This window comes from Artibeus jamaicensis, unplaced genomic scaffold (genome assembly GCF_021234435.1).
Source record: "Artibeus jamaicensis isolate MK-2021 breed Jamaican fruit bat unplaced genomic scaffold, CSHL_Jam_final contig_490, whole genome shotgun sequence".
NCBI classification, from domain to species: domain Eukaryota; kingdom Metazoa; phylum Chordata; class Mammalia; order Chiroptera; family Phyllostomidae; genus Artibeus; species Artibeus jamaicensis.
In genome coordinates this window covers 16209127-16331022 of record NW_026521861.1, presented here as the reverse complement: position 1 = coordinate 16331022, position 121896 = coordinate 16209127, and the positions used below count along the sequence as shown (strand labels likewise).

At 51.2% G+C, this 121896-nt stretch overlaps 1 protein-coding gene across 12 annotated transcripts; it reads left to right on the top strand.

Annotated features, from left to right (window-relative positions):
• The first annotated feature begins 8126 nt into the window (after positions 1-8126).
• FGFR2 (fibroblast growth factor receptor 2) lies at positions 8127-105551 on the top strand. 12 transcript variants are annotated; one of them, XM_053668407.1, is made up of 18 exons: positions 8127-8582; positions 12521-12806; positions 33361-33627; positions 34482-34559; positions 44624-44793; positions 56304-56427; positions 71531-71721; positions 74209-74302; positions 76285-76488; positions 84032-84182; positions 86996-87117; positions 89002-89112; positions 91843-92033; positions 97044-97166; positions 97706-97776; positions 99407-99544; positions 101016-101121; positions 103830-105551. In XM_053668407.1, the coding sequence occupies exons 2-18, from the start codon at positions 12644-12646 to the stop codon at positions 103992-103994; spliced, it is 2469 nt and encodes an 822-aa protein (XP_053524382.1). In that variant the 5' UTR covers positions 8127-8582; positions 12521-12643; the 3' UTR covers positions 103995-105551. The 12 variants fall into 12 exon arrangements, with proteins under 12 accessions (XP_053524382.1, XP_053524381.1, XP_053524380.1 ...); XM_053668406.1 differs by having other exon boundaries at positions 74209-74353; positions 76285-76481; positions 84031-84182; XM_053668405.1 differs by having other exon boundaries at positions 74209-74353.
• The last annotated feature ends 16345 nt before the right edge of the window (positions 105552-121896 follow it).

Genomic DNA, 121896 nt, shown 5'->3' with positions numbered 1-121896 from the left:
TGCATCAGTAACTGGAACAACAAATTGTTGTTTCTCTCTCTCAAATCGAAGAAGGAGAAAGGGGAAGGGGGAGGCAGAGAAGGAGCAGCAGCCTGTCTTTCTTGAACTTGCCCCAACCAGCCTGCCTGCAGGACTGGTTTCTACCCAGCTCAGAGTTGCCGTATGAAACGCAGAACACTCAGTTCAATCCGAATTCCAGGTAAACAACGAGTAACTTCTTCATGTAAGTATGTCCCATGCAATATTTGTTCATGCAACATTGTGGAATACTCACACTAAAGAATTTATTTATTATTTATCTGAAATTCTGATTTTACTGGGTGACCTGTTTCATTAGCCAAATTGGGCATACCCTTTACCCAGAGTGTGCTGAGTGGTGTCTTGTTTTATTTGGACAACATAAGGCTAACAAATGCCTTGATCCCTTGTTTGATGCACACACAGCAGTTTTACCAAGAGAACGAATGGGTCCATTCCTTGTCCCCAGAGTATAGGACAAAACGATGCCTCCCCTGAATAGAACAAAGACTCTGCTGGTGGTCAGGAGGAGCTAACACCGGAATGAATTTCTACGTGATATTGAAAAGGGAAAGTGAGCAAACAGTCTGCCCTAGACAGCTTGAGCTGCGGCTGGGATCAAGACCATTAGAGGTGAATACTGAACAGGGTTACCTCCAATATTCACAGCCAGCAAATAAGGACACAGAGGCTCAGAAAGGCTGAGTGACTTGCGCACAGCAGAGAACTAGCAGGAAAGTAGGCCGGGGTTAGGACAGGGCTACAAAGAATGACGTCTGAATGCCTTTAGTCTGGAAACAATACCGGCTAAATGAAATGTATTGATTATTTGCTGTGGAGCCCTGGCAATCAAGCGAGACATTCTGTCCTAGCTGTGCTTTGGCAAGCACCCGGATCCCTGCTGCAGATACGCCTCGACACTGATCACTCATCACCTGCACAGACCCAGCGACTTCACGCTGAGGCCGGTTGCAGGAGGGATCGCCCCTCTCCCAGGCCGGGTTGCCCCCTCGAGCGCTCTGCGGGGTCTTTTCACGCCCTAGCACCTCGCATCTCCCCATCCACCCTGTGCGCGCACCGGACGCTTTCGGCCACACGGGGGCGCCGGCGCCTGCCACTCGCCTCCCCGCGCAGAACCCCGGAGAACAAAGGGAACCTTGGGACCTCCCTCACCTGGAGCCACCTGCTCCCTGGGGAGCTGGCTGGGGCGCCAAGCCGGCATCCAGCCCCCGGCGTAGGAGTTAATTTTCGCTCAAGGCTGCTTTTAGAATCTGTTAAAGAAATTGCTTCCCCCTTGATGGCCTTTCTCCCCAGGCTGGGGACAAAATACAAGAGCTCCGGGGCTCTAAAAGGGTTACTGGGCTTGTGGTTTTATGATGCGTCCTGCTCTGTATTCTCCGTCTCCTTGCCGAGTTTACCAGGATCCTGGCAGCATCATTTTTCTCCCCTTTGGTTTATTAAAGTGAACTTCTTTCCACTTTTGGACAATGTAGACACGCAGCGTCGGGAAACAGTGTAGCACACCAAGTGCAGAAATGAGGAGGGAGACATACACCCTGCAAATCGGGTCATTGCAAGAAAGGCGACTTCCACCACACCGCTGGGTCAGCCTGGCCCCGAAAACAGTGTTTATTCTCTAGCTTCTAACTCTACATCATCGATGACCTGCAAAACCTTGTGTGAGTGTACCCCGAGGCCTTAATTGGGACGCTCCCAAAGAGGCTAAATTACAGTCACTGACACTGAACAAGTATCTGTGGCAAGCCTATTGGGCACAAAGGCAGCCCAATAAACTGCTGAGGACTAGCCAAGCAGGGTGCCAGGCCCTGGAATCCAAAGACAGGCTGGGCTTCCCTGGGTGTTACAATTCAGTGGTTCCCAGCTGACCCCTCTCCCCCAAATTGTTTTTCAAGGTCCACTTCACCAGGGCTTTCTGCCCCTTTGGTTCAGCAGGCCTTTTCTCCACTGGATTCAGGGCTCTGAGTGCAGGGACTTGGGTCCCAGAGGATTGGAGGGAGCTGCAGTCCTCACAGAGGGGAACTTGGGGCCCACAGATACTGGAACGGAGGCCAGGGCTGCTCCCAACACAACCCTGACCCCCCTCACACACACACACACACACACACACACACACACACACCGACACCGACCAGGAGGTGATGCTTTAGCACCAATGCACCTTCCTTCCATCAGCAATAACGGTGTCTTTGTCCACCAAAGGTCTGTTCTGGGCATCTCTGGCACACTTCCCATATGAGCAGTAGAGTTCTGGTCCTTAAGCCCTGCTGGCAGCCCGAGATGAGGGACCATGTGTGGGTGTTGGGGGAGAAAGGCAGGAGCAGCCCCTGAGGGTGTCCTTGGCTGTGGTCTTCCTGGAGGAGAAAGGGGAAGCGGGGAGCACTCTCCAGTGAAGTCCCACAGAATGCTCTGCCACAGTGACAGTTTCCTGTCATGCCTGTGATGCCCAACTTGGTGGCTCTAGCCATGTGTGGCACTGAGCACTTGAAAGCATGTGGGCTGCCCTGGCCAACTCAGTTGGCTAGAGCATCATCCTAATACACCAAGGTTGCGGGTTCGACCCCAGGTCAGGGCACATACAAGAATCAACCAGCGAATGCATCAATAAGTGGAACAACAAAGTGATGTTTCTTTGTCTCTCTCTCTCCCTCTCAAATCCCCCTCACTGCCCCCTCTCCCCTCGCATAAAAAGCATGTGGCTGGTGCTACTGAAGAGCTGAAGTTTAAGTTTTATTCAATTCTAAATTAACTGGAAATAATCACACTGGCTACTGGCTGCTAGATTGGACAGTGCCAGCAGAGCTCCAGGCAGTGATGGTGGGCGTGGGGGGGGAGGGAGCAGAGGTGGCCACAGGATAGAACTGTCCCTCTCTTCCTGGTTTGCACAAGAACTGAAACCACCTGCATGTTTCCTCTCCAGCACTAGAAGGCGCTGTGGTGGTTGAGGTGGTGGCTGCAGATTGCGGGTGGAGGGAGGGCTCGGGGCCTCAGACAGGCATTGATATAGCAAAAATTGCCCTGACGCAGCAATGGGACAGGGATTAGAGGACTTTCCCAGTGGACAGGGTCGGCAGCAGGGTCCCTAGGCTATGGTTTCAAAGTACCGTAAAGTGGGTGTTGACTTCCTGCAACCCGGCCACCTTTTGGGTGATGTTGAGTGAATGAATGAGCACCTCTCGTTTCCCTGGAGACAGGGGATGCTCGGAGGGGCTGGACATCATACACAGATTTATCTTTTCAACCCGAAGAAGGGGACCTCCGTTATGCAAGAGAAGGTGAGGCCAAGGCAGAGGGAGCGAGTTCAGTGAATATTCCAGAATCTTGATGACCTCGGGATGAAAACGCAGGTCTGGGGCGCCGAGTGCGGTGCTGCTACTACTGCACAGTGTTGCTTGTCCATCGCCCTGTGACCTTGGGCGTTGCGGACATCACATCCGGCTGGTTTGGCCAATCTGTGAACTGGTCAATTTCCCCTCCCACGTTCCGATTGGCAGAGACTGGGTAGGAACTTGCAGCAGGGTTTTGGGGGGATGGCGGGTGACAAGGGGCCATTATTGAAGCCAGAGGAGAATGTCCCCAATTAAGCCCCCCTCCCACTCTCTTTTTATAACAGTTTTTGCTTTTCTTGAAGGAGAATGCAGTGAAGGTTCCCGAGTTGCCCCTTCACTGTGTTTTGAGTAACAGACCTGGTCTCCCCGTTGTAAATAGTGAATGCGTGGCCGGTTGTTCAGTTTTGATTTCTCATCCTTCAGCCACTTTTCAGAATGCTCCATGTCCATTTGTTTTCATATCATCACTCAGGATCATCTTATGAACCACAGCTGTTGGCCTTAAGTCTTCCTTTATTTGGAAGACTGCAGATGTGGGAGAGAGATGTCCACCTGTTTTCTGCACCTGAACCTGAAGCTTCCTAGAAACACAAATTTTTCCTGGAGCACTTGCAGAAAGAATTGGACTAAACCCATGGTGAGTGGGTAATTGCTCTCTTGAGACAGTGACATTGTGGGAGGCAATGAATTCTGCTCCCGTGTTTCAATTTGACATGGAGTGGAATCACCTGGAAAGAGCCTCACCTGGCAAGGAGTAGGGAAAGCAGTTGATTTGCTCTGGTGGCCGTTGGAATGAATCCCAGCTTGACCTGGAGACCCGACTTCTGCTTTCCCAGCCACTGACCTGTGGGGGGGCTTTGAGCCCCTCAGGTCCCCCCTCTGTGCCCCACTTTCTTCCCTAGTAAAATGTGGGGTCGGCATGATGGTTTAACATACACCTCCTCCCCTTTGGGCCAGTCTCCTTAGGAAGACTCATCCACGTCACTTGAGCCCCTTGGAAATCCAGTCAACTGTAAGAGCAGGGGCATCAGGACCATTTTCATCCAGATGTTCCTGGTGTTTTTAAAGAAGCTCTTCTTTGGGGGAGGGGGGTAAATTCTTCAGCAGTGTTAAAACTGCCTTGTGCCTGGCATCACTGCCATCTCCTTCACCTCCCCCCACCCCGTGTCCCCCCCTCCCCAGCCTAAGGACAGCTGCAGGGAGCAGTGGGTACCACTGAGCCTGGCATTGCCTTCCATTCGATGGCCATTGGCATGGCTCAGGCTACCTGCCCAGGCCCTGTCTCATTTCAGGTGAGTCTTGTGCAGGCACCACCAGGCCTTTCAGCTGGGGCAGAGGGGTGGGGTGGGGGATGGGCAAGTCAGAAGTTAACAGCCCCACACTCTTTTAAAACCAGGTCCGTAATAATATCTAGGTGGCATTACTGGGTTCTTGGGTCTTCACTTCAGTCCTTCCAGTAGTCCCAGGAGGAAGAATAACAAGAACTAATAATAATGAGCTAATACTAATCATTGGAAACATCTTTGGAAACTAATCATTTGGCACACGCCTTTCCCAAGTGCCAAAGAGTTCCTTTAGCACCAAGAGGGGCATCCGAATAAAAAAAAGTCTTGTCCAACCTTAATTCACTTAATTCTCTTTGTGATCCTATTAACTCAGAATAGGTACCATTATTTTCCTCATTTTATACCTGAGAACATGGAAGACTCAGAGAACTTAAGTAACTTGCCCAAGGTCACACAGCCGTTGAGTGAAGGGACCCACAGCCTGTCTGTTGGAACCAAAGCCCCTTCGCCTCAAAGTGAAGCAGGACTTCTAGAAGGACTGTCTCCAGGCTTTGAGATTCAGTTGGAGGTTTAGAATCACCGGTGACGTTCGGCACTGGGACCCATGATCCCACCTCAGTGAGAAGCCATAAGTCCCCAGGAGTGACGACTCTTACCACAACTGTTGGACTGTTCTGTATTTCCCCTTCCAAATGCTTCTTTGGTGCTATGGACTTCACTGCGATGTAGCTTAAAGCTTGAAAGTCATAGTTCTGCAGAGAGCTCAGAACCACATTAGAAGGGCTCATTAGCACTTAATTAGCCTTCACTCATCTAAGGCAAGGAACAGCCACCCATTAACAAACAAATTATCAGAAAAAACCCCAAACCTTTGAAGGGGAGAGGTGCAGTTCCCACCCCCTTCCCTGTTCCTCTCCCATCACCAATGGTCCAGTGGCCACAGTTGGTCCCTCGGGACTGCAAGCCACTGGCGTCTGGGTGTCATTTTTCTCCCATGCATTGATGTATCATCACTAGAGTTAAAAAAAAAAAAAAAAAAGGGCATCTTGAGGGCTTTTGGAAAAAAATGGGGGGGGGGGGGTGGTGGCAACTACTCAGGACATTTTGTAAAGGGAAGAAAATTGTGAAGAAAAGGGTCCCCAGTAGGGGGTGGAGGGCTGGTGAATGAGGCCTTGTCTGGCGGGTCTTTCAGCTGAAACCTGGTGCTGGCGATCGAGTTCAGTTCAAACTGTCACCTTTAGTTCTCGCTGGCTTTTCTGCCCTCGGCCCTGAACCTCAACAGATTGGGGCTTATTTACCTATTCACACTCAGCCGTGGAAGCTCATTAATAGGCTTATTAGCAACACCATTCATGGGAGGCCATCAGCACAAGGGGTTCGAACCACTTGAAGAGGGAAGAGAAAAAACTGTAAAGAGATTATTTTCTCATTCAGAAGCCTCGCTGGTGTGAAAGCCTTCCTAGACCCTCTGAGGTTACTTGGAGCCTAAATATGACAGTTAGGTTTTTTGTTGTTTTTTTTTTAAAATTCCAAACATGCTTTTGCTTTTCTCCAAACTAAGGAGTTTGCCGTTGTGGGCTGCACTCCCTTAAAAGGGGACACTCTGAAGGGGAAAAGCAGCTTGTGATGGATGGGTGTCTTTTCTTCTCGGTGAAGAATAAATTCTGTAGACTGTGCCTGGATGTTAAAGTCCATGTTCTTATTCGTCATTTTCAGGGGAAGGCTTCCTCTTTATTCAGGGTACACAAAGCTCTTGGTGGCTGGGCATAGGGACGAGGGCTTCCTGAACCAGTAATTTATGTGAGAATGTGCTTACTGCATTTTCAGTGGCTGATGGATATGCTGTCCCAGGATGGGAAGGGATCTGCCCCAGACACTCGAGTTTCCCATTGGTGGTAAATGTAAAGAGGTGAGGGCCAGCCTCTGTTCCGGGCAGGCGGGCATCCACATCTCTTTTTGTGACCCAGGCAGGGTCTGAGAACTTGTCAAGTATTTGTACGTTCTAAACAACCAAGGTGGCAGTGGGTAGCTGAAGGTCCCCTGGCTGAGGGGTCCATTAATGAAAAAGTCTGGGACTGCCTCAGGACTTGGCCAACACATGCCCCCCAGCTGTACGGACTCACACTCTTGCTTGAGAATCAGACTGTTATCTGCGCTGTCAAATCTCCAACCATACAAGTTCATGTCCATTTGCTTACAGTCTTTCAATGGATTTTAAAATTCCCGGCTTTTAAGTAATTTAGGTAAAATCTTTCCTATGATGTATCATGAAGAGAGATGATTTTCTAACAGTGTGGCACCTTGAGAAAATATTTTCACGAACATTATGACGTGTGTGCTGTTGGTGACCCATGCACAACTGCATTTCCAAGTGTGGGAAAAGCCGATTTTCCAGGCCTGTTTGGTTCTCTCCGTCCACCTATCTGTAGGTGTCCAAAGCATTCTAAAGCACTTCTGGGTTTAATAGTCTTTTCTGAGCGATAAAAATGAAAGTTTTTTTTTTAAAACCATACTGTCTTGAACCTAAGCATGACTGCTTAGGAGCTGGATGACAGAGGAGGGAGAGGAATCATTAAAAAATAAATTATCCTGCAGACACAGGTGAAAAAGGTCAATAGAAATAGGAACTTCAACCAGTTGTAGCCTGGAGTTCAGATGAAAAAGCTATTAATAAGACTCAGAGAGGGAAAGTGATTTGCTTGCCATTCAACTCTTCAGAATCTTTCAGATTTCTTTATATTAATCCAGATGTATATTACTAAACAACACACTTTTGGTGGCAGTTTTTGACTTTTTCTGACAGTCATATGCAAAGTCGGGCCCTGCCAGTAACCAGCTGTGTGGCCCCGGACAAATTGCTTACCATCTCCCACCCTCAGTTTCCTCATCAGAAACTGAAACCATTACTCCGCCGGGTGGTTGTACTGATGAAAAAGAATACCCTGTTCAGTGTGCCCTACCCGGAGGAGGGCCTCCATAAATATTCGTTTCTTCTCTCATTGTTATTGCTTTGAAGGACAGAAAAGTGAATGTCCTGCAAACATTTCCAAGTTGCTTCCTCTCCTCTCACAGTTTCAGTTGTATTAAATTTCTCCCTCCGATACCGCGTCGAGGGTTTATTTTAAACCCTCTTTAGGGTTAGGGCACGCATTCTGTCATTTGGTTTCTGACTTGAGATTAAGCAGCGTAACGCAGTCATCGGCAAACTGTGGGTCAGTGGAACTGCCAAGGAACGGGAAGGGACCAGGCCTGACTCACGGAGGATGCTGCCGCACCTCTCATCCCGATCGTGGCCCAGCCCCTACTCCTTCGCGCTGGAGTCCCCGGCGGATCTCAAGCATCTGGAGCCGCGCAAATCGGGGCGGCGGGCGCGCGGCGCTGATTGGCAGAGCGGGCGCCGCGGTCCAGGAAACGGCTCGAGTTTCAGCGGGGGCGTGACCCGCCGAGAGGGGGCGGCGGCGGAGAGCGCGGCGGAGAGCCGAGCGAGCGAGCGAGCGAGCGGGCGGCGGGTGCGGAGGGAGCGAGCGCGCGCGGCAGCCACAAAGCTGGGGAGCCGCGAGGTCCGCGCGCGGCGTAGCTGGCCCGGCGCGGCGACTTCTCTCCAGGCTGGCGGGACCCGGGCGCCCCGAGGCCGCGGCTTTCTTGCGCGCTCTGAGCATTCGCAAGTTGCGAGCAAAGTTTGGTGGAGGAAAAGCCAAGCCTGAGTCCTTTCTTCTCCTCGCTCCCCAAATCTGCGGGCAGCCCGCGGGCGTCATGCCCGCTCTCCTCCGCAGCCTGGGGCTCTCGTGAAGCCTCGGAGTCTTGGCTCCGGCGAGTTCCCCAGAACCACTTTTTCCTTTTTGGAGTTTGCCTGGAGCTTGTCGCTGGCTCCATCGTGACCCACGCCGGGCGCAGGGGCAGAGCCGATCGCCGAGGAGCGTTGCCATTCAAGGTAATCGCCGTAGCGGGTGCCTCGGAGAGTCCCTCCAGAGGGGAGACTGGGCGCAGTGGGCGCCCGGGACACTGGGAGCACCGTCTCCCGAGCTGAAAGTGCGGGGCACTGGCGTTGGAAGCTGCGCCCTGTCCCTCCCTCTTTGGCTGCATGGGTTATGGGGGAACCTGGGTGCCTGCTGACGGCTGGGGTTTGGGAAGTTCTGCCTCTACCACCGCCGTCCAGATGCTGACATCTGCTCCTGCTCCCCCCTCCCTGTCAAACGCCCGCGGGCTCAGCCCCACCGGCCCGGTGCGGTCCTCGGACCCCAGAGTCCTCGGACGAGCGGCGGGGCTGCCTCGCTGGTGGCACAAACACGCAGGTCTGGGGCTCAGAAGGGCATCTTTCGGGTCCCTTATTCCATCGCCCGGGGAACGCCCGCCCTGTCCCATCTAGGCCCCGGAGGGGAACCTTTCTTCTGGAGGGAATCACTGGAGTTGGGCGGGCGACATCGTCGTAGCGTTGGCGATGCTCTCGGGGTGGCACCTTTGCGGGCGGGGGCTGCCTCGGTTCCACGACTTCAGTGCCGGGCGCCCCGCGGCCGCAGCGCGCCTGGGGCTAGGGGGCGAACTGGACCGACTTTTTCGAGTTCGCTGCCTGCTGCCGCTCAGAGATGTCGAAAGCGCAGGCGAGTTCTAACTTGCGCGCTCATTCTTTCAGCGACCCGGCTGCGCTGGGGAATCAGCCGAGGGCCCCGCGGGACGCTGGCAGGGACTCTCCCGTCCCGAGGGCTGGATGAAGGGGTCCGGCGCGGGGGCCACGAGGCTACACGGTCCCCTCGCACCCCACTCCCTTGCAAACTCTTCTCCGGGCCTTCCTTCTTCTTGCTCGATTCAATAAAACCTGCTCTTAAAGGCAAACCTGCTTTCACACTCGGGGCACCCATTATGTGTTTGGTGTGCAACGCTATCAACATTTAAAACCCTATTGTCCCCTTGGTCCCAAATCCCTGTAAATCTTCCTCTGCCCTCGACTCATTTTCATCTGAAAAGCCTGTTTAGTTTGAATAGAAAAGCAATCAGGCGCCCCTCTCCCTTTCCCTGGAATGTCAATTAAAATGCAGATTTCTTTGAGCTCTTTAGCGCCCAGAGAAGGAGGGAAAAACAGGATATTCCAGGCAAACAAATGAAAGAAATGCTACAATGAAACCGAGTTGGCGGTGGTGACGAGCTGCGGAGCTGCGGCCAGTCCGCATGGGCTTGTCAGCGTCAGCAGAGGGCTGACTGCGGTTCTGGGTCTGCCCGTATTTTATATGTGTATTTCTCGAGATTTCAGTCTGTTGAGGAACACCCCCTCCCCATTAGACCCCTTGATTGCTCCCTCTCCTGCTCATCCCTGGGGAGAAGGGCAATGCCAGGGAGGCTTTGAGCCATGAGATAGATCTGAGCCCTGGGGGGACCTGGGCACCACCCCCATCCCGGACCCCATGGCACTGCTGACTTTCCTGATGTGAAATCTACCGAGAACAAAGCGCAGCAGAGCTCTGCATGGGCAAGTGCTCCGGTGGACAGACAGATACCTGCTTAGAGGTGGAAGCTAATGAAGGCGGGCACTGGGTTGGCTTGCCTTTTTGGAGCGGTGGGGGACTAAGGGAATGTTCCGGTAAATCGAGGAGCCCAGGATAGACCCGGCATGGGGGACCACTCCCCACTCAGGCTCTTTCCACTGCCACTTTGCCTGCCTCCGGGGGCAGGCTTGTGCCGAGGTGAACGTGGACCCGGGGAGCGGGTGGTCATGAAGAGCCATCCATCACTGGGAGGATGACAGCTCCTCCCACGGTCGGGCTGAGAAGAGAGTTCCCTTTCAAGGGGAAAAATAAACACGCTGGGGCTTTCACTGAGGCGCAGACTCCAGGAAGGATTATGGTATTGAAGGCAGGAAGCCGGGATTGTGGCCGCCAGCGGCATGCTGGGCCTGTGTTCCCAACACCGAGCCCCGGGACCTAATTATCCCATCTAGGAGGTCCTTCCGCGCTTTCGTCCACTCCGGTGAGGAGTTGTGCGGACCGGCCACCTTAGGCCTCTGCCTTCTGGAGGTTTGGAGGGGGGCCTGCCGTGGGGTCTGGACCTGGAAATGGCTATAATTCCAGTTTCTGGTGCAGTCTGATGGGATGAATGAATGGCTTGAGGCGGAGCCCAGGCCGCTGTCCACCTTCCTCTGCTGAGAGCAGAGAGGGCTCCTCTGGGGCCGGGACTGGTGGGTGGGTCAGGGCTGGGGCAGCTGCCCGGGCTGAAATCTGCTAGGAGTTAAAAGACTGTGGGCGAAGTTGTCAGAGGCAGAAAATTCCCATGCATTCTGGAAAGGCTCAGTAAATCAGCGGGAACGTTTGTGTACTTACCTCCCACATGTATGTAGAAATAGATGCTGAATTATCTTTTGAGGCTTTTAACTTTTAAGAGGAAAGAAAAGTTGGGAGGGGAAAAAAAACACCCCAGCTATCTGAAAACACAGGGCGCGTACACACACACACACACACACACACACACACACACACACACTCTTTTGAGGGCAAGCACACCATCTTGCGTGTGCTGTATTTGAAGCAGAGGTTTCCCCCCCTGGAAATGGTGCTGCGCCCTCTTTCTCCTCACCCATTTTAACCTCTAGTTGCGGCTAAAAGCAGCGGTTTCCCTTACAAAGCTTCGGAGAGGCACAGACAGTGTCGAAATCCTCTGTCATAATTGGAAACATCAAGCTGGCGGGCAAGAAGCACGGGTTTAGGAGATTTTCATATTAAAGGTCTCATCCCCTGCCCCCTCCGATCCCCCCCAACTCCGTCTTATAAAATGTGGTTCATTCACACCATTCACAGAACCCGATTGTTTTCATCAAATTCGCTCAAGTCTGTGCGTTTCGGGTCTACACTTAGTAATTGATACTGAACCAATGTAAAAGTTCTTTGAATATTTTAAGCTCGGAAAATTCTCTTTGCCTTTGGATTGCACGGGTGAACAGAAGGCTAGGACATTCAGCGCCCCCTTGTAAAATTTCTACTCTGAGAATTTTAGCCAATAGGTCAGCCTATTGAAAGCCTCCGGCCCAATCGCATACTAGGACAGCCATTTGCATAGCATCCTCATTAATAACTCCCCGCCTTATGGATCAGAGCTCGCCTAGGCTGCGTTTTTTAACCCGCTCTTTGTAGGTTGAAGACACTGGGCCCGGGCTGCCATCCGTCACAGTGGAAGGGGGTTCAGGCTTCAAATCTCTCTTTAGATCAGCTCCTTTCCGTGCACCGCAGTTCAGTGCATTCCCCATAAGCGGCTGCTTGGTGAAAGACTGCAGACTGTTATTGCATTTGAAAATGAATCTTGACAAGTGTAAACTAGTGGGAATTTTTGGTAGCTTTCCTGGGATTCTTTATATTTCGCTGTCCTCCTTTCTTTTCATGTTCCCGGGCGGGTGGAGCACTCCACTCAGCTCCAGCTCCGCCGAAATGTCTGTAAGCAGCCTCCCCGCCCCGGGGTTCATCCTTCTAAAGCCCGCTCGGCCTAAGAGAAGTTAACAAGGCTGGTTATGCCAACCTGAGCATTGTTAACTTGCTTTTCTAGTTGCCCTTGAAGCTAAGGTCACACGGCTCCTGCTTTCGGAGGGCCGCGAAGGCGATGTGGGATTGGAGAGAGCACACTCCGCCTCACTGAAGGGGCCGCGTGGATCTGTGTCCTGTGTCCTCTGTCCTGCAGCTTTGCTTCGCTTCCTACCTCTGTTCCTAAGCAGTATGCTTTTACCAAGATCAGCCTCACACGTTCCGTGGGCCCGTGTGGGGGAAACGCCTGGGCCTCGGAGGTGCAGAGGGAAAGGCATTCGCAGATAATGGAGAAGCCTGTTTGAGCCCGCTTGGGTTTGATGAACGGGCTTTGGGGAGGATCGCACTGACTCGCCGCATCTCTTTCCTCTAGAGGCTGCAGCAGAAGCCACAGCCAGACCATCAGCAGCAGCAGCAGCAGCAGCACCGTGGTCCCTGAGCCCACCGCAGGCCGAAGGCGTTGCTGGCAGTCCATGCTTGCAGGGGAAGTGTGCAGATGGGATTAACGTCCACATGGAGATATGGAAGAGGACGGGGCATTGGCACCGTAACCATGGTCAGCTGGGGCCGCTTCGTCTGCCTGGTTGTGGTCACCATGGCAACGTTGTCCCTGGCCCGGCCCTCCAGTTTAGTTAAGGATACCACATTGGAGCCGGAAGGTAAGTTATTTAATGTCACTTTGCAAGTACCATGTTGGTTTTGGGATTTGTCTGGGGAAGTGGCACTTAGTTAGGTCAAGGCCTGGTTTAGAATCAGCTGCCCTCGCTTTGGAAATGAGTCTTCTCAGAGCAAGGGAGGGGGGGTCGCTCCCCTCGCCCCCCATGTCAGAAGTTAGGAGAGAAGGTTATTGATGTCGGACGGCAGGCAGAGTGTCTGTCGGGTTTGGTGTTTTCTCGGGGTGCGCATTTCTCTGTGCTGGGAGACGGGGGCCAGCAGTTTGCCTTTCTCCAGCCCAGGAGAGCTGTGGAAGGGCCAGCTGGAGCGCCCTGCGGGGGTAGAGACCTTACCAAAGGGAGAGCTTTGCTTGTGATGTGAAGAATTGCCATTTCCCAACCAAAGGAGCCACTGAGGGAAATTGCCAACATCGGAAATGCTGACATTTTCATTTCATTGTCTCCGGACAAAAACAAGCTTTTGAAGTTCAGCCCAGAGATACTTGACAAGTTAGACTTTTTTTTTTTTTTGATGGGGGCGGGCCTTGTGATTCATCACACTTAAGCAGTACGTCATAGAGCGGCAAATTCTATTTTAGGTAAATATGAAAGCAAGCGTCCCTGGGTGTCTCCCACACCTGTGAGAACTTCCAGAACCAGCAGGGCACGTGTTGGGTGGACCTGAGTTGGGAATTTAATCTGAAAGGCCTGAGGGCAGCTGTGAGCGCAGATTGAGGCCGAATCATTCAACTGGGCAGATGGGACCCTCTTCTCCAGGCCCTTCTGGGCTGTCGGTAGCCGAGCCTCTACTCGGTGCAGTGTGGAAATCTGTCATCAGCAGAGAATATTGGTAGCTGAGTTATTTTTCGAGTGGTAATCCGAGAACAAAACGCAGATCTCAGCACTCATCGCCACTTAATGAACCTGAGTGCCGAGAGCCCACCTGGTGCCTGCTCCGTCCCGGGCGCCCGCCGTGGTCCTGAGTGCTCTGGGGTCCGCTCAGCTGTTCTGGAAGCACCCTGGGAGGTAGGCTGGAAGAGGACCAGAGAGCCCGTCCAGGACGGGATGGGAAGGAGGGTCACGTTGCTGTCGGAGGTGAAGGTCCTGAGCGAGCCCCGCCCCCGCCTCGGGAGCCCCTTGTGAATCCTGTGAAGGGCTAGGACAGATCTTTTCTAACACGGAGGCACTTAACTCCCAAAGTGGTCAAGTGATGAGACCGGCACCCTTCTTCCAACACAGAGGCAGGGAGGCTTTGTAACGAATGGGTGTGGTGACGTCTCAGCGGCTTCTGCGTCTCCAGGAAGTGGCTCTGGTAAGAGGTGATGGCCGAGGCGCGGTGGCGACACCGACCGGACTCCCTCCTTGTGACATTTGCTGTGACACAGGCATGGATGTGGTCTGCAGCGATGATGCATTTTCAAAGGGCTTAAGAGGTTCCCGGTTTCTGAACGTCGTGCTGCACTTCTTTAATTTCGCTAATAATTAAAATGGATGTTTCCCTAATTGCTGGCTTTCCCTTGAGCGCGTCTCAGTGCACACGGAGGCCGCCGAGCCGGGCTTTCCAACGGCGCGAGCCCAGCCACAGTCCAGGTTAGGAAGGCACTGTCATTTCTCATTTAGACTTTCAGGCCAGCATTATTGGGAGTTGATTTCAACGTGGAGTGTAAAATGGTCCTGAAGGACTGCTTTTATCGTATTTAATTATTGAAGAAAGTTTAAAGGGCGCGTGTGCATGCAGGAAGAAGGAGGGGCTGCAGAGAGGGGAGAAACGGTGGGTCAGGGACAGTTCTTTGTGTCCAGCAGTGTGTGGTTGACAGCAGGTTTTCCCTCCCTGGGGCCTGAGGATGCCTCTGGGGTTGGGGAAAGGCCTGTGCATTCCCCAAAATTGTAGGTCAGATTTCGCAGATGTCCCTCCATGCATTTTTCTGGGTTCCTGGTTTCTATGACATTTGCATTGGGGTTGTGAGAGGTTAAAAAAAAGGAAAGAAAAGGTTTTGTGGGAGGGATACAACCCTGCAAAGAGGTGGCTTTGGAAAAGCATACAAACTCCTGGGCCTCAGTTTCTCTTTCTGTTATCTGAGGGTTTGATCAGATGATCTTTAGGGTCCATTTATGGATGTTACAGGAACGTTAATTCCCTCAGAAGCCATCTGACTACCTTCCTCAAGAGGTCGCTGGGGTGGAAAGAGCAGTTAGCCCAGGGCCAGGCATCCAGTAAGCCCTTGGGACATGCTTTCATCATTTTCCCCAGCGAGCTCCCTGTCCGTGGCCACGATGACAGTTGCTGCGTGAAGGCGGAGGCCCTCCCTGTGTCCAGGAGGCTGTGTTTGCTTCCTGCAGGGTCTGCCCTTGGTGGGTTTGCTAGCCCAATATCGGCAACAGCCCACAGGAGCCCCAAGACGAGTTCTTCCAGTTCTTCCATCGCAGGAGTTGTGCTTTGGTGTCAGAGGTGATTAGGAAGGAAATCAGTTTGAATGAGTAAAGAGTTAGTAACAACTGGAAGCAGGCTGCCAGAGGTGCTTCCAGTTTAGGCTGTGGTCGCAATGAGTCTGGGGGACGGGGGGGGGGGGGGAGAAGGGGGGACACTGATCCCCCATCCACTTACATTTTCCTTGGTACTGTAACTGTAGTTTTGGTCAACAATACGTTCAACCTGGACCTTGTGCTGCACAAGGCCTCGTCTTGGGAGACTTGGTGGTTTGTTCATTTGGAAGCTAGGGTTAGATAATGCCTGTTGGGGTGGACCAGAGAAAAATGTGTCTGGAGAAGACAGTGACTGAGTTCCAGGAAGGGGCCTGAGCCCTATCTTCACATGATGAGCCCTTTCTAGTCAGCTTGGCTTTGTACAGTAGCTGATCATATTGCGAGTCATCATATCATGTCATCTGTCTTCTGCACACTTTGTGAAAGGGTAGCAGTAGGGTTGGGCTACTCAACTGTCTGAAGAAAACAGTCTCTAGAAGATTTTAATTGTTAATACTCCAAATTAAAAATGGATATTTACAATCGGTCATTCATCGTAGGGGACCAGCTGGAGGGCGAAAACTCAGTTACTGAGGCAATGGAGGGTAGTCCTCAATGCCAAGTACTGTTTCCATTGATTAATAGTCTAATTATTTAAAGGACAGTCAAGCTTGATTACCCTGGGGAGGAGGCAACTCTTACTTTCCCGTTCTTCCTGACTTTGCCACCTACTCCGGGTTAATTAAGGCGCTGTTGACATTAATGACATCTTTGTTTACACCAGCCCAGTAGGAGCCAAAATAAAAGGGCTTTTCTAGCCCCCAAACCCTTAATTACTTTCCCACCCTTCACCAAGTGTGATTCTGAAAAGCAACAACCTGGGAAGCAAGTAGTTTGCATGTTGTTGTTCTTTTTAACCAGTTTTTTTTTTTTTTTTTTTTGCAACCTTCTATGAGGGGTTGCTGTCTTGGACCAACCTGAGTTGGTCCAAAGTTCAACAGCCAAGACCTTGAGTGAGGGGTGTGCACGGAGTCCCCCCCACAAGTCAGATTATTTCAGTGTGGTTAATGTCCTTTGTAAGAGTATTGTAAAGGCCATAACATCAGCCATACGCATTTAATTGCAAGTTAAAAGAAAAGAAAAAAAGAATATATCCGCATACCAAGAGTGAATGACTTAAAATAATCTTCTGTTTTGTATTATCTGCATCTTTGTTCCTCAGTGTGAGTGTTAATGTTTAAGAGCTGACTGTAACTGGATAGTTAGCTTAGGAACAAGGGCTTATTCTTGGTCAATTAAGCCAAATGCAGGCTTACACAGTTAACTACACAATGAGGTACACATTCTTTATTAGTGTATAAAGTATTTCACAATTCATAGACAAAGAGCTGTGTTTAATATTACTTCTAGAGCAAAAATTTGGCAAGCCCGGGGAACTGGTATGTATATGCTTTCTACCCTGGCTCCCTCCGACCCAAATGCCCTGTGCTGGGTCTGTTTGTTTTTAACCCCTTCAAGCATCAAGCACCTCCTCTGCCACCAGCCCCCCACCCCACTTGGCCATAACTGAAGACTTCCCAGTTTTTCCCCACCCAGTGAAGGGTGAGGATTCCAATAACCACCGCCATCCAATCTGAGATGTTTTTAATATTAGGCTTAATGAGTAATTACATGGTCACGAAATAACCGAGGTGGTGTTGGAACAAGACAAGTTTTGTTTAATGTTCATGATCTCAATAAAACGTATCTAGCAGCCCTCCAGTGTGCAGTCTGTGTGGGTGTTTACTTACCCCGGGGCAATTGTTAGAGGGCTACCACCCCCTTTTATCAGAGTGTAGCCTTTAAAGGGAAAGGAGGGAAATTGGCCGCGGTGTGCCAGTGTGTCAGACCAAGTAGGAGACACCGCTGGTGTGCCACATCGCACAGTCCTGGTTGGGTTCTTAGCAAGGGGACTTGCCTTGGTAGGCAAGGAAGTGATTGTGTTTTTGAAAAGGCTTTAGACTGTCCCACAGGTGGCTGTGACCTGGCTGGCTCTGTGTGGCTGTGCATGAATGTCCGTGGTCTTTATTATTCCCCTGTTCTCCTCGGAGGATGACTTCGGCCTTAGGTTTCTCCTGGTTTTTATACTTTGGCTGCATCCAGGTGGGTTGTACCCATGGCTCTGCTCTCCCAGCCGTCCCTGCTTAAAGGCTTGAGGTTGCTACCCTGGTCGTCACACCCTAACCCCGCCTCTTTCTCCCTGCCCTGCCTTCTCAGAGTAGTTCCTTTTAACTGATGGGGACTGTGTTGAAGGCTCTATAGGGGAACGTCAAGCCTGATGGGTAAAGGGCTGAAAGTTTGGCCTTAGCCGAGAACATGGGTTTCTGATCATTGTATCCAAGATGAGCAAACCCCTAAGGACTCAGCTTTGACCTGAACAGGGGCTCTTGAACTTGAGTTTTTAAAGCTATGTACAATTCGTGTTCCGTTTGGGGGAAGACGTTTCATCTTTATGGGAAGCCTTAAGGCTTGCTGGCGGCCTTAGAGCCTCCACGGACTGGCCACTTCCTCCTGCCGACCCAGGTAAGCCTGGCGTGACCCAGCCAGGTGATGCTCTGGCCTTGGTGGATGAGGAGGGAATATGAGGAAGAGGTAGGGAAGGGGGTACCCAGGGGTCAAGTTCTTGAAAGCAGTTTGTTTGGGCGAGCTGCTGGGCTCTTCTCGGTGATGGGCCAGCGTATCCCAGAGGTGCCTCCATCTGAAATGAACAAAGGTCACTTTTTTAGGGCCTGATAGGAAATCTAAAACGGTAGCCACACAAGGGGTGTGTGCCGTTTGCGGGCTTCCGCAAGCCTCCACTGTTGTTAACATCAGGGTGTTACCCTTTCTGTATTCATGCAAAAGGATGTTTAATCCTTGGGACAGACCCCGGTTGTCCTGGAAGAGCACCTGTCAAGTGAAATAGGCACACTTTTGGTTTTCAGTAATTTTGCTTCGGGGAAACTTGCCCCACGATGGCTTTCCTATGTTGGGTGTGACCCCGCCCCACTCTGGCCTTCTGCCGCTTCCTGTGAATTGAACATGGGAAACTTCAGATTGGTTTTGACTGCATCAGGGAGCCAAGCTGCCACACACTCTTTCCTTTAACCCCTTGTTTTACAACCGAAGAATGGCAAGTCCCAAGTCACGTCCCAATGCTATGCAAAAATATATAGGATTTTGGGTTACAGCGAGCATGTTTTATGAGGGGGTCAAAAGGTAGCCTACAAGGAAAATACTGACCGATTCAGGAATGGCGACCATGGATGTATTTATCAGAATGATTTATACAACACCTTGCCTTGAAAGAGAGAACTGGAATATTAGCCTAATGTTGTAAATGTTTCAAATTCAAAATAACTCAACTCTTTAAAAGACCAAGAATCCCTCATAAAATTAACCTAAATTCTCCATCTGAAGCTTAAAAATATATATAAATGAAACAGTCATTTTGAATGGCCTGCGATGTGCTGTCTGGGTTCAGGAACTCACGGGAGGAACTTGGCCTTTGGCGCTGGGCCAGTTGTGTTTGCGTCTCTCCCCACTCTCCTGCTGCTGTGACCTTGGACAGGTTAGATAACCTCTCGGAGCCTCCCTTTCTTTATTGGACATGGGGCTGATAATACACCTGTCTTGGAGGGGGAAATATAATGGCCAAATGCAAATGGCAGGTAAAGCGCTGGCCCATGGAGGGTGCTCAGTAAGTGCTAATTTCTGCCCTCCCCGACCCCCTTTCCCTATCAAGGTATAAACCTGATACAGGAATTAAAACCAGCCTTTCAAAGGTGCTTGCCCTACTGTATGCAAAGATACATCTACATTTACATTAATTAAAAGAAAAAGAAGCTCTAGGCCCCGGATGTGTTCAACTCTCGTTATCATGTTGGGAGTTTGCAAGCCCCGGCCTTCAGGAGTGTGGTCGTCTTGCTGCTCGTGGTCCACATGGTTTGGGGGTTCAGGGTTGACGTTTATCCCCCCACTGCTCCCCCGTTGAAGAAAGTCCATTGCAGCCGTACAGTAGTAGTGGGACGCACACTTCTTGAGGAGCAGTGGATTTTGGCAAGGGAAGAGTTTTCTGTTTGAGGCCTCCACCGAGCTCTCACGAGGCCCTGGGATCCGTGGGAGTGAGGTGGGCCTCGTGTTCTCTGCTTTGGTGGTGGCTGGTGAGGGGTGCCCCACAGCATGCAGCGGTCACCCCTGCTGTTTTTGCCTGGGCTGACTTCCCCCGGTCAGTCTGCTGGCCGCTCCTGTGTGCACAGAGAGCCGGGTTTCCAGTCTGCGTGGAAGGAAGGTCAGGGAAGTTGTTCCAGGACCCACAGTACTTGGGGGAGGGGCTGTGCAATCATTTAGATGCTGTACCCCTTGGGGGTTTCTTGGGAGGACGAAGCTGATGGCAATGGTAACTCGCTTTACTTGTAACCCTGTGTTGCTGTATATCATGCTCACTTTTTTGCCCAAATTTTTGAGGGGAAAATAAGGATGTGCATTATAGATGGGCACAGTGATCACAGTGTGCGCAAAAGCCGAGGGTGTGCGTTATATGCAGCAAACACACGGTGTGTTTCACGTGTCAGATGCTGTGTTAGGTGCTTTGCCACGTATCATCTCTAATTTTAATATTCCAGCCGACCACAGGATTTCGAGTCCCATTTTATGGACAGGGTCACTGAGGCTCTTGGGGATGACGCGGCTCCTTCAGGTCCCCACGGTTAGTGAGTGTGGGCCCAGGCCTTTGGGGGAAATTATTGGTGTAATAAGTTTCCTATTTGACTCCTCCTCTTTCCTGAGCAGGAGGGTCTTTTGTGGCCCTCTGTTCTAAATCTGTCATTCCTGTCCCCCTCTCCAGCATAGCCACCTTGCTCCCCTAAAGATGTTTGAGGAAACATCACAGGCAATAAAAGCATTCCAGTTATCACCACTTTGTGATTCTTCTGGAATGGACTCCAGCGGTGCGCTGCTGCCTGGTTAGAAGCCAGTCCCCTCGCTGCCCAGGAGACGGGAGGCTGACTCCTGAGGCCCTGGTGGTGACCCAGGCTCGGCCACATGGCAGGGGCTCAGGCCAGGAGGGCTGACCAGGTCTCTGGATGTTGGCTTGCAAGCCACCTCTGCAGAACAGAGGCGGGTCACCCCCTCTTTTTCCTTGTCCCGGTTGCTTCTGGAGGTTTGCCCTGGGTCCCACTAAAGTTTAGCCTTTTTGACTGTCCCTTTGATTCCGTGTCAAGCTTCTCCCTCAGCGGTTCTGATTTGCGGTTGGGCCCAGGCCCTCGCCCACCTGCACACACTCATGTGCTGGGGCTCCCTCGGCCTGGAGCCCCAGGGACGATGAGTGCGCACCTGGCCATTCTGGTGTCAGAGACTCAACCAGAAAAAGGAAGGGAGGGAAAATTCCGAGAATGACTGGGTAGGGGCAACACTCACACCTCCTCCAGCCTCAGCGGGGAAGGCCGTCCAGGGGGAGAAGGGCCTGGGGAGAAGAGCCCATTTTTAATGCAAACAATGTTCAGTTTGGTGGTTTAAAAAAAAAAAAACCTAAACACTGAGGGGGTTGTAACTAGCTGCAGAGGGGGAGGGAGCCGGTTGAGTCCGTGGACTTTGCCCTGGGTCACTGGCACGGTGAGTGAAGACACCCAGGGGTCACCGGTGTCTGCAGGGGGGTCGGTGTGGAGGGACGCTGTAGAGCCTTTGGCTGGAAGGGGTCAGGGCAGCTTTCCCTCCGAACCCTGTAGTCCTGGTGCGGCGTCAGCTTCCAGAGTGGGCAGGCACCACGCTGTCTTCAGGACAGCGTGCTGTTCAGACCGCAGGACAACTCCTGTGGCTTCTCTGAGTGTGCCCCCAGGGGAGATTTTCAAGACCCTCCTTTGGGCCAGTCCTGTGGGGATAGAACGGCGAGCCAGGAACAGTCTCAGTCCTCTTGAGTGGGGGACACAGGCATCTGTCACGTAGCTGCAGACACCAGGGCCAGTTCCAATCCCAGGCGAAGGTGCTATGAAGGAAGAACATGGCGTGTCTCACAGGGGTTCTGGGAACCCCAAGGAGGCCAGAGTGCTGGGGGCGGGGGGCGCGTCAGAGAAGCCTGAGGAAGTAGGCCAGGCCAGCCTTGGGCGGGTGGGGGTCTGCGCCACGTTAAAAATTTTTATGGGTGCTCCCAGGGGGCCGGTCTTCAAGGAGGTGGGCACCTGCCTTAATACTTCAGCAAACTCGCTGAGTTGCAGGGCCCTAGTCAGCACCAGCCGGGCGAGCTGCTCAGGCTGCCCCGTGCCCAGTCTGGGAAATGTCACCGCAGTCTGCTGTCAACTTGTCACTGACAGGCGTCCGCCCTTACAGGTGTGCCACCAGAGCAGGTGTTCACGGGCACTTGCACTGTCCAGTCACCCTGCTCCTTGACCGTCTCTTTCCTGGGGCAGTAGTTTCTTGCCAGGCCAGGGAGGTAGCCTCAGGGCAGGGTGGCCAGGGGACCCAGGTAGACCTGGGCTGGGTAGCGATTCAGCTCGCCTCTCCGAGGCCTCTCCTGGGGACCCTCCTCTCTCTCGGAGGAGGGTGCCCAGTCCCGGTCTTGGAGTGGCCAGGTACGCCCAGCCCATGGGGAGCCAACTGAGATGCTGGGGAGTCTGGAGGACTCTCTCAGGTCAGACACCTCTCAGGCTGGTTTTGAAAGGGACCCCGCTGAGAGCCAGGGGCCCTTCCAAGTTTGTTTGTTTCTCAGTGCTTTTTTTTTTACCTCTTTGGAGCTTTTGCCTCTTGTGAAAAGGGGGGCCTAGGGCAGGGGAGAAAGGTTAGCCCAGGTGGCGCCTGTCTTAATTTGAAACTTCCTGCATTAAGGTGGTTTCAGTCCTCTGGCTCAGGATTCCCCCGGGGGGGAATTTTCCTTTTCTCTGCAAGTCACCGGGAGAATGGGACTCCCTGTGGCTTCTACCTGCCTTTCTGGGCCCTTAGGGGCAGAGCCTGCTGGGAAGGTGCCCCCTCCGCCTGCCCTCGACGTAGGGACACCTCTCCAAGAGGTCGTTCTGGCAGCTTGCTAGAGACCCCTCAGGCCACGCGTCTGCGCGGACAGCCTGAACACGCAGCCAGGCCCAAACTCGCCGAGGCCTAAGCTGCCAGAGCAAACCCATTCACACGAGGAGGGCCATCTGTTCTTCAGCATCCAGCTGCTGCCCCTTCATTTGCAAATGGCTGCGATGCGGCTGTGGCTTCAGGCTGTGGGGCCTGTCCCTGTCCTCGGGCACATCTGCTGGCTCTGAGTGAGCGTCGGGAAGGGTCCTGCGGAGAGAAGCAAGGCCGGGCCCTTTAAGTAAATGCGCTGAACAGTGTGCCCCAAAGTTCCCCAGATGAAAAGGCAGGAGGCAGCCTTGCCCTCCTGGCGTAACTCTAACCCCCCCTTCCCTTTTCTTTTGTCCCTGGGGCTACTCTAAAAGTATTCATTTATTCGGAAAATTTTTACCAAAGAGGGGCCGTTCCATGGGTTGGGGAAAATGTTAAATAGGATTTGGACGTCAGTCTGACCTTTGAGGGGGTTACAGGGCAAATGTATCCACCGAGTACACATTATTGATGGACTGTTCATTTATTAACTTTAGAGAGAGAGAAAGAGGAAGTGGGAGAGAGAGACCAATGTATATTGATTTCTTGTTCTGCTTATTTATGCATTCATTGGTTGATCCTTGAATGTGCCTTTAGTTGAACCTGCAGCCTTGGCGTTGAGCAACTGGACAGTGCTATTTATGTCAGTACTGGGGGGGTGAGCTGGTCCCAGCAGCCGCTTCTAGGAGCCACAGGTGACACTGAGTGTGGAAAGGTCCCTGAGAACTTGCTTCTGGAATGTGGTCAGGTTTCCAGTTTGGGGCACCCCCCCCCGAACAGCAGGCTGAGCGCCCCACGCCCTGAAACCCGGGTCCTGAACCTTGTAGGCTGTGTGAGGCCCCCCTCGTCTACCCCCCCTCTGGGGTTCGGGGCTCAGGGTTGTTTACTCCCTGCTTGCTGTGGGGCTGTGAGAAGTCACCCCTGAGCCCTGCTGGGATCCTGTTCTCAGGGGAATTCTGGGGGTTAACGTGCCCCCCACAGAAATACTATCAGGTTTGTTTGCGGGGTGAATAATAGATGATATTTAACAAGCCACAGGCCTCTTTCCTTGGTAAAGTAATCAAACAGGTGCTGTACATGGGTGTCGATAATGGCAAGTCTCACAAGGTCCTTGGATGTTTAGTTCTGTTTGGGAACATTCCAGAAACCTCTACTTAGGTAATGTACATATATTCAATGTGACAGGTTTGTTCATTTGAAAGAAAACCCTGTTTTAAAGTCAGAGGAAGTGCAAATTGAGGTTCTCGTGTGGTTGGGAAACAAGTCTGCTGATCAGTTAGTGTTAATCCACAGCCCGTGTTGGGGTGGATCGGGTGGGGGGTGGGGGCGGGGGCGGGGGCAGGCCTGCCCTGGCCCGGCCGAGCTGCAGGCGGCAGGGGACCCCGGCTGAAGTGCGGGGCACTTCCCCCCAGATGTGCCTCCCACTTGAAGGTTGATGAAGGCCTTCCCTGGGAGCCTGTGGGTTCGCCCTTGTGGTGACCTTGACTGGCCGTAGGCTTGTCTGTCCGTGTTTCCCTGTTGTGTAAACCAGGACTCCGATGTTCAGCACTGTGAAAGGGGCCGCCCAGCCTGACGGGGTTCCTCAGACTCCTGCCCTTGGATGCTGCCGCTGACCTTCATGTACCGCGGCCTCCGAAACAGTGCGGTCAGCAGTATCTGGGGTCTTGTGAAAACTCCAGCATCCTGGACCCCCCCCCCCACTCCTGCCAACCCAGAAACTTCAGAAGTGGCGCCAGGAAGCTGTGTTACCAAACTGTCCACGTGGTCTTCATGCAGAATACAGCCTGAGAGCGCTGCCCTGATCCCCTTCCCCCCTGCCCTTTGCCCCCTGCCCCCTCAGGAAGTCCTAGGTTGGAATAAGTAGGTGGGTGAGGGAAGAAGACTGGATGTGGTTGTGTGTGTACTTGATGGAGGGACAGCGGCCAAGGCGTCTTAGAGATGGGAATCAGGAAGTTTCACAGGGGAGGCGATGTTTGAGCTGGGCTTTGAGTGCTGAATAGGAGCCTGCCAGGCAGGGAGTATGGGAGCAGGGGGTGCAGTGCTCGTGTGGGCAGGCAAACCCTGGGGGGTGAGGGAAGGGGGGGTGGGGGCGGATCTGGGGCCAGGAGCAACCAAGGCCTTAGTGTGGGCGATGCTCCTGGGTTGTACCCTGCCAGTGTGTAGAAGGGTCTGTGCCCTTTCCCCTTTCTTTTTTTTAAAAAGTGGAGGTTAAATTCACTTTTCAGAAGTGAATGGTGGACCACTCTGGTGGGCCACTGTGGTGGTCTGTCGTGAACCCACGGGTGGACCACGAGAGATGGGCTAAGGGCTTGGGGAAGTCATTTGGCGAGATGGTGGATGTCCGGAGTAGACAGCAGACCCTGCCCTTGCTTGCTTTTGAGAGCTATTTCAGAGGTAGAGTCAATGAAGGCCAGGATGTGGGGACCAGTGGGATGGGAGGCAGGAGGGAGCAGGGCGTTAGAGCTGCTGGTGGCTTGGGTGGGTGTTTGTGCTGACTCCAGCAGGAGGCCGGAGGAGGAGGAAGGGAGGAGGGTGAAGGTCTCTTGCTTGTTTCGGATAAAACTCTCTGCAGACATCCAGGTGATACGTTGCCTTGGGCAGGTAGAAATATGAACCTGCAGGCAGGGGCGTGAGAGACATCGACAAGGCGAGGTAGGGAAGCTGCAGGGGTGGAGGAGGAGAGCAGCGCGGGGAAAGGACTGGAGGAGCCGGGGTGGAGTTCTGTCATGTGCACAGATACAGGACAGGCAGGGAGGTTCCCAGAAAGGCAGCAAGACCTCTGTGACTTACTCCTGTTGGTAATGCACACACGCACACACCCCCACGCAGAAAACAGAACGACACCAGGCAGTTTAGTGCTAAACTCCGTGGTGAGGCTCCAGAACTGGAACAGAGGTTCCTCTTGCCTGACACCCCCATCTTGCCACGTTGAGAAGGCCTTGCCGGTGGCTTTGCTTCTCTGTGCCGAGTCTGCTGCAGCTGAGGACCGACGGTCTCAGCGGGGAGGCCTCGTGGTGGCTGACCTGTGTGCTGGGTCCCTTCTGTGAGCGATCTCGTTTATCACGGTCCCTGGCTTGCGGTGAAGAGCCGTGACATGGTTAGAAGGTCGAGGGGCTTGTCTCAGGTCACACGATTTATATGTGGCACCTTTGGGACTCGGGTGTTCTGTGTGCTTCTGACATCCCAGCCTGTTCTGGCCTTTTCGGAAAAGTCAGCAGGGAGGGGACTGAAGTAAGCCTGAAGCCCTAACGCCCCAGTGTCCATGAAGGACTCGGGGAACAGCTGTGGGAATTGAAGGAGCTTCTCAGACGGGAGGCTTAGCACAGTCTGCGTGGTGCACAGTGCTGTCATCCACGCTCATGGGGCGCAAATGTCCTTGAGGATAGAGGGTCAGGCTTCTGGAACCGGAGATCACCTGTGTTCAGTCACCTCTTCAAGGCCACCCTTGACCTTGAAGACTATGTTGATAAAGGCCAAGGCATATCCTCTTCCTTCCTTGGACTCCTTGTGAGTTCCAAACCCCGCCCCCCAACTCTCTTCCTGCTTGGGGTACCAAAAGAGATTCCCAGTGGCCCCTGTAGGATGGCAGGGCCAGCTTTTCGACGAGGACGTGTCCCCTAGGACATTGTGCCCTAGGATGCCCTGAAGATCCTAAGAGCTGCCAGCCTCCTCTGCCCTGTCTGGCGAGTGGGTTTCTAGAAGGCCGGAGGCTGGGGGCCTGAAGGGCTAATGAGGGGCTAGGCCCCTCATTTCGCACTGGACCTTGGGGTGTGGGCCCCTCTCATGTAACTTTCAGCGCCATGTTCTGCGTCCTGGGCACTGGGTCCTCTCATGGCCCATCTCTTTGGGAAATGCTTTGTGAACAAAGAAGGGGCTCAGTTTTGAAGTTCTCGGTCAAGCAAAGTGAGGAGCGTCAGGGGATTTGTGCAGCCGACACTCTCCCTGCCTGAGTCCTGGTGGTCCCGTGGAAACTTTGCTCTTGTGACTATGAGAGTTTGACGCACGTGTTGTGACCAGGGAGAAAACCTGCCCTCCTGTTCTCTCTCTCTTCCTCCCCCCTCTCCCTGCCCCCCCCTTTGTCTCCCCCACCCCTTTTGGAAAACATAGGAACTAACAACTGAAACCGTCAGAATCAGGGAGCAAGGCCTCACTGTTTGATGGTGCCCTCCCAAACATGTCTGTTCTTCAGCTCTGCACTATTTCTACCTTTTTATTTTCTCTTCTTGAGCCTGAAGAGCTGTTTGCCCTGTTTCTCAAAGACAGACCTAAATTATATAATGGGTGTGTCTAAATATATAATTTGTAAGGGTTACCATATTGGAAGCATTAGCCATTATTCCACCCGATCATCAGGAATGTGAGCTGGTCTAGAGTTTCTGGAACAGTCAGGCTACTGTGGCAGAGGTGGCTGTTAGTGACGGTTTCCGCCCCATGATCCCGACGAGGGGGGGCTATAAGTCCTGACGTGTGTCCACAAGGCCCCCTGGCGCTCGGCCGGGGAGTGGGAGCTGCTCATCCCGCTTGCGGACCGCGTTCCATTGCTCTGACTTTGTCTGGTCGCCATCCCCTGCTGGCAGTGGTTCTGGAGGTAGAGACCTTTCATCTTTTATATTGCGCAGAGTAGGAGGAACAAGGAGTACCTATGCCTTATAAGGCCTCTGTCTGATGTGAGGGTTTTTTCCTCCTGCAAGTCTGTTCTTGTAGAGGGGGCGCTTTGAGGATGCCTGAGCTGTGGCCGCCAGCTCCATCACTGTTTTCATTGCCCATGTGTCTGCAGAGCCCCCGAGCTAGGGCACTCGAGGGCTGCCCCTTCCGACTTGATTGTGGGGACCTCTGTAGCTTTCTCTCTCTCTGTTGGTAAGTTTTGATGCCAGCTAGGCCAAAATGTGCCAGTGAAATGTGGGGGTTCCTCTCTTCCCAAAGCCCCGACGCTGTAAGACATCGACAAGCTGCTGCAATGCTGGTTGTCTGTCTGTCTGTCCAGACTCCATCGATTCCAGAGGTGCCATGTACATGAGAGGTCTGTATTCCACTCCCATGAACAGAAAATTGAGTGCTGGCCAGTTGAAAAGTTCTTACCAGGATTTGGCGTGGCCGCTGCAGGCCATCTTGAAGACCGGGAGGTGGGTCCAGGTTCCCCAGAGCTGGCAGGATCCACTGCCACTTCCTTGCCACGGGTTTCACACACTGTGACATTGCAGTGACATTGGCAGCCTTATTCTGTATGTCTTTTGTTAGGACACGGGCAGCCCCACATTGGTGCCATTTACTTCTCTCGCACCAGGTGGCAGAAGGTCGGGGGTGCCAGGAAACCGAGGCTGCCTTGTGGCCCCTGCCCGCAGTGCTCAGCTCGAGTCCCGTGGGAGCCCCGAGCCGTGCCAAGAGCCCCGGGCTCGCTCCGCAGCCCACGCCCCTGCCAGGATGGGCCTTTGCACTTCACCTGCCTGGCGTCTCGCCCTCTCCCAACCCCCGCCCCCCGCTAGGAATCTCTTTCTGGATTTCTATCGCTTTCTTCCCCTTTCCGCGGGAATGTGTTGAGGGCTTGAACACCCCCGACTTTCTGAGAGGGAGGTACCTCCAGGGATGCATTCTGGGGGTGACCCCAGCCCACCCTTGAAGCCGGGGTCCCCATGTCTTAGCTGTGATTACCCTTGACATTTGAAGAGACAGCGTCCCGAGGACACCCCAGAAAAGGCTTCACTTGTGAAATGCGATGCAGGGTTGCCCCGCTGGCACAATCTGCCTTTTTCTCCCCAACAGTTTAAATCTGTCGTCCGCTCCCCGCGAAACGATTGGACAGGCCGGACGCAGGTTTCCCATCTGTTCTCTGTTTGCGTTTGGGCGCCATTTCAAAAACCACACGGGAAAAGTTTATGGGCAAACATTATAAAAAGTGACAGTGTGAAGTACTGTATCACTGGCTTGGCAGCATAAAGCGTTACCTGAAATAGCTGACGCTCCGGCGCGCTCCCCAGCGCCGCAGTCGTCCCGGGTGGCGGCGGGGCACTCGCACTCATCTGGGTGCGTGCGATGGGAGTCGAGCGAGCCACCGCCTTCTGGGTGTCACGCGAGTTCTGCTCACACACACAGCGAGAATCTGTTTCCCCGTGTTTATTCACACAGAGGAAAATTCATGCAGCCTGTGGCTCTTGACGTCAGCGTGACATCACTCCAAGACACGAGGTCATGACCTCTTCTACCCTGATCCCCGAAGGGACTTGTTTGTCCGGCCATTTTAGGTAACAGTGACAGAGACATGTCCCAACCTGCTGTGTGTGTGTGTGTGTGTGTGCATGTGTATGTGTGTGCTGGCTTTCTTCTTTTCAAATTTCAACTCATAGCATGAAAGATGCGTAGGACATGTTTTCTGTCTGTCTGGGGAAAGCCTTGGAAAGAGCATTTGCTGTGTAGCAAGGTGGCTTCTGGAATCTTCCCTCCTCGTGCAGGAAGGGCTGAGGGCATTGTCAGAAGGTGAGCTCCTTGAGGGTTTCTCCCCGCTCCTCTGCATTGGAAGGGTTAAAAGCATGCCCTGGCACCCGAAAAAAGTAAATCCAGGAAATGTCAGTAACGCTGTAAAGGCATTATTTAAGTGTCCCAGGGAGTACTTCGCTCTGTGTCCACTGTCGTCTTTTATGCAGCCGGTAGGGCACCTCGGTGCAGGGGAGGCAACGCGAGGCGCTGGCCTGAGTAGGGGGGAGGCCGGCAGAGTCAGGGAGGCTGCTGGGTCAGGCAGATGAGGCATCGCTGATGTCAGAGGGGGCTGGCGCTTCATCTTGGCACCGCGGCAGGGAAATCCCACTGCATAGGCCGTGAGTGGGCAGGGGCGTCACCTGAAGGATTCAGGTGCAGAAGAGAAACCAGAGCTTTGAGTGGCCACCCTGCGAGTGGGCAGGAACAAAAGTACCTCCCCTGAGCTGTTTGGGTTCCAGGCCCTGCCTGTGTTCTTGGCACCGTTTGTCTTTGAGGCAGGAACCTGCAGGTCGGGTGGCGTGGGAGGGGACCATGGTGGCATTCTGCTCCTCCCTCACGCACTCCGCTCACCCTTCTGGTCTCTGTCTCTTCCTTCTCTTCTTCCTTCCCCTCTTTTCCGTTGCTTTCAGTGGCTGTCTTCCCCCCAAGATGCCCTTGAAGTCCTCCTGAGAGGCACGGTATTGCTGCTGGTTTCCTTCCGCTGGGTTCACCAAGGACACCGCAGACCCCCAGTTATGCCTTTTGTGAAATGGCCGCTTAGGCGAGGGGAGAGCGTACACATTCCGAATTTACCGCGGCAGCAGTTACTGGCTCAGCTTTGCCAAGGAACATGGTTCTCTTGCTCATGTGTTTTGGGGAATTATTTACGATCCTTGAAGCTTATTTTTCTAATTGGAGAACTAGGTAACAGTTTTGACCTGGGTTTACTAGAAATAAAAAAACACTTTTAGTGCATGGAGTCAGCGTACCAGGCCATTGAGACGGGAGCCCGCCCGGAAAATCGTGTCCGTGGTTGGACAAGTCCAAGTATTCCCTGGTCGTCCTTTGGAAGGAGTGGCGCTCAAGGTCATGGTGAGCATCTTCGGCTCGAAGAATATTGTGAGCGTATTCAGGAAGAACAGTGATAGTGACTTTCCTGGGCCTAATGAGTTCTAGTTTGGAAGATCAGGTTCGTGTTGGTTGGCTAGATGGCCTCTTACAAGATGTGGTCCCAACCTTGGCTGGTGTGGCTCAGTGGATTGAGCACTGGCCCGAAAACCAAAAGGTCGCTGGTTCGATTCCCAGTCAGGGCACATGCCTGGGGTGCAGGCCAGCTGCCCAGCTGGAGGTATGCGAGAGGCAGCTGATTGATGTTTCCCTCCTTCTCTTCCTCCCTCCCTTATCCTCTCTCTAAAAAGAAATAAAGTCTTTAAATTAAAAAAAAAAAGACGTGGTCCCTACCCTCCTTCCTCAGTCTGCAGGGTCTGGTGTCCTCTTGGCGATGCTGGCTCAGCGTCTCAGGCTCACTGGCTTCAGCGAGACTTGGCTGGCGGGTCACCTGTTTCAGGTGAAGGGAAGGATTCTCGGTCAAATGTTTTTCTTTAAAATCAGAGAAGTCACAGCTCCACCTTTGTTGGGGGAGATTTTTCTGCACTATGATTTCAGGTGTCTTGCTTCTCTTCTACCTTTTAAACAGTCTTAGCGCATCCCTCTGCCTCTCCGTGACTTGAGGACGTGGCTTCTTTCCTCCAGGGCTGGGACCGAGGCAGGTTGGCGGCGCGGTTCCCTGTCTCTCCTGCGAGGGCGGGAAGTGCCGCCGCGTGCGTCCCCCTGCCTCCCTGCTCAGCACTGGCTTGGTGACCAGTTCTGACTCAGAGGAAAGCAAATTCCATCACGTTCTCGGTGACTTGTAATTTCGTGATATAGTCGTAATAAATATTACTTTATGACTCAGGCTAATTGTTCATTTATTCTAACGTTGTGGGTGCTTTTCTGTAATTAGTTGTTGGAAACAGGGGACCTAAATGACATCTGATCTTTGCTTGAATAAGGGTTGGGCCAGGTGGCCTTTGGGACCTCGTCACTTCTGACATTGTATGAATCTGTGACTCGGGTGCTGGGAGATGGTCTGAGATCTGGGGTCATTCCCCATCCCCTCCTCTATCTCCTGCCCTTTGTCCCCATTTTTCTTTTCCCTTTTCTTCGAACTTTCAGAGTTTGAAAGATATCTATGAGTCACTCAGTTCAATTGCATCAGGCCATAAACAGCCTTGGGGCTGGTGGCCTGAAGACTTTCCAGCTGGCTTCCTCTCAACATCTTTCCAAGGGCACTTTGCCCCTCACTTCTCTTTGGCGAAGCCTTCCGTGACCATCCAGTGGGGAAGCCGGCAAACTTTCTGTAAAGGGCAAGACCCTAAATATTTGAGGCCTTTGTGAGCAACTGCTCAGCTCTGCCACTGTAAAGCAGCAGCAGCCAGTACCATGACCACAGACAGTTTTCATTAGGGAAGCAAATGAGCGTGGCTGTGCGCCTGTGGGGGGGGGGTGCAGTTCGCCAGCTCCGCTTCTGGAGAGAGCCCCTCCCCTGACTTCTGGGGGGGCACTGCTGTCTTGCTGTATTCCACCTCACACATGTACGGCCACCTCACCTACCTTCTATTTTTTGCAGATCTTATATTTATGTCTGCTCCCCTCCCCCTGCTGGAATTAAAGTTCCTCAACTTTAATTGCAGGGACTGGTAAGTGCCGGGGCTATTTTTGTTCTTTGTTGCTGCCTGAGCACCCAGAATAAAGTGTGGCTCATAGTAGGTGTTCAGTAAATAATTGTTGAATAAGAAAAAACAAACTCGAAACTTAACTGGCCTGTCGGGCTTTCTGCCCTTGTTTGGGGGCACGTGGGTCCATGTTAAATTTGACTTCTGTTTTCTTCCTTTTGTTGGGTGGTTTTATGTTTACATTCTGTTCCACACCTGGCCCTTCTTGGGGTGTATGCGTTTGGAGGCGCCCCCTGGGGTCCCCGGCTGTGCCGTGTTGGCTGTGGGTGGCGCTGGTCTGGAGTGGTACTAGCTCCAGGTGCGTGCAGCCCTTGCTGTTCCTGCAACAGTGGGGCTGAAACGTGAAGCGGCTTCGTTTCGACCTTATTTGGGGGATTTGTGTAGCCCACACTCAAAGGACAAACAACTGTGATGTTGTCCGGGTTTGGAGCCGTGTGTTTTCCAGACCTGGGACTTCAGGTACCATCCACAATTCTCACCTGGGGGACTGAGAACCAGTTGATTCACAGACCTCGTGGGTCCCAGCTGGTGGCTCTGGCTGTTCCCCTTGAAGGTTCGTGGTCCCTTCTGTCTGTGCACAGAGGGCACACAATGCCATCCATCTCTGCGTACCTGTGGACTGGGGTTATGTTCAACACGGGCCACCTTCCTTGCGTCCCCCAGGGGGGAGGGGCAGGGCGGGGTGCAAAGATGGCCTTAGTCCTGAACCCTTCCTCCCTCCTGGGTCTTGGTTTCTCCTCAGAGACAGGAAGGTGGTGATCCACTTCCCTCCGGGTCAGGGTGACCAGTGGCGGCAAGTCTCACCCAGGATGGGGGACTGAGGGGTTTGGGCTTTGGAGGATGAAGTGGGCTTAGCAGGGAGGCCAGGGAGGGAGCAGTAGCCCTAAAGGGACAAAGGCAGAGGCCTGAGGGGGCTGGAACCCAGGGTGTGTGGTGGACTGAGCTTTTAACGGCAGGGGTGGCGGGGCAGTGTTGGCGTGCAGGGCTCTCGGTGGATTTGTTTCGGGGTCCGTTTATGTATCATGGAGACTGCCTCCTTGCCGGCTGGGGCATTTTACATTTTCTTTCTGGTGTTAGGAGCTCTAGGCTTTTATCACGTTAAGGAAAAGAGCTTGCCCCCCAGCTCAGCCAGCACAGAGTTCAGTCTTCAGTCCCGCAGTGCTCCAGTCCGAGCCTGCGACTTACAAAAACCCAGGCGGTGGTTTTGTGGAAGGACCCACTGGTTTTGAGTTGGAAGCATGTTAAGAAGCCTGGCTTTGTGACTTACAGGCAAAGTGTAGCACAGTAAGTCGGTGTGTGCGTGCGTGCGTGCGTGCGTGGACACAGTCATACAGTCATGTTGAATGAAAAAGTTTGTAAAACGCACGTTCCGACACGTAAAAAATGGCACGCTAAGGGAATTTCTCCAGGATCGCATTGCAGGCCCTTGCAGGCAGGCTTTGGATTGGCAGTTGACTCAAAAGTTTCCTTGTACAGTAGCCTTCCCTGCTGGGTTCTGGGGTCGTGGTTAAAGCCCTCTGGTGTGGGGTAACTCAGTGGGGCCGCTTCTGCTGGGGGCTTCCTTGGTTCCTGTTTCCGACACTCAGCTCTCTGCCCGAGGGCCACTCCTGGCTTCCTGGGGTCGCGGTGGTTTCGGGGGAGAGGCCAGCCTGCTGGGGCCATTTGCAAACAAGAACTGCTCTCCTGGGAATGCGGGGCCTCTACTGACCTGTGTTGGACGTTCTCTCCTTCTCCTCCTTCCCACCTGTCTCCATCTTCTCTCTCCCACCTTTCTACAGAGCCACCAACCAAATACCAAATCTCCCAACCAGAAGTTTTCGTGGCCGCGCCCGGGGAGTCGCTAGAGTTGCGCTGCCTGTTGAGAGACGCTGCCATGATCAGTTGGACTAAGGATGGGGTACACTTGGGGCCCGGCAATAGGACAGTGCTTATTGGGGAGTACTTGCAGATAAAAGGTGCCACGCCTAGAGACTCCGGCCTCTATGCTTGTACTGCTGCTAGGACTGTAGACAGCGAGACTGTCTACTTCATGGTCAATGTCACAGGTGAGTTGGCCTGCGAGCCCTCCGCTCTCTCTTCCCTGTAGCCACTTTCTGGGTTGAATTTTACTGGGCAGGTGACATGCTAGTGGAATCTGCTCATCGGGTGCCAGGCTCAGAGCTTCATAGTCTGTTATTTAAATGCTTTTGAAGTTCTTCCTCGCGACCTGGTGTATCAGGGAGGCTGGTCATTAAAGATGCCAGGATTCTCGTGTGCAGAGTAACACTTTTAAGACAGCATACTTTTCTGTAAGAACAACGCATCTCTGGCCCCACCCCATACCACCGGCACCCGTGGCATTTAGAATACAGGATTGAAATTTGGGTGCTGAAGATTTCGGATTCCTGTTACTAAAACGGAGTTTCTCTCCTGGATTCTTCTTTCATGCAGTAAGGGGGACTACACAGGCCCCCTTCTTGGCCATTTGAAGTTTTGTTTTCACGGTCTTAGTAAGTGGTCGGAAGACCACACAGGGGTGAGTTTTTCTAGGGACTAATTCCTCCCTCGAAGGGGACCCCGAGCACTGAAAGGTTTTGCTGTAAAGAATCTTTGGATAGTGCTCAGCCTGCGAGTTTGCTGGAGACTTGAGTACCGTTTGCAGCTTAAAACCCAGTTTCTGTAGATCCAGCTTTATAGAGTGTTTACATAGTGCGAAAGCAAAAAACACTGAGAATCAGAATACAGAGCAACTGTCAGTGTGGAGAGAGAGTTGAAGCCGCGGAGACCATCCTAACCGAACGCGGTCTCAGGCTTCGGGTGCGGGTCTCGGGTTGCCGCCACCCCGAAGGACCGAGTTGTAGGTGCAGGGAGCCCTTTGCTTGGCAAACACACAACCACGGGTATGTTCTTTTGCATACAGATGCCATCTCCTCCGGAGACGATGAGGACGACACAGATGGCTTCGAGGATTTTGTCAGTGAGAACAGTAACAACAAGAGTAAGTAACAGCCGTCCCCGAGGTCCCGCGAGAGGAGAGCTCGACGGGAAGTCCTGCCTCTAACCTGTCCTCCTGTCCACTCTTCGAGAGGCCCCGCCCTTGACCCTGCCCTTTCTCCTCTGTGTCTACTCCCCTGACTTTCAATTCTGAGAATAAATCAGTGTTACTGTATACCCTCTGCTACTGTTTGTTTGTCTTTTCTTACCGTGTGAGTAAGCCACTCTCCCGTGAACACAGTTAGGACTTTTCTTTCCTCGGCTTTCTCTTTCCCTGTGGTTTCTCACTGTCTGGGGACATGGCAGAACCCCATAATATCCTGATTTTCTCTGTAACCATTGATGACACTACACATACCCCAGTGATACTCAGCGGGTGGAAGGGGATTCTTCTTCTTCTCCCTCCTCTGGGACACATTGGGCCATTCTTCTGGGGGACATTGGGCCATGTTTGATTGTCATATCGGGTGGGGATGCAAGTGGCGCCCTGTGGTCAGCCAGAGGGGTTGCTAAACACCCTGCGATGTGGAGGATGGTCTCATGACCAAGAATGACCTGGGTGGTGTTGAGGGTGGGAAGCCATGGCCTTTAAAATACTCTCGCATGCTGAGCAGAAATAAGGAAAGTGTGCCTTCCCTGGCCAGTAGAAAAGGGGGCCGATGAATGCTGTTTGCTTATTTAAGGGGGGGCTAATACCAAGCATGGACACACAGGAGGGCTTTACTTCATTGAGTAAGACTGGCTGCTTGGAACTGGCAGCAGCTACGGATTTGAACCTGAGTTCAAATCCTGCCCCCGCTTTTAAGTTGGGTGACCTTGGGCAAGTCCTTTAACATCTGTACCTCAGTTCAACTATAAAATGGGAATAATAACTATCTGATAAGTTGTTATGAGGATTAGATACGTTTCTATCTTGACAATGCTCAGAAAAATATTTGTGGGTGTATGTTTAATAAAGAAGATGATATAGAGAATTAGTTGTATTTTCCAATAACATGGCTGGAATTGTCCCAAAGGGATGTTGTGCTAGCCACTGGTGTTTGTTGCTTAGATTTATAGTCTCTGTTTTCTCAAGAGGATTCTAGTCAGTTAAATAAACTTAAACAAGGCCTGAATAATAAACACAACTAGTTATTAACACAGGCTCGGGGTTTTTAAGAGGAAGGAGAGAAAATCGATCTCCTCCAGCACCTGCAGTAACATGTTTCTTAGTAGGAATTGGATTTGTCCCTGAGTCTCTCAGGACCTAGCAGGTTGGTCACAAAGAGGGATATTTTGGTTTATATCATCTTTACCTTCTGGCAAGAGAAAGCGTGGGGCTTGGTTCACTGGCACGGGTCCCTGAGAACTTAGGAGAAATGGAACTTCTCAGGCCCCACCCCAGACCCACTGAGTTAGAAACCACGGGGCTGAGGCTGATGCGCCCTGAAGTGGGAGGACCCCTGTCTTCGGGGTTCACATGTCTGAATCTGCCTCAAACAGGGGAGCACTGTCAGAGATGTTGCCCATAAAACAGTGGGTAATGAGGTGAGCAAAGTGTTTTCCACTATGATTTGTACCTGCCTTCTAATGAGGCTGTTATATTTTAATAATAAAGCCCTAGTACATCAGAAAACACCACTCGCTTTTGTGGCAGGGGAGGCAGTGAGGGCCAGGTCCTGTGTTGGGCAGCTTCTCTGGGGGCTGCTGGCTCAGTCAGCGGCCCCGGACACCCCGATAGGGTGGAGGGAAGAGTTATTCCTGCTCGATTGAGTGGAAATTCATGAATCAGTGAGAAAGAGGCTGAGCTGCAGTTCCCGGTGGGCCTGGTTCACGTCCCCTTACGGCACTCCTCGTTCAGTGCCCAGGGTGGCAACCGGGTGGAGTGCAGAGGCCGGCATGCTGTTTGCAGCTCTGCAGTGGTGCTCACACGTGGGCATCATCTCTGCTGACCGGGAGACGTCTGATGCCGTCAGCTTGGTCGTGTCGGCGTGCCTGGGAACTGCGCTGCCCTGCTGGCCGGTACCATGGCCGCTCGTTCTGATCAATGTCCTGACACAGTGCTTGGGAAGCAGTAACGTGTAACAGCAAGGTAGTGGTTACATAACGAGTAGGCTGAGTGAATGGAACCCTGCCTCATGAATCAGAAGGATTACCTGCCTCGGATCTGCAGCTCTGCATCCCGAACGTTAGCCCCAACTGCCCAGTGCCTAGGCAGAAGGGCGGGCCCGGTAGCAGAGTGCCCCACTTAATGAATGCCAGCCCTCATTGTATGGCTCGCCATGCCTTCGCCTTGCAACCAGGGTTCTTTGTAATTAGCTCTCGGATGACACCGGCTCTACTCCTAAAGGGGTGCTCAGCGGCGGTGATTAAGGGCCGGTGTTAGCTGTACCAGGGAGATACTGCCGTCGGGAGCTGCCTCTGGATGGGGCCTGTGAAACATTAGACGTGATTTAAAGTGATAGCAGTTCTTAGCTGGCTACTCGGCCTCTGCCATCTGTTCGTGTGATTAGGCTGGTCTGATTCACAGGTGCAGCCTGGGGCGGCTGAGATTAAGCAGCTGCGGCCTGTGGGGACAGAGGAATGCCATGGCCAGGGTAATTGGCAAGGCGGGAAAGGGGATGTTGCCATTAAAATGATTTTTGCCACCTCCAATGTCAAATGCTTGACCTGATTAATAGGGAAAATTGTAGAAGTGCCGAATTCTTGGCATTTTCAGCCACCTGGAAAATGCCTGTTGTTCACCCCGATTCCTTGGGCGCCTTCTGATTGTCTGGAAATGCCACTGGGGTGTGTCTGAAAGTTCCTCCTCGGTGATGTTAACAGACAAGGCGCCAGTGACCCTGTGCTCACAGTGACATTGCTGGGCTTTTCCGAAGTTTGTTTTTTTCTCTTTTTGGGTGGGTAGATGTCGGGTCTGTATCTCGGGGCTTGAAAATCTCTTGCTGGTTCTCCCCCCTGCTGGTTGCTCGATGATGGTTTAATTTATTTTGGTGGTTAACTGTCAAAAGCCTATCTGCCAGGTAGAGTTCTTTGCAGATTCTCTACAGAGTACAGAAAGTGTGGTACCATAGCCAAAACGGAGGCAGGATTGTTGACTTTTGGCCGTGACGCTGGTACCTGTTAACACGGAGGCCTGAGCTGATTTCAGTAGGAGTGTTTGGCAATAGTCAACCCCAGGCCCCCCATGGGCTCCTGTGGCGAGTTTCCTCACTCCCACAAGCAGATGCAGCCGCTCGGCTTTGAGGATTGTGTTCTGCCTCTTTGTGTGCGTTGTCACGTGGTGTTTCAGGCCCGGCTTCCCGGTGGGCTGCTGGGGCTGCTGCTGGCCGGTGAGGACCAGCCCGAATGGAGGATAAATACTTTGCAGAACTACATACAGTCTTCACATATGTCTCATTAATGAGGGATCTCACTAAAAACGCCATCCACATTAAGGCAATAAGCTGGTCCACCATAGTTCTCTGCCAGATCGAGCTGTATTTTGACATGGATTTGGAAACCGCCTCTTGCTGGGACCGCTTCTTGGAGACTTCCAGTGCTCCATTAGCATAATCTAAGCCCTGAAGTGTTCTGTAGTTAAAGCATGTTTAATTTCATCTTCTCTTAAGGTTTTCCAAGTGGATGGCCCCCAAGACCCATTTTAAGCATGGGTCTACAGCGTCCGTCAGCATGCTGCTACATAGGCTCTGGAAACCTCTGCGCGCACTGATTGGATTGACCTAACTTTTCCCACTCTCTTAAGTTCGGTTCTGCCATCCCAGGTGTGAAAGGCATTCTCAGGTCATATTTTAGCAGCTGACTAGCTGGTGACCTCACTTCTTACTGGTGCTAGACATTTCCCTGAACAGAACAATCCTGTGATGTCATTAGAGGCCTGGCTGCCAGGAAGTGATGTCGCTACACCAGGCCCCTCAGTGACACAGCCCTTCTCTGGACAGAAAGTTGCTCTTCCAAATCCTATGCCATTTCAGATTTCAAAATGCATCCAGGTTGCAGGTCGACAAGGTTCCGATTTTATACGTTAGCCAATGAAAGCATAATTTACAGGACCAAGCCCTTGTTCTAGGTGTCTCAATGGGTTATCTGGCAGCAAATGAGCTGACATGGATGTCCATTTGGTAGGAATGGTTTTTATTACCTCTGACTTGGGTGTACATGGTTTTTGTTTCTGAAAAGCTTGAGACTTAGCTGTTGGGAAGATCATGATTGACAGAAAGTTCAGGTTGGCTTCTTAACTAGAGGTAGTTGGTAGCGCCGCGGCTGAACAAGATTCCTGCTGCTGGAGCAGTTCTTTCTGTCAAGGGGAGGTAATTTCCTCTTCTGGTTTCATGCCTGTTGAGACCTGTAGCAGATGCCCATACCCGTATGTGTCAAGGAGAAAGGCAAATGTGTTTGGAAGTAACTAGGGAAAATGGACGTTCTCCGCCTGGGATTTCAAACTCCTTTCATTGATTAATTTGTTGATAATAGTTTATAGTCATTTTTGCTCTAATTGGGATTTTCACTTGGTAGAAATTACTTCCAAGTTGGTAAATGTTGGTTTCTTAGTTATGTTGAAGTTTCCAAGAATTACAAACAAACAACCAAAGTGCACAGTCTTCTTACATTTTTTTGGAATTCCTTCATGGAATGGGAAGCTCATCACCAATGGGTTTGGGTGTTTGAGTTGGGAGGCCAGCCGTGGGGTTCTGGGCAGTAGTCTTGAATGAATAGCTTTTCTTTCTCGGGGCGGGGGTGGGGTGGGGGGCCCTCCATCAGACAGTATCAATGACAAGGGGGGGGGTTTCTTTTGAAGGTGGGCCCTGGAAACCCCCACGGGGCAACTGGTGTCCCAGAGGACTCCCGCATTTCACCCCTGGCTCATTTTTAATGTTTTTTCTATCAAATGCTTGACTGGCCAGCAAGTTGTTGTTTTAATGAGATTTCTCAAAGCAACTCCCCCTCATAATTACATCCTCACTCACATCTCCATATTTTGTTAGATTTGTTTTCTCTTAATTTGTGAAAAACCGAAAACAAATGAATTGCAGTGCATCGTGAGGATGGGGGGCGGGGGTGGGGGCTCTCGGAGACAGCCCTCCACCCAGGGGTCAAAGCATTCAAATGTCCTGATTAGTGATATTTTTAAAGGCCCTAATTATAGACTTAAGACAGAGGCCTTAGTGGGGCTTTAGGGAGTTTGTGAGACTTAATCTGGGAGTTGAAACAGCCTGTGTTTTTTTTTTCCTTTTTTATTTTTGCATCAATAAAAATACAGTTGGCAGTCATCAGCGCCCACAGCTCACGTAAATCTTGAACTTTTGACTTAATTACCATGGGAGAGTTCAAAGGGCAGCCTGGAGTGGTTGAAAGAGCACTGCTCAGGGAGCTGGAGACTTGGTCTAGCCTCAGCCTGGCCTCTGGCCGGGTGACCTTGATCAAATCACTTAACCTTTTAGGTGACATTGATCCCATCAGCGGTTGGGCCAGATGGTCACTGAGGTCGCTTTTGGTACAGTGGTAATATGATTCCGTGTTTTCCTTTCAACTGCTGGCTGGATTCTCTCTGATTTCAGAGAGAGGAGACCATAAACCTTAGGGGTCAGTATTCAGATGTGTAGGGGATTTTGTAGGGGCAGGCGCAGCGGCCTGTGTTTTCTCATTAAGTTTAAATCGCAGGGTCAGAATAAATCCTCTCATCCTGCCCTTTGTTGACAGAATCAATATATGCCCAGAATATAGGTACCTGGAAAGAGTGTTAGAACTGGGAGGGACCTTATCAAAACATTCAGTTCAGCTGCCTCATTTTATAGCCAAAGCTCTTGGTAGTTGCCCATCTGGCCCATCCATCCACCCACCCGATAGGCCACGGGCTACAGTCAGCTCCAGTTGTACCTTCCAGGTGCTCTACCCTTGTTGGCCAGCAGACTTTGGAAGGAATATATTTCAGAGTGGAAACAGCCTGGTGATGAAAACTTACGTAAGTAACAGAGGCGGGCCCCGCAAAGGGGCGGTGACTCACCCCCGTGCGGCGGAGGTGGCCAAGAAAGTGTGTGGAGGGAACTTCAGGTGAGGTTCCTGCTGGTTACGTGTCTCCTATTAAACCAGCCGCATTTCAGGAGGTGTCTGCTGTGTTGACATGGGCCCTTCACTCGCACTGACGCACCATGACGGTTTCAGTTCAGAAGAGGCGTGTGGCTCGGCGTACTCTACCTCGATGACTGGATTGGTTGATTTATTTTGGCGGGCTCTGTTTTTTGAACCTCATCATTAGCATATGGTGGCCAAGAGCATCATTCTTTGATACATGTTCCATCAGAAGAGCCAAGAAGGCCAGAGCAGAGGGGACCATACCTATCTTCTGGGTACAGGTCATCTTCCTGCCATGGGAGGGTGACATCATGTCCCCCCCTCTGCAAATTGGCTTTGCCCCATGGCTCACGTATCCCTGAGGTTACGCCAGGGAAGGTGTACAAAGTGGGTGCCATACCTTTCTCTCAAGCAACATGATGTGGCCTTGGCTTGCAGGTTCCTTTTAAATAAAGTTGTCGAGTAAACATCTGTACCAATCACCTTCCACGTGCCAGGGTGATCTCCACCTTTGTAGGTCACTGATTTACACGAATTCCCTCTCCGGATCACAGTTATTGACGTTGTTCACCAGCCTCGGAATGAGAGAGGCCTCCCCAGGCAGCCTGGGCCTTGTTTCTCGTCCGTTGCCTTGTATTTGGGGGGGAGCCTTGGCATTTCCGCATGTCCAGGCTGCTGAAATAGCAGGAAGTATTGAACTTGGGGAGTTTTCAGAGGATGTGAGGCTGCTGACGAAGGAAACACAAAAGCACAAAATTTCTACAGTGTAATCATTTCTCTACACCTTCCAGTAACACTGGTTTATCTCAGGAAGAGCCACTGTGAAATAATAAAATCATTCCTCCCCTTCAGCATTGTGCCTATTAAAAAAAAAATCCATGAGCTTGACATCTCAGAGGAAGGCCTAGTCGAAGAAGCGCATCACGCCTGTGTGACGTCAGCACTCGCCCAAGGTGGGGCGGGGCCTCACTGTCACGCAGGGAACCTCAACGACGTGGCAGCGTGGTTTGATGGCCCTTTCTGTTTAGTCACGACTTATGGGTATTCAGCGAAAGAGAATGTTGTGAATTCAGGGTTTTTTTAAAAAGATTTTATCTATCTATCTATCTATTTATTAGAGAGGGGAAGGGAGGAGAAATATAGGGTGAGACACATCAGTGTGTGGTTGCCTCTCATATGCCCCCTACTGGGGACCTGCCCCACAACCCAGGCACGTGCCTTGACTGGGATTTGAACCAGTGACCCTTTGGCTTGCAGGCCCATGCTCAGTCCACTGAGCTACACTAGCCAGGGCTAAATTCAGGTTTTGAGGGACAGCCCTGTAGGTGATCTGTCTCTATGTTCTTGACTAGACGAGGGCCCCACCCACCCCGGATCACACAGCTGTGTGACCTCTTTGCACCAGCAGATCTTGTAGGTATAGCGGTGATGATTGAAATGTCACCCCAGCTCAGTGGCCACCTGCCAGAGATTCCAGCAAAATTCTTTCACCCTCGCCCTGAAGTTCTTCCTTAGGTGCCAAGACAGAGGTGCTGGTTGCCAGGTCTGCGTGGGCCCGTGGCATCAGGGTGATCCCGTGCGTGGGTTGCAGCCTCGCTCTCAGCCCGGCGAGAGAGTCCTGAGGCAACATTCCCAGAGCCTGCAGCTAAATCCCACTTTTTGACATTTTAGGGAACGGCAGAATCATGCCTAATGGGCTGTAAGTAGGTATCTGTTGATTTCTTTTATGTAAGAAAGAAAAGACATTCCACAGGATCCGCTATAACCGATCCTTTCTGTAAGCACTGCTGTATTAATATTTAACCGATTCATGTGACTAGGCTTTTGTGTTTACATAAACAAATGACATGTGTGCAGACACCTGAAGTACGCTTTTTCATCTAGGCCAGATTCGTAACAGTCTTTGTGTAGTGACAAAGTGCATTATTTATTTTGTGCTCTTAATGGTATCTTTTTCGTGGCTGTGGCTGTGGCTGTGGCTGTGGCTGCGGCTGCGGCTGCGGCTGCGGATGGATTTTCCTAAGTAGAACCTTGTAACCCGAAAGGTGATTGGAGTTGTTTCGGTCTGTGCCAAGCCCTGGGTGTCTTGTGATACAGAGGAATCGAGTGCTTCCTGGTAAGCCCTGCAGAAGAATAGCTGTGTTTCTGTGCCTTTGCCTTCTGACACTAGTGGGCTACCAAGTTGCCGACGTGCCTGGGTTCGAGGAAAGAATGCAGCCCCATGCCCTCTCCCTCGGCCCCCTCCCCCTCCCTCCCCACATCTTTTCTCTCTCTGGTATTCGTGAGTGACCCATTCTGCCTCGTGTTGCTGTCTTGGGTCACACGGACACCACCTCTACTGGTGGGAAAGAGCATATAGGGTGCCCTTGTGAAGAGACCCCAGCGCCACCTTTTACAGCAGGTTCAAGGGCAGGGGTGAGGCAGATGGGAGCAGGAATGAATCGTGGGTGCAGTTATTCCAGTTCCTGATTCTGCCACTGAAGCCTGACCATTAAGGGGAGGGGGTCGTTAACCCCAGGAGCGAGCGGCGCCACCCGCAGAACGGAGTGGGAGCTAAACCCAGGTCAGGGACAAAGCCCCTGGCCAGGCCAACCTTTTTGCAGCCTGTTTGCGGGGAGTGTGTGTGCTGTTGCTCCGTCTAGTCTTCATTCAAAATAAGCAGTTCTGAATCTGCCTTCTAAAATGCCAGTGCTCTGAAGTGTTCTAGAATGTTCAAGGCCTCATTAATGGATGCTCTTAGGGGGATACTGGGGTTTTGGTTCCCTGCTTCCTAAGGCAGAAACATACCTGTGGAAAGTTAAATGCTGTGCGAGATTTCAGTGGAAGTTCCGGGCAGGAATACAGGCACGCTTTTGGCCCAGGCTGGCTGGTTGAGGCCGTGGGTTCGAAGCCCTCGGAGCAGCCGGTTCGTGCCAGCAGTGGGTGGATCAGAGTGGGGGCGAAGACATGGGCTCTGGAGTCAAACCCTCTGGGCTCAAATCCTGGCTGCCTCTCTTCCGACCTTTGTCTTGTCGGGCAGATTAATGAGTGTCCCCGTGCCTCAGTTTCCCTGTCTGCAAATGGGTTGCAGTAATGCCTTTCTCGTCAGACTGTTGTCACGATTAATGTGTCACATGTGGAAGAGCTTCTGGGGCTGTTTGTGGGATAAGGAACATTTGGTCAGCAGTGGTCATCCGCCGGTGTCGCGGGCATGAGGAATTTACGGCGGTATCGCTGGTAGATTCTGTGGCTCTCGTGTAGACAAACTGTCCTTCGTTTGACAAATTAAAAAACTTCTCTCCTTTCTCCAGTTTAAAAATCACTCATACCTGTGCCTTTGGGGCTGTTTAGAGGGTAGGACTTTACATTTTATCTGCAGCCGCCTATAAATTCTATCTGCTTAGACATGGTGGTAGAATTATGGCATTCATCACCGCCATTGGAGAGGATAAACACCTTTTTGCATATAGAAAGTTAAAATATATTTGGTTAGTGGCTATCACAAAAACCGCCGGGCAAGGGATGGTGCCTTTGAGAACTCAGTCTGACCAGGCTGGTGTTGCGCTGTGGACACACCTTGAAAGTGCGGCTTGGACAGATACTTTGACGTGGGTTTTGGGCAGAGCTTGTTTTGACGAGTGTGTATACGTGATCATTTCCTAGGTGTGGCCATCTAAAATGTTCCATGTGGGGAGGACTCAGCTGTTGTATGTGTTGCCACGGTGTCTATAAAGTAGCCCTTTAAAACATGATTCAACCCACATTTAAATTCTGGCCGTAAGAACAAGGAGAGAAGGTACCTTGGTTGTTACTCCCCCTCCCCACATTAATAAACTTAAATGAGAAAGCAGTCCACGTCCGGGGTGTCCAGTTGCATCAGAGGTCAGAAAAATTTTTCTGATGTAAATCTTAACCCCAGGTTTTGAAAATGGCAGCTCGTTCGCACACAGAATAAAATGATCGCACGTATGAGGAGCTGAGCACTGGGGACCGAAAGTCTCTGCCCCAACAACACTGTAACGTTGTTTTCCAAAACAGGAGCGCCGTATTGGACCAACACGGATAAGATGGAGAAGCGACTTCATGCCGTGCCCGCGGCCAACACGGTCAAGTTTCGCTGTCCAGCTGGGGGAAATCCAACACCGACTATGAGGTGGCTGAAAAACGGGAAGGACTTTAAGCAGGAGCATCGCATTGGAGGTTATAAGGTAGAGTTACGCTTTCAAGACCGTCTTTGTCTCACCCGTTTTATGTATCCATCTTGTAAGTTTCCAGAAGTTGGCCAGGAACGAGGAGGAGCTAAACACAACCTGGTGATGATCATCCTTGGTCATTTCCATGTTTGCTACTTTTAAACATGGGCTTAGCCTGGGCTTGCGGGTAATTCTCAAGTACAATCCCCATCTGCATTGTTCTTTATATGAGGCGTGCTTAAGAACAGAGGGGTCGAGAGTTGAGAGTCTGTTTTCTATATGCTTTATAGTCTATAAAACTAAAACCGCAGCAGAATTTGAGGAGCGTAAGTACGGTTGCTGCGTTCGGGCAGGATTGTATGAGCAACGGAGGGACCTGGATTGGCGGCTGGAGACTGAAACATTACGTATGAAGAGAGCGTGCCACAGAGACGACAGAGGCAGTGTCTCTTCCCTGTCTTCCGTCCTCAGGGATTCTCAACAGCCCATTACCGACCGTGGTGAAATGTAGTCCTACCACTCACTCACTGACAGGTGGAAGTGGACGGCCAGCTTCTGGCGATGCCTGTGGGTGCCGTTCAGGCCTCAGTTCGCCCATTCAGCAAATGCTGATTGAGCACCCACTGTGGCAGGCACCGTCCTAGGCTCCGGGTCGAGCACAGGTCCAGCTCGGAGGGACTCCCTGTCCACAGGGAAGGCAGACAAAAAAGCTCATGGTCAGGGCACTGATGGGGGTGGAGTCAGAGATGCGTGATGCCCTGTGGACGTGCAGGGAGAGGTGACGTCGGTTCTTCGGGACACCCAGAGAAAGGGAAGGATTCTGGGCTGAGGCTGGAGGAAGGGTGTCTCAGATGGAGAGATGCGGAATTGCCAAATTATTTAGTATACAGAGGGAGAACTTGAAGAATTTGTCCCGAGCCAGTGTGGCTGGGTGGGGTGGGCGTTGTCCTGCAAAGCTAAAGGTCACTGTTTTGATACCCAGTCGGGGCACATGTGTGGGTTGCAGGTTCTGTCCCTGGTTGGGGCATGGAAGAGAGGCAACCAGTTGATGTTTTTGTCTCACATCGATGTTTCTCTCCCTCTCTTCCCCTATCTTTAAAAAGAAAAAAAAAAAGAAATTTATTACATGAAGAAGACTTCAGGAACCTTATTATGAAATTCTCTGGTGCATTTGGAGCATGAATGCACGTATTCGTTACCTACTGCTGGGTAACAAATTACCCCAAGATGTCGTGGCTTTAAACAGCCGTGTTTATTATCTCACGCTTCTGCCATCAGGGATCCAGGGGCGTCTTACTGGACCTTTGCATCAAGGTCCCTCATGGACTGGAATCAAGGTTTCAGGGCAGGCTGGGTTCTCCTCTGGGGTGGGGGGGGTCTGCTTCCAGACTCACCCATGTGGTTGCTGTTGGGACCAGTCTCCCTTGCAGGTTGTTGGGTGCAGGAACCCTCAGGTCCTCACTGTCCGTGGGCTGGAAGCTGCTCCCAGGCCCTTGCCACAGGGCCTCCCTGTGGCAGCTTCCTGAGGGTGAGCAGACAGGGAGGGCCAGGGAGAGAGCGTGCAGAACACAGCAGCGCCAGCCTTCCGGGGTCTAGGCATGGGAGCGCCTCCCGCCACTTTGCTGTTTGCTGTTCTGAAGCAAGTCCCTAGGCAAGGAAATGTCCCCAGGGTATGACTTTCAGGAGCCACGGGAATCCCAAGGAGTCATCAGAGAAACCTGCCCAGTGGGTACAATAGAGGATGCTTCGGCTCAGACCACAGGCCCTGCAGAACCAGACGGGAGAGAGTTCTGCGTGGCAGTGAGAGACCCGGAAGGGTTTTCTTGGGGCTCCTCTCACCTGCGTTTAGCTCAGACAACACCACCTTCCACGGCACCTACGCCCCTGCCCACCACAGCTGTGGTTAAAAGGGCTCCTCTCCACCTCGAGTGCCCTGCAGCCCTCTCCCAAAATACCACACATGGTTACTCTCCTTTAAAGAATTATTCTCTTCTGCAAACACTTTGGCTTTTGTTTTAGCATTGAAAACTCACCATCTAGAAGCCAGCACCCAGGAGTTGATAGGGAAAGCCCAAGAGCAAATTTCTAAGAGCATGTGTCGGGGAGTTTCTGCGTGGCACCTGCTGGAACGCGGGAGGTCAGTGCTCTGACTCTGGGGAGGGGGACACACCCAGGTACCTGCCACGACTCCTGCCGTGAGGAAGGAGCAGGAGGGTGATTTGTCTCCTTGTTCTGAGTTCAGCCCTTAGACCAGGTGCAATGAGATTGGAAGGCTGGCTCCTTTTTTTTTTTTCCCCTGGAAGAAAGAACAGACAAAGATTTCATTAGGTGATGCTGGCTGTGAAGGAAGTTATACTGTTAGACGTCGCAGCTTCTGGGCTTGTTCGAACCACCAGATGCTCTTTGACAGCAATGGAGGCATCCCCCATGATTTATTAGTAAATATGTCTTCAGTAGAAGAATGACGGTCAAAATCCTGGAGGTCAACAATTTCCTCCCTTGGAAATATGTACCAAGGGCTGACGAGCCTCCAGAAACTCCCGGGCTCAAACAGGACCACCCTCCTGATTACGGGGAAGGAGCTTTTTGCAGATCTGAGTCAGTGATTGGGAAGATGCGGGGAGACCTCGGGTGCCTGATGAGAACAGGCTGCTTGATTTTTAACAGGTGCAGGCAGTTCAGGTTTAATTGCTGATGATAACATTCTGCTGAACGAAGGGCGCCCATGTTCTAAAAGTAAAATGAGGAGCCGTCTGCAGATACCTTTAGCCCGTCTTTGTGGAGGCACAGATGACGAAAGCGTTCTTGTTGCCGCCTGTTGGAGCCATTTTTGGAGTTGACAGAAAGGTGGAATTTGAGTGCATGGGAACGAACGTCATGGAGCCCAGAGGCCTCTGGGACTTGACAGGACAGAGATCTCTCATCTCCTGGGAGTATGCAGTCCCCTGAGGTTTAAACAGCACTAACAGTCTGTCAGACCCACCCCAGACCCCCAGTTCGTGAGGTCATAAGAGGTCAGAGAGACCGACACCCACCCACAGGCGCAGGCCTGGGCCTGGCTCCCAGGGCCCCTTCCTCTGGGCGTGTGCTGAGCAGAGGCAGGGGCGTGACCTCCGATGTGCAGTTTCCCCTCGGATGTTTCTGTATTAGCTACATAAACTTTTTCTCCTACCTGAACTTTTAAAGAACCGTGCTTCTGTACATTTGACCTGAGCAGGGCGCATGTTTTGGACAGTTTATAGTTTCTGTTGCTCAGCACTGCCCCCAAAGCCAAGAGACCGAGTTGCCGTGCAAGGGCCTGATGTCTCAGTGCCCCTCACCTGTGACTGCCGTCCTTTGCCACCGTAGTTAATGAAGGAACAAGGTGTCAAGTTTTCCAAGATGTATTTTTCCAGAAAGCCAGACCTGAGAGTTTCTGCAAACAAGTGGGTGTTATTTCTGTGATATTTTTTTCTCTTAGTGCATCTCATCCCATAAACCATAGCGGTGTTCTGGCAGCCCAGCTGCCTGCCTCGTTCTTTCTACCTGTTTATGCATCGGGCGCCTTGGCTTTCATCCATCGCCTTTCGGCTTGTTTTGAAATGGTACGCATACATGGCCAATGAAGGCAGAAGGGATCAGGAAAAAAAACGCGCACGCAAAAACATCAGAGAGAATTGTGGAATGGGATGGAAAGCTCATTTTATTTAATTAAAATGACCGATAGAGCTATTTGGGATTCTGCAGTTTAGTCCTACTCATCAAAGAACTCATGCTGCGTGGTGCTTAGGTGATTAAGAGTCAAATTATTGTTTTTCTTAGCATGTGGGCACAGGCTGGTTGGATGTTATTCATTTATGTAGCACGATAAAGCTCGACTCAAGGCAGAACTGCATCTCCCTAATCATACCAGTGCCTGAGCCCCATAGGGTGCCTGGCTACTTGCTTAAGTGACTGTGTTTCAGGTCACCTGTCCTTAAAATGAGTAGATTGGCTTGATCATCTTGAACCTCTGATTCCTTCCAGCTCTCAGACTGATTTAGTATTGAGTTGCCCAAAAAGTCTATTTAGTTTTTTTTCCATAAAATAAAAGACACTTTTCGTTTCCACCAAGAACTTTGTTGATTTGGATATTTTGACTATGTCGGCTATTTCCTGCTATTGGTTTCCAGTGGATAGAGGTCAGGGGTGCTGCTAAACATCTTCCAAAGCAAAACACAGCCACGCAGCAAAGAGTTACTTGGTCGAAATGACAATAGTACCCAGAAAGTTTGCAGACCACTTTTGACACATTCAGTCAGTCACAGCACCTTTGCTATACACGGCACAAATCTTTTTTTGCATTTCAGTTGCATTTTTACCTTTCTTGGAATAATAAAGCACAATGCTCCAAAAATATTGCGCATCTTCTTCCATCTTTGATATTAAAATGGCTGCCTCCCCCAAGTCACCAATTTTGATATGCCACCAGTTTTTTTAAATGCATGCTAATAAGAACAGCTGTCACAATACAGTCTAACAAAATTGTTTTGAATGAAATTAAAGACAGCTAGCTCTACTAGAGCCATAGTGTGGAAAAAAACTAATTTTTTGGCCAACCCAACATCATAACCGTAATGCAACATTAACCACTTTTCATCCTAAACAACAGCACAGATTCTTTTAAAATAAAGAAGTTACCTTTATAGTTAGATAGTTCATGGGACTCTGAACAGTTATTACAGTTTAATGCAGAGAAGCAGGGAGATGATGGAGATACTTAATAGACCGCCTCAATTCCCAGCTCCTCCTCAGCCTATGATTTAGGCACAGAAGGGAAGAGTATTTTCAGAAACCGTCTTTCATGCCATTACTCAGGGCAGAAGAGCCAAGAGCGATCCCGGGACAAATCCCTCTGTGGAACTGGTGCTGGAGCCCGTGGCTTTGGGCGCCTTGGGGGTTCCCACCGAGCCCCTCAGCAGAGCGGGGCGCCCGTGTGTACAGACTGTTACTTTCCAGGTATATTGCAGATCTGAGAAAAGAAAACTTAAAAGAAAACTACTTTCTTATAATCACAACTGAACTGGTTGCTTTGGCGAGTAGGTTAATTAGATTTACATTGTCTAGGTTACTTAAATACCATTTTAAAGACCTAAAAAAAGATTTCATTTTTAGACAGAAGGGAGGGGAGGGAGAAAGGGAGAGAAACATCAGTGTGTGGTTGCCTCTTGCACACCCCGCACCAGGACCTGGCCTGCAGCACAGGTATGTGCCCTAACTGAGAATTGAACTACTGACCCTTTGGGTTGCAGGCTGGTGCTCAATCCACTGAGCTATATCAGCCAGGGCTCATCTTAAAGAAAGACTTCTGATTAAGTGTTAATGCTTAACCCCAAAGTCTGCCTATTTGGAAATATCACTGTTAATGTACTTGTCGATATTTCGATATTTTATTCAGCTTTTTCCCAGCCAAGCCCTTTCAGCCTTGATCCCAGATCGAGAGGTCTGTGATGCGGAAGCCAGCGTGGATTGACTGTCCTGCCTGGGTCTGGACTGTGTCACCTGCCTCCACTGCTCCGTGCACACAGTCCCTGGCACAGCCCAGAGATGTGGGCACTGTCATTTTGCCCCTTTTAATAGATGAGGCTTGTCACCCAGCTCCCAGCTGCGGGAACTGCTCTGTGGGCTCAGGCAGTTCTGCACCGAGTTCCAGCTCTTACTAAATAGCTCTCTTCACATGCGGGTCCACGTGTTAGGAGATCAGTTATGATAAATGAGAGGCGTTTCCCAAGAGTGTGTTGCTATCAGATGGGCCAAGGTGGACTGTTGCGAGCACACTCGGGGCTATTTTAATTATAGTAAAATATACATAACATAAAATTTCTCATTTATTTTTCAAACTTTTCCACCTCTCCAAACAGAACCTCTGTAGCCAGTAAACCATAATTTCCCATTCCTCCTCCCCCTCCACTCCAGGCCCCAGAAACCCTTCATTTACTTTCTATCTGTGCTCTAGGTCTCTCCCCGGTGGGAGCATAGGGTGTTTGTCCTTTCGTATCCACCTTATTTCACTTAAGATGCTCAAGGTTCAGCCAGGCCGTTGCGTGAATCAGTGCCCCATTCCATTTCAGGGCTCAGTACTATTCTGTCCTATGGGGGGACCACGTTCTGTGTAACCGGTTCATCTGTCTGTCGATGGACACTTAGGTTGTTTGTCCCTTCTGCCCACTGCGCATGATGCAGCCGTGGACATCAGTGCCCACACATCCGTTTGAGTCCTTGTTTTCAGCTCCTTTGGGTCTGCACCTGGGAGTGGACGCCCAGTGTGCGTTCTGCCCCCAGGGCACCTTTCTGAGCGTCTGCTAGGAGCCGACAGCTAACAGAACAGTCTTGCATCTTGCTGCTCACTTCCCGCATCCTCTGGAGCGATCCATGGATTGTGAGCTGAGTGGAAGGAAGAGTCTCTCCCACTGCCTGGACAGAGCCCGCCCCACCCTGTCCTGTGGACACCTCCTGAAAAGCAAACCTCTTGGCGGTTAAGCATTAAACAGGTGTTGGCTCCCTCCCCATCCGCGAGGTGATAAGCGGCCGTCAGGGCCACGGCCCTGGACACGTGTAAGTGCAGTTCGTGTGCATACGTCCAAGGAGGGATGGCTGGGAATCCCCAGGCACCTGCTGGCCCCTGGGGTCTGGCCCGGAAGAAGGTGGTTTTATGTGTCGTGATGACAGTTGGTCTCTGTCGTGTTGTGGTCCATGGGGCGCCTCGAGGAAGGCCACGGTGAAAGGCCTCGCTGCCTCTCTGGGCCCTGGCACCTGTGGAGGGAGGCCTTGGCAGTGCTCGTTAGCACATGGACACAGCGTTCTTCGGCTTGGCACGGAGGGAAACTTCCCTTCCAGCTTCTGGTTATTTGGCTGGTTATCGAACACCTGGGTATTTGGAAATGTCTGGACTTTTTTTTTTTTTTTTTTGCGGTGTGGAAACCAAACTTTGACCTTTCACCTGGGTGTTTTGGTGTCATCGTACAAATGAAGTCCACATTCCCAGTTGTCACCTGAAGGTAGCTGGGGGTTAAACAGGCACCTTGGAAGGTGTAGGTGACACAAGAATTCAAAAAAAACCCCGTCTGGGCCACCTTTTGTCTTTGCGGAGCTGGGTGTGGAATGTTTGAGGAATCCGGTTTTCGTGTTACCAGTCAGGGAGTCTAGGCCGTTTGCTGTGATCTGCTTGGTTTCGGCATTGAAATGTTGTCTTAAAAAGCCTTCAGTGAGTGTAGCTTCGAGGCCTCCTGCTGTCATTCTGTTCCTTGGCCGATGCAAACAGGGAGGAGTTCCACGCAGACCGGCCGTGGGCAGCGGTGGGAAGGGCTCTGCGTGTGTCGGGTGGCGCAGGGCCTGTCTCGCGGGCTCTCGTGTTTATCCCGGGACGGCGCACTCTGTGTAGGAGCTGCTGCCGAAGGGAGGCCCGGGGAGCTGTGGGTCGCTGTGTGTGTGTGTGTGTGTGTGTGTGTGTGTGGTTTTGGTTGGAATTTGAAGTTGAAAATGAGAAAAAAGGAAACACAATCCTACGACTTAATTATATGAAGTATGTTAATACATTTTCTTTCTGCTTTGAGCTGTGCTTGTGCAGACACGTTTGTAGATTTAGGCCCGCACACACCCCAGCGCTGTGTCTGTGTGTGTGCATACTGTTTTGTTTTGTGGTTTTTTTTTTACAAACGGGATCATGAATATACATATTTATATACAGCCCACTTATTTCCCCGTTTATCCATAACCACTGCTGTCTTGCCAGGTGGGAACATGAGCCTACCTCGTTTTTTAATGGCCGCATGCTCTTCTGTCGGAATGAGCTGCACACTAGTCCGCAGGGGATGAGCGAGGCATTTTAACGACTCCTCGGGCGGGTGCCTGGTTTTACTGCCCCACCCAGTGCCTGCAGCAACAGTCTCGTCCATGCGCCTTGAAGTCATCTTGCCGTTTTCTCGACAGGGTAGGTAGGTGTCTAGGGGTAGAACGAACTGGGTCAAAAAAAAATATGTGTGTTGCTAATTTTAATCGGCCCTGCCAAGTTATTTCAGAGGCAGGCCCCTCTCCCTTTACGGCCCCCGTGCTCTGTCCCAGTCTCCATCCCGCTACCCTCACCAAGTCCTCAATGGCGCTGATCGTTCTAATTTTTGCTAATCAGCTGGTGAATAACAGGGGCTCATTATTGGTTTAATTTGCATTTCCTTGATGCTAATGAGGTTCCCTGTCTTTTCACACATTTGTTGGGTAACGTGTTCCTCTTCTGTGAAAGCAAAGCTGGTGTATGTGCATTTGACCCAATGGGCAGAAAAAACTAAGCGGCTGGAAAGCTGAGGAATTCAGAAAAACACATTGAAGAGGATCTTTGTGTTTTTGCTGCAAGGGTGGTTTCTTTAGGGTTACACTGAAATGACACCAGAATCTTTGTGCCTTTGCTCTCTGCCTTTATGGAGTGACTTTTGGTAGTCTTCACTTCTCCTTGAGCCACCACTGTTAAGGGTAGGATGTCCCCTCCTTGTGGATGGCCTCTGAGGCCACCCATTTGGAAGGTGCCACAGCTCATACAGTTGGGGGTTGGCAGTTATGTCGAGGCAGCTGCTGGAGCAGCGGTGGAAGAAAATAAATATTAACAGTCCCGTGTGGGGCAATATTGATTGAGTACTAAGGTCTCTGGAAGGGCAGGAACACCTCGTTTGGTAAATATGTTTCTCGTTGAGAAAGAATTTTATAAATGTTCGCTTATTGGGGCTTGCGGTGCATCTGCAGGAAGTAAACATTCGGGAGCACCAGCCGTTGCAGAGGCTCTTACGTGGAAAGCCGTAGCCCCAGGGGAGAGGCTGGACGGCCCCTGGGCCCTGGGTTAAAAATGGCAGTGGTATTGCCAGGCCCCGAGTGCCAAGATTTAATGTCCTGGGCAGAGGCGGACGATGCCACCCCTGTCAGTTGAGGTTCAGCTCCATTTGGAATGCTCCATGTGCCAACTCTGGATCCAGGCGCAAGAAAGACATCGGCTGTTTGGATGGGGTCCAGAAACAGGCACTAGCCCTGATTAAGGGCTTATGGGCATGACATTTGAGTAAGGGCTCAAAGAACTGAATATTTACAGCTGGGCTAAAGGCTGGATTATGGGGCTCGGTGATGCTGGGGCCTGTGGTTTCACCCCTGAGTTGCCCGTCCCTGTGACTGGTCCCTCAGAGGCCAGGGGAGTCCTATTCCTGATGCCCCTGAGAGCCTGGGGAGAAGAAAGGTCTCGCTGTGGCCCACTCCCCTGGAGGTGGGGGCTAGCACTGTCTCCGCCGCTCTGAGCTCACAGCTCCAGGCAGCGCCCAGGGGCCAGGATTTAGAGTCTTAATTGCCCGGGAACACTTAGCACCCATATCTGCTCCTTGAGAACAGCCCTTGGATACTTTCTACACAGAAGGTGCTGATTCTTCCTGAGAGGAGATGCCTCTTGTTTAGGTTCTGCCAAAAGCCTATGGCCCAGCCAGGAACAGAAAGTGGGTCTTCTCCAACGCAGAGCAGATCTGTTGCCTTCAGATTCATTTCACTGCCAGACACTTCACCTGTGGCAGTGAGGAGGTGTGTCTGCCATCAGCTCCCTGGTGTTGCACTCCGGAGCAACCTCCATGGTTGTCCAGGGGCCTTGGTGACGGGCGGCAGCCGACGCGTAGTGACTGACGGGCTGCTCAGAACTCTGTCTAAATTCATTGCTTGTGCTCTTCTTAAGAAGAGTCCGGCCTCCCTCTGCCCAGGATCCTTCCTGAGACTATCGATGATGAGCAATGATATTATTATTATTATTATTTTAATCCTCACCTGAGGATATGTTTTATCAATTTTAGAGAGAGAGAAACATCAGTTGGTCCCTCCTGTACGTGCCTGGATTGGGGATTGAACCTGCAGCTTCTTGGTGTGCGGGATGATGCTCCAACCCACGGAGTCACCTGGCCAGAGCAGTGGTCTTATTGTTATTATTTTTTATGTTTAATATTTTGTTTTATCATCCTGGTATTGCATTTTATTTTTTTAACTTATTTATTGATTTGAGAGAGAAAAGAAAGAAGAGGGAGGGGAAGAGAGAGAGATAAAGAAATATCAGTTTGTTGTTCCACTGAGTTACGCATTCAGTTGGTTGATTATTCTTGAACGTGCCCTGACCAGGGGTTGAACCTGCAACCCTGACGTATCGGGATGGTACTGTCACTGACTGAGCCACCCGGCCAGGGTGGTCTTGGTTTTGAACCCCACTCTGCAGTAGCAGCTTGCGTGGAGCTGATGCCTGGCGTGAAGAGGGCTGCACTCTGGCTGCCCCTGCAGTCTCTCACCTCGGCTGATCCTGCTTTCCAAGTGGACAGCTGCTTCTGTGCCGGAGCCCTCACGGGACGGCTTTGTTCTCCAGTTGAGTTCCTTGAATCACTCGTGTGCTTGTGAAGGCTCTGCTGGTATTATCGGTTTTTATACATGATGAGGGCAGAAAGCGCTTGCAGTGTTTGGGGAATCATTCAGAAGGTCAGTTGGAATTCCTGAACCAATAGTTAAAATTAGCAGGCCCTGGCTTTTTTTTCCCCCCCTTTCCATTTCTCCAGAGTGTCTTGTCCAGAATACCTTTAAAGAATGATTTGGAATCAGAGAGAATCCCAGAAGATGAAATCTGCATTTGGTCCTCATAAGGAAAAATCATGCTTGCTTGAACATCTGAGTCAATTAAAAATATTTTAAAAGCAAGATGGGGCAGCCTCAGAGCCCCCCGTCTGTTTGTGCGTTGACAGAATTGTGGGTAGGAATCATAGTACCTTATTTTCACGTGTGCTGCTTATCTCTGAAACGTCTCAAGGAGTTTATAAACAGACGGATAGACAACTTAAGTTTCCTAAGGATTCATTGCTCCCATATTTGGAATTCTGAGTATATTTCTCAGGAATATGTAGCATCTCTTCAGCTAACTCCAGAGATGAGAGCTGAAACTCCTTGAGACTTCCAGATAGCATCTGGGGCCATGGTGGGGGAAAAGGAGAGGCTTTCCATCTAGAAGACGGTTCTAGAAACAATGACAGCACTTCCGTGTGGGCTCCTTGGGAGAATGGAATCAGCCGAGGTGGGAAGGGGTCCTCCGAGCAGGACCTGGGTACAGAAAGTGCTCCCTAGCGTTGGCCCCACAAGGTTCCTTGGTGCCATGGGGCTGAGTGGGTGAGCAGCGTGGTAGCTCACCTTCCCGGGGCTCTGCTCCTGTGCGGTGCTCAGTTCCTGGCCCCTCAGCTCCTCCGGAAGGAACCCTCCAACCTGTGACCCTCAGAGTCTCACTGCACCCCCTCTCGGGTATCTGAATGTGTCCGAGTCCGCTTGCTCGCCACTCACCGCGATGGCGATTGCTGTTTCTGCTTGACACCGTTCTGAGCGCTCACTACAAGGAAAGTTTCTAATTCAGGGGAGGGTCTTCTCTTTACCTTCCACGTCTCCCCCAGCTCTTCAAATCAAGAAAGCAAAGTACCTGGTGTTCTGTGCTGAGCTTGTTCAATGACCACCTCTCTATTGGCCTTTTTTAGGTACGAAACCAGCATTGGAGCCTCATTATGGAGAGTGTGGTCCCATCCGACAAAGGAAATTACACCTGTGTGGTGGAGAATGACTACGGGTCCATCAATCACACCTACCACCTCGATGTTGTTGGTGAGTCTGCTCCCTGCAGAGTGGCAGCTGTTCGTCAGCCTGCTGTGCTCGACTCATTTGGTTTAAGGAGAGTCGGTTGGTTTTCCTTCCTTCTGAATACAAGCTGTCATTTGAGAAGGATGCTTCTGTCATTTCACAATGTTCTGTTTCCTGATAAGCCAGGTTGTGTGTGTTTTGCGTGATCCTCTTGGCTCCCAAGGGTCATGTATAAAACGGACATGGTTTGAAACCTGCTGACATTCTGGAAGCTGAGATTGCTCTGAACAATGTTAATGTGTGCAGGGAGAGGGCACGGCTACGCTATCGGAGGGCTTGTTTTTAAAAGAGAGGCAACATTGGGTAAAGCAGGGCAACTGTGTGATGCTGGCTGGAGAGAAAAGATAAACCAACCAATTAGGATGACTGAGCTTATAGCTGGCTGGAGGGGCTCTTCCGTTCCACCAGGACGGAGTCATCAGGCACTGCAAGTTCAATGTCTGTCCATAGCAGCTGTTTCTTCTGTGCAAAGGGAACTCTGTATACGGGCTTATAAATACCTTTTTATCAACGTGCTTTTAAAATTAAATATCTTAAGACCATATAACCCATATCCTGGGAACTCAGATTTCTTCCTGCCTTGCCTGTTACAATGGGTTTTGTCATAAGCGATTAAGGAAGGGTGTGTCTCTGTCCTGTATGAAGATGGGCAACATACGAAACTAGGCGGAGGACCTGTCTCAATGTTGCGGGGATGCTGGGCTGAGATCTTTTCGTTTGTTTGTTTTCGGTAGAAGCCATTTTTTTCCTCTGTCTTGTCCTCTGCCCTGACTGTCAATCTCATCACCTGGCCTGGAGTCCTTGCTGTAGGCCACCCAGTCAGATTGTCCTATTTCCATGCGCTGGTTGCTAACTCCTGCTGAGGTCTCAACCCAGAGGTCACCTTGCCTCATTTTGCCAAAGGGATTTTCCCTTGGCGATTCTGCAGGGCTGTGCCCACGCCCATTGTGGGTCTAAATACAAGGCCGTCCTCCGTCAGCAGGCCACAGGCTCTGTGCAGGGAGACACCTCAAGATACTTGCATTGCCCGAAGAGCCATTAAAAAACTTCCCGAAAGCCTGCTTCACCAGAGTACATAGACGTGGTTAATTGAAGTTTCAGGTATACTGAAAATGAAACAAAAGCATTCTGATTTCCTATCAAGTCCAGGTAAATTGAAGCCATAAGAAACTCTGCCTTAGTATGGAATTTTCTCAGAAAAATAAAAATGCGCCTGACCGGAGAATGAACAACAGGTAAAAGGCATCGAAGAAAAAGCGCTACAGGTGGCAAAAAAAAAAAACAAAAAAAGGAGAGGGAGTGGGAGGGGAGGGGGGGGAAGAGGAAAGAGGATTAGAAAAGGAAGAGAGGGGGGGGGGGGGGGGGGGGGGGGGGGGGGAAAAAAGTAAAACAAAAAAAAAAAAAAAAAGAAACTCTGCCTTAGGAAGCATAATGTGCTCTTTCGTTCCATTGGTATGTAAGCATTCAGTGAAAAAAGTATTTGTAACATTTCATTTTGGTTACGGAGACAACTTTTGTATAACAGAGGTCCTGTGGATATCCATAAAAGACAGAGGTGTTGAGGGTGTGCTTTTCCGGGGGAAGCACTCTGCACAGAGATCCAACAGATCACACCCAGAGAAGCAACCTTCAGATACGAGAAGGAACTGGTGATCCACGTGCACTTGGGTGTCAACGTCCTAGAAATGGAACGTTCAGAGAGTGTGTGACTTAGATCTCTCTTCGGGCCTCGTGGATCCTGAATTTGACATGGCAGCGTTTCTATTTAAGGAAAGAAAAATTGGGGGCTGACCGTTCTAAACGCCAAATCCCGAACACAAGTAATTTATTGTGGGAATAGAATAATCGTGCTGTAGCAGTTTGAGGGGATCGCGGCTTCGCTGACAGGCCTACCAGTCATTCCTTGGCCTTGGCCGAGGCCATTCCAGGAGTCTGGAGTCACAGCTCCGCCGCGTCAGCCAGGGGCTCTTGCTCAGAGCAGGTTTTAGGTTGAGTTGTTATGTAAAACATTCAAAAGCCCCTCACTCTACCGCCCCTTTGAGCTTTCTGGCAGCTCATCTCCCTCCAAAGCCCTGGAGTCTCTCGTGGAGTTCAGGCCTGGATTTGAATCGGGCTGCTGAATAATGGAATTGCACTGTCTAATGTTAATCCCCGGGCAGTCGGTCTTGTTGAAAAGAGCGCGTGAGTCAGTGCTGTAATGTACAGGCAGCGCGGAGCGTACGGAGTAACGCAGAGAAAGGCCCGATTATGTCACAAATTTGGGAGCTCGCCCAGCGAGACGTGGGCCAATAATGACACAATGCTGGTTGGGAATATCCATTAAAGCTCAACCCTAATAATTTTCCAAGCCCTGAACCCTCTTTATAAATAGAAGCCAAAAGTCAGTAGAATATGAGACATTTCAGGAAAGATGGAGGTGTGAAATACTCTCATCTTTGCTCAAAACCCCAGTAATTGCTTTGCGAAGCACCAGTAAAGAAAGGATTGAGTTAGCTAAAGAGTCTCATAGACTCCCAGGGCTGGCAATCACTCTGAACATCTCACAGTGGAAACAAAGGGATTCCGGCTTGAGCCAGGAGTCGCTGGGGGCCCCCGGGTCCAAGTTTAATACATGGCTGTGCGGTCACAGCCTCTCAGCTACGTCTCTGTTTCACAGACAATCAGGCCGGACCAGCGTGAGTTCACGTTCTCCGAGGTTTTATTTTTGTTGCTATGATACCTAGGTTTGTGGTTCAGATATGATGAAGCATCGAAACGGGTGAGACCTTTTTATTGAGCTCCTTCCTCGGCGAAGCATTCCCATCAGCACTTTCATGTAGAAGCCGTGTAATTTAAGTGACATCCTTGTGTTCTGGAATTACACGGGACACCATTGTTGTGTGTGAGGGAAGCACTTTGGTTTGAGGGAGCCCTTTAGGAGCCTTGCGTGATCCTCATTAACATGGACACTATTACTTCTCAGCCATTTACTTGCAGGGGAAAATGAGTGTGAAGTTCCTCATTTCGGTAATTGTGGCGATAGTAAAACAGGCTCCGCTCGGAGAGCCGGCTCCGGGAGGTGCGGAGTCTTCCCCCTGGTTTGAAGCACTGGATTCCGGCCAGGGCCCTGCCACCAAGAGGCCGCAACCTTGGATAAGTCATTTCATTTCTGGCTTCCCGATCCTTGTGTATCGAACGTGAGGGACTCACAAACGTTAGTGAAAGACAGCCTGGTATGTGTTGTGGAGAGAGGAGCGGGTCTCTCCGCCCACACTCGGGGGGCAGCAGGCGAATCGGACAGTTCCTTAGCCTTCCTGAGCCTCTTTCCCCTTCCCTGACATTGGAATGATGATACTTATTACCCCTGTGCCATGATGGTTGTCTCAAGGTCCTGGGGCTCCTCTGACAAGCGACTGCAAGCTGGGTGACTCAGAGCAACAGAAATGTGTTCTGTCTCAGTTCTGGAAGCCAGAAATCTGAAGTCAAGTTGTCCCCAGAGCTGGTGCCTTCTGGAGACTCTGAGGGAGAACTGGTTACACGCCTCCCCCAGCTTCCGGTGGCCGGTGGGAGGCTTGCAGGTGCCTCACTTCGGTCTCTGCCCCTGGCGCCCCATGGCCTCTTCTCTGTGTTTGTCTCAAACCTGCCTCCACCTTTCTCTTTAAGGACAGCTGTCACTGGGTTCAGGGCCCACCCCGACCCCAGCATGGACACAGCTGCAGGTCCTTCGTTCCAGGGACCTTGCTGTCTGAACAGGGCCATGTTCTCAGGTTCCAGGTTTAGGGCTTATCTTCTAGGGGTCATAGCTCAACCCACAACCATGGTTATGGGGAATCCGTTGGCTTAACAGATGAAAACACCAAATTGACACCTAGGTGGTCAGCCACTGGTGTCCTCCCTGCCAGACCCGGGTGCTTTTTTCTTTTTGGAAGGTCTGTGGGCATGTTTTTATAAATAACTTTTATTTTCAATTACACTTAACAGATTATTCAATTAGTTTCAAGTGTACAACGTAGTGATTGGACCTTTATATAGCTTACAAAGTCATCACCCCAGTATATCTCGTACCCATCTAACACCAGACATCTTCAGTCATTTTTCTTAGACTCCGTGCAGAGTTTACTAAACCGAATGCCATGTTGGGACTGGCGGGCAGTGACCCACGGCCAGTGTTCGCGTGTCCTGCGGAGGTGTCTGCCTTTGGTCGGTGCGGTCGTCCAGGCTGCCCCTTCAGTCCTGACGGGGTGGCTGGACTTACAGAGGAGGGTCGTAGGTTTCGAGAGCTCCGAGTTCACTGACTTGGCCTCCATCTCCTCCTCTCGCCCCATGTGCAGTTGGGGAAATTCAGGTTTGGGGATGTGGGGGATAAGCGAAGCGCTCAGGATGGGAAGGAGCTCCCGCGCCGGGGCCTCCATCTGGGTTTCCTCAAAGCCTAGATCCACGCTCCGTGGCCACAGGCTGACCACTGTGTTTCAGGTTGGCCATGCTGAGAACCAGTGTCCATTGGCTGCTGCAGTAGGCTCTACAAAGGTCTGCTCTTGCCTCCAGCCCCTGTTCAGCTCTTTGTTTAAAAAAAATAAAAAATAAAAAAGTGGAGGACATGGAAGTGTTCCAAAGGCTGGTTGCTCCTTCTTACTCATAGAATCTTTGCCTTTGAATTAAGAGCTTTTTCCTTGTGGGGTGCCCAGTTCTCCGTATTCCCAGGGACCAAGGTAACTTTGGAGCCAGTTAACTGATCGCTTTCACCTGGATATTTTGGGGGGCAGAGTGCAGTGGAGGTGGGAACGGAACCTCCAGGTTTGCCAAGGGCAGCTGTGCCTTCTCTTCATCTAACTTTCCAGAAATTTGCCCTCCCCGGGGCCAAGAGCTGTAAGTGGCAGACAGCATCTTGGGCGGGGTGGCAGCCACCCCAGGGCCACGCATCCCCTCTGGCTGCATGCAGGTTGCTCCAGCCTCCTCTCCAGCTCAGGCTTGCTCAGTGGCAGACTGTGGACTAGCCCTTGACATAAATCTGCTGTGACTCGGCCCCAGACACAGCCTGAACACTCAAAGGGTCATTCCTGCTCACTTGCTCCTTATGGAAGACCTCTCTCCACATCCTACGTTCTGTCCCATGGTGGCTTCTGGACAAAGCTTCTGTTCCCTGTGTGATGAGGGGTGGCTCACTGGTAGCAGGGACCTGCACCACCATGTAGCAGAGGTTGGCATGCACTGACCGCCTGGCTCTCACCTTCCAAGCTGAGTGCATGTACATTCCCCTTGGAGTCACCCGGCCTCAGCTCCGCAGAGCCCCTGGGGTTCTGAACTTGAAGCATCTTGACCTCCCGACTTCCTGGCCAAGCTTCGTTTGCTTTTTCCATATTCATGATCTCGCCGCCAGATTATTCTTTTCCACATCTCCCTCTGAGTGTAAGACCTAGTGTTTATGCTGATACTCGTTCTGCAAGCCAGCCGTGAAGTCTAGCCGCAGGGAGACAGAGACCCCCTCCACTTCAGCCAGGCCACACAGTGGCCACATCCAGTGCCTCTCTAAAGTGGTGGGCTTGTGGGACCGGAGCTGGGACTGGGTGGGAAGCAAAGTCCTGGTGCCGCTTCTGTGGCTCCAGCCCCATTCCCTGCTTTCCTTTCTGATGAATGCCCCCTCCTCAACCCTCCAGGGGTTCTGCCGTGCTGGATAGCGTCCCCTGGAGGTTCTGGTGGGGGTGACTTGGGAGGACAGTTCCAATTCTCTCTCCATCTGTGCTGCTCTGGCCTTAGAAGTCATGGAACCTGTGAGCCTCAGTCTGTCATCTGTGCAATGGGAGCGATGACACGCTTCCCTTGTAGCCTTTAAATAATAGTACCACGTGGTCGTGGGTGGCTGTCGTTGGGTGGTCCCAGACCTTTTGGATCTCTAGGCTGAGACGCAAGCACATGGCCCAGCCCCGGTTACAGGAGGGAGCATTCCTCTCCTTTCTTCCAGAGATTCAGCACTTCCTTTGGAACCTACTATTGTAATGAGCTTCTGGTTACTACAGAGCAGCTTTTCATACCTGTTTCACAATGGAGGTTCCAGGGGGCAGAAGCTGCCGTTGGGCGTCTGTGTCGCCCCAAGGGCACTGACTGGCACATGAGGGCTTTCCTGCAGGACAGCCAGGCAGAAGTGACCCCTCGTAGGCACTGAGAGAAGGTGGGGCCTGTGGGCGCCATCTGTGGAGTGGAGCGGGCACACGTCGGCCAGTGTGGACGGGGCATGTTAGGACTTTGCAGTATCAGCATTTTAACCCTGTTCTTCAGAAACATCCATTGCCCTCTGCTCCACGGTCAAGGAAGGAGGCTTTATCGATTGCTTTGTGCTCTGGGAGGGAGCCTGGCTGGGGTGGCTGGGTAGCGGGGCTAAGATTTGCCTAATCTTTGACGTTGGTACGGGCAAAGACGGTGTAGAAGTGTTACAGACAAGTTGATGTCCTGCCGAGTTTTGTAAGAAGAGAGTTTTGTCGCTGTACCTGGGAACAATGCAGGTGGGGACTGGGACAGAGAGAGCCGCTGCTGTGGGAGTGTGGGCAGGTGAGCTTGGTGCCGAGATGGAAACTCAGTGACAGCCATCAATCACAGTGCCTGGGAAAGAGCCATGACTCAGTGAGATGTCTCTCAGCGTGCGTTGAATGGAAATAATAGAAACACGGTTTAACGAGTTACTCCCGTTTGGAAATTTGTGGTTCTTAACATATTGCAAATTTTGGAGCAAGAACCTTTCAGAGTTTCTCTCTCATGCAGCTTCTATGGACCGTCGCCTTGATGGGGTGGAGGACCCCATGTGGGATGTGTTACACCCACTCTCGCTGAACCGTGAATGTCGAAATGCCATGGTTGTGTTCTTGCCTTTTCAAAGGATCCGTCCACCAGCGTCCGTTTATGGATTCCCCTTCCTTAGACACCCCGCTGCCCTACTCGAGGTCTCTGTGTTTGGTTTAATTTCACCGTCGTGGAGGAGGGCGGGCATAAATGACCCGATGTTGGGATAGGGATGTGGCCCCAACTTGGAGGGCAGGCGAGTTGGGAAGGGGGCTCCAGGGTCACTGTCATCTTCTACCACTGTGAGGTCAAGTTCAGGCGGGAGGTGGGGAACCAGTGGCTGAACGGAAGGTGGTGGTGTTACTGTGGGGGAGTTTTTCTGTCCTGGGAAGAGATACCCAAGGAGGTGAGAACACCATCGGGCTGTCCGAAGGGAGAGAATAGAGCAGTGCACCGCAGCGGGAATCATCGGTGTTGACGGTATTGTAACAACTAATCCTCTTATCTGTGCAGCACCGTGTACTTCGTCCAGAGCACAGGTGGCCAACACAGGGCCCAAGGGTGGAGTTCTGCCTCCTCCTTGTTTTATCAGGCCCAGCACTTGGTTTCTACCTGGCAGCAGTGCGGAGGTCTCATGTAACTGTTAAGGAGTGGTTGGTTACATTTACACAGTCCTAAAGTTACAGTCAGCCCCTTTGCCAGCAGCCTGCAGGCTGACGTGGCCCCCGGGGAAATGAGTTTGACATCCTTGGCCTCAAGGGTGATATGATAATCAGTTGAGGGAAGCACAGGCTTTGCCCCTCTTAAGAGCTCTCATGTCACGGCACTGAAGACGCAGTACTGCCACATGGGAAGGTGACAAGTAGGGACAGAGAGACACTGGATCTTGATAGAAATTACACTTTTTCTTTCTTTTTCCCTTGTAGGATTTCCTCTTTATAGGATCCTCTCAAATGAGGCCTGTAGGGACTCTGTCCATCCCAAATCCCTGTCCAGATCAAAATGTCAGGTTGTATCGCAGAAAAACAGGCATTGGCTGTTATTCTGGAAGGATCTTTCAGAAGCTGTACCTTATTTGAAAAAGGAAGTCCTTGTTTCGTTTGGTGCTCGTTTGGTGCAGTATGTACTCTGGGCTGAGCTAGAAGGTGAATGATTTAGTCCTTTTCATTTCACATTTTGGCCAAAAGAAACAAAGAAACCTACCCTGGTGTGTGAAGGCATCAGACGGTTCAGCTGGGCATGGGCCTCTCGTGGGCCTCCCGTGGGCTTGGACCGTGAGGGGTGGATTTCAGGTCAGGGCCCTGTGTGAACGAGCTGGGCGACTCTAGAAGCCTGCCTCTGGGTGATGCCTAGTGCTGGGACTGGCTACAGTCACTCTTATTTTCAGGGACTGAGTTTGCCGCTAAGAAAACACATGAGGTTTTGTTGTTACAAGTTCTCCTGCCGTGGCAACCAAAGGGAGGCATTTTTTGTTTGCTCAGATGGGCTGAAAGCTTTTGCTTCTGCTTGAACCACCCCAGGGGCAAAAAAAAAAAAAGACGCAACATTAGCCTGATGGGTTTTTCTAAACTTCCTCTGGAAATAAGAGATTTTATTTTTAAGTGGTGAAAGTTGGTGAAACCCGCCCACAGTAGTGCCGTGGACATCCTTCCATGTCCGTCCATCTGTCTGGACTTCGTTCTCATTTGTGCCCATGTGCTGTTACGTTATGGATACAGTATAATCTATTTCATCGTTCCCCTGTCGGTGGATATTTGGGTCATATTTGGGTCACTGCATTGTTTTGTTTCCCAGGTACAAAGGAGGCTACAAGGTCAAGTTTGTACACACCCCTTGGTTGGGCGTCGGGGTGAATATTTTTCCTAGGACAGATTTGTGGAGATGGACTAAGTGGGTTCATTTTCATAGATATCAGTGAAGCATCTGCAACTTAAAGACCTTTGTTCTGTGCGCTGATGTCTTTGAGGTCTCCCCAGGGGTTTGGTTCTTTGCAAATCCTTTGAGAGGAGGTACTCTAATTCCATGTTCAGCTGGTAACCTCAGGGTTGGTTTAATTCCTGCCTGTTCTGTTTTTTTTTGTGAAAACTCTTCCCATGGAGAACCCCAGCTCTGCAGACACCAACTGATACATCTTGCATTCCTGAAAGATGTTGCATCCCCTGCAGCAAAAGGTGGTGGTAGGGGGGCTGAGGCTCTGGCAGGCAGCCCCCCAGGTCGCCACCCTCAGCTGTGTTTGCCTCATCTCCTCAGGTGGGAGCCTGCGGCCACCACCTCCTGAGTTTTACATCAGGGAAAACCAAGCACAATATAGGGAGGGACCTGGTGTCGGGGAGAGCACGCTCTCATTTGGTAAACTGGACAATGTAAATACACTTAACTAATTGGGAGGGCAGGTTTGCCGTGACCCTAGGAATATATCTTGCTCACTCTGTGGTGCGTATTTGTCACCTTTGCCATGTCTCTCTCTCTCTTTTTTAAAGATTTTTTTTAATACTTAGAGACAGGGAAGGAAGGGAGTAAGGGGGAGGAACATCAGTTGGTTGCGTCTCCCATGTGCCCTGATGGGGACCTGGTCTGCAGCCTAGGCAAGTGCCCTGACTGGGAGTTGAACCAGCGACCTTTCACTGTGCAGGGCAGTGCTCAACCAACTGAGCCTCGCCGGGCAGGGCTGTCTCTCTCTGTCTTTTTAAAAATTACTTTTATGGCAGAATGTACCTAATATAAAGGTATATGTTCCTGATATAAAATGTTCCGTTTTAACCATTTTCAAGTGTACAGTTCAGTGGTGTTAAGGACATTCACGTGACTGTGTGGCCATCCACACTCTCTATCCCCAGAGCTTCCGCTCATCCACAAAGGAAGGGCATCTTTGAACCTGGGTTTGGCGTAGTAACTGTGTGGTCACCAAAGAGTCTGCAGCTCCAGTTTAACTTTTTGAAGGCACAGCACTCAGGGCATCGCAGACCTTTGGGGTGTAAATAACACACAGCCGTGCCCCTATAATTTGCCCAAGAGGACCTAAATTGATACCCAACTGGAAGAAGCCACTCAGCCCCCAGCCAAATAATACAGCCTATGACATTAATGAGGGAAGGCACTTTGCTTCCCGGCTGTGGCTTTCCCGACGCCCTGCCTCATTGAGCAAGCACAAAGGAATCAGCAGTGTTTGGCTTCTAGCATTTCACAGGGTGCAGCCTCCATAAGTCACTGAGGGACTTCAGTGTCCGAGGGAGGACACTTCCAGGTGCTCCAGACCAGTGCGTTTCTCAGACTTTGCTCTCCGTGCTGAAACACCTGTGTGTTGGAGGCAGCTGGACTCCCAGGTCAATTCCACAAGACTTTCCAGAATCAGGTGTCCAGGCAGGAAGAAGATGAGACCAAGCCTAGGATGGAGAAAGACCAGCAAACCAGTCAGTTGCTACAAAAATGCCCTTTTCCTTAAAACAAAAAACAAACAAACAAACAAAAAACAAAAATGCAGGTGCTCAGCATCCCAACCCACTCGTGTGTTCTAGAAGGTGACAAGCCAGAAATCTCTGGGTGGGTACTTTGACTCATTTCTGAAAGCTGGGGCTCCTCCTCATCCTATATCCTAACTTCATCTTTTTCTCCTGATCGTTTTTTGTTCTGGCCTCCTTTGGTGCCAGTCTCTAGAGGCTGGAGAAGGTTTAGGGAAAGCCAAACTCAGAGCCCAGCTAGATTAGCCTGTCTGGTTTGAGTGCAGAGGGCAGAGGCTTGATAAGGCAATGAACTCATTCTACTAATTGTAGTTAGCAGGAGGTCTTTAGCAGGTTCCCGGGATCCTCAAACTTCAGAGGGCTGTGAGGGGCCGCTCCTAAAAGCCATGCCTCCTGCTAACTCGTTTAGTGTATTTTTTGTGCAACAAAAGCAACCACCTTGTACTCTGGAGAAGGGGAAAAAAAACCGCTGGGCTTTAGAGGCTTTAGAAAAAGAATTCTTGGTGGTTCTCACTTATCCTCCAAATTGCAGCCCCTTGGAGTTGCTAAGAAACCACTCTTTTAGAGGAAGGGTAATTAAATTTTGGTTTTAATTTAAAGACAGGGCGGGCCAAGTTCTCCGAGCCCCTTGAATGAATGGGTGTCCAAGAGCAGGAGACTGGCTGTTACCTGATCGATACTGGGCACTCGGTGTGACTCCAGCCTCTCGGAGTTTTCCTGCCAGACAGACAGCTTTGAAATGGCTCTTTGTGGCCAGCACCACTTCCCTGTTTGGGGAGAGATAGTTAAGAGGAACGGTGTGTGCTGGGAAAGCAGCGACTCGGCTGGATTAATTTACAGGTGTAATTTAAGAACCCGGTTCTCCTTCTGACCCTGGGACCTGTGGACATGAGGCCTCTCTGCTCGCTGGACATTTTTTTATGGCCTTTGCTGTGTCAGAGCAAAAGTTGTAGATCTCTTATGAGCAAACATGTTATGTCCAGAGGAGGACTGGCATGTCGTAAAGTTTCAATGGTCAATTAACAATGATTTATTCTTTGTCACTCAGGAATTTTTCTCCACCTCTCTCTCTCTCTCTCTCTCTCTCAGCAGGACTTGAGAGAGTAGGTCTTGATATGTAGACTCTAAGCAGCTGGGCTTCTGCTTTAGCAAAGTGGATTCATTTGGAGCACTTGACAAAAGGGGGTGAGAGGACGCGGGGGAGAGAATTTTTTTCCAGCACTCAGTCTGTGTTTACTACGCATTTATTTGGTGGAACCTCATTCCAGCCGTGCAGCCAACTGTCCCATGGGCAGCGGCCGCGCCCTTCAGGCTGCTTTCCACTCTGTCTCAGTTTGGAATTCACGCAGGGCCCTTAGAATCACTGCTTCAACGGCTCCCATCCTCCTTGGTCCAGGGACCATGCATCTGCAACCTGCAGGACTCAGAGTGTATGTTTTTAAAAACTGCAGTCAAGACATCAGCTTCTCTGTTTGCCATATATTTATTTCACTCCCCTGTAAAAAGAAAAATGTGTTTTCTATAATAGCTGAGAGTTAAGCGTGCTGTAGGAGAACCTTGCCCAAAACTGTAAATCCTGGTGGAGAAAGATGGGATTTTTGTTATCACACGGAAGCACCAGAGATGAGCAGGCTCCGGGTTTGATTCTCTCACCCAGAGGTATAATTCATTGACCAGTTTTTTTCTATCAGCCTGCTGCCCCCAAGCATGGCAAGCCTGAGGGGTTCAGTTTGCCCAGGGCCTTGTGAGGTTCTGGGAGGCACCTTAGCTGTTGGAGGACCTTCGCGCCCCCAGCCACGGGTGCCGCCGCTCTGCCCGCCTCCGCAGGACCTGCTGCCCAGCCAGCTCCCCCAGATGCTGGCTGCACCCCACGTTCACCCCAGTTTTTTGGAAGCTAAAATGGGAGTCCAGGTGCTGTCATCCCCTACCGCTGATGGCTGTTCTGAACGGTCTGATGGACACGGAGGAAGAGCCAGTGCTGGAGGATTTTGGGAAGAGGAGCTCCGTGCTCCGCAGAAGCTGGCACCTGGGACCTTTTCCAAGATGTTCAGGGCAGAGAATAAGGTTGCAACGGAAATCAAAGCCTGATGTGGAGAAACGAAACATGAGGCCTACTGACTTTTTAAAAACATTTTAAATAACATTCTCTAAGGTTTCATTTTATACCGAAGGCAGCTGTAATAAGTTTTGGAAGACGGTGTAAGGTTTCGATTACAGAGGGATCCCCCTTACAGTTTCTGTACCCGAAGTGAGAAAGGGCTGAGGGGGGAGGACAGGGGTTCAGAGGTTATTTTGTAGCAGGTGAGACAGTTTGAAAGGATGAATTCAAGACTGCAAGCAGGCAGCATTCGGGTGTGCTGTAATTTGCAAATGCAACAGCATTAAACCATCGCAAAGTTTTTTTTTTCCCTCTTCACATAGCTCGAATAGCAATAACTTAATAACTAGAGCTCAGCAACACGGTGAGCACAAGTGGAACAAGACTGCGGCCCTGTAGCGGGCCCTGTCAGGGCTGCCCCAGCGACTCAACACCCTGCTGAGGGCTGGCTCAGGCTGGGGCATTGGGCCGGATGAAAGCGCCCATTGTTCACGGGGCATCGTGACTCGGTATTACATGCACAGTGTTTGCTTGTGAAAAGATCTGTTCGAAACAAGTATGTTTAAGAAAGACGATGTGGTTTGAAATTCCGTTGATCTGGCTTATGACATTTAAGATTTTATAGTGCCTTTGTTTCTAAGGATAAATATTTAGGTCTACTGTAAATATTTGTATTTGAGCACGCAAACACGTGGCACGAAAGTGGAAAACGGGGCCAGAGGGTGGATGGGGACCTCAAATTCACTTCTCTGTGGGAAGGCGTAAGCCACCCGCCTATTTCACAGGTACAGAGGCATAGTTTGTCCACTTGGCTGGCAGTATCCAGCCCAGGGGACAGCCCCCCTCATGCTGCTTAGTGTCTTGGGAGAAGGAGGGTGTGTATGTTCTTAACCTCTGTGATTCTCACGTGGATGGGGTGAGCCAGGGTGGACGTGGACCTCCGTCCCTGCCAGCCCTAAGCCAGCCCGTCTCCCCAGGCCTGACCAGGAGGCTCATGGCGGCTCATTCCTGGGATGCTGTGTTCGCCAAAGCGTGAGAGTTTCTGGTGATGTTTGAAGGGATCCCAGCTCTGCAACTTGCTGCCTGCAAGATGTAGGAGTCTCACCTTCTGGGTTCTTCGTTCAGCTTATCCAGGCGATGGTATTGGGGCAAATGAATGACACTTCCAGGGCTCTTCGATCCTTATCTTTTTAATGTGAAAATGTAGGTAGGCATCTGCGAAGTGATGGGAGATTCTGGAATGCAAGAGCCTTTTCTTTTCCTTTTTTTTTTTTTTTTAAGTTTTTAAAGACCAGCAACAGGCTTATGCAGTAAAATCAATTTGCATATGGTCTGGCTCTTGTCCAACAAATTCCACTGAGTGACATTTTAATCTGAAAGGCTCCAACCTAGAAAGGCTTAGATATCTATCACTCAGAGTCGCTGTTCCCAGGCCAGTACACGGGGAGGCCAGGTGCAGCGGGGAGACAACCTTGGTGTGTTGGCCGGGGGAAGATCTCTTCACTTCCCCTGGAGGTTTTTGAAGTGGAGGTTAAAGGCAGTGGTACCCACTCCCTGGCAAGGAAGAGAAGGAGGGAGGCTGGTACCTGCAGGTGTGTGGGGATGGGCTGATGTGTGTGAACGTGGATGGTCAGTTGGGTTGGTTGGTTGGCTGTTGACCCCGCTGCCACGCGGGAAGCTTCCTGTTAGTTTGTAGTGAGGGTGCCTTGTGGGCCAGGTCGCACAGCTGTCTGGTCTGGCACTTGGTCCTTGGGAGCCCTGATTTTAGGGGCTCTCGTAGCAGGGGCTCCTCGCAGCAGGACTCAGCACCAGGATTTCCACAGAGGCCACCTGTACATCAGAGAGGGACCTTTGTAGATGTAAGACTAGAGCTGGTATGCCTTGTGGAGAGGCTTTCCAAAGAAGGGGGTGGGGAGAGAGAGGTGTCAGACAACCAAGGGTGAGAAGCAGCCGCCAGCCCGGCCCGCATGGGGCCTCCTTCAAGCCTGTCTGCAGCGCTGCCTGCCGGGACTTGGGAACTGGTGTCTCTTTATGCATTTCATTCGGTGCCACATCTGAATAAACCAAGGACTGCTTACTCGTGCATCTAGCACTTGGCACACAGTAACACTTAATATTTATCAAGGAAGTGACTGGAGGGGAAAAAAAGAATGAATAGAGCAAATTGCACAGCAAAGACAGAAAACCGTTGTTCCTTTGGTCTATTCATAACCTTGGGCTTTAGCTTTTAGTGTTTTTTTTTTTAACACAAGTGATAAACGTCATCTCAGAGCATCTTAGAAATGTATTGGGAGCCATGTGTGTATAGGAGCCACTTTTGGTATTCGGGGTGATGTTAATTAAAGTAAGTCTTGTCTCTTGCTGGTGATGTTAAGCGTATGGTCAAGGTGAGTTTCTGATATTTTCCCCAACAGCGTGAGTGGAGAGGTACCGGTACCCCTGCCATTCTTTTCTGGATTGTCAAAATAAAATTTTTTCCCTTGCTCATTAGGTGACCTTGGGCTACCAACAATTGAGATATAATACGTTCTTTCCTCAGTTTTCTAAATAAGTGCTCTTTATACTAGGGTCGCTCTCTCACAGTTTCCTTTGAAGTCATTTTTTTTTGTTTTGCGTTGGGTGGCCGTGTTATTTCAAAGGAGTCAGCCAGCAGACTCCAGACCTTTTTGGCTTGAGTTCACAAACAGCCTTCTGGACAACACAGCTTATTTATTCACCCCACCCCCACCCCCACTTCCCCTCTCCTCCCTCTGTCCTCCAGAGCGATCACCACACCGGCCTATCCTCCAAGCCGGACTGCCTGCCAATGCCTCCACCGTGGTTGGAGGGGACGTGGAGTTCGTCTGCAAAGTTTACAGTGATGCCCAGCCCCACATTCAGTGGATCAAACACGTGGAAAAGAATGGCAGTAAATATGGGCCTGATGGGCTGCCCTATCTCAAGGTTCTGAAGGTGAGCACTTTCTGGAGCCGAAGGGACCCCTGACGGAGGGGGGTCTCCCGAAAGGGTTGGGTCACGGGTTCCTCAATTTCCTGTTGAATTTGAGAGATGACAACCCTTTTGTTTGACCGGCCAGCATAGAGTGTGTTGGGGAAGTCAGAGATCATGAGGCTTGCTAGTAGAAATTCAGAAGGGAGCTTCAGGGTGGTGGAGGGGACTGCTGGAGTTGGGGTCAGAATAGTTCAGTTATTTGTCAGCCCTGAGAGCTTTGGGGAGATGTGCAGGCTCAGCTGCCCATCTATAAAAGTGGGGATTGTGATTATGGTCTCCCCTCCAGGGCTAGCCTGCAGGGTAAACAGGAGGGAGTGGCCAGAAAGAACTTTGTAAACTCCAGGCGTAGGACTGATGTTTATTGCAAATGCTGATGTTTTTTTTCCTTTAATGTGACATTAGGATCAAATGTTCATAGCCACCTTTTAGAAACAATGTAGATTTTCCTTTTCAAAGAAATCCCTTAACCATTGAAATTCATTCACATGCTATTTAGACACTTTAGAAGGTGGTTGTGAACCTATGAAATGTCACACAAGGAGAACGTCTCCTTGCATTTCTTACTCGTTCCTCGCAAGTCCCGGTTTTAACAGCATCAGCCTCTTTATTTTTTAGATCTGTCTTGCTGTTGAGGATGGTGATAGCAAGCTAAGCCTGTACCACGTCTTAGGCCTCTCCCACACTTGTCTCCCACATTGAGTCGCTCATTGAGAAGACCCTAGAAAGAACAGCTTTCCAATAAAACCATAGGTGGTTCAACTAACAACGCTCCACTCACAAGGTGTTCTCTGCAGCTGAGAACATTCAGGGTGCAAAGAGTGGGGGGAGAAGGTGACTAACTCGGGGGACTGCTAACCCCTTCTAGGTGTCAATCACAGCCTTTCACCCCTCTCCACCGGGTTGCTTCTGTTGTCCACCGTTAACTCACATCGTTCTTCTGAAACCCGTAGCCCTTCCATACTGCTGTCGACACATAATGGAAGTTGTTTTCTTGTGGTGTGTTGGTGGTGGGACCCTAGACAGGGCAAAGTCCTTCCTGGTTGGCCGTTATATTGTTCTCTGTGTCTGTTCCAGCACTCGGGGATAAATAGTTCCAATGCAGAAGTGCTGGCTCTGTTCAATGTGACTGAGGCCGACGCGGGGGAGTATATATGTAAGGTCTCCAATTATATAGGGCAGGCCAACCAGTCTGCCTGGCTCACTGTCCTGCCCAAACAGCAAGGTAACAACGTTTTTGTTTTTTGGTTTTTTGTTTTTGTTTTTTTAATAAGAAGGCTGGATATAGAAGCTGGAAAGACTTGGTGCTTTGGGAGACTGCAGGCAGCTTGTAGGATGACTCTGTGGACTTGGTATATTCATCATAATCTTCCTTTGGTGATGCAGCTGGTGTACGGCCAGCCGCCATGGAAAAATGCCCACGATGTTCCAAGTGCTTGCTCTAATCTCTTCTAGAGGTTACCCTCTGCCCACCCCCACCCAGTGTTTAAGTCATTCCTTCCAGTACATCGTGTTTGGGCCACACAGTTCCCATCATTACTGCCCGTAAACGCCATTTGAAGCACTCGCCTGCGTGCCTCTTGAGTCTGTGCTGTTTCACCTCAGCAGAACTCGTGCCGCCTCGTGCCCCCAGGTTTTAGAGAAATGCTGGCATGGTCCGACAAGGCATCGTTTCCTTGGCTTTGTAACTGATAACTGATCAGATGCTGCCTTTGACCTTGCCGTCTCCGATTTGGGGGTAGTCCACTTAATGGACGTGCAGCCGAAGGTATGGAAGGCAGCAGGTCCACTTTCTTAGTTTGTCATGATCATGCTCAAGTGCTGACGTTCAAAAAAAGGAGGAAGAAAGCTCAGTTCCTTGGGCACCAAGATCGAGCCTTCTTGCATTTTGTTTCAACGCAGCACCTGTTGCGGTGGTTACCCAGGAATAAAAGTAACTGGAGCCTGGTAACCACGGCGGCCTCCTACCCTGGCCGGTGCCCACGGGGCCAGAGGGGTGTGCAGGGGGTCCACCAGGACTCCCCTGCTGGATTTTGACAACACAGTTACTGCAGCAGGCCCATCTTTTTCTCAGGGTGGGAGTCTGCAGCCCAAAGAGCCAGGACCCAACGTGGACTTTGGGGTGCTCTACTTCTGGAAAGCCACCCCAAGTCCAAAGCAGAGCAAAGCCACGGCCCAGCGAACACATCTCTGTGGGCTGATTTTTCCATGTGTTTGATTGCATGCCTATCTAGGTGGTAAAGCTGGTGTGGTGACGGGCCTGTGCAGGTGAAGCTGCTCCGTGTCGCTCAGTGTCTTTCGGTTGTGGGCTTTGTGGATGGGCTGCGATCGGAATCTGCCCGCGGCCAGCACCCACCGGAGCCCCTGGTGCGACGCCTCGTGGTTCCGTGGCCCCCTCCACAATCATTCCTGTGTCCTCTAGCTGTGTCTCTTGCTTCCCTTGTTTTCTAGGCTGCCGGTGTTAATACCACGGACAAAGAAATTGAGGTTCTCTATATTCGGAATGTAACTTTTGAGGATGCTGGGGAATATACGTGCTTGGCGGGTAATTCTATTGGGATATCCTTTCACTCTGCATGGTTGACAGTTCTGCCAGGTATATACTGCTCTTTCTCTCCATGGTTTTTTTTCCTTTTCTTGGTTGATTGCCGTAAAATTAACACAGCTTCTGTTCTCAGAAATGGCCCCTTTTATCCTTGCATAAAGATTTTAAAAAATGTTTAAAACCATCCCCTAGGGATAGAAATGTTGCCTTGGAAATTCAGTTACAATGTGACCCCATACTCCCATTTATGATGGAACAAAATGTCACCCTGAAAACCCAAAGGGACCTCGTATTTTCAGTGAGTCACTGAGTCAATGTCTAAATTCGCCCATCCCCAGTTCTCTTAAGAAGTTGAAATTACTTTGTAAACTTCAAAGTAATCTTTGCGCATTTCAAATTCCATTTTGCTAAACTGCCCTATGTATTTTTACTCCACTTTCCATTTTTAGTGAGATGTAAATAGTCAGATGGATGTCGAGGTGCCCTGGGAGAGACTCTCCCAGGTGTAGGGTGTACAGAAGCAGTGTGGTACCTACCTTGGGAATTGGTGGCTTGCTGCATGTGGCAATAGAACGGGCTGTCAGTTTGCTTGTGCTGCAGGGCATGCGCTTGCCTTCTTGGGCTTGATGTTATTTCTGCCCTGCAGAGAAATCAACATCAGTGAAGCCCTGTTGCCTAAATATTGCTGCTGTCTGAATCTTTAACCGATATCTCCATCCTGGTCAAACATTCTTGCAAATCACTGTCTGCTTTGATGTACCTGCCTCTCTGTCATTGCCATTGTGAAACTGCTTAGACTGTGGTACGCTAGCTCCTTATGTTGCCCTCCAGTCATGAATGCCTTATTTTTAGAGTACGGTACCTACCTGCATGCTTATTTTATATGTCGTAAAAGTAAATGGATCATTTTATTTTGTGCTGTGCTGCTAAAAGTTTTGACTGTCTTGCAAGCATTGTTCTGAATAAGACGTGTAAGCTTTAAATAATACCATTGCATCTATTTTTTTGTCTTGTCATGAATCTGCCATGTGAGTATCTGCTTTGAGACAGTGAGATGCCTCTTACTTGCTTTTACTGGCTGTACTGCGTCCTGCAGGTGCCTGGTTGGCACTCCTTCGCCAGGGTGTCTGCCCGACAGTACCAGCCCGTTAACTAAGAATGCAGTTTGAGAAAAATACTGTTTGGACATTCACTGCTTATATAGATTGACCATTGAGGACTAAGGAGGGAGAAGACTTTATTGGAAGTTGATGTAAGAATGTGCTAACTTGAGTAATTTTACTCACATGTAATACCATGTCTATTTTTTCTTTAGAAGTTGAGATGTATCAGTATAACCAGATACACAAAAATTTTAATAGGTATTAAGAAATATTACCACTTACAGTGCAAACATAACGATTCTATATTATAAGCAATTCCGTCTTCACATGAAATGAATGCATTTGTTTATTAAAGAATTGGACACTTTTGGGGGCCAACCTCTAGATGAATATTTTATGTCGTATGGAACTGTGTTCATCTCTGGTAAACCAGCCTGTCCCTTCGGGAACAAAGTGGACATTGTTCACATTTAAGAATGTGGTCTGCTCAGGGACCAGTGTGGAACACAGTCCGTTATTGTGGGTGTGGCTGGCTGTCCTATTCTGCCCAATGTCTGTGGTCTCCTAGTCTGTCTGCCCTTTGTGCCCGGTGGCAGCTGACCCATCCCTATCCCTGGGACGCAGAGGCCCTCCAAGGCTGTAGACAGTGGCCGCCTGGGCCCTGGGGGCGGAGCGAGGAGCCCCGGGTCGTCCATCTTCACTGTGGAGCGGCACACGGCCAGCCCAGGCCTGTGCTCCTAGCACTGAGTTGTCAGGAAGCCTGTCCTTGGGGGAATGCTCATTACTGTCCAATTCCTTCAGTTGTGCCAGGATGCACCCACCCGGCGTCCTAACTCTGTGGCCTGCTTCTCTGTTCCACCCCTGTGACCTGCAATCTAGCGCCTGTCAGAGAAAAGGAGATCCCAGCCTCCCCAGACTACCTGGAGATAGCCATTTACTGCATAGGGGTCTTCTTAATCGCCTGCATGGTGGTGATCGTCATTGTGTGCCGGATGAAGACCACCACCAAGAAGCCGGACTTCAGCAGCCAGCCGGCCGTGCACAAGCTCACCAAGCGCATCCCCTTGCGGAGACAGGTAACAGAAAGTAGATAAAGAGTTTGAAGAAATTTACTCCTCCCGCACGCCCCAGCCAGCTCTTGGGTCTGTCCCTGTGCTTTGATGCCCCCTGCATCTTGGAGCTTCATGGAGTGAGCGGTTCCAACGTGCTTTCTTGTGACCATCTGATCGATTAGTGTTTGGAGCGGAGCTGGGAGAGTCAAGCACTGACACTTCAGCTGGGTCGGTGGAGTCAAGTTGCCAGGGCAGGAAAGCGCAGGGGTGTGAGATTCGGAGGGCGAATCAGCAGGACTGGGAATAACACAGAGGCAGGGGCTTGTGTGTTTGATGAGACTTAAGAGCAGCGTCTCTGTGAAGCATGGCCACTTGTGTCCCCTGTGATCTAATGCTTGTTTGCTTGTTTGTTTGTTTGTTTTTGAGACAGGTTTATGTCACTAGTTGGAAAGGGAAGGACTCAAGGTTTTTGTTTGTTTGTTTGACTTATTTCTTTTTAAGTCAAGGTCAGAAACCTGTGCCCCAAACTGAATTTTGGCTCCACTGCTCTGATTCTTAAAATCGAACTGGATGCGTGTATTAATTAGGTTGTTGGTCACCTACAAGCGTGGCTGCAGTTTGGCGCTGGGCTGATTCCTGTACTGAACAGGCAGCAGATTTGTCAGCAACCTCCTGCTTGGGCTTTGGTGGTTCCTTTTCGCTTATATGTGCCTCCAGACTGGTTCGACTTTGCTTTGCGGAGATGGAGGAAGATACTGAGTCTGGACCTGTGCCGGAGACAAAGCCCTGTGAAGGCGATGGGGCAGGAAATACGGTCTCTGCTCCCTGTCCAGGAGGGTGGAAGCGAAAGATGTGAAAGCAAAGTGTTTACAAAACAATTTGGAACTTGGTTCCGATAAAGGTCTTTCTTTTCCATTCTTTTTTTTTTTAATCAGCAAGTAAAATGGCTAACACACTGGCTCTGATTCAGTGGTTTATTTCGGTAGAACTTACAGGGTGATTGATAAAATTGTAGGGTCTTTCGTCTCAGCCAGGAATCTGCATTTTATGCAAGACCAGGTGATTCTGCAGTGGACTTGGAGAAACTGGGTTCACCCCAGCCCTGCCCCTCCTGGGACTTGAGGTGGCCATGCCGTCTTTTGGACGAGGCATTACGCAGGATGAGGGACCAGACGGGCAGTGGCAGTTCTGGCACGGAGCTGGCTGTTCTCAACCCCGGCGCAGACTCTGGGCTGAATGGGCCCTTGTTGACTTCTCTGAAGCCAAGTTTCGAGCAGGTCTTTCTCCGTGGGAGCGGAGGGCAGCCCTTGGAGTGTGGGTCAGGTGCAGGCGATGCTCAAGTTGTGTTAAGGAGGAGGGGAAAGGGGTCCCCGGGGAGCCCCCCACAGCCAGGAATGCCATCGTTTTTAAAACGACACCTCTGTCTCTCCTGAGGCCAGGAATGCAGTGAGGGGCCCCTTGCCTCACTCTGGGAGAGTTCAGTCCTGAGGGGCCGTCAGCATGGCCAGTGGTCATGGTGCCCCTGTCCACCCTTCCCTTTCTGGTGGCCGCTGGGCCATTCTGATAGCCATCATCACGAGCCCTGGCCTTGCAGGTAGAAAGAGGAGGGGTGTGCCCATCTGTACCAGTATCGTCTCCTAACGGGAAAAGGCTGCCTTCAGGAGGAAACCTGTGAGCGGTGGAGCCAGACCACTGTCTCAATTATTTTATCATTTTTTCCCTGCCTCTGTCAAAATGCTCTCCTTTTTGCTTAGTGTAAAAGAGGCAGATGCCCTTCAGATCCCCTTGACCCAACCCCGGGCCTTGTGTCATGTCTGTCTCCACCTCAGTCGGTCACTTTGCCACCCCCCCACGGAAGCTGAGGGTTCCCCTCCCTGCTTTCTCCCTCCCTCCTGCCTTTTTGCGTCACGACTCTCCAAGTGCTTGGTCTCTCCCGGGCTCCATGTGAGGACGTGGCCTGGGACCTTCGCCAAGAGCTTCGAGGTTATGGGGCGGTGGAGGATCCGTTTGAAACATAACTGCTCATGTCTCAGTGGGATCAGGTCCTATGCGCAAAGCAGAGGAAAGTGGGCAGATTCCGGTCCCCCAGAGGAGCACACCTCTGGGGGGGTCCTTGTGTTTGGGGGAGCACATCTCGGCCCCTCCTGTGTGTCCACATGGGATGCGCGACTCCTCACAAAGAGCACTCGGTCAGTAAGCACGGTCCCTTTGGTGGAGAGAGGGAGATGCCTATCGGGTATCTGGATAAAAGAGGTTATTGGACTGTGGCTGGATTGAAATCCCCAGAAAGGCCGGCAGATGCGTTGATGAAAGAGAAAATACCACCGGGATGCCAAGCGTACCTTAACCTGGCGACAGGTGAGCCTGTAATCAGATGCCTTGAGGATGGCTTGTCCCTAGACATCGATGAGGCGGCTTGTCTTGCCGCGTTTGCCCACCCCCGCCCCCCATCACACAGGCTGTGTTCTGGGCGTTTGTGGCGGAGTCTGAATTCCATCTTCTTGGCCCTGACCCGCGCCCCTCCCCGACACGCAGCAGACAGCATTTCACTCAACTCAGTCAGTTAATTGTTTTCACAACAAGAGAATTTTCTTTTTTCCTTGATTCCATTGTGAGTTTTTCCTTCTTGGCATTTACTAATCTGCACTGAATTCACCGGGACAGACATTTCAGTTTATTCTTTGTCAAAAGTCTTTTTCTTCATTATCAAGGAAGAGATTCCTTGTGATCATTTCCCAGTCACCATGGGCTTTTTGAAACCCTCAATGGCCTATGGCACTTGGAGAAAGAAACAACTTTTTGGTGGGGTGCGGGGTGGCACGTGGCAGCTTTCTGTGAACCCACAGGCAGTGCTGGGGCTCCAGCTACTCGTGCCTCTGCCCCCTCCCCTTCGCCACTGGCATGGGCAGGGGCCCAGCAAGAGCCGGCCGGGTGTGGGCTGCAAGTGGGCAGCGTGGCCCTTGCAAAGCAGCCCCTGCACATCCATGGGTTAGAGACAGGGCTTCACTTTCCATGTTTCACGCAAATCAGTTAGGGGGTTATGGGGGGTGCAAGGGACCTGGAGGCCTTTGTGCAGAAGGCATGTGGTGGGCTGGGTCCGTTGCATTGGTTTTTCAGTGGGTACCACAGGGTCTTTCTCTGGGGCCAGAGGTTTCCATAGGGCGGGGCAGAGACTGAACTGTCTCCACGGACAGAGAAACCCATCTGCGGGGGGAGGAGACACACGCATGCGTGCAGGGCATTGGCGTCTCAGAAGGGGCTTTAGGTATTTTTTTTGTCCCCCAGACTTCAGTGTCACCTTTTGGTTGCTGATACAGTAGGTTGAAAACCAGGGAAGACTCAAGGGCAATCAAGGTCATGTTTTATAACAAATCACTTGAGGCCAGTAGTACATTCCCAAGGGCATCAGGAGTAGGACCAAGGTGAAGCGGGGTCAGCGCATGTGATTCAGGAGCCAGTTCTTAGGGTTGTGTGTTAATGGTTATTAAATACACCAAGTTCCGTGAGGGGCCGTTTTACTTCTAGAAGCTCATTTACGGCTTAGCAACTAAATGTCGTGATCTCGGACCATGTCCTGTATTTCAGTCGATCAAATGGTCTAATGAAAGCTCGCCGGCTCCAGAAAACATTCAGGTAATGAGCGTGGTCATGGATGGCTTCACTGGGAATCTGGCCTTTCCTGTGGGCGCCTCGCCCTGCCTGGCCCCCAGGAGGCTGTGCTCTCGGCCTTGGAAAGAACTTGACTAAGAATTGACCTGGAGTTTGGCTGATGTGATCTTCTAGGAAAAGCCAGTCTGCCTAGCACATGGGAGCCATCACTCTGATAGGTTCACTGTGGGTCCTGGACGAGGCAGAGACCCAGGAACAGAGAAAAGCCAGTGTCTGGTGAACTATTTAATCACCTACATTTTGTGAGAGCGGGGAGACATCCAAGCCCAGTGACTCCTTGAACCTTTATGTCAGTCACCTGGCTGAAAGTGGGGAGAGCCTTTGGTTTGTTTGGCTGGGGCAGGGGAGTGGTGGGCAGGGCTCAGGGGAAACACGTATAGTCCAGAGCCTTACATTCTTGTTGGGGAACTTGGATCTCCAGCCTGAGTCGAGTTTCTGTGGCCAGTGGGGTCTGGGGACATTGGTCAGTCCTCGGGGGTAAATACACAAACATTCATCACCCCTCTCCCTGGCATCTCTGCTTCTGCTGGACCTCAGCGAGGTCCCTGCTGGCTGCTCTTTCTGATCTAGTACAAAGAGGTAACACAGTTTCTTGGTGGCCCTTTAAAAAGAAAAGAAAAGCAAAAAAAAAACCCACTTCCTTGCTTAATCTCCCATATGTACTGTGGAAATACACAAAAAGCACACTTAGTTAAAAGCTTGATTTATGGCGCATGGTAAAGAGGTTCCGGAAAGCAAAGGAGCCAAGGTGAGCCTGAAATGCATGCTGAGCAAGTGCCAGCCGGGATCTGGGAGTGGGAAGACAGTTTGTTTCAGAGTGTTAGCGTTTGTTGTTTATAAATAACTTCATTATCACCACCAATGGAATATTTTTAAATTAGATAAACAGGAAACCCTGGAATTGAAAAAGAGTATCTGACAGGGAAGATGATGACTTTGTGCAAGAGAAAAAGAAAAGAAAGTGATCATCGGATAGTGCCAAATCAGTCAAGGGATTCGGGAACTCCTCGAGGGGCCCCGGTGCGGAGGGAAGATGCCGCGGCGGCGGCAAGACGAGATGCCGAGCCGTGGGAGAACCTCCTGCTGGCTGGACCTGCTGGCTGGACCTGCGCATGCGCTGCGGTTCGCAGGGGTGAAGAGAGAGCCGGTTGTACTTTACAGCCCCCGAGGGGGTTTTAAAAGCACAGTGAAAATGCATGGAGGTGAAATCAAGATCTACCTCCGTAGACAGGGTGATTGAATTCTGTAGTTTCTGATACTTGGGGCGTTTTCTTACCTCTTCCCCCTTGTTTCTGGGTGTGTGTGTTACAGAAGCTTTTTCCAGATTTTTTTCATTGAATGTACACCTGTATACTTACTCTGAACAAAATCTCCATAAGTAATCCTTTCCGTAAACACGATTTTTAAATTTTAATAATAATGACGGCAACTGCGTTTGTAAAGGTTTTCCATTACAGACTTCCATGGAAAAGCCCTGTTGAGACCCACGGTTGGGGGGAAGAGATGTATGTGTGGGAACTCTTGCCAGGGGGGTTGTGGGCAAAGACTCCTTTGGGGTCCTAGGCCTGCTGCAGAGCAGTAAACTTGCCACCAAATATTCAGCTTCTCTGTGCTCCCTCCGAGCCATGTTATTAGGACCTCCTGATGGTCCACCTTTGCTTCTGTACTGGGACCGTTCCCAGGTCCTGTGTCCCCTGGCTCCTGGGTTTGCTCTCTCATTCGCTGGAGCCCCTGCCTTCCCTAGCTGGGAGCAGAGGGCCTCAGCTCCCAGCCCAGCAAGGTGTGGCCCGTTCTGTAGCCACCTGCCAGGCCAGTGGGCCTTCTTTCCTCCCCATGGTGCACAGTGTGACGGCATCTCACAGAACAGGCCCGGGTTCTAGATGCTCCAGGTCCCCCAGAGGGAGGTACCATTATACAGACCCTTGAATCTGGGCAGCACGTGCTTCTACAAAGGTGCTAAGAAAAGTGATTGTGATGTTGGCAGCAAATGTTAACACAGCTCTTAGCCAGAGCCAGGCTCAGCACTAACCACCGGCGGTGTGACTGCATTTCACCCCACAGTTGCTGTGTGGGGAAAATGGCTCACTTCCCTGTAAACAGGCGAGGAATCTCGAGCTTTAGGGTGGTGAAGAGACTTCCTGAAGGGCTGGTCTCAAGTTCCCAAGAGTCAGAACTGGGGTGGGGTCCCCGACAGGCAGACCCATGGATGCCATTGGTCAGGATGCTGTCACCCGACGCAGTGTCCCATTCACAGTTACCAGAGGACACGCGTGGGCTGGTGGCTCAGCTGGGAGCCGTCACCGCAGTGTCCCCAGGCAGGGATCAGAGGTGCCACAAAGCTCTGCCTGGTGCACAGGGCAGAGATGAAAACCATGACCTTGATGTTTTTAACCCACTTGGGAATCCAGTATATTTTAAGCATACGCTCCTCCTTTTCTTCCCCCTGGAGACATTCCTCAGTTCAGATCTTGATTAGTCTAAAAAACATTTTCCTTAAAAAACTACTTTTTAGAAAACATGAAAGAGTTGTACGCATGGTAGTAAAATGTGAATGGCCCACAAAGTTCTGAAGTAGACGTATTCCAACCTCTCCCTCAACTCTTGATTTTAGTACTCAAACTGGTGTCCTCCTATTTGTAAAATGATTCCCCCGTGTATTCTCGGTCATCATTTCAGGTTTCCATTAATGGCAGCCTGGGTTTACGAAGGAGAGAATCAAGGTTTTCCGAATAGTGCGGTGTTCGCCGGGAAGGACAGGTGTCTGAGAAGGGTCCGGGCTCCACCTTGGGAAAGTTCATCATCAGTTTGCTTGTCTGCACTCAGTCTTTGCTCCTTGTGTTAAATGGGGTTTGTAGGCGCAGTTGGGGAGGCTGGTTGACCTTGGCCATCGTGCCGGGCACAGACCCAAGGTGGGCAGGTGAGCTGCTTTGACGGGTCCTGGTCAACCCCATGTTCCAACTCTCTTGGGCCAAAGTCCCATTCAGGGTTTACAGTCAGGTGGTGTGCAGGTGGCCCGGGATTGGCCCAAACTGTGCAGGGATCCTCAGAGGTGGCCCTCCACATGGTGGGCTCTGCACACGTTAGTCTTCATAGGAACCAGCCCAGGGGCGGCGGTGTATTCGAGAAATGACCGTGTTCCCAGGCACAGACTGGGATGGGTAAGGGTGAGCGAGACTCCTCGGCGAAGCCCCCGCGAGCCGCCGGGTGTGAGAGCAGCTTTCCTGGGTGGTTGTGAACAAAGATGTACTTTTCTTTCCCTTGACTCTTCGTCCCACGTGTCCAGTCCACTAGTTTCCGAAACCGAAGTTGACAAGAGGCCGTCGATTTTTCACTCAGTGGGTTGGATATCCACCAGTTCCCGGAAGGACTGTGGAGAAGCAGGGCCCCCACCCTGTGCCTGGGTCTCAGTTGACCTTGAACAAGGAGGCACTGGGAGCTGCCGGAGTGCCTTTCACATTCAAATCCTGCTTGGAGTTGGTTCTTGGAGCTGTATCGTCCAAAGGCTTTTATGGAATTCCGCAATCAGTGGTCCCCGGGGAGATTGAGTATCTGGGGCTCCAGCACAGGTAGTACCAGGGGCAATAGCGAAGCCTGTGGGGCTGTCTCTAGTCCTGAGTGATGTCTTACAGAATCAGGACAGAGAGCAGGCATGTTTTGACCCAGCTCTGTGTACAGGTGTTTGAAAGCCTGGGCTTAGGAACACGTACCTTGGATGAGTTTGTCCGGCGTAGATGGGAGGGCAGAAGAGTTGGAATCCGGTGCTTTTGGTCTTCCGTGTGTGACTTCGGCCAACCCCCGCTTGTGTTCCTTCCTAAGAGCTGACCGTCTGGCTGGGCTCTGGCCGGCATCCAGCCTTCTCAGGTGGAGCCAGGATTACATCTGCGTCTTTGTGTTTTGTATCCAGGTTTCTGCTGAGTCCAGCTCCTCCATGAACTCCAACACCCCGCTGGTGAGGATAACAACACGCCTCTCGTCCACAGCAGACACCCCCATGCTGGCGGGGGTCTCTGAGTACGAGCTACCGGAAGACCCGAAATGGGAGTTTCCAAGAGACAAGTGAGTACAGCCGTGGGCACCTCCCTCCCCGAGTGGATGGAGCCTCAGGTGTAGATGGGGGTATCAGAGTGACGTTTCCTACTTAGGACCCCGAACTGCAAAGGGCGTGCTGTGAGGATGTCAGAAAAGGGGAGGTTATAATTCTAAGTAACCAGCTCTCAGGAAAGAATCGATTCTCTCTTTTCTTTTTAAATAGTTTTTAACACAGGAGCTTCTAAGGCATGGCTGGTCCCCCGACAGGATGGCACCTTAATGAGCGTTTTGTTCTTGTTAACTTTCTAGATAATTCAAACCCAGTCACTTTGACTAAAAGTAAGGTTATCCCATTTATTAAAAAGTTCTGGGATTCCACCTTCAGGTTACTGAGGACATGACTGTACTGTTGTTCATTTCTTTGGAGAAAGTAGGTGAAGAAATCAGCCGCCTTACGAATCTGCATCCAGTGTGCTGTTTTTAGTGGTTATTAAAGTGCTTTTGGGCTGAAAAGCTTCAGACATGATACCTGACATTGAGTTTCCTGTGATCCTAACGGTTTCCTTATTGGATGATATGGGGGGTGTCCCGATCATGCTCAGCCCCAGCGTGGCCACCTGGGCTTTGCTGACGATGGCATCAGAGGGAACTTCTTCTCTCTCGGTCTGGCTTTAAGTTCAGGTGCTTTGGGCCCAGGTTACCTGATGCTTGTGGCCTGCATTGCTATAAAGTGAAGGTCACGGTTCAGCCTTCCCAAGACCGAGTGCAGTTCTCAGCTCCCATGAGCGCGTGTCTCCTTAGGTATCGGTAAGCTGTGATCTCTGAACCGCGGACCGCAATGAGATGGTGGTGCTGGGCATAGGGTCAGTGGGAAAGATCTTGGGTTCCCAGCCTCTGTCTTCTAGGCAGGGACCAACACCCAGGCCCACCTTCTGAAACAAAGTCCCCTGATCACTGAAGGGTCGGCCGTCTGCTCTCTTCTGGGAAATTCTGGTGGTAATTAGAGTCCGAACAGCTCACAGGCAATGGAAGGTGGAGGCTGCTGACTCCACACCTGCGTCCAATCAGCTGGAATAAGCTCTCGACTTGCTGACGTCCACCTACTCTGTCTGGCCATTCGTGGTAGCACCCTGAGACTCTGTCAGAGTGTTTGATGACTGTGGACGAACTCATACACAAACCTGGAAATCCTACAGAGACACGCTTCTCTAGAGCCTGGCTGATGAGCTCGGGAAGGCTCGAGGTAGCTTCTGCGGCCCTCGTCATTTTGATTCACTCGGCTGCACACCAGTGTTTGTCCCCCGGCAGCCAAAGCAGGGATATGAATGTGCACCATAAGCTGGAACCAAACAATCACACAGATATCACTGCTGTTAGAGTGCTGACGGAGGTGATGTCCAGTTTATGTGTGTGCTCTAGTGAAAACACCATTCATCCATCCACCTATTCATTCATTCAGGACTTGTTTACTGAACATTTGCAAGGGGGAAGAGGAAGACATAAGGAATGGTTTCTTTACCTGTAGAATGTGGAGGGAGAGAGAAGGGGAGTGTATCACATGAGCCCTCCTGGCTCCCTGGTTTGATTACACAAGTGGGCAGGTTCTTATTCACATTCCTGTGTGTGTAAGGTTGGGCTGGGAACTTCGACCGCATCGTAAGAAACTGCAGCTCTCAGGCTCAGCCTGTGGCTTTTGCCACCTGTGACACCGCCATCAACAGTGGGAGTCTTGTATGTGCCGAACTGTTCGCTCCCACTCGAGGGGACCCCAGGTGTGGAAAGTCTGAGTGCGAAGCATTTCCACACAGTGTTTAGCGCACACGTAGGTGGAGCAGGTTTCTAATGAATGAAGGCTATTTAGCAGCAGTTTATTAGATCGGAGGCAGAAGTTACACAAAGAAAGGATTGTTATGCTTGTAGTAGCAGGGCAGTGGGACCTAAATTAGCCATTTTTCCAATGCAAATGTTTGTTTTCTGCCAAGACATTAAATTTAATTTTAGTTCAGTGTAGAAATGCAATGACCTCAGCACTGTATACGTTGTCCTCGGTTTTTGCTCAGCTTTTGCAAACCCCAGTGTACTTACCATAAATACTATTTATCCTGAGGTCAGTTCAGTACTTTGCTTAAGTGAAAAATCACATTCATACGTATTTCAAAGACTGCCTCGTTCTTTTGGTTTCTGTGATGCCCAAGGACAAGATATGGCTATTAACAGGATGTGTGGAGAGCTTCTGAGTTTAGAAACTTAGTTTGTTTTGTTCACTTTGGATTTTCCTTATTATTAATTTTGGGTAGTCATAAGGATTTCTGGATTGTTTTGTTTAAAAAAATTCCCCCAATTTTTCAGATTTTTTTTCTTGCCATTAATGAAAAATTAGAGATTCCTTGAAATGCATTTAAGATTCATGTCCTGTATTTTGGCTGCGGAATGTGACCGTAAAACCCATTGGTATTTGAATAACAGTGATTTTAAAGACCAAAAAAAATAAGAACAGCTTTAAGGTTTTCCTCGAGACATTCTGAACTACAAATATTCAGTATAACAAGCTCTTCCTTGTTAGCACGTAGGAAAGCTGACTGCCTCATCAGCAAGGATACCTTCCGTAAAGAAAATAAATTCAGAATACAAGAGTGGAATTGAATAGCGGCTCCACCAGTAATTGGCATTCTCTTAAACGTCACTAAGAAAATACTCAGGCGTGCGTGTATCCCACATCTCATTAGTTCCATATGATAAATGCCCCGTGCTCTGCAAGCCTCTGAAAGATTTTTATGTTTAGTTCCCTTGCTGCACCCTTCCCCAGAGGTCGTGCGCTAACTTCCTATTCACACATCCAGGCTGACGCTGGGCAAACCCCTGGGGGAAGGTTGCTTTGGGCAAGTGGTCATGGCCGAAGCAGTGGGAATCGACAAAGAGAAGCCCAAGGAGGCCGTCACTGTGGCAGTGAAGATGCTGAAAGGTGCGTGGGGAGGGGGTGGGTGGGAGGAGGGGCGGACGGGGGTGGGGCGAGGGCGGAAAGCCTTATCAAGAATGTTCCTTTTGTGGCCTGTGAACTCTGTCGTGGCAGGGGGTCAGAGAGCACATAGTTGACCCAGGGGTTTTCAGTATAAATCAGCATCTTGGACAGACTATTTATCTTGAGCTGCATGCACTTTTAAAAAAAGAAAATCCCATTTTGTCAACGTGGTAGCCGACTCGGTGGTTATCCTTCAGCTCCTTGCGATTCTTTATTCCCTCCCTACAAGGGTGGGGCAGAAGTAGGCTAAGGGTCGTTTGTATGGGAAATAGGACAATACTTAATAAATAGTAGTGCAAGAATGAACTCTATGTTTCACGTATGCACAACTGTAGCCCTACATTCCCCCACCCTGTGTTTGCATGTGCTTAGAAAATACCAGCTGGTTAATCGAGATGAGCATTATTAGTACGTGGGTTTCTGGACTCAGGCCTTCATTGATGAGCTGAGGACACTTGGCTATTTTGGAGGGAGCGAGGAGGCTTAGGGAGAAGAGATCACACCTTACCTTCTCTTTCAAGGGAGGAGCGGTCCGGGAGGGTCAGCCTGGGAGGGGACCTATGGGATTGTCAATGGTGCAGAGCCTTCTGGGACGTGGAAACAAGTTCCCCTGTCCCATGGCCTTCCTGGGAATCTGCACATTTCTGAATTCACCCATCCAGCCCTGCACCATCCGCGTGTCCAGGGAGTGGCAGCCCCTGGCCATGAACCAGGATTGGGCAGGGGGTGGCCCAGGCTTCCTGTCTGTTTCAGCACAACTTCTGATTTGGGCTGTGAAGCGCAGCGCTACCTGGGGACACAGCAGAAAGGGAGGCCTGGGAGGTTTTTTTTTTCCCCCTGTTCCACCTGGGCCAGCCTTCCCTGTTAGGATGGAGAAGGACATTAGCCCCGGAACCTGGAGGAGAAAACACCCTGAACCGAGTGTTGTGAGCACAGGCGGGCCTTCCCCCGCACGGCAGGAGCGCAGGTCTCCCCTCAGCCTCCAGTCAGTCCTGCTGCTCTGCCGTTTGTGACCCTCAAAAGCTTCCTGCCACACGGCTCGTAGCCGTGCCTGCATCTCACTGTTTAGGCAGCCCAGAGTTTTCCATGTTGAATTGGCTCCAAGGGAGGCTCATGGGAACAGTCTTGTCACCTTTTAGAAGCTCACGGTGAGCCCAGGACCTCAGCCATTCCTGCTTGAGATGAGCGAGCTGAGGTTTATAAAGCTTGAGCATTTTGGAGATGGACGTCACGGGCCTTCACACACTCAGGACATGCCTATGCATGGTGTGCACACACACGCTTTTGTACACAATTGTGGGGTTGCCCCCCCCAAACCCATCTGTGAATGCCCCCGAGGGCCTGTGTGGGCCAGAGTTAGTGGTCCTTGGTCTGGGAAGCTCTTAGCGATGCGAGATACCTCGTCTTCCCCTCCAGATGTTCTCACGGCTACTTTCAGGCCCTGGGAAGTTCGACTCAGTTTTCTGAGGCATCTCAGGTCTGCCGGAGGATGGAATTATTTCACGATACAGTTAAAATGCCCCACATTTGTGAGATTTGCTGGAAAAGAATTGGCCTTAACCTCAGAGGCCTGTATTCATTCCAGTTCTGACATGTGACCCTGTTGACCCCAAATTAGCGGCTTGACACGGGGCAGGGCACTTCCCCGTCTGGGCCTCTGAGCCCGACCCATGAAATGAGGGAAATGGTTTGGAAAGTCCTCTGGTTCTAACATTCAATTTCCTGCTGTTGCAACCGAGTGCTGGGCAGCTCGCAGCGGTGGCCGGCGGGGTAGGGGACGCGGGTTTGGGGGCGCGCACTGATGGTCCCTGTACACGATGCTCATAGATGATGCCACGGAGAAGGACCTCTCTGATCTGGTGTCCGAGATGGAGATGATGAAGATGATTGGGAAACACAAAAATATCATAAATCTCCTGGGAGCCTGCACTCAGGACGGTGAGTAGGAGGGAAGATGCTCTCGTCCCGATTCTCCACGGGTCAGGGTTGACGTCATCGGGAGGAGGGTGGGACGTCTGGACCTGCTCCCAGGGCACCTCAAGTGCATCTGCTGGGTCGGCCAAGAGATCCGTTTATTTTTTTCTGTAACATAAAAGACACGTTTTCCATTTTTACCAATAACTTTGTTAATTTGGATATTTTGAATATGTCAGCTGTCTCCTGCTGTTGACTTCTAGTGGGGAGAGGCCAGGGGGGCTGATAAATTCCTTCCAGTGGATAAAACAGCCCCACAGCAAAGAGTTATTTGGCCAAAATGTCAGCAGTACCGAGAAACTTTGCAAACCACTTTTGAGACGTTCCATCGTGTCAGAAACTGTCTCCATACACTGCACAAATCCTTTTTTGCATTTCAGTTGCATTTTTCCTTTTTTTGAAATTAAGAAAGTATATTATGCCAACTATGTTGAGTGTTTTCTTTCATCTTCAATGTTAAAATGGCTGCCCCCCCCAAGTCACCAATTTTGATAAGTTTTTAAAAAATGCACGCCAGTATGACAGCTGTCAGGATACAGTCTATAACAAATTGTTTCACATGAAGTCACAGACCACTCAGGACCTGCTGAGCCATCGTAGGGGGGAAAAAACTAAACAAACTTTTTGGCCAACCCAATATAAATTCTCTTCCGGCTCTTCCTAGGAAGATGTTCCTGGCCCGGGACACAAAGGGGACTTTGGGACCGTACCTGGGGGGGCAGGGGAGAGGTGGGTGTTTGGTGACTTTGGATGAGAGGGTCCTTGGGACTCTGCTCTGTGCAGGGCCCGACCCAGAGGGTGTGGGGAAAAGGCGGTCTCCCGAGGTTTCTGTGTGGTGAGTGCTAGGAGGAATGTCTCAGAACAAGGTCTTATGTTTTGGTTGACAAGTTCTCTAAAACGGGGACTGAGGGAGCCTGGTCCTGCCGTGGGGAGCAGATGCCCGGGCTCCCTGGACAGCTGAGAAGAGGGGAGAGGAATGAAGGGACACATTGTCCTCCTCCGGGGCAGAGAGCCCCTGCGTCCCTCATCGAAGGGCTAATTGGCGCTTTGGGAATCCGTTTGGCGATAATGAATAAACTTGAAAGTGCCTCCCTTCGCCTCAGCAGGTTCTCTTTGAGGTCTGTACCCGGGGTCGGGGGAGTTTGCCTGTGGAGGGTGGTTGTAAATATTTTCGGCTCTGTGGCCGCTGCTGTAGTGTGAAAGCCACCACAGAAATGAGTGGGCCTGGCTGTGAGCCAGAACAATGTAATTACAAAAACAGGCGGCGGGCAGGATTCGGCCTGTGGGCCGCAGTGTGCCAGCCCCGGTCTGTGGCACAGATGGAGGAGTTGGGTGCACGTGGGTGTACAAGGAGTTGTGCGTGGGAAGGCTCATGGTGCACAGGGATGGCCAAATCTGGAAGCACCCTGTCGGGGTGGGGGGTGAGCCCGCAGGGTGTGTGTGTGATGGGCAGACAGCAATGCCATCAGAGGTGCTGCAGGTTCGACTCCAGGCCACCGCAGTGAAGCGAGTGACGTGGATATTTTGGTTCCCCCATGCATATACACATTCTGTTCACACTACACTGTAGCCTGTTAAGTGTGCAGTAGCACACAGTGGTCTGTACTTTCATTGAGAAATATTTTATTGCTGAAAAAGGCCAGCCATCATTTGAGCCTTCAGCGAGTTGGAATTTTCTTGCTGGTGGGACTGGCCGGGCGCTGGTGGCTGAAGGCTGGGGTGGCGGCAACTTTTCCTTAACATCGGAAAGTAATGAACTTCACCACACTGATGGACTCTGCCTTTCACCTGAACACTTAGAAGCCGTTGTAGGGCTATTAATTGGCCTAATTTCCATATCGTTGTGGCTCAAGGAAAACAGAGGGCTGGGCAGAGGGGAGGGAGCTGGGGACTTGGCCAGTTAGTGGAGCCATTAGAACATACACAGCACTTAGTAACTTTGCCACCTTATGTCCCAGTGGTGCCCCGAACCATTATACTGGCAACATCAAAGCTTACTGCTCACAGACCACCACGACAAATGTCATCGTAATGAAACATTTGAAAATGGCAAGGATTCCCAAAATGTGCTGCAGGGAAGCAAATTTATTGGAAAAGTGTTGCTGGTAGACTGGCCCCATGCGGGGTTGCACCTACCTTCCATGTGTGAGAAAGCACAGTATCTGTGAGGTGCCGTCCAGGGCAGCTCAGCAGAAAGCGAGGGGGGCGCCTCTGCAGCTTCAGAGGGTTGGGGTGGATTTAGCTTCATCAGCCTCACTGGGTTGCAGAAGGAAGACGTACAGGGGAAGGTGGCGTAGAGCGATACACCTTTACTATTCATCTATGAGATTAAAATGATACACTGTTTATTGACACATACATGCATGTACAGTAGTTACAATGAGCTGGAAGGAGCAAATGTACGCTAGCCACTGCTTTCCAGTGGACACAGGTGTGAGAATGGAAGTGACTGGTAAAAGATGCTCAGTGTCTCTGGTTCCTTTCTCTTGACCAGTTGTCAGCTCTCGTTTTGGGGAGATTGGAAAGCAGGTGTTCTATTGGTGTGTGCTTTGCTGAGTGTTTAAATGAAAACAAGCCAAAAGCAAAACTGTTCTGGGTTGTAGTAACTGTCAAACTGCTCTGCTGAGCTGGCCGAGGGCAGATTCTGGGGTCTCTGCCTTACGGAGCTTGTCTCGCACCCGCCTCCCACCACAGGGCCGCTCTACGTCATAGTTGAATACGCCTCAAAGGGCAACCTCCGCGAGTACCTCCGAGCCCGGAGGCCGCCCGGGATGGAGTACTCCTATGACATCAACCGGGTTCCCGAGGAGCAGATGACCTTCAAGGATTTGGTGTCATGCACCTACCAGCTGGCCAGAGGCATGGAGTACCTGGCTTCCCAGAAAGTGAGTTCTTCACACTCTCCTCGGTTGGGTGGATTCCAGTGTACAATGTCTTTGAAGAAAACAGGCAATTTGAACGTGCTCATTTGCAAAAATCAAGTCCTTGCCTATCTTGTGCAACCTGGAAAATACTGCTTGCATCAGCCACATCAGGGTTAAAAGCCGGAGCAGCCCCGCAATCCTTTAGTGACACTGCAGAGCTGAATAGATGCCTTTTCTCTGAGACAGGGCCAGGCTTGACCGGCCCAGGAGTCAGCCCTCCGGGTAGAGAACAGCTGGTTTAGGGCACGCTGCCTTTAGCTCTTCTGGCTTGGGGGCGTTATTTGTTTCATGGTTATTGAGATTTGGGCTATAGAAGTCTGGTGTTGCACCCAGGACTTTGAGTCTGAAATATGCTAAAAAATAAAGATCAAGAGAAGGGATATTTTAGACACACAGAGTCCTGGGTTTTAGCTGGGTTTATTTTGTCTGATTTAGCAGGATGACCCTCTGCGGGCAGAGGTGGGCCGGGTCCCCTGAGGTGAACCCCCTGCATTCCAGGAATGCCACTTGCAGTGGAACTCCAAACATCTGAGTTATTCCGAGAGCAGTTAGCCAGGTGCCCACATGTCCTTGGGGGCGTTTAGGATGACTCGAGACATATTGTCAGCCCTCCTTTGGGTGGGTGGGGGGTTGCATAGCCACCTCCTTGGGCTCAGCTGGAGTCCCCTCCTAAATGCACTGCAGCCTCAGGAATTCCTTAGGTCCCCGAAGAAGAGAGGGGGCGTGGACCTGCTGTCACCTGGGGGCCAGGCTGGGTCATGGCCATGGCAGTCATGAGTGAGCAAGGCAGCCCTGGCCAGATCACACCGTGCATGGGGATAGGGTGGGGGCGGGGCTGTGCCTCAGCCCCTGCTGCCTGTGGCTGCATAGGGATGTGGCGGTAGGGGCCACACGTTCTGTGTCCTGTGTGGGTTTGGTTTTTTCACTTTCAAGGGAGTTCGGAGTTTTCCCTGTAAAGTCTCTCAGTGGATAGTTATTAGGGAGCGAGGACCTGTGGGTGCCGGGGGGGGGGGGGGTTTGCCTTGGGAAAGGCCTTTGGCACAAGGGAACAATCAGATCCAGAATGTGGGACATGTGACCAGACATGGCTTCAAATGTCAGCATCACAAAAGACAAAACATGCTGGGGAGATAGTTCTGGAGGAAAAGACAACTGCATGTCCATGAGTGATCGTGGACTTGGTCCTGTGTGGGGTGGAGGTGGGGACACAGCTTTTATGAACGACGTTTAAACAGGGGAAATCTGAACACAAACCGTGCATTCGGTAACGTGATAAGTCCGGGGTGTGGAGACAGTGGTATCGTGTTCAGGTAGGAGATACGTGCTCAGGTATGTGGGTAGGAGATACGTGCTCAGGTATGTGGGTGTGAAGCATCAGCGAGGAGTGCAAGCCCTTTTAATGGTTCACCGTAAAAATGTGTGTGTGTGTGTGTGTGTGTGTGTGTGTGTGTGTGGTGGGGTTGGGTGAGGAGAGAGAAAGAGCAAGTAAGCAAGGTGCTGCTATGGATGCAGGCAGGCAGGGGGCTGGCCTGACCATTTTAGTAACCCTCAGCGAATTCTCCTGAGCTTCCTGATTCAGATGCCTCGGGCCCTAGGTCAGGCCCTCATGTGAAGTGGCCGGGATGGACGGAGGCCTTGACCTCGTAGAGCAGGGGCCACGGGTGCCAGCAGGAGAGACCAACCATAAAAGTGGGAATAAAACAAGGGTATAAAAAGCTGAGAAAAGCTCTTTGGAGGAAGCCGGTGGCATGGGCTTGGGAGCAGTGGGCAGGCAGGTGGTTCGGGAGGGAAGCTGGCTGGTGGGCACTCCTGCCGAGGAACCCGTGTGCTGGGACAAGGGAGCAGCGGGGAGGGCCTGAGATGTGGCAGGAGATAGACAGGGAACAGATCACTGAGGGTCCGAGAGGCCCAGGCCAGGACTGTGGATGGCCCTCTTTGCACTGTGGGAAGCCTCCCAGGGGTCGTGCTGTAGGGCTTGCTGAGCGCTCCAGGCACAGCTGGTTGGAAGCTCCCAGGGGGTGGTGGGCCAGGGCCGTGGCTCCAAAGACACTGGAGAAGTACATTGATTTAGGGAACATTTTGTTCTCGGGATAGTTCATGGATTGCTTAGATAGGACAGGGAGAGAAACGAGTTAAGAATGACTCTTGTGTTTCCAGCTTGAGAACTTGGGTGGTGGTGCGGCTTGTCAGGATGAGGAAGAGATGGGGGGTGGGGGCGGGAATTGGCCGGAAGAGATGGTATTAGAAATGTAGATGTGTGTTGTTTATAACACGTCTGAGAATCGCTCAAGGGCAGGTGTTGACCAGGAAACTCCAGGCTGCCTGTCAGGAGCCAGTGGAGGAAGGTGAAGTTTAGAGCCCTGGGAACAGAGGAGGTTGTTTGAAGGGGGTGGGGAGATGGGGACTTTAAGTCTGCAAAGTGGCTGGTCGCCTACCTGGCCTTTGGTCCTCCATCCACCACCCTTCTCCCCAGCACCAATCCTGTTCTCAGGTAATCCTTACCTGCCTCTCTGTAGCCTGAGGGGAGGACCCCTGAGATGCCCTGGGATGCCCTGGCTTTGCTCACTAACAGGAGGGGGATGGGAAGAAGGGCCAGTCTTGTTTGCTTAGGGCTTTGGTGGGTTCCAAAGGCCCTGGCTGATGGCCTCCTGCAACTTAAGGACCTAGAACAGGTTTGAAGTGGTGGGTAAAGATCTTAATGGTCCCTGGAAAGGGAACCAGCTTCCACAAATGGAGGGCTTATTCCGGGAGGTGGCTTGTGTAGACACAGGAAGGAGTCCTGGCCTCCCCACACCCATTGCCTCCCAACGGGTGGTGATGAAGCCTGATAGAGACCGAATCTGAAAGGAAAGGGCAGAAAATGACAATAAATTAACCCGGTGAGTGAGCTCTCTGGCTCCTTACTGGGGGAGTGTGATTGTGAATTCAGCTCAATGGGTCAGCTCCACAGTGGAGAGCAACTTGGATTTCCGCACGGGATGGGAATTTGGCTTGACTTGGTTTTCCTTTTCTTGGGTTTGGTTCCAAGTCCGCCCTGGCTCAGCCCAGAGGGTGGGCTTTGGCGTTTCTTAGCATCCTGGGATGCAGGAGGTGGGTGCTCGATTGGTCCTCGCTGAAAAGAGGCTGGAGGTCGCTGTCGCGTCTGAGTGGAGCCCTAACGCATGGTTAGAGTCCAGCGCATTGGGGGCTGGATTCTACCAACCACACGCTTGCCACAGGCACAGAGCTGGTGTCGGCAGGGAGCTCCCTGCCCAGAGAGTTTGGTGCAGGGCGTGGAGGTTCAGTGTGAAGAGGCCTCCAAAAGCAGGAGTGGGGTCCCCGGCGGCAGCTGGGGGCTGTCACGTTTCCTGCTTCTGTTCTGGTTGGGCACAGCATGCCGGTGGGGCTTTCTGCTTTCCCTCTTCTGATCTTAGCCCACCACACGGGGGGCCACGGACGCATGTAAGATGAGAAAATGTGGGGTGAGGTGCGCAGGCAAAAATTCCTGATTTCTGCTTCAGAGAGAGCTGGGCTTGCTCCTTGTCTAATTGGCCATTTCCCAGAGTGCCCATCAAAACAGTGGGCCTTACTTGACTCGCCCAAAGGGACTCTCCTGCGTATGATCGTTCTTGCTGGGGGCCTGTGTAGAAGCACTTGCTAGAGATGTTTGTTCCCTTGTTTATTTATACCTTTTCCAAAGATGGGGGCAGTGATTGGGGTCCCTTGTCACCACACATCTGATGAAATCTTGGACCAGAATTACAGTGCCACTAAAACGCAGAGAAGGCTGTCAGAGCATATCGTTTGCAGAAAGGCAAAACAAAGGTGTAAAACCAGACCTTTCTGAGGCCGAAGAGTGGGTGTCGGGACTGTAACTCAGCTTCCATAGCAGGCTTTCCCACCTCCCCCGCCCCGGGTGTAGCAGATAGGCACTGTGAGGATGTGGACAGACAGGCCTCGGCCGTGACACAAACCAGGACAGGACACGGTCGGTTCTTTCAGAAACGCCACTTGTAGGGTAACCTTGAGGTACAGTGGAGCTGAGTTCGGGCACAGGGGGACCTGTTCGGTGGGCAGGGTGGCCATCTGTGGGTGTGAGGGGCCTGGAATCAGCAGTGGCCATGCAGTGGACAGATCGGAGAGGCGTTTGTGGGTGGAAGTCAGCAGAACGTGGGAGGAACGTGTACAGGATTCTGGTACCCACCTCTCTGACTGAGAGAGTTCAAGAGGGGAAGAATTAGGGTTGTGGAGACCTTGAATTTGAGGTGCCAAAGGGACAGCGATGTGGCAGTGCCCCATAGCCCTGGGTCGCAGGAGAGAGGGGTCATAACTGAGAGAGGGATTTGCATATCTTTTGTACATATCTAAGAATTGAAGCCTTGAAGACGTGTGGAAATGCACAAAATTGATGGGATAGTTCTATCTTGGAGGACAGAGGAAGTGAGGAGGTGGCCAAGGAATCCCACAAGGTGGGCAGAGAACAGGGGTGGGATGGAACTCAGTGGGGGGACAGTTTTCAAAAACGAGCAGGAAGTCAGTAGTGCCTGAACCTGCCGAGAGGATGTTTGGGTCTGACCGGAAGCGCTTCAGCAGCTCGAGGAGGGGCAGGGATGGGCCCAGGTGGGACGCTTGAGGGGTGGCCAGGAAGTGAAGACCAGTGATGCTGGGCCTCAGCCAGCTCTTTGGAAGGTTTGGACTTGGAGGGCAGGAGAGTGAGTGTCGGAGAAAAGATTTCAGGATGGTAACCTGGTAGAGATTCTGTACGAGGCGCGCCCGTGGCATGGGTCGGCCACCAAGAAGAGAATGTGGTTACTTAGTTGGCCTGTGCTCTTTGAAAGGATTAGGGCCTTGGTTTTTTAAAATTTATTTTTAATTCTAAAAGAAATAAGAGTTTTTTGACTTAAGATGGTATAAGAAATGTATACTTCTTTTTTTTCTTTTTGAAGTAATTTAAAATGAGTCCCCCTCCCCACCCCCCCTGCTCCATTTCAGTGTATTCATCGAGATTTAGCCGCCAGAAATGTTTTGGTAACAGAAAACAATGTGATGAAAATAGCAGACTTTGGACTGGCCAGAGACATCAACAACATAGACTATTACAAAAAGACTACCAACGTAAGTCTGTGGCAATGATAAGGGGGGAAGAGGGGTACAAAAGGCAGAGGACGGATGTTCAGAGCTAGAAGCACTGGCAAGGGCCCCTTCCTCTGCCCTTCATATCTATTCTTTCACCTTTACTCTTCCCAATAGGCAGATTCAGGCTGTATTTAAGAACCTTTTCATGTCCTCGAAACTGTTACCTACAGAGTTATTGGCAGCCTCTGGGACCTTTGTCAGGCTGTCAGGCACTTTCCCAGTGAATATTAGAGCTTGAGAGTTTCTGGGCCAGTTTTTGTCTAGAAGTTGGTCAGGGTGTGTCTGCATACCAGGGAGATTCATGACACTGAGGATCCATGGCAGTAAATGACATTTTAAAAGTGTGCCCGAGTCTGGGCGTCTCACAAATGACATGTTGGAGCTCATGTCTGCTCTGACCACTGATGAGGGAAAATTATTAGTGTCAGCTTTTAAAGCAGGGCGCAGGCCAGTGGAGCCTGCCCAGGTAAACTGATTTCAACACGCTACTGTTTGTTTCATTTCTTCCGCATGTGCAGGGGCGACTTCCAGTCAAGTGGATGGCCCCAGAAGCCCTTTTCGATCGCGTGTACACGCACCAAAGTGATGTGTGAGTAACTCCCTTGCCCCCGGCTTCTCCACTGGGTCGAGTCTTTGCCTTCTCTGGTGCCTGCTGCGTCTGCACGTTCACAGAAGGTGCAGGGGCTGCCGTGGAAAGGGCGGATTTTATGGTAGGCTGGGAACCAGTGCTCTGTTACTAATCTGCCCGACCTCAAAGCACATGGGACGAGAAAGCGCTCGGCTCCTCATGTCCGAGAGGAAGTCCCTCCCCCTTGAACTTGTTCATGATGTGCAGCTACAAGGCTGCTGTCTAATTTGCCAAGCTGTTGGCATGTTCTTCACTCCCCTCATGAAGGGTTCCTGACACTTTCCCCCAGGAGATGGTTTGTAAAGTTGTCCCCCATCCCAGGCTTGTCCTTGGAGGCGGTGGCTCAGTGGGACATGGTGCTGCTCAGGTGGTCTCTGCAGGGCCCGCTCGTACTGTGTGTCCTCGGAAAACACTCCGATCTTGTCTTAGCCTCCTGGGTCCTTACAGAACTGCAGTGAAAGTGACACACTGTTTTTATTATGATGTCCTGAAGTGTGCCGTCAGGTCAGGCTCCATCTGGGGTTTGGGGACAGTCGATCCGGGAGTTCGGTTGAAAGGTGTTACCGGGGCGGGAAGCTGGGTGAAAGCTACAGAGGCTCTTCTCTGTACTGTTTTTGCAAGTTTCCACGAGCTTATACTTATTCCAAAATAAAAAGTTAAAATCAGTGGAGCTATTTTCTGAGTGAGCGGGCAGATTCTGGGGCTCAGCACAGGGCCCCTCTGGCAGGAGGGTGTTACCGGGCCTGTCCTTGCAGTGAGCATACCCCTGCATGTGTGCCCTGTCCCTGCTTTGGCTCTGCACAAGCTGGGGACAGTTCCGTGTCAGAAACTCCTTTGCATAGAGTCCGTCAGGGTGCGTGTCCAGAGCCACAGTGACGTAGACAGATGCAGGATTCTTGGCGTGAGCACCCCAGGATTGCAGCCTCCCGAGTGAGGCTCGGGAAGTCCAGCCGTGGCTCCCTGCAGGCCCAGCTGCACATCGAGCCCCGGGAGACGCTCTAGTTCCTGCTGCAGGAAACTCCCCTGGGGCCCGGGGCTCCTCCGTCCCAGCCCCCGGGCCGACTCCCTGCTGGACCTCAGGAAATCCGGAACCTCGGTGCCCGCGGGTGCTCCACCGGCCGCGCTGGGCATCTGTTACCCCACAGAGTTAGCGTGCTGGCTTAGTTTTGCCCTTCCTGGTAGGGCACAGCCCTGGGGTCAGGCACACAGGACAATGGAAGGGCTGGCCAGGAGCTTAGGAATTGAGACTTTCATGTTGCTAACACTGCATTTGAAACGAATACCTGAGAGTGACAGAAGGAGCCCCCCCACCCCCAGCTGTCCCAAAACTCCACCAAAAACAGAAAAATGACAGTTTACCATCACTCGTCTATTATCTGTTGATGGAAAATTCCGTTGGAACATCCTCAACGTCTTGTTTTGGAGATGGTCTGTGGGGACAGGAAGGGGCATCTGGGGTGACCTGCAGGTGGGCACAGGTCCCAGGCCTTCAAACACACGTAGCGACGGGCATTTTCTGATTAATGGGGAGCGCCTGGCTTTCGGGGATTCTGGTGGGTTAGTAACGCTCTGTTCTCCCCCTTCTTTGCAGCTGGTCCTTCGGGGTGTTAATGTGGGAGATCTTCACTCTCGGGGGCTCGCCGTACCCAGGGATTCCCGTGGAGGAACTTTTTAAGCTGCTTAAGGAAGGACACAGGATGGACAAACCTGCCAACTGCACCAACGAGCTGTAAGGGCCTGTTGTCTGTCCCGAGGTGCCGTGGGCCCACCGCACCCATCATGCTTCTGGCTTCTGTCCGTTTTTTAAGGCCCCGATTTTCGAAACATGCTGTAAAAAGAATCACTGAGGCTTTCTGGGCTCAGTCCCAGAACTGAGATAGACAGCTACACTGATAGCCACGCCGCTCGTTCTGAGAGGAGGAACATCATTCTGAGGTGTATCCAGTGGGCTTTAAATCCCAGAGGTTGTCAGGCTGCCCGGCCAGGGCCCCCGACTTCACAGAGAGATCCGGGTGACCTGCTTGGGCCATTGTGCTGTGCCTTGCTGTTGGCTCCCCTCAGGGTGACAGGAATGTACCTCTAGCCCTCCCTCACACACAGGCCAGAGGGGCTGCCCAGCGGAGAGTGGGATCAAAGAACTGGCACAGCCTCTCGTCACTGGTTTTGCAGCCCCATCACAGCGCATCGAGATCAGGCGCTTCTGCAGCCTCTTTGTGACCAGTGGGAACTGGTCTTGCAGTATGGCATTGACCACATTTCTTCAGAGCCAGTGCACAAGTGCCTGGTGACCTATGGTGTGACCCACATTTTAATGCAGAGACTCAAAAATTTGACCAGGTGCCGTCCTTAGAGAGCCAGATCTGACTATTACACTGTGGGCCATGTTCTAGAAAAATCTACCCCGCACTGTCAGCAGAGTTATGTTGTGTTGGTGATATGTGTTTCATGCAGCAAAATAGATGTTTTGAAAAGGGCTCTGTCCTCCCTCCCCACTGAGACTCACTAGGAAGAGGGATTGTCCCGGAGCCTGCGGCGTGTTGTGTACCATTTCACGGGGATTTTGTGTCTGTAATCCCAGGAGGGCTGCTTGGTGTGCAGTGGACGTCTGATGAATGGCCACGTTTTATAGCATGTTATATAAAGGCATTTATTGTGCTCCTTGTCATTCCTGTTGCCTTCTTTCTAATATAGGAGGTCTGTGGAAACCCATAATCAAGATAAGGCCTGGGAACTTGGGTCTATCTGAGAGTTAATCAGGAAGTTAATGGGCAGCCCAGTGATGGCAGATTAATTCAGAAGAACCTTACCTTAAAGTTGTGGTTTTCAAACTTCATTAAAAAAAAAAAAAACTGAGGGAGCTTTGTCCACTAGAATTGTTCAAGGAAAACCCAAAGTATTAGGCACAGATCCTAGAAATCTCCATGATACTGAAAACACAGGGACCTGCCTTTCTTAGTGGTATAGGCCCCTGCCTTGGACATTTCAGGTAGAGGTGTTTTTGTAAATCAAACTGCCTTTTAGAGAAACCAAGGAGTGACTATTTCAGGAGAGCAAATAACCCCCTTCTAATTTAGTTGCCTGGAAGTTCTGATACATATTTGTAATTTAGAGCACTTCTCTGGATTGCCTATTAAAGTTGGCTGAGAGCCAGGAACCTGGTACTTACAAAATTAATTTACCCAGGGAATCCGCTTCCCCAGGTACATGATGATGAGGGACTGTTGGCATGCGGTGCCTTCCCAGAGACCGACGTTCAAGCAGTTGGTCGAAGACTTGGATCGAATCCTCACTCTCACAACCAACGAGGTACGATGCTCCTTCCAGAAGCCCAGGCTTCTTGCTGGGGAACCAGGTTGACTTTGTACAGGCACAGTCCCCCACTGGAGTCTGCAGCGAGGTTGATCATTTTTCCATGGGGGTCAGACAGAGTTAAACTATGTGTCCTTCCCAAATCCTGGTTTTTCTCAGAACTGCGTTTTGAGAGTTCTGACTCACGAAACCAGAGACCGGGGGCCCTACGTGAGGCTGCCCCTGACCGTGGCTTTCGGGTGGGCCCAACCCAGCATGCAGACATGTGTAGGCGAGCAGGGAGGCAAAAGAAATGTCCAGCTGCAGGCTTGGGGCGTGCGTGGGAAGGAGCTTGGGTGGATTCTGGTCATCAGCGGGGGAGCCGCCGATGTCCGGCTATCGATGAACTTGGATGGCACTGAGGTCTGGGCCTTCTAGCATCCATACGACATGTGGCCTGGGCAGCCTCCATCTGCGTGCCTGTGACTGACTGTGCAGCATTTCTTACAGTGAGTGACGTCTGTGGCTTGACGTCTTTTTACCTTTTGCTAAAATTTTTATTTTCTAGAAAATAAGTATAATCTATCCCAGCTGTCACTCACTGTCCGAATTCAACCGTTTGCACAATGAGTAGATTCTGTGACCGAGGCAAAAGCGTGACCTGAGCAGGAGGGATGATGAGCCCACGGAAGTGACAGAGAGACCCCACGACAGAGAGGAAGCGTTAGTGAATGAGTCTGAGACATGCAGTGAGGATGCTGAGGGTGTTCCTTCAAACAGGAAAAAGCCCAAACCAACCACAGTTGTCCTGAACAACAGCAAAGGTTTACACTGCCTGAATATTTTAGAAAGACAATAATACATTTGATTTCTTTTTTGAATAATGCCTTTAATAGTTGTAGAGGGATTTAAAAAAATAATCAAATGTTGTGATATGAAGCCATAAGCCAGCACCATTATCCCGTGAGCCTGACCGTGGCTGATAAAGGGAGAGATTGCATTTAAATGAATACAGCTGACCTTCCGAAGTTGAAAGGAAAGGAATAGTTCAAGGGGGGAAAAATCAACTTTATTCTTCTGCCAAAATTGTTGTTTCTAGTATAAGTTCCTTTAACCCTCGACTTGGAATTCACTGATATTCCTATCAGATCTGAACATTTATGGCTTCATTTGGAGACAGGGAAATCACTCAAGCTCCATTTTAATGATCTTACGTCCATGCTCAATGCTATATATTTATATGTTTACATTTAAAGTGGGCCCGTTCATACTGAAATTTACATCCAGCGCCCTCAAATAAAAAAGCAGAATGCCATATTGTCTAACGGATATAAAAATCGAAGTTTCTTTCCTTCTGAAAATCACTACCATATGCTCAAGAAAAGTGGTTCCATTTAGGACAAAATTTCATTTTTATCATTGTAAGCAAAAAGTATTCTTTGATGTGGCGGGCGTGTTTGTTTCCAGTTGTGTGGTTCATGCTGATGTTGTTGGAACTGACACCTCCTCCATTCTCGGAGGGGGACTCTTTCTCTTGCCAACCCTGGTGATAAATTATAGTGGGTTTTTTTGTCTTCTCAGATGTACAGGGGCCAACATTCTGTGGGCTCAGTTCTGATAGTGCTGCGGCTGGCCGCGCTGTGCTCTGCACTCTCTGCCCCACGGTTGGCAAAGCTGTGCATCCGAGGATGGTCGTTGGCGTCCTGGGGTGGGAGCCAAAGACCCCAAGGCACTAGCCCCAGGGAGGCAGTGAGACCCCGAAGCTCCCTGGTTTAGAAATCTTTTTGTAGTTTCACAGGAAGGGTCTGCAGACCTTTTCTGTGAAGGGCCAGACAGTAAATATTTTCAGATTCGGGGGCCATATGGTCTGTGTCGCAATGAGTCGACTCTGCTTTTGTATTGAGGAACCGCCACAGCCAGCGTGTTAACGAATGTGTCTGTGTTCTGGAGAGGGCTTGATGGGCCCTTGTGTTTACATTTTATGTGGATTTTGTCATTTTACATAATTTTAAATGCCATGAGATATTCATCTTCTTTAGATTTTTTTTCCCCCGACCACTTAAAAATGTTAAAAACCACTCTTAGCTCATGGGCCATCCTCTATTTTCCTAAACTTTTATTAACAGTCCTTTGTGGATTTAATATACAAGAGGGTATCCAAGGTTTTTGTGAACCTGTTTACATTTCGAACTCAGAGAGCTTCTGAGAGTAATGAATTACATCTGTGAAATTACCCGCTGAATGAAGACATATTCCCCTTAAATTATCCTAGAAACTGCAATAGTAAAATGTAACTCATAAAATAAATATTTGGGGTCTAAACTATTTAAAGGGTCCTGGGATCCCACTCTTAGACTTTCCATTGTGCTGGGGCTCGAATTTGAACCCTGTGCTCCAGCCGGGGGCACCTACAGGTCAGCCAGGTGCCTGCTTGTCCACAGTTTGTCCGAGATGGGTTGTAAAGAAAAAGGCAGCTTGGAGTAAACGGGGGTGGGGTGTCCGGGAGGGCTTGGTGCAGCCAGGGTGGGCTGGGTCTCTAAACCCTCAAGGGGGTGCCCCGGTCCGTCCCACCTCCCATACCAGCATCTCAGGGGCCTGTGTTTGAAATAAAACGTCTCTCTTCCCTTCTTTCAGGAATACTTGGACCTCAGTCAGCCTCTCGAACCGTATTCACCTTGTTATCCTGACCCAAGATGAAATAAAACGTCTCTCTTCCCTTCTTTCAGGAATACTTGGACCTCAGCCAGCCTCTCGAACAGTACTCACCTAGTTACCCTGACACAAGGAGCTCTTGTTCTTCAGGAGACGATTCTGTTTTCTCTCCGGACCCCATGCCTTACGAGCCATGCCTTGCTCAGTTCCCACATATAAACGGCACTGTTAAAACTTGAGTGAGCTTGTCCCCCACCCCCAGCCCCCCTGCCCCAAGCGGGCAGCCCCAGGAACCTAGCCACACTGAGCAGGGAGGCCAGTGCATCCAGGAGCTCATTGTCTCCACTTGTATATATGGATCAGAGGAGTAAATAATTGGAAAAGTAAGCGGCGCACATGTAAAGAGTTTATACAGTGGGAAACTTGTCACCTTCAGTAGGAGAAGAGGAATGTCTCTGGGGCGATGGACTGCCATGGGCCACCACGCGCGCACGCCTGTGACCCGCTGTGGGTACTGGCTGTGGACCAGCCGGACTCAAGGCAAACCTGTGTTTTGCCTGCCTTGTGAATTTTGTAATAATTGGAGAAAATATATGTCAGCACACACTTACAGAGCACAATTGCAGTATATAGGTGCTGGATGTATGTAAATATATTCAAATTATGTATAAATATATATTATATATTTACAAGGAATTATTTTTTGTATTGATTTTAAATGGATGTCCCAATGCACCCAGAAAATTGGTCTCTCTCTTTTTTTTTAAAAAAAATAGCTATTTGCTAAATGCTGTTCTTACACAGAGTTTCTTAATTTTCACCAGGCAGAGGTGGAAAGTACTTTTGCTTTCAGGGAAAATGGTATAACATTAATTTATTAATGGATTGGTAATATACAAAACATTAATCATTTATAGTTTGTGTGTTTTTTGTAATTTAAGTGCATTTCTATGCAGGCAGTGCATAGGACTAGTTAATCTGTTGCTTGGACTTAACTAGTTATCAGATCCTTTGAAAAGAGAAATATTTACAGAATATGACTAATTTGGGGAAAGTGAAGTGTTGAATTGTGTTTAAACTCTGCTGTTAACGATTGTTCGGGAACCACCTACGTGCCCGTGTTAAAATAAGTGGTTCATCAGCTGTTCTGTGTTGATGTGCAGCTCTCTCATTGGGCCCCTCTGACCTTTAACTGGACTTCCCAAGACAAATGGGACCAGCGCTCTCTTAAAAAGATGCCTTAATCCATCCCTCAAGGATGGACCTTAGTGGAGACGATGGCGGAATGTACTTCTCCTCGGCAGCTGGCCTTCTGCCCCGGAGTTGCACAGTAATCAGATTAGCCTGTTCCCTTCACTGCGCTTTGGTAATGGCTTCCAGATTTATTGGCCTTGGAGAAGCCTTTTAGCATCTTCACGACTCATCATAGAAAATTGAAACACTGAGTTCTTCTGCTGATAGTTTGGGGGATACGTCCGTCTTTTTAAGGGATTGCTTCCGTCTGCTGCTGGCGGAACCTCACCAACAGACCCTGCCGGACACCGGCGTTGGACAGAGCAGGACAGAGCAGGGCCGTGCTCGTTCTGCCTGGAAGGACTGCATTTTGCTTCCAAAACACCTGCTCACTTTGCTGTTGCCCGCGCACCACAAAGGCAGAATACACTGACTTTACGTGTCAATGAAATTGGAGAAAGTATTTAATAAAACCTGTTAATTTTTATACTGACAATAAAAATGTTTCTACAGATATTAATGTTAACAACACAAAATAAATGTCACGCAGCTTATTTTTTTAACCCTCGTGTCTCACCCAATGGTTTCCTGTGCTCAGAAGTGTGGGCTCGGTGCTGTCTGGTGTGGTTGCAGCAAAGGCAGAGCTGGGGAGCACGCGTTCGGTACAGACGGGTGACTTGCCAGAGCGGTAGGCACGGGCCGAAGTGCCTAGGATGTGTGGGCTCTGCGGGAAATTGGAGGGGGATGGTTCAAACCCTGGCTTGGTTGCTTGCGGGGGCTGCGGGGGCAATAGGCAAGAAATGGTGTGGGAGAGACTCTAACCAGGAGCCACTGTAAAAGAGTGGGGGGTCTGTGGAGGGGGGGGCAATCGGAAGATCCTGATCCTGGGGACCTTGAAATCGTTCAGTGGGCTTCCTTGCTTCCAAATTTCAAAAACACAACTTCAACAAATTCTAAAATAATTGCTTGTTTCCGTGCCGCCGAGAATCTGAAGAGAGAAGCAGTGTTTTGCTTGTTAACAAATGTGAATGTGTGACTCTTAAGGTTTCATTTTATCTGCTTGCCAGTCTCCAGACCAGCAAAGGGAGGCAGAAGCAGCCTGGCTTCTCCGGACTGTCAGCCATGCTCTCAGGACCTTAATGGGGGCATCGGTGATCAGAAAGGGTCATCTTCGGGGTCTGTGTGTGGTGTTGGAGGCTGTTACCGGAGGGAGAACCTCACCAGCCATCAGAGTGGTCTTCCATCTTGGTTCTGCATGTACCAGCCTCCTGTGGACCTGGCATTTATTTCCCATATACTCCCACCCCAAAGGGTGTGATGTTTTTAGTGGAAGCAGCTGTCCATCACATGTGTACAGGATGACAACTGTGCAGCCCCTGGCCATTGTCACCTGTGAGATCCGCTTGCCCAGTGTGGAGGATGGACTTGCTGAGCCTGCAGGTGTGTTTAAAGCAGGGTTTCATGTTCATGTACATTCTTCTCTGGCGATCAGTGGTGTGTATTCTATGCTTTTTAGACTAAAGGAAGGTTATGGCTTCTAAGCAGATAATGTAGATTATAATCTTATACTAACTGTTGACCTCCTTAGTTTTAGAATTCTTTTGAGAGGTTTGCCATCCAGGGAAAGAAGGCAGAATGGTCCTTGAGAAAGGTGGGAGTACTACCTCTTTTCTTTGAGATTTCCCCAAATAAATAGAAGTGAGGCATTACAGGAATCCTGGAGGGTATGCCCACCCTGTTCCCATCCCCACACCTAAGACAGCCATGGGAATTTTAGTTTGATCGTAACATGAGATCAGTTTATGTGCAAAGAACGAGTTGGGGGGGGCGTGGCGTGCTGATGGCAACCTCAGGCAGGCTGAGGAGGGCAGACAGGGAAGGCACTCAGGAGCGTTGTCTGCGGTCCCTGGGGACCAGGTACCTCGCCTACCTCATCCCGCCTTCCCTCGGGGAAGCACCCCTTCCCCAGACCCTGGGGCAGGTCTTGGATCCCAGCCAGGAAACGGAAACATGCAGTTACAGTAAAACATGTCGCAGAGACTTCACAGTCATGGAGTGAGGCCCCCAATTTCCAGCCACCAATTCTGGAAACAAGAATTTGGCCTGCCAGCTGAAACTTACAATTGAGGTTCTAGAAAGTGGGGTGCAGAGGTCTCTGCAATGACAGATCAGAAACTCGAGGTCCCTGAGGGTCACGTGGCTGGGAAACGGTCTGAAACTTTTATAAACAAGGCTGCAACCTTACACAGTAGTAGGAGAAAGACAATGGGTGGTGGATTGGGACAAAATTGGACTCGTTTATTTCTTACGGCAGGGCGATACTGGACAAGCCATGGATTCTATCTGGACCTTCATTTATCAGCTGTGACACCCGTTACACCAGCCTCCTGGTCTGTAACCGAGGGCTACCTGGGGGAGCTTCGCTCAGCTCCAGCAGACAGTGCTCAGTGGTTTTTCCTCCTTAAGAATTTGTACACTTGTTTTTTAAAAAGTGTACTTACAAGGTTGTTCAACCTTTACCACTCCCCCCTAAAAAAAAAACAAGTGCTACACCAATTAGCAAGCACACCCCACATTCTCCTCTCACCCGTGGCAACCACCTCTCTGCTTTCTGTCTACATGTGCCTGTTCTAGCCATTTCGTGTAAACGGAATCGTACAGTATACAGTGCTTGGTGTCTGGTTTCTTTCACTTAGCTCAGTTGTAAAGACTCGTCCGCCACCTAGCATGTACTGCTACTTCATTCCTTTCTTGTTGCCGAGTCATAATTGCATTGTGTGCTGTATACACGTTTTGCTTGTCTACTCGTCGGTTGTTGACCATTTGGGCTGCGTCCACTGTTGGCCTGTTAGGGGTAGTGCTGCTATGAAGGTTCAGGTACAAGTTTATGTGCAGACACGTGTTTTTATTCTTCTTTTGGGTGTCTGTCTACCTAACAGTGAATTGCCCGGTCACGGGGCAGCTGTTTTACCTTTTGAGGAACTGCCAGGCTGTTTTCCAAAGTGGTCGCACGATTCTACATTCTCACTAGCAACGCAGCAGGGCTCCAGTTTTTTCTATATCCTCACCAGTGCTTGTTATGTGTCTGCATTTTTTTATCATAACCTTCCCAATGTCTTCCTCATTTAATAGTTGGGATGTCATTCAGATCCTGGGTCAAAGACACATAATACCTTCCTGGGTTTTCTAGGACGAGGTATATTGAAGATACACCATTATGTGGCCTGGCTTTCCCACTTACAAAGTGGCCGCGAGAGCAAACAGGGCTTAGTGGAGCCTCACGGAGCGGAGGGGTTGAGAAGGGGATCTGGCCCATCTCCTTCCTCTTGGCGGAGAAGAGGAAGCAGTACCTGGGGTTGCAGAGGGTGAGCGATTCTTCCTGGCTGCAATAGAGGAGGGCATTGCGACCCCAGCTCTATTCCAAATAGTCTAGTGAGCAGCCTCCCAGGATTGTTCATGCAGCGCTGCTTATGCATGCACCTCAGCTCTCCCCGTCCAGCCTGCCTTTGGGTGCTGTTTATTTTTTGATGTTTTTGAAGACGAAGGCGAAGTTTATCTTCTCTCACATTTCATGCCCAGGAAGCCTGGAAATGACTTGGCTGGCAGGGACTGCGAGGCCTTCCAGTCTTAAGTGACATTCTGGAATGGGGCCCTTCTTGTGTGCTCTTTCCTCGGGGTTGCCTGGCAGCTCGATGGGCTTCTGCAAATGGCCTCCAAGTCCTGTCTCGGGGGTCGCAGGAGGGACTATAGAGGACAGCACGTGGGACAGTCAGTGGCAGTTGTTTAGGACTCCCGTGGGCCTAGCCGTCCTCTGAGGACTGTGAAATGAAAGGTGGTGGGTTTCTTCTCTCATGCACGGCCGCCTCCGGGAGTGCACGGTGGTTCAGGGGCAGAGTTAGGCTCAATGTGTGCAGGTAGAGCGCTCCTTTCCGTGGCTCTGAACACCACCTCCTTTCAGGGTGTGTCTTTCTTGTCTTCCCTCTCCTAACTCCCCAGTTGAGGGCACTGAAACTGGATCTCACCTGTGCCAATATCCTCAGCAAGATATACTTGGAAAGGGGCAGAGGACCCTGCTGGAGTCGTGAGAATAACTCCACATGGTGCCAGGTGGGCACTGGGAGTATCGGGGGACACTGTGGAAAGTCGCTGCTTGTCTAACCCCCGTGCTGTACACCTGAGGCTGATGCAGTGGCATCCGCCACTTTGGCTTAACTGAGACCTTACCTGGGGAGGTCTGAACGCAGGGCCTGTGCATGCAGACACGAGCAGCCGGTTTGTCTCTCTGTGTGTGTGGACCGACACAGACACACACGCGGTTGTTGAGACAGAGACACACACACAAAAATGGGTGTGCGTGCAATTTATAATGGTCGTTACTGAAGAAATTTATGAAACTGCGAGTCAGTTGTGAATTTCTCTAGGGTCATGTCTGCCCATCTTTTTATGAAAAAAAATTTAATTTAGTAAAAATAATGATCAAAATATGTAAAAATCACGAAATGGTGTTTACAACATTTAACCTGTTACGTTCCTTTTTTTAAAAAGATATTATTTATTTTTTAGAGAGAGGAGAAGGGAGGGAGAAACAGAGGGAGAGAAACGTCAGTGTGTGGTTGCCTGTCGTGCGCCCCAAATGGAGACTGGCCCACGACCCAGGCATGTGCCCTGACAGGGAATCGAACCTTTTGGTTAGCGGGCTGGCACTCAATCCACTGAGCCACACTAGCCAGGGCCCCCTTTCTTTATGTTTAAACAAGTTTGCTCTGTACACACTGCCGGGCAGTGCCCCGTAGGAGCTTTCGGTGACAAAGCACCCACAGGACTGCGCCCACCCAGATGGCAAATGGCCTGCGTGCCACTGTGGGCCCAGTGTCTACCGGCCACGGCAGGAAGAGCAGAGCAGACCAGGGAAGCTCCTCTCCGGCCCTGCACGGGATGTCGTTCCAAGCAAATCAAAGTGGGTCCCGTGACAGAAGAAAATGTCACATGGGGAAATCAGAAGAGGCCTAATGCGGAGCTTGCAAGGGCTCCAATTGAGGCCTGTGCCGGGGCGGTCCCATGGAATCTTCGGAAGCTGTGAAATTGCCGTGTTTCCGGACGGGGTGGAGAGGTTGAAATACACATTGTCCGTTCCATGGGCGAGGTTGGTAGGGGTTCTGGTCAACCACAGGGGTCTCTCTCTCTCTCTCTCTCTCTCTCTCTCTCGTTCCTGAGTGTGCCCCGCAGAGGTGTATGTGGGAGAAGACAGTGGTGGCCCTTCATCATTGTTCGGTGCCTTGACTCGCTGCCCTGCTGGAAGATGGTGAAGTGTATCTTTGTACGCGCTAACGCAGCGGGAGAGGAAACTGGACACCTTGATCCCTCCCTGGCATCGTCCTCACGCCGCACGAGGCTTGCCCTTTGGGCGCTGGGCACTGGATTTGGATTCGACCAGAACGCAGAAGGTCCTGGTTTGTCGCTGGCTGTCACCCAGCAGCAGCCAAAGCCGTGACAGAAAAAGGCCAAGTCCGAGCGTTAAACCACAGAAAGGGCAGTTATGCCACTGGGCCGGGTCTGTGGTTGGGGTGGGGGCCTGTCCTGCTTTGGGGTACATGGATGGGGGTGGGAGAGCTAAGACCCTCAGGCCTACTCCGGCTTGGTGCCTGCTTCTCTACTGCTGTGAGCTGAGAAAGCCTTCTACATTTTTACATGGTTGAAAGAAAAGAAAAAAGATACATCTGGTGACATGTGAAAATTATATAAAACTCAGATGTCAGTGCCCATTGGCTAAGGTTTGTTGGCACACACCCATGCATTTGCGAATGCATTGTGCCTGTGTTGGGTATTGTGTTGAGTGGTTACGACAGAGACCGAGTGGCCCACAAAAGCTGAAAATACTACAGTCTATTGCTTTTCATGAAAAAGTTGGCAACTGCTGGCTTAGGCAATGATGTACCAGCTGGACCAGGCCCATGCAGGCGATTGTGGGCAAGAAGAGCAGCGGGTAACAAGTTCCTGAAACTGGGTGACGCTTTCAAGACGGGGGTCCACCTGAAAGACAGTTCTGGGATGAAAGTCATAAAAGATAATACCCTTTAGCCAGGCGGGCTGTTTTCCAATCCTTTGGAGACAGTTAGTGGCCGCTGTGATGCGTCTCCACGGGCCTGCCTGGTGCCGTTTCTCCCCTGGAGCGCCGTGTAGCAACATGCCCGGTGCCCTTCCCAGCAAGGTTGCCACAGAGATCCGCAAACCAAAGGCTAAATAAATAATGTGGTTCTTCCAGAAGGAGGGAAGGTGAGAGGTTGACATTCGGAGCTGAATGATGCTTGTTTGGCAGGAAGTGAATCTGATCTCTTCCAGCTAACGAGCCCCTTTGAGGTGTTCTCTGTGTGCCTGGGCCGGGCTGGCATACCGCACTCAGGGGTGGGGGGCGCGCTTCCCAGTCATCTCCGCCAGCTTTCACTTTCCACCGCTCCAGTGTTCTTGCATGCATGCAGATTTTCACGGACCAGAGAGCAGGCACACATCCTTCTGGGAACCCTTCTGGGAACACAAAGGCAGTCCCAGGGCGGCTCATGCTGGGGCCACCTTAGTTCACCTAGACACACAGCTCAGTGTGGCTTCTGTTTGCTTCCCAATAGCCAGAGAGAAGATCATCGCTAAAGGTCAGATTGCCGCAGGCTTGACACGGCAACCACTTGCTCCATAAATCAGCACGCAACTTCCCCACGTAAACAGATCCGGGGGGAAAAAAATCTCCATAGGCAATAACTGGGTACAGGTAATGGAGACTGGTAATAAAAATGCTTGGATCCGGTTTCAGCTTGTCTCATGTCTTCTAAATGAGGCTGAAAGCCAGTCAGGCAGTAAGGCCTATTTTTCTGGCCTGCACACAGCAGAGTCTAGTCCAGTGCAGGAGATGTGAGGGGCAGGGGACCCCTGGGAGAGGAAACCAGGCGTGCATAGCTGCTCTGGGGAAGCGGAGCCTCTGGCAGATCCCCAGAGTGAAAGCCTAGAGCCTTTCGAAGGCTGGGGTGGGTGCGAGGGAGAAGCCAGGGGTGTGAGTGGTGCCCCTCGAGAGGTGCGCATTGTTGGCCTGCCCTGATTTACACGACACCTGTGGGCCCACGGAGAACCTGAGAAGGGGCCCAGCGCGGCGGGGGCGGAGGGGGGAGGTGGTGGTTGCACGTGAGTGTGTCTGCGCACATGCCGTCGTAGACTAGGCTTTTCGCAAGTTCTCATGATGTGGGGCCTCCTGGTTGTTTCAGATCTCTCGTGGTCCGACTGCGTCTTGGAAGGAGAGTTCTGACCAGCTCCACGGCCACAGAGGAACATGCTGGCTATTATGAAAGAAGGCAGGGTGTGGGCGTGGGTGGTTCCAGAATTTCTTCAGAGTGGGAGTTGAGGGTCTGAAGTTGGCCTGGAAAGGGGTCTGAGAATTTGGGGGGTTGATTTGGAGCTGCTTTTGCACAGCAAACACACAGCTTTTGTGTAAATCAGTGGTTTTGTTGTTGTCTTGTTGCATTTGAGGGGTTGGAGCTTGGACAAGGAGCATCAAAACTCCCAAGCCACCCCACCCTGGCCCACAGCCACTGAGAGGCCCTCTTGCCTGAGAAGTTTCCATGGTAAGTCCTCCTCACCAGACAGAGGATGTTCTAACCACTCCTGGCCATGCCTGCTCTCCGCCCTCACAGGCAGGAAGGGACGTGGAATGTCCTCTCTGTTCCCCATGGAAGCCGTGCCTTCTGGAGCCGCCTGCAGCCCCGCCCAGCGGAGTCCAGGAGCCAGACTTCAAACTCAGCTCAGCCCATATCAGCCAGGTGGCCCCGGGCAAGTCACTAGTCCCTCTGAAACTCAGGTTTCTCACCTGTGATGTCTGGGCCCCACCTCCCTGACACAGCTGTTATCACGGAGCTTTGGGCAAGCCCTGGAGAAAGGAAAAACTAGGTACAGGTGGAAGGGCTCCCGAGAGCATGCGTATGAGTAAGAAACAGCAGGGCCCGGGCCCGGAAGAGACGCCTCTGTCCAGACCGAGGGCCGAGTCTGAGCCGTGTCTCCAGGCCCGGTCAGTGCCCACGCCATTTGCCTTCTCTACGCCCCGTGTCCCGAGAGAGAGATGCCATCAAAGAGAAAGTACAGAACCCCATCCTCTTAGCAGGTGATAAATCTGATTTGTTTTTAGGCTGAGTTATGTGGGAGGGGGATGGGCCCTGTGGTTGAAGCGAGTCTTTCCGAAGAACAGAAATGTGGTTCAGCATCGGGCAGACTGAAATCCAGCCGGAGGCAGTGCCCACAGTCTTTATGCGGCCCTTGGGGCTTGTAGAAGGAGAAGCTTGAGAAGATGTTGATAAAGGCCCATTTGGGGGTTCGTGGCCCAGAAATGGGCTGCCTTTGCTCACGGAGACCAGCCACAGTTCCCCGTGGCCTCCTCCTTGCTGTGTGACCTGGGGTAAGATGCTTAGCACTTCTGAGCCTCTGTTTCTTCATATTCAAAACACTGGCAAGGCAATGGCCGAGGGTGCCCAGGGTGAGGACCAGGGTGAGGACAGAGCCGAGAGCTGGCACCTGTGCAGACCCAGTTGGGGTGCCCGGGGCTGGGAGTCCCTCGTGAGAAATCACATAGTACCTGTGAGAATGGTACCACGGTCTTCCTTGGCCGGAAGTCCCAAATTCACTATGAGCTCCAAGTGGCCTCTGCTTTCCAGAGAATTCCTTTTTCTTTTTTCTTTTTTAAAGATTTTATTTATTTATCTTTAGAGAGGAAGGGAAGGAGAGAGGGAGAGAAATATCAATGTATGGTTGCCTTTCATGCATCCCCTGCTGGGAAGTGGCCTGCAGGGAACCGGCCTGCAACCCCAGCATGTGCCCTGACTGGGAATCGAACCGCGATTGTCTGGTTCGCAGGCCCGTGCTCAATCCACTGAGCTACACCAGCCAGGGAGAATTCCTTTTTCTTGTTGAATGGTTTCTATCAGCTGAGTGAGTGCATAGACTCTGAGGCTGTAAGGGCAGGTGCTCTTGGAGTTGACCTCGTCTTGTCCCCTCTCTTCACAGAAGAGAGAATCAAGGCCCAGAGAAGGGCCGGGGGGCCGGGGCAGCTGGCACAGGGACACACAGAGCCGCTGATCAGAGAGCTGCAACAGGAGCCCAAGCCCCCTGTCTCCCAGTATCAAGATCGTGCAGGATAAATGAGTCCTGTCTGCTCTTGGCACTCGGGCCGTCTGCCTTGAGGAGAAGGCCCAGCGGAGCACAGAGCTCCGCCGAGGCAGGTGAGCTGTGCCGTTTGGCCAATGCCTTGTTTACAGTTTCTGGAACTGGTCCTTAACATTAAAATCCAGAAATTTCACATAAACATTGCAGACTTTCAAGCTTCTCTTAGAAAATCAGACTTTGGTGACCTCGGCCCTGCATGGCCACAGTCACTGGAGGGGATTGGCCTGCGTTCCCTGTAGGCCACCCATGTGCCCTGCCCCAGGCCAGCCCTCACTGATGAGCCCACCCTGGCTCAGTGGGCACCCGAGCCCGTGACTCCTGAGTGGAACTTGCCTGTTTAGGGTGGTTCATCTCCTCCGCTCCTCAGACAACGTGCCTGGACAACAGGCGGTTCCTGTTTTTTCTGCCTCTGCAAGCTTTCAACCAGCTAAGCTGGCTTTAGGTAAAAGCGAAAGCTGAGAGACAAGACACCCCATTCCCCAATGCAGTTATTCTCCTAACATCCAGGCGAAAACCACAGACTTTCCAGGAGGAATGCTTACTTTCTCTTCTAGTTGACCTGGTTGTGAAGGGAAGTCTTATTTTCTTAAAAAGTCGCGATCTTGCTGGGGGGGTGTGTGTGTGGGTGTGGGTGGGTGGACAGGCTGGTCAGCATTTCCATTACGAACACTTTCCCAGGCTTTAAAACCCGGCCATAAAGATGTGTTTTGAACTGAAATTGGTCCTCCCCTAGTGGAACCCAGGAATCTTTATTTCAAGGACTCTTTCAAAAGACCTTTCCCGCTTGAAGTGCAAATGTGTGCGGTCTGCCCCCTCTCCAGACTGCGTTTGGGGTTTGGGGTTTGGGGTTTTGCTCCATGACATTTTTTCCAACCTATCATTTTAAAGCCACCATCTCCTATATTTATTTCCATGGTTAAAATGGATATTTTCTCTTTTTCTTATGAGGAGAGGGTTGCATAAAAGGGGGCTTTGCCTGCCGATCCCAATTGCCATCTTGGCGGTACCCCAGAGTGGCCGCTCTTGGTGTGTTAATTTACATGTGCTGACAGAGGTGAGCGGGCACGAGTCAGCTATGAATTAAGAGGAGGCTGCATCCCTGGCTGTGCTTTGCCTGGCACTCTTGTTCTGAGCCGGGCCTGGCCGTCATAGGTGTTTATGATTTGGCTTGGCGATCTTGACTGTTTTTGTTATCCAGGCTCGATAGGATGGTTCTCAGAAAATTTTGAAAATGCACTCTGTATCACTTATTGACATTCTTTTTTTCAAAGAATTTGTTGGCATGTTGGGCGTGAAGAGGTAGCCTACAGAGAATGTAAACTTAACTCGCCCGGTGCGTCTCCATTTGCTGCATTCACACCTACCTCCTCACGCTGGCTTCGCGTCCTGCGTTCCCTGATACGGTGAACGCCATCCACCCAGGCTCCAGAGGTGGAGACTGTACGTGGCCTTGATTTCTCTCTCCTCTCCTCTCCGGGACCTGGTCAGCCACTTCCTGACCTCTGTCCTGATGAAAACATCCTGACTTGAGCTCCCTCTTTCCCATGGCCATACCTGTGCCCTCACCCTCTCTCACCTGGGCTCAGCCTCCTGACTGGCCTGGATGCACCTGGGTCTCTCCAGCCAGGCCCCCACTCTCTTATAAGTTTTAGTCCTAAAAGGTCACATCTCATCTCACTGTGTCGCTTAAAAACTTGCTGGCTCGTACTGTCTCAAGATAAAAGCCAACCTTGACAGCATGACCTACTAATCAATTGTCGTCATACACCACGTCCCCCTTAGGTGCTTTCTGTGACCGTCACCTGAAGCTGTCATTCCATGGACAACCAGGCCCTTTCCTAGAATCGACACTGTGTTCTCTGTATCTAAAGGGCTTGCCCCAAATCTCTTCCTTCGGCAAACTCAGAGCCCAGATCAAACGCCCCCTCCCTCAGAAGGCTTTCTTGATCTCTTCCAGGTGGAGCGGATACTTTGCTTATGCAAAGCCCAGGGAGAGTATTTGTCCTGTCGTGACTTATCTTTCTCGGGGTCTTATCTTCCCCTAGACTGGGAACACTTTGAAGATAAGGTCCGGGATCTTTCTTGGTCTTTGCATTTCTGTCACGTAACCCAGGGCCTGACCCCTTGGAGGTGCTCCATCTAGGTCTTGTGCATTGAATGGTCATTGCTAATATTTATAAAATGCTTGGAATGCACCAGGTGCCATTTCAAGTGCTTTACATGTGTTAATTTTCCCAGACACCTTTGAGGTATAAGTGCTCCTAGAATTCCTTTTGCTGCCAAGGAGACTGATGCACAGAGGGGTTATGTGCATTCCCCAGGGCCACACAGCCTGGATTGAAGTCAAGCCACCTGAGTACCGAGCCTGCTACTACCTGGCTGAATCCTGACATTATTCGGTTTTCCAGGAAATGAGTCCCGAGTCAAGTGCCCTGATCAACCTTTGAATAGATTTGAGGTGAAGGTCTCAGCAAAAACTCAAACCCCGGGTCCATTCCTGGCCCTACAATTTTCATCTCAGACTGTGGACTCAAGGTTTAATCTCTCTGTGCTTGTCACCTTTTTGGCTCCCAGCCCTGGGTGAGCCACAGGAGGCCTGCTAGCAAGGTTGATAAACTGCTGGCTTGCCTTTGGGAACAAATAATCTAAAACCTGAAACGCTGACCTAAGCAAATGCTGTCTGGGTATATGGGCACCCTGACCATCACCCTCATTCTTTAGGAGTCTCTCTGAGGTCAGAGACTGACTTGGTGCCAGTCTGCAAGCCCAAGTGTGAATGACAGTTTTCTCTACTGTTGTCCAGGGTGCAAGAGACCCGGCAGGACTGTTCTGTGGGGCTGATGTGTCCCCAGGAACACCGGTCAGGAGAACTGTGGTAGCTGCCTCCTTCCCAGCAGGATCTGGATGGCATTCACCTGTTCCAAATGTCATGGTACAGCGTCCCCTGGATGTGGGGACCCGAATTAGGGCTTTTCCCAGATCCATTCCACCTGGCCAAGGAGCCAGGGTGGGGCAAATGAGGCCCCTTAAATAGAGGGTAAAGGGGGCTAACGGCCAGGTGTGCTGGACAGAATGGAGACAGGAGCAGGCCTCACCTGGGGTCCAGTGCCAGCTATGTCACCAAGTGTTCGTTCCTTGTCCCTCCAGCTCCACTCCCTCCCCTGACTTCTTCCAACAGTCTCCATGGTTTTCCTGATCTGCATGGTCCTGGGAACGTGGATTTACCACCTGGCCCCAGGCATGGACCCCCCCAGGCCAGGCCAACCAGCACCCGCTGCAGTCATTGGTCAGGACTGGACCTCCCCAGCTGTAGTCATTGGTCAGGAGTGGATAGGAGACCTGGGTTGGTCCAATCAGAGGACCTTTGCTAGGAGTCAGGACAACGAGACTCTTTTCCCTCTGCATATGTTGGGGGAATCCTGGGACCCCGAGTGCTTGTTAAAAATGCAAAGTCTTAGCCCGACCCCCTCCAGACCTGCTGAGTCAGACTCTCAGCCAGAGTCAGGCCACAAACCCTCCAGATAATTCTGATGAACACTCCAGTCTAGGAATATCCTCTCTATTTCGTTCAATCCACAGACGATTTTTAAAAATCCGGAAAACAGGCATAAAGAAGCAAGGTCACTCGCCCAAAGTCACATAGCTATAGAGGAACCAGAACTTGACTTTGCTTCCACCCACACCATTTGAGGGGGTGTCCCAGTGTTTCCATTAAATTATAAAACTATTCTAGCAACAGACATTGCCTTCATCTTTTGAAGGTCCTCCGCCACCGGTCCTTTTCTCCAGAGATGAAAATGAATTTCACATGCTCCGAGGTTATGTGGGGTGTAGCCTTTCTCTTACTCACATGCTTATGTGCCGTATCACAGACTTGGGGTCAGCTGTGTGTAGGAGACCTTAGGGTGGGTGAGGACCTCGTTCTGCCTGCAAGGCAGGTCCACCTGGGTCCGAGACCCAGGGCAGGCTGGGAGAATTGTGGTTGGCATCATGTCGGGGTCAAGCCGTTGGTCTCTTGGCTGGCTCCTTCAAACTTGATCCGTGCTCCCCGTGTTGGCTCGCCACCCCAAGGCTCGGCTCCGTGTATATGTGAGGGTAAGTGGCTGGGGCGGGGGGAGCTGGGTCCTGGCCAGAGCCGCGGCTCCAGTCTGAAAGTCCAGGCATACCTAAGGCGTCTCTCGTGGCTCCCCAATGCCATATTAGGCTGCCCCCTCGGAGGGGTGGAATCTCTGAGTCATCCTCCCCCTCCCCCACGCCCTCACTCCTGCCAGTTTTGGCTAAGATTAGATTTTGCTCAAATCTGTGGGTTCTAAGGTTTATGTGCTATTTCAGTTTGGCAAATGACTCCTTGTTTCAAGTCAGAAAGAAGAAGTCCTCCTTCAAAAGGGGCTTGGGGAGGCTTCTTGGCGGCTCAGTTTCCTGCAACCAAGCAGGTGGTGATTCCAGCACATGGGAACATGAGCGAAGCCAATTTGCTTTTTTCAGTACCTCCTGGAGTTCACGGATGGGAAGCAAGGGGCGTTTCTTGTTAGAATAACAACAAAAATGACAACCGACCCTCTATGAATATCCTGCCACACCCCCGGGGCCCACCAGTTCCACAGCGCTCCCATTTTAAGGACGAGGAGGCAGGTTCAGAAAAGCCGGGTCTCGGGCTGTGGTTTTGCCACACGGGCAGGCCGGGCTCTCTGGGAGAGGCAGGGGAGCTGCCTGGAAATGTGTGGCCTCTACCCCTTGGCCCCAGGGTTTGGAGCATGAACCCGATAATGCTTTCTGGATGTTGGGCATCAGAATAGGACATGGAACAAGAGGTGCAGAGTCAGGTGGAACAGTTAGGGCCAAAGGACTGGAGCCTGGGTGGCTCTGAGTTGCCTGGGAGATGCTGAAGGTTGGTGTCCCCAACCCTGTCCCGGAACAAGGGCACCGACCACCTCCTGCTGTGTTATCTCTGGCTCACGATTCAGATTCTGGGGGGAAACCTGTGCTGTGTGCTCTGCTGGACTCAGGTGCCCCTCTCTTGACTTGGGGAGGGCAGGGCAGGGCGTCCTGACTGTTGGTCTCACCAGACTGCATCCACGTTTCCATGGGGCATCTGGGCGCTGTGAGTGAGAGAAAGGGGCGGAGCATGATGTCGGATTGGGCGCCAGGAATGCACACAAGGCTGGGTGTCGCCAGGTTTCTGTCTCGTCTCGGGTCTTGTCTTCCTCTCACAGACACTGGGGCGGTCCAGCTGCGTTCTCAAGGACGGCAGACCCGAGGACACCGGTGTGCGGCAGGCCGACCGGTCATACTGAATGGCAGCTTTTGGAGATGGGCCAGTGTGATGGAGGCTGAGAAATGACAGCCCCGCCAGGCTGGGCTCTGCCCTCAGAGCGTGGCCCCACCCCGCTGGGCTGCTGCCCGCAGGGTGTGTGGGGTGGGGAGGGGTGTCATTCAGGTCATTTATGAAAACTCACTGCAAGTTCTCTAACCTTTGAAGTTCTGGGCCATAAATGACCAGCAGATGAGGAGAGGGGGGTAAACCCAACTACTGTCCCTGAGCTTTTGAAGAACGGGAGAGGTCTCAGGGTTGGAGCCCAGCTGGTCTCAGAGATGCCCCAAGTCAACCTTTCTACTTTCAAGAGGGAAACTGAGGCGGAGAGTCTAAGGCAATGCCCAAGGTGGTACCATGAAACCGACAGCCTCCTCCCGGCCACCCTTCCATTCAGTCCACCAGCCACCATTTTTTAAGCCCCTACTGTGTGCACAGCTCTATGGACGCATCGGGACTTATCCACCCACTCTCCCGGGGAAGAAAGAAGGAAACAAAAACATAATGGAAGGCTGTCGGTGAAGGGTTTTAACCACAGGGTCTCCTGCGAGCACCCGTCTGGCTTCTGGGGGACCCACAGGCTGGCATCTCTGCCCTGAGAAATACGGTAAAGCTTGAATGTTTAACAAGGACAGACACTGCAGAAGAGGCCGGGGCGTTGGTGTGCATGCACAAGCACACATGGGTGGCTGGGGTCTCCGTGGGACCTTTCTCCTCTGCCCCATCGGGGCTGCCGGGAGCGGGGCTGATGGAGCACTTGCTATGGCGGGTGAGGGGGTCAGGCGGGCTCTCACATGCTGGGCTTGGCCGAGGTTTTTGAGAGTGAAGCATTAAAAATTCCCCGGCAATGGCGAATTCCCACCCAGGCCCTGGCTGCTCTGTGTCCGTGCTAACCCTGGTGCTGGTCTCCGAGGCCCAGGCCACGGGCCTGTTTTCCATCCCTGTGCCTGAGCCCTCTGTCTGCAGAGCTGGAGGAAAGCGCCCAGGCCAGGCTCGGGGCTCTGGCCCAGCACGGCCACCCTCCGCACAGTACAGACAACTGAGGAGTTGTGTCCTCTCCCCGTTGGCCCCCGCTGGTTGGCCCCCACTCTCCCTTTCCAGGCTAACTCTCAAATCGCGCCTGCACGGAAATTGCTCCCGAGCAAACATCTTACTTAGGTCTATTCTGGGGCCACAAAGTCATCAACAGTAGAAATTACGCTTTGTCGAGGTAGAATTTAACAAGCACATGGCGGCAATGGCGTGTGGTAGGTTGGAACTTGGAGTTCAAGCCCAGGTCCCCTCTTGGGCCAGCTACTGAACTTCCCTAAACCTTAGTTTACTGATCTGTAAAATGGATAGACTTCTGATGCCTATCTTCCTGAAAGGAATCTGAGAATCAAATAAAAGAATGTGTACACACACACACACACACACACACACACACACACACACACACGGTAAGCCTCAAAGTACTGAGAAAATTCTAGCTATTATGATTACGTGACCCTTTGATATGGTCCATTTGGAAAAATGCCTAACCTTGATGATAAAAAGGTAAAAAAAAAAAGAAAAGAAAAGAAAGAAATTTAGTAACCTGTGGTCCGAGGCTGTTTTCTCTTGCAGTGAAGTTAGACTCCAAGACCAACAGCGCCGGGGAAGCCTGTCCGGATCAGATAACCCCCCAGGGCCCACCGCCCTTTCCCAGGGGCTGAGCACTTTAATCTCAGGAGTGTCCCCCTCCCACTGAGTAACCTGGGCCGGAGGGCTGGCTCCGCTGATGTTATCTTCAGGGCTGGCCTGCTCGGAGCAGAGAGGTGGGGACACAGCCGCCCAGAGCAGCGGGGGCAGGAATTGTGTGCAGGCAGCCAGGACTTGGCCTCTCTGTGACAGGAGCAGGATGGGCCATTTACAAAAATGTTCTTTGACCTGACTCTTAGCTGGCGAACACAGGAAGCATCCCAACATGTGAGAGGGGAAGGGCACCAGCAAGGGGCTCACCCCGGGTCCCTCTGGCCCCAGGATGGGGAGACCAGTGCTCGGTGCTGGAAGAAGGTAGGGTCAGCCGAGCTGTCCCCAGAGAAAAAGGGGGCCTTGGCACAGACGAAGGGTGGCAGGGGGAGGCCTCCCAGTCCGTGGGAAGAAGGCGGGATACAGGGGCATTTAGACTTGGGCTTTTTCACTTTTTCCAGCTTTGAGATGTGGGATTAAAGCCCTAACAGTGCCTCCTACAGATGAATCCTCCGGAACCCACGCTCTGTGCCCTGCGGCCCCACCAGCACAGGGGCTTAGCCTCTGGGGTCTCCCCGGGGTCCCCAGTCATTCCCATGTGGGCCCTGCTCAAATAATTGTTAGTTAAATGGTTGGGAAATGATGAGAGTCCAGACGTGTAATAATTGCTCAGAATCCTCCTCTGCGTATCGGAG

What these genes read in the sequence shown, in the direction of transcription:
- FGFR2 (XM_053668404.1), top strand. Translation starts at nt 12,644, where the DNA reads ATGGGATTAACGTCCACATGGAGATATGGAAGAGGACGGGGCATTGGC. An exon ending in ATCGCATTGGAGGTTATAAG is followed by an intron (nt 44,794 to 56,303) that starts GTAGAGTTACGC and finishes GGCCTTTTTTAG; the next exon opens with GTACGAAACCAGCATTGGAG. An exon ending in GCCAACTGCACCAACGAGCT is followed by an intron (nt 99,545 to 101,015) that starts GTAAGGGCCTGT and finishes CCGCTTCCCCAG; the next exon opens with GTACATGATGATGAGGGACT.